The 137467-nt window shown below is 40.8% G+C and overlaps 2 protein-coding genes across 9 annotated transcripts; both read left to right on the top strand.

The window, feature by feature from the left end:
• The first annotated feature begins 27255 nt into the window (after positions 1-27255).
• Positions 27256-29070, top strand: GJE1 (gap junction protein epsilon 1). The gene is made up of 3 exons (XM_037842393.1): positions 27256-27294; positions 27959-28153; positions 28675-29070. Exons 1-3 carry the CDS (start codon positions 27256-27258, stop codon positions 29068-29070), a joined length of 630 nt encoding a protein of 209 aa, XP_037698321.1.
• An 11396-nt stretch (positions 29071-40466) lies between these two features.
• On the top strand, positions 40467-135377 carry VTA1 (vesicle trafficking 1). 8 transcript variants are annotated; one of them, XM_037842932.1, is made up of 9 exons: positions 40467-40606; positions 78537-78631; positions 80187-80314; positions 80899-80974; positions 101496-101604; positions 112379-112540; positions 120578-120658; positions 126207-126374; positions 131070-135377. In XM_037842932.1, exons 1-8 carry the CDS (start codon positions 40495-40497, stop codon positions 126350-126352), a joined length of 909 nt encoding a protein of 302 aa, XP_037698860.1. In that variant the 5' UTR covers positions 40467-40494; the 3' UTR covers positions 126353-126374; positions 131070-135377. The 8 variants fall into 8 exon arrangements, with proteins under 8 accessions (XP_037698860.1, XP_037698859.1, XP_037698861.1 ...); XM_037842931.1 differs by lacking the exon at positions 131070-135377 and adding an exon at positions 127015-127281; XM_037842933.1 differs by lacking the exon at positions 131070-135377 and having other exon boundaries at positions 112382-112540; positions 126207-127281.
• Positions 135378-137467: the final 2090 nt, after the last annotated feature.

Here is a 137467-nt window from a genome sequence, read left to right as displayed (position 1 = left end):
TAATGATATTCTTTCATCAATTGTAACAAATGTACCAAAATAATGCAAGGTGTTAAAAAAATCAGTGGAAAAGGATATATAATACTAACTCAAATTAAAAGAAAGCCAAACTGGGCATCCTAGTATCAAGCAACATACATTCCATAGCAAATAGTCTTATCAGGTATAAAGAGGATCATTTCATTATGATAAAAGAATTCATTCATCAAGATGTTGTAGCAATCCTAAACATTTGCTCACCTAATAGTCTAGCTAATAGAGCTTCAAAATAGATGAAGCAAACACTGATAAAACTTCTGAGCAAAAAGGCAAATGCAAAATTGTTTTCTTCAATGTCAAAACTCTTATCAAAATAATCAATGGGATAAATAAATAGACAGAAAAACAGCAAATATAGAGAAGACTTTAGCAACACTATCAACCTATTTGACCTAATGGCATTTACAGAATATTTCACCCACAGTAGCCAATTATTTTTTTAAAATGCATATGGAACATTTACAAAGACAAAGCATACTCTGAGCAATGAAACAGGTCGCACGGAATATGAAAGGATTCAAAACATAAAAATACACTGAATGACTATAGTGGTATTAAATAAGAACTCAATAATGGAAGGTTATCTGGAAAATCATCAAATATGTGTAACCTAAATAAAACACTTCTAAGTGGCCCATGGTTGAAAGAAGAAATTAAAGAAAATGAAATGAAATGAAACCAAAACCACAACATATCAAATTTGTGGAATGCAGTTATAAAGTGCCTATAAGGAAATTTATAGTACAAAATTCCTGTATTAGAAAAGAAGAAAGGTCCCAAATCAATGACTTAAGCTTGTATCTCAAAAATATAGAAAAATTATAGCAAATTAAACCCAAAGTAAGCAGAAGAAATGAGTTAAATTTAAAAGCAGTATTCAGTGAGAAAGAAAACGTAAAAACACAAGAGAAAATCAATGAATTTGAAAGCTGATTCCTTGTGATCAATAAAATTGATATACCCATGTTTCGACCAATCAGGAAAAAAGAGAAAGAAAACAAAAATAACTACTATCAGGAATGAAGACATCAATAGATTCTATAGCTATTAAAGGGATAATAAGGCAACATTATGAACAATTTATGAAACAAATTCAACAAAGATGGAATGGATGAATTCCTGGAAAGATATAAAGTAATCAACGCTAATAAAAGAAGAAATCAATAACCTAAACACCCTTGTATCTCTACGAACTAAATTGAATTTGAAAGTTAAACCTTCCCACAAAGAAAACTTTCACAAAGATAGTTTCAGCAGTTATATCTACCCAAAACTTTAAGAAAGAAAGAATGACAATTTAAAAGAAAATCTTCCAAACAATGAAAGAGGTTGGAATATTTCCCAACTCATTCTATGAGGTCAGCATTACTCTGATTCTAAAACCATACAAAGATATCATATATAAAAAAAAGTAATAAAACTACAGACCAATATCTCTTATAAACATAGTTACAAAAATTCTTAACAAAAGTTTATCAAATCAAATCCAAAAATATTTAAAAAGGGTAGTACATCGTGACCAAGAAGGACAAAAATCTAACATCCTTTATGATAAGGGCTCTCGGCAAACCAGGGAGAGATGGACAATTCCTCAATATGACATAAAAGGCTTCCACAAAACCTACAGTGAGCACCCTACTAAATGGGAGAGACTAAAAGCTCCTAATAGTAGGGGACTAAGGAGGAGGAAAAAGGCAAGGACGTGCATTCACCACCCCTATTCCACATTGTACAGGAGGCTCTAGCCAGTGCATCAAGGCAAGACAAGCAAAGAAAGGCATATAGATTTGTTTTCCCATTTGATGAGCAATGGGTGGAGTCAGGGGCACTAGAGAGACTGAATTTCAGTTCAGAGGCCAAGCTAATTTACCCATATTTTTGGAGATGTTTAGTGGAATAAATGATGAAAATAAATGAAAGAGGTGAAACAATTCCTAAAGGTAAAGGAACTAACAAATCGAAAATTCAAAAGGGAAGAGCAAACATAACTTTAGTGCCTCGTGAGATGCTTTCAGCAAGAGAAAAATGTTCTCTCTTTGATTCATAGACTCACGAGGCAAAGGATTTTGTTGCACAGAGCCTTTCTTAATACTGTAACAAAATTCTGTGAACTGGGAGTCACCTGTCCTGTGCAACTTTGTAACTGGGGTGACTCATTTCACAAGCATTTGATGAAACCGCAGAAAATCTCATGTTAAATGTACAACGCTAACACGACTTCTGTTGGCTCTCATTTTACAGATCATATTGACTACCAGGGGCCCTTGTTCAGACAACTCTGAGGGGCTCTTAAGAACTCTGTTCAATAGAAGAGCTGAAGATTACTGTGTAACTATAGATTTTAATGATGAACTTTCAAGGAAAATACTGGTTATAAGGATAGAAAGTTGTCTGCTGCTTGTCCAAGTTAACATAAATATTATGTGTCAAAACTGTCTCCTGCTTTGCTTCTTTAAAAACAAAAAGTACATGGAGATTATTAAAGCAGACAGATCTTAGGAGATCACTAGTGGTTCATGTACTGCAGATCACAGCACCTGTGATCCATAGGTGTAATTCGGGTAACTATGACCCACAAGTCTCTGTCTTGGGAAACACAACATTTTTGCCTGCAACATGTTTCCCAATTGTCCCCAAACAGTGAGCTCACAATGGGTACACATATATGGTAGATAAAACTACACTGGGCTACCAAATCAAAGATACTTTCAGGGAAACAGGACCAGGCATATGAAAATTAGGATAAATGGAATTTGATTTTAAATCAAATGAAAAGGGCCTCCTCAAAATAATATGATGTCTCAAGTTTACCCTTTTCCAGGAAGATGGGAAATAGTGATGGGCTGCTTGTTCTGTTAGAGTAGCTTTACCTGAATGGATTTTATAAACAGAACAAATGTTAAGACCACATTCCTGAAAACAGTGGGAAGGAGCTTGCACTGTAAAGGAGCAGGGCTTTGGGATGTGCTATTACAAACAGCAGCAGAAATAGCCCAGGCCAGAGGATGAATTCTGGAATGGCAGCTTGAGAACTGCAGATACTGTCCCCAGTCAAACAACCATAAGTGGTAAAAATTCAACTCTTGTCCTAAGAGCATACAGCAAATGAAAAGGCATTTAATCTATAATATCTATGAAATCTCAGTAAAAGTAGCATAAGTCTGTGATGTTTGTGATTCAACCCAGCCCCTTGAACCCCCACACCCCCTGCTCAGCATGACAGAAGCTCCTCTCCAGGTGGGTGCAGCTGAGAGCTGGGGCTCCCTCTCATGACCCCCAGTGAAGGGTCACGGCATCTCCCCAGGAGGGGCAGGCCACCACCATATCTCACCCCCACCTCCAGCTCCATTCTCTATTCCAGGCAAGAGCAGCTGAGAAGTCTGGGCTATCTAAATTCACAGTGCTGCCACTAATAGGGCAGAAGTTCTACCCCTGTTGCAGCCAGCCAAGAAACCTGGGACCCTGTTTGCATGCACGCCAGCTCACTCATAAGGGTAGACTCCATGCTGGGAGAGGCAAGCCAAGGAGGCCAGAGGCTACTGCCCTGCCTATTGCCCAGCTCATGAAACAGGCGTGTCACTCATAGAAAAAAATTCGTTTCCCTCCCCGAGAGCCACAGTGGAACAGAAGTTTTGCCCAGCAGGGAGACAGGCTGTAAGAACAGACAGCAGCAAGCTGACTTTATTTGGAATAGAGTGTGGGGGAGTCCACGTGGAAGGACATTCTCAAAACAAATGGAGATTTTGGTGCTAATCAATTAGCAGAGCCTGAGAGCTTCATGAGAGCTTCAAGCTGAATCATAGGCCAGTTACAAAATTACCAGAGAGCACCAGAGAAAGAGAACTATGTAAAGCCCTATTGGGGTTGAAACAAATGCAAAAATATTGGCCTTGAAGGCTGATCCTCAAAGGGGTCTGAAATTAATTGGATCAGATTGTGGAGCAATTTAAGTCCCAAGACATTATTAAAAACAATAGAGTGATCAAGTGTCAATTAATGGAGATGTGCTAGATGTGATACCTACAGAAGCAGACAGCTTAAAAGAGACATCAGGGTAAGAGAGAGTCAAAGAGAGCCCTGCTAAAACCACTGTCATCCCAGGGCAACTGTGCATATACCCAAGTCTGCAACCTCCTGGGGGCCACAGACCCACTCAGTGGCCATCTCCAAGGCCTTGTTCACCTCTCCTATTCCTCTCTTGCCTGTTTGCATGCAGGTGTCTGTTTCCACTTTGGTTTGTTTGTGTGCAGATGTTAGGTACATTTCCATCTTTCAAGGGACCATAGGCAGCTGGGGGAGACGTTAAATCTTTTTTTTTTTAATTTTATTTTGAAATAAATTCAAAGTTACAGGAAGAGTTGCAAAAACAATAGAAACCCCGTACACAGCATACCCTGACCCCCCTCCCCCAATACCCCAATCCACCAACTTTAACATGCTGTCACACCGCCATTTCTTTCTTTCCCTCCCTCCCTCCCTCTCTCCCTATCATCCATCATCTATTGCTCTGTCTTCTGAACATATGAGAGCAAGATGCACACATCCTTGAACAAACACTATAATTCACATATACATTTCCCATGAATAAGAACATTCTTTTATGCAATCCCATTAAGCACAGCTAAGAAGTTCAAGAAATTCAACATTGATACAAAGCTTACATTCTGTATTTCCTTTTTCTTTTTTTTCTTATGTCCCAACTGTGTCCCTTTGAGCCTCCTGTCCTCCATCATCAGATCCCATCCAGAATCATCCTTGGCATTCAATTGTCGAGAAGTTAAATCTTAACCAGTTCCAGCTGCTTGCCAGGGCACAAAGTTTGCTCATTGGCAGGGCTCCTTCCCCCTGGAGTGTATAAAAGCCCAGGACACAGACAGTGCAATTGTCAAGTGAGTTGTGCGAAGCTTCTAAGAAGTTGATCTCCCCAGGGGATCAACCACAGTTGAAACTCATGAAACACTGGCCCAAGCAGCTGGCCTCCCCATCAGCCATGGTGGGACCTTTTCCCTGCTCTTTTGGACTCTGTGTGCTTTGTGTGTAATAAAGCAGTCATTCGCTGGGAGCCTGTGTGTGCCTGAGCCTGTGCTCCATGGCACACTCTGTATCAACTCACTCTGTGGAAACATGAGAGGCTGCATGGTGTGAGGGAAATAGACTCTACCAAAATAGTTCCACGTAGTCACTAAACAATTAAACCAATGAACAGCAACAATAAGGTCTGGGAGGGAGATCAGCACACAGAATTGCTCCAATATATTATCTTAAATTTCCAATTTTCAACCAAAAATGTATGAGACAAGAAACAGGAAACAGGAGAATGTGACCCTATACAGGAAAAAAAGAAGACAACAGAAAACGCTTTTGAGAGGATCCAGATGCTGGACTTAGCAGACAAAGACATCAAAGCAGCTATAATAAATATGTTCAGAGACCTAAAAGAGCCATACTTAAAGAAGTGAAGGAAAGTACAATGATAATGTCTCATCAAATAGGTAACATCAATAAATGAAGAAAAATGTTTAAAAAATGGAAATTCTGGAGTTGAAAAGTACAATAACTGAAATGAGTGATTCTCTAGAGGACTCCATAGTAGATTTGCACTGGCAGAAGAAAGAATCAGTAAACTTGAAGATAAACTGATAGAGCCTTTGCAATTTGAGGAACAGAGAAAAGAGAGTGAAGAAAAATGAGCAGAACCTCAGAGCAATGTGGGACAAAATTAACTACCAACCTATATATAATGGGAGCATTGGAAGGAGAGAACAGAGAGTAAGGAGCATAATAAGTATTTAAAGAAATAATGGCTGGAAACTTCCCAGATTTGATGAAAAACATTAATGTGCACCTCCCAGAAGCTAAATGAATTCCAAGTGTGATAAAAGCAAAGAAATCTAAACCAAGACACACAATAGTAAAATAATGAAAGACAAAGAAAATATCTTGAATGCAGCAAGAGAAAGATGACTGGCCAAATACAGAGTAACACCAGTAAGATTAATAGCTTCCTTCTCATCAGAAACAATGGAGACGTATTCTTCCAATGGGCAACATATTCAAAGTGCTAAAAGTTAAAATCTATCAACTAAGAATCTTATATCCAACAAAATTATCCTTCAGAAATGAAGACAAAATAAAGACATCTCCACATAAACAAAAACAGGAATTTATTGATAGCAGACCAACCCTAGAAGAAATCCTAAAGGAAGTTCTTCAGGCTGAAAGCAACTGACCCCAGACAATCTTCATAAAAAAGCAAAGAGCATCAGTAGAGGCAATTATATAATTATGAAAGAGAGTATAAATGTTTATCCCTTCTATTTTCTTCTCTTGACTGATTTAAAAAGAAATTGTATAAAACAATATGTATATAATGTATTGCTGGATCAATAATATAGAAATGTAATATTATTTTTATATAAGAGCACAAAGTTGATGGGTGGGATCAGAGCTTAATGGGAGCAAGGAATGAACCCAGAGGGTAATTTGATTCCACTAGAACAAAAGAAGCAGAAGTGTTAAATAGAAAGCTTAATATAATGAATTTCATAAATATGCACTTGCTCTCCTTTCTTCTACCAGCTTCCTTAACAGGTATAAAATTATAAAAATAAAAATTATGACAATGTATTGTTGGATTTCTTATATATGTACTATGCATAAAATACTAGCACAAAAAAAGTGGGAAGAGAGACTAAATCAATATAGAAGTAATGTTTCCATATCACTGGAATTAAGTTGGTATAAATACGGAGTATATTATAACAAGTTAAGATGTATGTGGTAATCCCTAGAGCAATTAATTACTAAGAAAATAACACCAAAAATATAATTTAAAATCATCAAATGTTACAGTAGAATATTGTTCTAATTTGCTAATGCTGCCAGAATGCAAAACACCAGAGATGGATTGGCTTTTATAAAAGGGGGTTTATTTGATTACACAGTTACAGTCTTAAAGCCATAAATGGTCCAAGGTAACACATCAGCAATCGGGTACCTTCACTGGAGGATGGCCAATGGTGTCCAGAAAACCTCTGGTAGCTCGGAGGCATGTGGCTGGCACCTGCTCCAAAGTTCTGGGTTCAAAATGGCTTTCTCCCAGGACGTTCCTCTCTAGGCTGCAGTTCCTCAAAAATGTCACTCTCAGTTGCTCTTGGGGCATTTGTCCTCTCTTAGCTTCTCAGGAGCAAAAGTCTGCTTTCAACAGCCATCTTCAAACTGTCTCTCATCTGCAGCTACTCTCTCAGCTTCTGTGCATTCTTCAAAGTGTCCCTCTGGGCTGTAGCTCCTCTTCAAAATGTAACTCTCAGCTGTACTGAGTTCCTTCTGTTTGCCAGCTCACTGATATGGCTCCAGTGATTTAATTTAGTCCCACCCGGAATGGGTGGGTAATACCTCCATGGAAATTATCCAATCAGATTCATCACCCACAGTTGGGTGGGGCACATCTCCATGGAAACACTCAAAGGATTCCAATCTAATCAGCACTAAAACGTCTGCCCCACAAGATTGCATCAAAGAATATGGCTTTTTCTGGGGGACATAATACATTCAAACTGGCACAAATATATTCAGTAAATGCTGAAGGAAACAGTAAAGGAGGATCAGAGGAAGAAAAAAAGACACAAAACCTGTAGAAAACAAGAAGAAAATGGCAGACACAAGACCATCTAATTCAGTAATAACATAAAGTGTGAATGGATTAATCCAATCAGAAGGTAGAGATAGTCAGACTGGAGAAAAAAATAAAACAAAAACAAGATGTAGCTCTATAGTAGCAACATTTTAAATCCAAAGACACAAATAGGTTGAGAGTAAAAGAATGGAAAGAGAAATACCACACAAACAACAGCCACAGGAAAGCTGGACTGGCTAAATTGACTTCAGATAAAATAGATTTTAAAACAAAAAGAAAAATGTTACTAGAGATACAGAGAGACAATGTGTAATGATAAAAGGGGCTATCCATGAGGAAGATTTAACAATTTTAAACACAAATGCACCTAACAACCAACCCCCAAAATAATAAAAAACTGATAGAATGAAGGTAGAAATAGACAATTCAATAATAATAGTCTCAGTACCCCACTCTCAATAATGGACTGAATGACTAGGCAAAGGGCAAGGAGATAAAAGACTTAAACAACACTGTGAACCAGCTAGATCTAACAGACATTGTTCCAGTTTCCTAATGCTGCCGTTTGCAAAACACCAGAAATGGGAAGGTACCCTATTGTTAATGCCTTGGTTTGGACACTTTTACAGCTGCAGAACCAAATAAAACCCCTTCATAAAAGCCAATCCATTTCTGGTATTTTGCATAATGACAGCATTAGCAAACTGGAAAAAACCCAAATGTCCATCAACTGAAGGAAGGATAAATGAAATGTGGTATATCCATCCAGTGGAATATCATTTGGCATTAAGAAGGAATGAGGTATTGATACAATCTACAACATGGATGAACCTCCTTTAAAATCATTATGCTAAGTAAAAGAAGTCAGTCAACAAAGAGCACATATTGCATGGTTCCTTGTGTATGAAATGTCCAAAATAGTTGAAACTATAGAGATCGAAAGTAGATTAGTGGTTGCATAGGACTGAGGAATTAGAGGGAAATGGCAGTGACTGCTAATGGGTGTGAGGTCTCTGTTTGGGGTGATGAAATCTTATAAAATCAATTTCAGTGATAGTTAAAATAGATTGCAGTTGTCACTGTGAGTATACTAAAAAAGTATTGCATAGTACACTTTAAGTGGCTGAATGGTATGGCGCATGAAATATATCTCAATAAAGCTGTTAAGAAGTGAATGAGGAGGAGGAGCAGAAGCAGCAGGGGTTTCACAGATTCTGGGTCTGACATGTTTGCTGCTGAGTCCATTTATAGAAAATCTATGGAATTCGTCATTCAAGGAAGTTTCTAAGTGGGGAAAGTAAATTATATCAATCTCCTCAACAGCTCTAGCACACAGATAGATCGGAATAGGATACACCCAATCGTGCAACTTAATGGAGACAGGAAATATATAGAATTGTTCTCAGATAATCCTGCTGGGAAGTTGGTGGGCTACCTAAAGGACCCCTCCCCTTGGCAAACCATTTTGCCTCAATGCTGTGAGATGTTAGAAGATCTGTGGCCGTGTCCACAAAACACCTGTACCCTGAACTAACTTTGGTTTATACTTGTGTGCACAACAAAATCTATTGTCTAAGGAAGAGGTCACTTCTGTTAGGGATGGTCAACAAATACAAGAGTCATGATTTCTGATTTGTGATGTAAAAACCAAACAAAATGTAAATACTTTTCTTCACTATTAAAAGTTACTGTGGTTACTTTCCGATTATTTTTCCAACTAGTAATGTTACCTGCAAAAATTAACTGGACTGTCACTCGTATGTTAGTATCTTAACCTTCATCACATTAGAGAGAATGTCTTTGAAATAGCTGTATCCCTCTATTGGTTCAAATAGGATTCTAAAAATGTAAAATAGATAGTTTATGCAAATTAGAACACAGAATTGCGATGAGATTGATTTTTATTGGAAGAAAATTGAACAGAGAATTTAAGATATCAGAACTATCAATGCCAATATAACCAAAGTAGAATTGTGACTTCAGAGAGCTTGGATTCTTTCATAAATTCCTCTCACCCCATTTAAAATGCAGCTCTTTCTTTCTCAGTGAGTTAACTCTTAAATAAAGTCACCAAGGTCCTTCTTACCATTAGAGAGAATCTTCTTTAGGTAGCTTAATACTCAAATTGACAAGGTGAATACATACTTCTATCCTTTCTAGTTACATAGTATTTTCCTATTCTAAAAAGTCCAGCAGTACATCTGGTTTTCATTCTGAATATTCAATAGAGCCCCGCAGAAGTAATTTCCCAACTTGGTACATTTGGCCTGAACGGGAGAGACTGGTAAAAAAGCAGGCTGGGTGCCTCGCAAAGATGAGCAGGATTATAATTTCTTGGGAGTTAGCCGCTCCCAAGAAGCTCACTGGAATCCCATGTTTCACATTGAATGGAGTCATCTGAACGTGATTCCGTCCCCCCTCTTGCAGCACGTGACTGGAAGGCGGTCCACACGGGCGAACAGCTAGGTCTAGTTTTCCACAGAAGATGCTTTACATTTTCCAATTACAAAGTAAACAGGAAAGAATAAGCTTTATCTTCAAACTCGGTATAAGGCTGCGATTGAGTAAATCTCTAAGATAACTGACAGGGCGTCAGGACCCCACAGATGAGAGGCATGGTGATCAGCCTATGGTCACCCAACACTCCTGTTACTAACCTGCATAAAACCTTTTCCTCGGCAACAGGACTGGACAATTCAATATTATGCCTCATTACTGCCCTCTACTGAGTGCTGGTCACGTTTCATAAATCTCAGTTAAAAGTCAACTGTGGTAAACCCGAAAGGAACAAAAGCAAAGCAAAGAATCACCAAAAGGACAGCAATAAAATGATTATGTTTCCAGCATTATATTTCATCAGTCTTATTTGGTTCCTTGACCAGAGATGTAAATGTATGTCAGGTCAGAAGAAACTTAGTTTAAACTTCAATTATAGAAATGTGATACTTAATTTCATTAAAAGAAGCTTTGTCTCATCTAGGGCAAATATTATTGAAGTAATGCCAGCCTTTTCCATCTCACAGGGGTGTAATATAAGCTATATAAAATAATGCATGTGTAAAAACTTGGCAAACTATAAAGCACTCAATGTATAAAATATCCAATACAATTTCAAACCCATAATCAAAATGACATTTTGGACTTTGTTATTTATGTCTTTGCAAAAGTTCTAAAAATTCCACAATGCCATGTAAAAGTCAAGCTATGCTGCTAATTTAATATTTAGGTTCAATAGGTAATCTCATTGAAAAGAGATCTCTTATATTTGATGGCTTGGAAGCAAGTTCTTACTATCTTCTCATTTTTATAAAAATAAGGGTGTTGTTTTTGGGCTCTAAAGTCATATTTATTTTTCAGCTCTGAAAACAGAACATTGACTATGGCTCATGGAGACTTCATTCATGAAAGTGGAGTTGATTCAAACTTCTGACTTTGCTGAAATGACAGATTCATAAAGAACGTGAGGAACTTACTGGAGTGAAGAATCAAGTTCACTGACATTTGACTAGGGGTTATTTTTACTTAATAAAAGGATTTCATATAAAGAAAAAAGTCCCTCTAGATCTCTCACCACTTGTCTTTAGATCTTGCCTGAAATGATAGAATATTAGTAAATAATAAAATAAAAATAAAATAATCCATATGTCTGTTTAAGCACATCCATCCCACTCATTTTTTTCTACCACCCATTTAATGCAGGTGGAACAAGAGTTTTGTGGGAACAAACAACACTGACATCGCTTGGTCCCTTATCCACAGCGTCCAGTCAGATAACAAGCAGCCGTAACACATCTGGAAGCAACTAAGTGCCTGCAAACATCTCAGTATTTGTCACAAACATTAAAGGTAACTGTCTGGGATGTTTCTTTTTCATCTGATACTTGTAATTTCGGTATAGTAGTTTGGCTTTGGTATTTCATGAATGTAAACATCGCCAAAATATGGAAGTGGATCACACTTTTTATATGCAAGCACACAAATGTCTAAATGAAATCATCCTTTAGCCCAGTTCTTTTCTGGTCTCCACGGCTCTCCTTCCCAAGCTCCAGGGATTTCTCTGCCTGAAGAGCCCAATTACGAACAGGAAAACTCCACTGAGCGCCAGTGCCTGCAGTGGCAAAGTGCTCTGGGGAGGTTCAAAGACTGATAAGAATTTGGTCACTGAATACAACCTGCAGCAATATTGGCAGGAAAGACAAGAATTTGAATGAGACTAGGGTAGAAAAATAAATTACCTTGCTGGCTCTAAAGGCAAGGTCCCTGGGTCAGGGTTAAAGCCTTTTTCTTTGATACTGTATGGCAATTGCTTTTTTAAAAAAATAATAACTAGGTGATTTGGATACTTTGTGTTCAATGATCTGATATTTTTTCACAAATTGTCTTCTAGAAAATGGAAATTGTTCTTAACTGAGCAGAAATGATTGATCATGCTTGCAAATGTCTTTCTCAAAAGCCATCACAATGTTAAATCAAGGTCAGGGCACTGAAAAGACTTCTACCTTCTTCATATTTATTTTCTCTCTCTGGATTCGCATGTTTGTGTATTTCTATCTAAAGTCTACAGAAGAAGAAAGCAAGAGCATTGTTCCAGAAATGTGGTTCTGCTGATATTTACTAAATAAAGTTACTGCATGATCAAGACCAAGCAGTAAACACTTCATCCCCAAAACAAAAATGCATTTGTGTTTACAAATATATTAATGTAAGGAAGAAAAACAGACTACTTTGAGTCAGATGCAAGGTAATACATTTTCATTGCAAAGGGCAGTACAACATTCTGACCGGGGTTTATGTGCCAGATATCCAGTCAGACACTTTGCATTCATGTCATAATCACACTAACAGTATGAACTCCATACTATTACCACTTTACAGGTGAGAAAAATAAATCTAGACAGGTAAAATCATACATTCAAGGTCACCCAGGCAGTTCTCAGGACAGAGAACTGAAATGGAGCTGACCCTCCATTTGCTGAGCCCTGCAACTGGCAAGGAGCTGCGGTCGCAGCTAGGGGCGGGCACCCACGGAACCCTCTGCGGTCGGCGTTGCTTGAGGGGTACCGGCGGAGGCTCTTCCCGGAGGCGAGGGTGAGGCGGGGGACTTGGCCGAGTCCCCGGCAGAGGCGTGCAAGGTGTGGAGGGCGGCGAGAGAGGGACGCGAGACACTCTCCTTACAGGGGGTAGAACAAAAGGCGTTTATTCTGGGGTGAGCACAAGTTATATAGGCTGGCATAGAGGGCGGGGTTGGTGTAGGGGTGTAAGGGCCTTAAATGGTAATGCTGAGGGGATAAAGGCTAGGATTGGTTCTGAGAGGACGCGGAAGCTGTTTGCAGCGGGCAGGAGTTGCTCTGGCAACAGTGCATGCGCACTGGCGGTGCCGGAAGTTGCTCTGGCAACAGGGAGTGTGTGGCAAGATAAGGGAGGCGGTTCTCTCCGGCAAGCTTCCTCTAACGGTTGGTTTTTAGGTGAGGAAATGGGGCCTGCCTCCGGCTCCACTTTCTCAGGCCCGGGGGGCTGTGGAGGGCGCTATCGCCCGTGCCCACCACCCTCCCCAGGGGCTGATCAGGTCCCCCGGCCCAGGCCCGCCAAGTTGAAGCACGTAATCAGTATCCCGCAAGGAGCTACATCTTCAGGGACCATGGGCCACTGTGTAGACAGAATTAGGCACCCAGATTTAGACGTGTTCCTAATCGTAACCTGCATTCCTGTGCATTGTACACATCTGGAAGATGGTATTGTAGTCATAGTGTCGTCCAACTGAGTGACAGAGGTTCCTGATCTGGTTACTGGAGGCCTTTTAACGAGGACCCGGGAGTCAGGGACATCATGAGGACACACCCTGTGACTTCAGTCAGGGATTCAAGCCCAGGAACCCCAAGGACTGCAGCAAGCCAGCTGTGGAATGCCACAACCTGGGAGGCCACCGGCCTTCGAGCCTTGGAAATCATGGGACCACAAACTCCCAAATGTGGTATTTGTCACAGCCGCTGAGCAAACTAAGGCAGGTGCCTTGTTCTAATTCACCGCAGTCACAGTGTGCTCCCCGAGCCGCGGGCCTGTGGGACGCCTGCCCAAGCAAGCGTCTATTTCTAATTTACAGAGGGGCCACGTGGGCTAGCACTAGCCCTGTATGCTGACAAATGCTCTATAATTCTAAAATTTCAGAGAGAAAACTTTGCTTTTAGTTCAGTTGATTGGGAGCAGGATCCCCAAAAGAGTTAAGAAATTTAAGTCCAGCCTGAATAACGGGTAGGATTTTAATGAGGAAGATGGGGAAAATAGTGGGAGGGTATAGTAGGGCATTTTTGGAAAATGCAAAAGATCCACATGTGGAAAAAAATGTCACATTTGAGGAATTGGAGATAGTCTGGAGCGATTGAAGCATTGCTTTTCTAGAAGTGTGGGGAACCAGACTGAAAAACAGCAGAAAGGCCAATTCAGAATGCTCAGAATACTTAATTAAGGGGTGCAGTTCATGGTCATTGAACTTTGGGGAGCTATGGAGGATTTTGAAGTGAGATGACAAAGCCAAGGGTGGGATGATTATCCTGCAATGGGCATCCATGTTTCTGATAAGACAAGAAGACAACTGAGGAGCTATTGATCCCAGAGCCGGACTCCACCAGTGTGGGATTAGGGGGATGCAGGGGAAGGCAAACTATCACCGGAAATGAATTCATTGTTCTTGCTTCCTGTGGACATTAGTCGGTTTTGTTCAGTTCTTAGATCTAATATTTGTCCAGGTAGGCATCAAATTAAAGCACTCAAATCTTTTGGAATTTGACATCAGGATGATTGTGGGAAAATTACCCCAAAAAACTTGAATTGTGATTTTAATAGAAACAGTCAATGAAAGAAAGAACCGTGCTGCCTGTCTTAGTTTTCCAGGGCTGCTGTAATGAAGTGCCGCAGGCTGACTGGCATTTATGGTCTCCGTTTTGGAGGCGAGAAGTCACGGTCAGAGTGTCAGCGGGATCTGCTTTCTCCGAAGTCTGTAGCGTCCCGGTGGTGGCTGCTGCCCACCCAAAGCTCCATCTCTGCCTCCTCACCTGGCTGCATCTCTCTGCATCTGGTCCTCCTGCTGTGCTCCAGTTTCCTGTTTATCAGGACTCCAGTCATGTTGGACCCCAACTTAACTAATAGGATCTTCAAGGGGGGAGAGGACTTGAACATGTCTCTATAGAGAACACAATTCCATCCAAAACAACCCCCTTTGTTCTCTGCACTGTCTTAGCCACACAAAAGCATACATCTATCCAAGCAGACAAAGCCACACTTACTCCAAAATATCTTCCCAGCCTATGGCCACCAGAGGAAGCTGTACACAGAATATTGGGCTCTAAGGGGGTGTATAGAGTTATGAAATCTTGCTATATTTTGGCCTTCCATGAGTTCCTTTTATGGAAGACTCGAGGATAAACTACCAGAACCACACTTCCACTACATAGCAATCCTGAAACCCTACTGGGTTGTTGGTACTTATGAGTCTTGACGTAGCAGGAATCAATGAACGTCACTCTGTCATACCCGAGTCGCCATTCCATTCCAAACTGCTCTGCCAACTCCAGGATTCAGACAAGCAGAGTCTTGTCCTTTCTACCAGATCTCTTTGTGTCATTTAACAACTGTGAGCAATCTCAGCCAGGTTTTATTTAAACAAGATTTTTCCTCTTACATATTTTTCTTACCCAAGTTTTCATTCATTATTCAGTGTTACATATTTTTTCTAACAGATTGATTGGCAAAAAACCATCTTTCAGCTTATTATGACTTTAAATTTTATCCACGGTCATCCATACAGGCCATAATTATTATATTCACCATTATTATTATTGCTTTTAACCAGCTATTGATAATGTCTACTAATACCATCATGATTAATATTATTTGCAGCCTACCTTGCCACCCAAAATAATTAAAGAAATCCTACATACATTTTATATTTAAAAAGTCTTATTAGACGCTTGTAGCATGTAAACCCACATCTTGAATTGTTTTGTTCTCAATAATTTATCATAAACTCTGGTACTGGTTTCCATTCCTTTGTATGTGCAACAATGCTTGCAATGGTAAGGTCACTAAAGTTCACAAAGACAAAGGAACTTTCACTACACCTTGAAAATTATAAACTCCTAACATATGAAGCTGGAGAAACCATTCCTTTGGAAATGCTCGGAGAATGTGTGATAGTTTTAGTTCATATGACTCATAAAACTCAAATAATTAGAGTCAGTAGCAGATTAATATAATCATCTCACATATGGCTTCTTATTTTACCAGTTCCAGAACATTTGCATCCTGAGATCTATATTAATCTTTTAAAGATAAATTAGCACATCTCTATACTTATTAAGTAGGAATTCATAGGAAAAAATGGACATTAAATTTTCTGTATAAAAGGGAGCAGTAGCAAAGGTGGTTTATAAATTAGGTGTTCATAACAGGGAAAGACATTAATCAGCTTTCAAAGGCTAAATTTGTCTCAAACTCATTATTATTCAAAGCCATGAATTTTCCCTGGTAACATGTCACAAAGAGAATAAGGAACGGAAGTTCTAAATGATAGCCCAGCAATTTAGCATGGTATCTTAATTCAGTAATCTGGAATTTAGGCACACAAGAATGATTATATGTGCTAAAATTCAATTTTATAAGTATTTTTTAAAGAAATACCATATATCTCAAAACTGTAAAACATGGTTCAATGTCAACCAAAATTGAGAAGCAGAATATACTGCTTTGCTAAACATAAACAATCATTAATTTCTCCCACACTAAAGCCATGCAACAAAAGCATTTACCATTTCTCATTGTGTTCAACATGGAAAAGTCACAACAAATTGATGAATTGATGAAATTTGGGATGAATAAGGGATATGTCCTGACAAAGGAATTGTACTAAACATGGGCTTTCAAAGTTTGACATTGTAGCAAATCATTTCACACAAAAAAAAGCCTTGGCAGATATGTACTTCCCTACAGATACTTGATTCCCAGAATTTTTTTTAATGGAGCATGTAGAAATTTTAAAATTTGGTATTTTTCAAGAAGACAACTATAACCTTCCAAACAATAAACATAAAAGGTCCAGTTACAGTACCACAAGACTCACTCACAGTCTTGGTGTTGATGTGATTTAAAATCACACAAGACTCAAGCAAGTTGAACTGTATATGCTAAAGCCCCAGTCCTGATGCTCTTGTAGGATAGTCTTCTCTAAGTCATCACTAAGAATCCTCTTCCACAGCTCTGATGCCTAAGTGCCTTGTCCACTAATGGCAGTTTATCATAACTTAAGATAAGACCCCTCCAAGGGTGGGTTTATATGATGCAGACTGTCCCAAAATGGAAGAATTTGTTAATTGGAGAGTCACCCTAAAGTCCCTTAGGTCACCTAGAAATCGTTCTATGGACTATTCAGAAAGTGTCAGGAGGTCTAGAAGCATTGGGGAAGTTGACTTGAATCTGGCAGCCAAGCAATACTGGGTCTTCAGACACACCAGAAGAACGAGCACCTCAGCCGCCTGGAGCACTGGTTGTCAGACTTGAGAAGGGATTGTGCTGGTGGGCCCAACTACTGCCTGCCTTTGTACATTTTCTCCACATCCTCCCCTACTCTTTGAGCTCACATGCAGCAGGCATGCAATGTATTCAGGAGCACTGTATTATAAAGGGCTTCAAAGTTAAAAAGAGAAAACATTTCCAGACTCATTTAGGAGATAGAAAGTTGTGGTTAAGAAACATAGGGAAGAGAAATAATTTCAGCAGGTGTACAAGGGCTCCTGACCTTGGTACTTGTCATTCGGAGGCCACACCAGGTTCTGGGGGAGCAGAGCAATGGGTGGTCTTCATCAATACAGCAGCCTCCAAGTGATCTTCTCATGTGTGTCTCACGTCCGTGCACCCCACGTGTCTCAGGCTGGTTTCCGAGGATAGGTGCTGGGATGACGACGTGTGTGTGCAGGTTAGTGAAGAGGCCCTCAGGGTTTGCTCCTGGAAGACGTACAGAAGGCAGGGCTGGGTCAAGGAAGAAGCTGATTTGCAAGATGGCTGCTACTGAAGATTCAACAATCCCCAGAGGAGCTCTGAGCTGGGATGGTCATTAGAGTTGTGCCGAATTGGCAAGGGGCATGGCTTTTAGTGCCACCTCGGCCAGTCACTGGCCTCGTGTCATGCTCTGGGAAGGGCTGTATAATGGTGAGACCCTTCTCTGCAGCACAGGGCTGGGCTCAGGGAAGGCTGCAGCGGTGCACTGTCTGAAGTCAGCATTCCCAGCAGCTGGGGGCTTACGAGTCTAGGTAAAGCAGCTCAGCATTCGCCACCTCAAGAAGGGAGAGCTGACTGGGTCAGGCCACTCCCACCCAAAGAGGAGCACCCCACTAGTCTTGGCCCAATGTTTAAGCCCCTAACTGACAGGTGACCTAGGAGCTGGTCCTTCACTATGGCCAGGTAAATCAGCAATTTCCTGAAATTTTAACTTTCATTTAAAACTTAAAAGTTCAAACAAATTCCCAGGATGCTGGACACGGCAGGCCCTGAAGGATTTGCAGAGTCATCGCCAGCACGATCCTAACTTCTCAACCACAGTCTCAGCAATGGCAGTGGAACCACATTTTATGCCTATTGGGTCTTTGCAGCGCTAAGTACTACGTTAAATACTTTCCATGATCCATCTCACTTAATCCTGATAACAACTATGAGGTAGCTTATGTCACAGAGAGGAAATTAAAGCCCAGAAAAAACAAGAAATGCATCCAGTGTCATACAACTGTGTTGTAAAATAGGGCTTCAGAGTCCTTTGTCTTAATCATGTCACTGAACGATCTACACAGCCTGACTTGTTACCTGGAGTATACTATTTGACTCCTGGACGGAACTCTGTTGACACTTTAAGTATAAATTTAAATCTTCTATATTACAAACATTGTAAAAGTTCCCTGATATTTACTCAGAGGTCACATATCAAATGATATTAACTCTTCGTAACATTAAGGAGAAAAATGAAACAAGTTTAAAGGCTTTGGGTAGTGTTAGAAATGGAGTAACAGGGATTAGCTTTTATCTTCTGATTTAAGCTAGAAAACTGGACCAAAAATATGTTACGATCGTTGTCAAATACGAAGCATTCCTAGGAAAACAAGCAGCACAGGACTGTAAACCATGACAAAAGGGAGTAAACAACCCTCAAATGGATCCAACTCAGTCCATAACCCAACTGCATGCCAGAACAAAATCCAACACTGATTGTTAGAAATCAACAAAATCCAGCAACCAACAAAATTAAATTCACATTGTCTGGCATCCAGTCCAAAATTACCAGGTATGAAAAAAAAAGGAAAATATAACCAATCATTAAAAATAGACCCAGAAAACACACAAGTGATGGAACTAGAAAACAAAGGCACAAATGCTGTTAAAATGTGTTCCATATCTTTTAAACAGTAGAGAAAAAGTAAAAGCAAGATGCTTAGAGAAATGGAAGATTTTTTTTTTAAATCTCCAAGTTGGTTTCTGGAGCAGGGATGAGGAAATTTCTTCTCAGAGGCTGGATAGTAAATAGTTCTGGTTTGGGGTCCTCTAGTCCCTCTGCAACTATTCAGCCCTGTCATTGGGGCACAAAAGCGAGCACGGACAATACATATATGAACGGGCATGATTATGCCCCAGTAAAACTTTATCTGGGAAAAATAAGACTCTGGTCCACAGGCCATAGTTTGCTGACCCTTGTTCTAAAGATAAAAAATAAAATATCAGAAAAGAAAACTGTCCTGAGCAGGATTAACTGCAGATGGGAACCTGCAGGAGGAAAGATCAATGAAATTGAAGATACAGTAACTATTCAAAATAAAATACAATGAGAAAAGAGATCAAAAAGGAGGAATGTGGAGAGCATAATTACCTTTGGAACCATATTAAATGGTCTAGCATGTATGTAATCAGTTGCGGAAGAAGAGGGGAAGGGGACAGAGGAAATATTTGAAGAAACAATGGCTTTTTTTACAATTTCAAAATTTGTTGAAAACAGTAAATCCACAGACTCAAAGAGTTCAATGAACCCCAGGCAGATGAGGGAACTGGGGCTTAAATTCTTTAGGTAATTTTCCCCAAGGCATTTTAATTACAACCTATGATTCAAATCTGTTTACTGATTTGAGAACTCAAGTTCTCCCTTCCTTCCAAGCTTGATAGAATGAGTCTAATCTCCAGAGCAAAAGGGAAAATAAAATTTATTGAGAAACCAACTATGTGTCAGGCCCTACACTAGATGTTATTTCATGTATCCTCTCATGTAATCATATTTCTATTATTTAAGAATGATTTTCCCCATTTTATGAAGGCAAAACTAAAATTCAGGTTAATATAGAATGTAGGTAACAGCTAGGAACAGCAGAAAAGGACAGAAACCAGGTCTTCTGGCTTCTCAGGCTGCATTCTCCTGTGGCGGTTGTGTATGGAGTATCTGAAAAGGAAGTAAGGCATGTATGTTATGTAACTAGAAACCGTGTAGTTTAGAAATATTTTTAAGAGGGACTCTTTGGTAAAGAAGGAAAATGAGGTTTCAGTTTAACCATTGGCTCAAGCAATTACTGGCACCATACAAATTACTGACAGGGAATCTCAGAGCTAGTACAATAGCATTGAGTATGGGTATAAGACTTAAATTATGAAGCTCAGAATTAGAAAATTCTTATAGATCATAGAACCCAATTACATCTTTCTGGAGAAATGGAAACACATACCAGAAGGTTAATTTTTTTTTTTTTTTTTTTTTTTTTTTTTGGCTAAAATAGCATCACTAGTTATTTACCCTTTACTAAGCCATCCCCAATTCCATTCCAGAAGATATAAATTATTCATGTAGGAAGACAAACCCAACTCTATTTGGCAGGACAGAGATTTCGGTGAGATGCAAATTGGTTGAGTGTTGTGATGTATAAATCTAGGCAGCCATCTGGGTCGCCTTATCACAGCTGTCCTTCTGTGAAACAAGCAATGGTCAGGACCTAACTTCACTTCTATTCCATCCAATTCAACAGTCACTGGGTATCTTTGGGGAACGAGAGTAAATTACTGTTAACACAATGCAAAATACCGAGAGTCAAAGAGTGTTAGAGAGGAAACTTATGTCAGAGAGCCTTCCCCCTTGTTTGCCAGATGTAAAGTAAGCCAAGATAGTCTGTGACAATACTCTGAAAAATTGAACGTAAACCTTGCCTGATTTTAAACAACCCTTCAGCAGTATGCATCGCAACAGTATACATATATCCATAAACATGCAAGCACAAAAGCTCTCCTGCCAGCCCGTGAAGGCAGGACTACACTGCCCACAACACACTCCCAGTGCCCCATGCAGCAGCTGGTACAAAGAAGTTCAATAATCACTGAGTGAATGAAAGAAAAGCTTGAATAAGCACATACATAGAAAAACGTAGCTCCACCATAATACATGAAACTTGCTTCTAAAGTACTAAACATTGAGCAGATGGCAAATAGCAATAATATACAACATTTATAGATTGGTTTTCATATGTCAGCCATTAGGCATTGTGCTTCTTTTCACTTCTATTCCATTCAATCCTGTCTTGGATTCTGCACAATATCAGGTATTTGTGCCTTTTCAGGATCAGACCACACAGGCCTTAAATGTTTTCAGTCTCAAACAGAAGTTTTAGGACACCAAGAATTTCTAAAGATTGTGTGTGACTTCCAGGTCTTAGACTAGTGCTGAAACAATATGGTGATAATAGACGTCAGCAATTGTTATTAGTATTATTTGTAGTGGTGGTAGTAGATCTGAGTTTGCTGTCCCTCCTCTATATATCTAAGGTTGAAAACCTTTAGAAAGCCTGAGTGAGCAAGCTGGTATTGTTGGCTAAAATTAGGGGTCAGTCACTTAGGAAATTAATAGACATGTCCTGATGCATTTTTAAAATCTTTGGAGATGGGACAACAGAAGCAAATTTTGACAGTGAAATTTCCTCCAAGCCTCCTTGAAGTTCAATCCCACTAATACTTTCTAAGCAGAAGCCATATCCCGGAGTCTCAGTAAACTTTAAAGAAAGAGACGCCCCTCTTCCCAAATTAAAGAGCAATAAGGAAAGGGAGGCATGACACTGAACGGAGGTGTGACATTTGTGTACGTCATTCACCTCTCCCCAGGGCACCCTTACTCCAGCCAACCCGAAGGTTCCTCACACTTAGAACATAGTAACCCATCCTTGTTTAAGAACTGGGGTCTCTTTTAAAAATATTTTTATGTTCACATAAAAAAAATTAATAAAAAAACAGTCAGAAGTTCAGGTTTCTTTGAAGACAGGGGGTATGGTCTCCCAAATCCATCAATAACCCATATTCACTAAGCCCATGAGGTAGAGACTCTGATCATCCCCAGTTGGAGAATCTGAGGTCCAGAGATGTTAAATAATTTGCTTGAGATCTCACATCTGTAAGCGATGAAACAGGTTTTCTCATTCCGGAGCCCATGATCTCAGATGCTGTGTGCTCCTTCCTCCTGCATGAGGGCAAACGCCGAAGGGCACTGACCGCGTTCGTTTCCGTGGAGTCCTCCGGGATGCTTGGTTCCCCTCCAGATGGTGTTGTGCTTGGTCCGTGCTCTGCTCGGCCCTTCTTCCTAACAGTGAGGTCAGCCCCGAGGCTGGGAAAGGAACAGCCCTGCAGCTCTTTGCAGCTGTAGTTCCCCAGTAAGCCCCTGAACTCTCCACAAGAGGGGATAGGAAAGTCTGAGCTGAGTGTCCCCCTAATCCCACATGTTTCAGGGTCCTGTCAACCTAATAATGTCATCATATGCCCTTTAGTTTGTCAGTTAACTATCTTTCATTTGTTTCCACAAGCAGCTTATTTCTCTCTCTCACTTCTTGGCTTTGCCATGTACTAACTCCATAGCTTTGGAGCAGTTGCCCAAGTCCCCTAAACCCGATCTGCAGAGTGGACCTACAGTAGTGCAGACTTCATGGAGGCGTGATAAGTCAGTGAGATAATTTGCGTAAACACTCAGCATAACCTGCATGGTTAAGGCCAACTGATTTTCAACAAGGGTGTCAAATTCAGTAAGTGGGTAAAGAATAGCCTTTTCAACTAATGGTGCTGGGAAAACTTGATAACTACAGGAAAAAAGAATGATTCTGGACCCCTACCTCACACCATACACAAAAATTAACTCAAAATGGATCAAGGACCTAAGACACTCAGCATAATAGCAAATGTAAGCTCTTCAATATGAATAATAATCATTATTGGTGGAGGACTTTTTCCTGTCTGCTCTAGTCCTTCTCATGTTCACCTGAGGAAGGAGGGGCCTGGTGTGTCAGCATGCAAGCATGACATCAAACTTCAGTTCTCATCAATTGCCTCCAGGTTCTCTAGATGGAGCAAATGTCCAGGATCCCAGAATTACATTTTGGAGCAAGCAGGACCTTTGTATGTTAGATGTTCTCAATCAATGTCCCACCCATATGGCAGATTGTACAGTCACTACAAATTCTCCTCCCCACACCCAATGGTGTGGGAAGGTGAGTTCAGATCTTCCCATCAAAGGGGTGGAACCAGGTGTCCTGTGAGCTGGGTGCTATTCTAATAAACTAGGATATGTGGCATCATCTTTGGGAGCTGGAAAAGCAGTGAGGAAATGGCTATAGCAGGCTGGAAATATGGTGAGCCTCATTTTACAGTAATGAAATAATTGAACAATCTGTCACCCACAATAACCTGAAAGATTAAAAATGGACTAGTGAAATTGCAAATTTGGCTAAGAAGATCTCCAGAGAGAATGTTGAAAGTAGTAGCTGGTCCTCCTAGCTACATGTGATAAATTATCTAGAAAAGTTACCTTAGAAAAGGAAACTTGAGGTGAGTTTACAAGCAGAATTTGGAGAAAATATAGAATGGTTAGGACTTGCTACACTGGAAAAGTTTCTTCATTCCTAGTATTCCTGGCCAGTAAATGCAATTTTTAGTAAAATTTAGAAAATTTAGAAATTTTTAGAAAATTTCTACTTCAGTAGAAATTTATTTCTAATGTAATATATGGTCTCAGGGTAAAATTTATATCAATGGTGTGCCTATAAGATCCTTTGCTAAGAATCATCAAATATTTAAGGTAAGATTAATAGTCATCTCAGTTAGACAAGTCTTCTAAAAATTTAAAAATCATGGTCTCAGAGAAGGCTAGTCCAAAAATAGCAGTATACATGTGGCACATCTTAAAAATAATTGTGGGTATGACTTTTTTCAAATTAAGTGCATTAAATCTGATACATAGAAAACTGAAAAAATGATTAAGAGAGCTGCATTGGCAAAAGAAGTGTTGGCCTGGACTAAAAGGGACAGATAGTGGTCAAATTGTAAAAACAAAAATATAAGAAGACTTAAAGACTTCTGGGCCAACATTCTTGTAGCAGGAAGCAGTCAGAGGAAGATATTCAATTTAAACACAGACAATTTTTTTTAGTGAAGATGTTTTTAGCCAAGAACCCAGAGGACGGAGCCAATGGCCGTTGGCAAGCATGGAGCAGAAAACCACTTCAGTGAAGCAAAGAGTACAGTCGACTGGGGAGCTGCTTTTGGAAGTAGCACCATGCTCTAATCGAGGCAGGGAAAATTGGCAATATTTACCCTGAGAGACTTCAGAATTGCTATGGACGAGTGACAGCTGTGTGCCATCTGCTCTGCCATCTTGGGAGCGGGAGCGTTGACAGTCATCACCTCACCCCTGTATCACCTCTACGCTGGTGCTGCGTGGAAGACTTTTCCTTTGTGTTCATAAGATTTCGGGTCACGACGAGCCACATCTGAGAAGGCGCATCTGGACATAATGCAAATCACAACACCCTGGGCTTCAACGCCAACGCTGGGTTGGATATGAGTCTGAAGGGGTCCTGGGAGGAGCGTGACCATGTGCATGAGGGATATGAGCATTTGTCAGCAGAGGCCACCCACACTCTGCAAAGCGACTTTGCAGACCAATCAAGAGGTGGGTGCTGTTTCTGGAATCTGGGTTGGTGTTGAGACTTGCTTCGGCCAATGCAACACTAGCAAACATGAAGTAAACAGAGGCTTAAACACGTTTGTGCCCTGGGGCTGGCCTTTTTTTGCTGCTTTTGGATTATTAGCATGTAATTATTAGCATGTAAAGAAGCCCAGACTGTCACCCTAATTAACTGTCTACCAATTTTCATTCACATGAGGTCATTCTCTCTCTCAGGTGGCCACTGTCTTCTTTGGTGAATTTGGACACACAACATCCATTGCTAGCCCATTCCTCTTGGGAGCAAGTTGAAGAGGTGAGCAGTTTTGCTCTGCTTGTCTCATTCTATAAATCTTACAGAGACAGGGGCACCTCCTGCACAGACACCTGGATTCAGCACTGGCCAGGACTGACTAGTGTTTCTATTTATGGAATTTAGTATCAAGAATTACACTTGCCCAGGATGATAAGCTACATGCCCCCACCCCAAACCTAATCTTTATATGTATTAGGGGTGACATTTTGTTCCCATCTGCCTTATTCCTTTGTCTTATTGCCCAGTTGGATCAGAATCTGTAAGGGAAAGGGAGATACTATTTATTAGGCCCCACTCAGATCCCAACAGTGGAGATGATGTGATGTTATCTATCCCTCTTCTACATAGGCAATTAAAGTTCAAACCAACTTTAGTCATCTCGGAGACGACAGAGGAAAGCTATGTGGATTTCTACACATCTGACATGTATATTTGACAAAACAGAGATACCTATTCCTGCACAATGGTAGAAGTCTAAGCAGAACTCCTTCCATGCGAGTGGCTGCCATGACACTTGGACATCCCTTCCAAGGAACCAACACAGAGCACACCTGGAAGTCTAGGAAGGAGAGGATCAACACCAACTTCTCTAACCCAACAGCTGCAACGAGTCCTTAATTTGCCCACTTTTATTGGTTCAACCCAGTAAAGCATTCTACTTCATAAATGAGCCCGGCATGGCCCCCATGTATTGGTCCCAATGTTGTTCACTCCCTCACCGGAGCCTGGGACCATTGGTTGAAAGCCCATACCAGTGCCAAACTCAAGTTCTCACATATCCAATTGCTTTAAAAATAGCCCGAATCAGCACATCTTTAGTCATTTAGAGCCTGCCTACTTTGCACACCCTGCAAAAACATCTGCCAGCCATAGAAGTCCCCAAGCCACTGCTGCCCTTCAGTGCTCTCTGACCCAGACCCTCCCACTGTGCTGCTGAGAGGTGTCACCTAGACATGTGAGACCCCTCTCCGATTCCCCTCCCGGGAGTTTCTCTTGTCCTCTTTCCTTTCTGGATGGTGGCCCTTGCACTGCCATTGCTGGTAAATCTCAGGAAAATCTCCTGCTGTCAGGGACTTCCTGCTGTCAGGTGCTACCTCCATAAAGCTCATTGTGTATTACAGCCACCCCAGGGTCAAATCTTTTCCTTGATCAGCCCCAAATTCTTGAACTTACAACTCACTCCCGTTCACCAAGACTGCTGGCCCTTGCCATTGTTTACAATTATATGTGCTATCCAGTCACTTCCCCATTTGCTACAGGAGAGCAAGGAAGTTTTTGGAGTTACAACCTTTAGCAGAATCATGAGAAAGAGAGAAATAATAAAGGCATCTGAAAAAAGCAGATATGATCCTCCCCCAACTGCGTGGCACTATAAACAGGGATACCAGCTAGCAAAGGCGGCTGCTTGTCTGCCTCGGTCCCTGCTGATCCTCGGCAGCCATGACGACGTCCAGTGGAACATGTATTTATCATGCGACAAATGAAAGGGAGGGAGGAGGGAAAGCCTTGTTCATAGGATGTGTTCCAGATCCCAGTCTTACCTTAAATAGCAGCCCCCAATCACTTTCCTTAGACAGAGAAATAACTTCAGACTTTCCCATGTCTGTGGCAAGCATTCAGCAAAAAGACAAATTTTGGAACCCGTCAGTAACAGTCAATGACGTCATAACTCTCATAGCCATATTACAATTTCTTAGACTTCTCAGTAATTAGTAATGGTCCATGGAAGTAAACATGAAACACACACACACACACACACACACACACACACACACACACACACACACAGTATTTAGCATGAACTTATTTTCTAGGAAACTCCTAAATTGAGGCAAAAAAAAAAAATAGATTACTTGGACATGTTAGGAGTAAACTTCAAGCTAAAGGAGGTTTTCTTTCAGGGGATTGCAGAGGCATCAAGTGCCCCGAGCCTTTAGCCTATGTCCAGGGCGCTCTGCCCGGCTGACACCCTCGTCCGGACGTCTGTCTGTGCTGACAGTGCACGTTCAGGGATTGTTAGGTGGATCACACGACCTCTGCTTTGTTTCTTTGTTTCTATTTTGTTTGGGTCAGAGACAGGGAAGACTGGGGCCCCTGAGATCTATGGGGGAAAAAAAGATAGAAAGAAAAGGAGGAGGAGGGGAGAGAAAGGTGCAGCGCTGAGTGTTTTCTGCTATATGCGTTGTGAGAGAATGTAAGTGTTCGATTCTGGCATAAGGGACCTGGATATGTGAGTCAAGAATTAACCCACAGTGATGCCAGCATAACTTCTCTTGAGATATGTCTCTAAATTACATCAAGAACTTCTATGAAGGATGCGTAAGTAGCACACAAACAAAATCAATTGTGTGAGACTTGTCTGTGTGTTTTAACCTCAACTGCATGAATGTTGGTGAATATATTACATATATGGAGAATAATATAAATATAACCTGTGCATTTCATAACATTCTGAACTTAAAACTATGTAAAAGAATTCAAGAATGCGCTTAGCTACTGGTGGTGTTAAGTGGCTCACTCTTTCAACTCTATAATTAAGAAGAAGAAAATAAGCTATAATGACTCCTAATACTAGATAGACATCATTTGATTAAGATGTGCACTCACTGACTAGTTTAGTATTAGATCTAATTTTCTAAGAGGTAATAGATATTCCAAGATTCTTGTGATTCAAAGCAAAAGGATTAAAGGGATAGGAAATCTCTACTGAATTCAAATATTTTAAAATAGTTCTGAAGTTACATAGTTGATTAGACAGATATCTCTGTGTGTCTATTGCATTTAATACTTCAAGAGTGAAAATGGGGTGAGAAATATCTTAATGCAGGATTTGCATTTGGGATTGATGATCTCTAAGAGCCAGTCTTGCTTTAAAATCACATGCATCTTAACTTTTAACATTGTGAACATGAAAACATGGTTTTAATCTGTCCTTCTTTAATGCTTGATGTCAAGTGATTTTTCTCCCCTAAAACCATGACAGGTCAAGCCTCCGACGGTGATTGGTCAGTTCCACACCCTGTTCTTCGGATCGGTCCGAATGTTCTTCCTCGGGGTGCTGGGCTTTGCAGTGTACGGGAACGAGGCTTTGCACTTCAGTTGTGACCCAGACAAAAGAGAAGTAAATCTCTTCTGCTACAATCAGTTCCGGCCAATCACCCCACAGGCAAGTTTTCCTGTGTGCGCGTGACCTTGCATCATTCCAGATAAAATGTTCCTTTTTTAAAGTCAAAGTACTGCCCTAATAAGATGAGAACTAATCGAACAGCAATTATTTCGAGGATGATGGTAACTTGTCTTTAATTAGCTGAATATTTCAGGTAAACTATTTTGAGTTGGTCAAGAGTTTCTTTCAATTCTACTCTCCTATGATTTCTTGATGTTGGAATTATACACCAGGCCTGTATATTTAGAAACTGGAAATTTAAGTAGCTACTAAAATAAAGTACATCACCATTATTAGTAATTGTTAGGAGATGTCAGGAAAATATGGGATATTTTCACAAGTACTGTATGTTTAAGGTTAACGTTTTAGCAATTAAGTAAGATACGCTCAAAGTGATTACCTTCATTACATTATTTTTATTGCTTATGAGGTTTTTATTAAACTTAGGGTTTTTAAGTTAGCCTCCTTTGAGAGTCAGCAAATGTTCTAATGTTGATGTATGGTATGACGAAGATATTTCTGACATACTTTAGGTGTTCTGGGCGTTACAACTAGTGATTGTCCTGGTTCCTGGAGCTATTTTCCATCTTTATGCTGCATGCAAAAACATCAATCAAGAATGCATTCTTCAAAAGCCTGTCTTCACTATGATATACATCCTCTCTGTTTTGCTAAGAATTAGTCTCGAGGTGGTAGCATTTTGGCTTCAGATTCACCTCTTTGGTTTCCAGGTAAAACCTCTTTACCTATGTGATGCTAGATCTCTTGGGGAAAAAGTTAATGTCATAAAATGCATGGTGCCGGAACCCTTTGAAAAGACCATTTTTCTCATTGCAATGTATACCTTCACTGTAATTACTATGGTGTTATGTGCTGCTGAGATTTTTGAGATCATTTTTAGAAAATTAGGCTTTCCAATCCATCAATGACCAAAGGGTTGATTACTTCCTGTCATGCCACTATCATAAGCGTTTGTTGTTTAACTTTACTTCAGTGTGTCTGAAATTTATGTCCAATATAAAATGTAATCCTAGGTTCTAAGGCAAAGATTCTTGAACAAACATTGCATTCTGTTTCGATTTTGTGATTCATTTTATAAAAAATAAACATGGAACTTAGGTTAACTCATTTTTGAGTAGCTCTTTTATAGGGTTCTCTCACCATGTTTCACTTAATGACAGCACTTAGCGGCAAGAGAAATTTTATTATCTTTTTTCCAAGAGTAGAAAATTGAGGCTCAGGGAGGTTAATTTTTTGTCCCTAAAGTCAAACAACCAGAACTCAAACCAGGATCTCCTGACCACAAATCCATTAGTCTTTCCGCTACAGCATGCAGCTTTCACTTTGAGAATGTAGTTACCTTTTACATTCATGAAAAACCTAACTTTCTTAAGCACAACAGTTGTGAATTAAACATTGCGTCTTTCTATGCAGCTTAATCATTAATTTGAAGAAATGGAGCCAATACCTTTTCAATATTCATTGAAATTCATTGGTTTTGAAATTTTTAGTATTAAATTATATGGAAATGTAGCTACCACATAAATAAAATATGCTATAGAAATATGCATAGTTTCCTTGTTTTTTGTTTAACAAACCTACCTCTGTGCCCACAGATAGCCTATGATTATAGCTTCTCTATTCAAGATCATTGAAATGAAAACTTTTTTATGTTAACTTAGACTTCCTATATATCTGTAAAATGACTAAAAAGACAATTTTTTGTCAAGTCAGGGCATTTTTAAAATCTCCTTGCCTTATACACAGATACCAATTTCATGTCATTTTGAATCCTCACATATGACTGCCTTTTATTGGTGCTTTATTGGGGAAAGTATAGTCAGTTGAGCACTGAGACTTTCCATTTTTTCCTTAAGCATTGTTCCAACTATGTTTAATATCATGAGTTTCTGGATTTAGTATTTCTAAAATCATTGAGGCTGCCTCTACATGAAAGGACAGGAGAAAAAGCAAACTTGCCTTCATTCAACAAACATCTCCTGAGTAGCTACAATATAGCATTTATTGAATTAAGAGCTTATGATGCAAAGAGAACCAAGATTTGTAGCATCATGGGATGTCATTCTAGTGGGTATATCCAGAGGCAGGCAGAGAAGGTTGGGGGGGCTGGTAAAAATAGCCAGATGGAAGGGAAGGATTATTTTTTCACTGTCTTTGTTTAGAATCACTGCTGCTTGATGTTAACAAAAAACAACCAATGTTTAATCAGTTTGATTCTTATTTTCAAATTCTGCATAGATAATGTACTCCTCCATGCACCCAGGGTGGGATATACCCACTGTGGAGAGCCGTCTCCCGGGACGGGCATAGCGCATGCGCTGTAGACCTGCTCCAAAGTCCCCCCGCCCATCGAGTGGTGCCAAGATGGCGCCCACATCCTGCTTCCGGCTTCTGATGTATGTAACCACCCGCTGTATTCACCAATCATGCTTGTGTGCGTGGCGTTAGCCCATTGGATACACGCAAGGTTTATAAGAAAGTTCCCGGGCAAAGCTCGGGGAGACAGCCCACAAGGAGCCGTACCTGACGGCCGCATCGAGGTTGTTCTCCCCCGAGGTGTCTCGCCCCGGGTGGAACCTGTAAAGATGATGATTGCCTAGTCCCATTAAAAGTTTATCTGCTTTACCACCGCGAGTCCTGAGTGATCACGAGTGCGTCGGGTAAGACATTGTCCGCACCCTCTCTCCCCTTATCTCTCTGGTCCCCATCGCCGGCCGACCGAGGACTCGAGGCGGGGCGGAGAGAGCGCCGGACAAGTGGTGGCCCGTACGGGGAACCTCATTCGCGTTCCCCTCGACCCGACGGAGACGTGCTCCCGGGATCCGTGGTTTGACCTCCGCGACTGATCACCGCGAGAAGGTAAGCACCCCCTTTCCATATGAGGACTAGGGCCCGTGGGCGTTCAGGTAGCCCCGGGGACTCGGAAGAGCTCTCCGAGTGATTAAGAGATAGTGCCGACTGCAAGCATGGGGCAGTCTGAAAGCTCACCCCTATTAACCCCCTTAAAGACCCTTTTGAAGCAGCGGGGTATCTCAATTAAGAGAAGTTCTCTCCAGCGATTTCTTGATGATGTGGCCACTTTTGCCCCCTGGTTTCCTTGTTCTGGCAGCCTTAATCTGCCCTCTTGGATATGGGAGACTGTTAAGGGCCATATCGCTCCCTCCACGTCACAGTGGAAAGGCCCTGACCCGGTGCTCGGCTGGGCCGGAGGCTCTGTTTGTGTTTTTCCCCAGGAACCAGGACGTCAACCGGTGTGGGTTCCGGAAAGACTGGTGGGAACCGTGGCATCACCTGGGGAGGCCGGGGAGCAGCTGTCAGAAACGCCAACGAATATACGGCCTGGGCCATTGGACCAAGCCTCCGGCCTTCAGGGACTTGAGAACATTAGGAAATTGAAGCCTGTTAGTTTCGACCTTTCCACACTGGGCGAGACTGTAAAAAATCTGTGGGACCAAGTCACCTCTTGGTTCTCTTGGCCCAATTTGACTAATTGGATTCTCTTGATGGTGGGACTATTGGTGGGATTAGTCATTGTTAAATCTTTGCTAGAACGCCTGTTTCAAGCGCGGCAGTACCGTGTTACCATTATGATGGCTATGTCCTCCACCTTTGATACCCCCAACAGCGACCATTCTGATGGCCATACCCCATCCTGGCCGCCTCGGGCGGGGCACTCGGGAGCGAGGTTTGTAGCTAAGCGCGCAGCTGTGTCCCGGGTATAACGGGCGACGCCAGCAGTCATAATTTTTGTCTCAGGTAGGTCCCTAAGGCAGAGTCATAGTTGTGGCCAGACTTGACTCTAGCCAATGCATAGGGACGCCTAGTGACGCCTCCGACTCTGGTTAATGCTATCCCTGCCCCCGCCTTTGTCCCCCAGTTGCAAGGCAAAGCACTGCAGGGAGAGTCATGTTGTTTCCAGCTCACGGACTCTCCTGTCTCCATATGAGGTGAGCATTCTGGTCGGTGCTAGAGGCTCCGCCGCTAAATGGCTGAGACCTAGTCCAGACTCCCCAAAGCACCGGAACAAATTGTGAGCCATCTGGGTTCACGGGAGCACACTCATCACTGGGGACACTGGGTCGATATAAATAATAAAGGGGGAGATGTGGAGAGCCGTCTCCCGGGACGGGCATAGCGCATGCGCTGTAAACCTGCTCCAAAGTCCCCCCGCCCATCGAGTGGTGCCAAGATGGCGCCCACATCCTGCTTCCGGCTTCTGATGTATGTAACCACCCGCTGTATTCACCAATCATGCTTGTGTGCGTGGCGTTAGCCCATTGGATACACGCAAGGTTTATAAGAAAGTTCCCGGGCAAAGCTCGGGGAGACAGCCCACAAGGAGCCGTACCTGACGGCCGCATCGAGGTTGTTCTCCCCCGAGGTGTCTCGCCCCGGGTGGAACCTGTAAAGATGATGATTGCCTAGTCCCATTAAAAGTTTATCTGCTTTACCACCGCGAGTCCTGAGTGATCACGAGTGCGTCGGGTAAGACATTGTCCGCACCCTCTCTCCCCTTATCTCTCTGGTCCCCATCGCCGGCCGACCGAGGACTCGAGGCGGGGCGGAGAGAGCGCCGGACAACCCACCACTTTCCCTGACTCCCCCCAGCCTTCATTATGGGTTGTATTTTCCTGCCTTTTTGCAAGGCTGGTGATTTCTGACTGAAAGCCACACACTGTGTTTCACCTTGTCGGAGGATGGATAGTTTTGTCTATCTACAAATATTCTAAACTTTCTTCTGTGTTGCGGTTTCCTAGGCTGCTCAAAGCAGATAGAATGAAATGGGCTGACTTAAGCAATGGGAATTTATTAGCTTACAGGCCAAGAAAGTGTCCAAATCAAGGTGATACTTTCTTCCCAAAGACTGGTGCTGGCGATCCTTGGCTCCTCTGCCATAAGGGAAGGCACTTGGCGGCCTCTCTCCCTTTTCATCCAGGGGTCATTGATTTCAGCGTCTTGCTTCTATGGCTTTTTTTTTTTTTTTTTTTTTTTCGATCTCTCTCTCTCTCTCTCTGTAGTCATTCCAAATAAGAGACTCCAGTAACAGGACTAAGTCTCATCCTGAATGAGGTGGGTCACACCTTAACTGAAATAGCCTCATCAAAAGATCCTGCTTACAATGGGTTTATACTCACAGGAATGGATTAAATTTAAGAACATGTTTTTCTGGGATACATACAGCTTCAAACCACCACATTCTGGAACACAGTTGAGTTACTTGGAAATGGTTTGGTCCTTTGCTTCCTTCTAACACTTGTTAGATGGGCTCCCCACTATTGAGGCAAATCCTCTGAATGCTCTACCAGATGCCTCTTTAGTGGCTTGGAAATGTGATCTTTCCACTCCACCATTCTCAACACCTTGAATTCCAGGCTCAGACTGGTGGACTCATGGTTGCAACATAAACTGCTGTGGCTCTAGGAGGCAGATTGTCATGTGCCCAAAGAAAGTAGGGAGGAGAAGGGTAGAAGGATGTTCTCCTGGCTTGCCTCTTTGGATTTTTCTTAGAGAAGGTCATTTTTCAAAAGCCTGCAGCAGACTTCCTAAGCCCCATTGCCCATTCACAGACAAGCCTTTCATTTATTCCCATTCTGTTGTGACTCATCTTCTAGGGTTGGGCATGGTAAAAATATGCCCCTTCATGATAAGCTGTTCTACTTGGCGGTTGGGAACAGCTGCTCTCCCCAGTCCTGTGTGAATATTGGGTACCCTTCCTTCCAACCATTTCTGGTAGTTCTTCCCCCAGAATGATGTTTAAGGACATTGCAGTAACAGAACTCAGTTGAATACTGGAGCAAGGGTCTTTGCAGCTCTCTGGAGCTCTGGCTTTGCAACTCTCCCCTTCATGGCAGGCTGCCCTGTGAAATCTACCCCTTCACCTCCTGAGACTCTGCTTCCCATCTGAGGTGGTGGGAGGATGACATTTTTCTAAGCCATAAAGTTACCCTGATTGCCCCTATTCTTTTAAGTCAAGAGTACATGTTCATATATTTAAAGATACAGATCAGTCAGATGAGAGAGTTAGTTTGGACAACAACTGTAATTTCTTACCAATCTATTCTATGATCCATTATGTTAGTGACTATTTCTGGATTGTTAGCACACAGCTATATACTCCTGGATAATACATACTAGCTATAAAATTCAGATAAAAGTATAAAAACTGATTTTTCTAATCAAAATGTAAATATAATAACAATAAGAATGTCAAAATTATACACACACTTAACCATTTGAAAAGGTATTTAAAACTATTTCATAAAGAGCCCTTGGGCTGAATAAGGTAATTTAAACTGAAGCTATTCAGACTGTTTTTAAACGAACAAGTCTGCACACTGCATATTAAAACACATGAGATATGACCAAGGTTCAACATGCAGAAAACTGACAGCTGAAATTACAGTTGTTATTGAAGAATAATAAATGTAATTCAAAAAACAAAACTGAGAACTTCCAAATAATACTAAAAATGACAAAAATTATATAAGGTAATAAGGATAAAGGCAGAAAGTAATAAATTAGAAAACAAACAATGTAGAATGGATAAATAAGTTGAAGATGGTTCTTGAAAAATCAATGAAATAGATAAGCCTCTGACAAATCAAATCAATTATTGAAAAATATTATCATAGGATTCTTATATGTAAGTGTGTATATTATCACTTAAACTACGCTGTGATCATTTAAAGATGTATGCCATACAATGTAAGCCAACAAGTGAAACAAACCCACAAAATGTTGGCAAACAGGACAATAAAGGAGATTGCCTAGTGTTCTGGTTTACTAATGCTGCCAGAATGCAAAACACCAGAGATGGATTGGCTTTTATAAAAAGGGGGTTTATTTGGCTACACAGTTACAGTCTTAAGGCCATAAAGTGTCCAAGGTAACACATCAGCAATCAGGTACCTTCACTGGAGGATGGCCAATGGTGTCCGGAAAACCTCTGTTAGCTGGGAAGGCACGTGGCCAGCATCTGCTCCAAAGTTCTGGTTTCAAAATGGCTTTCTCCCAGGACATTTCTCTCTAGGCTACAGCTCCTCAAAAATGTCACTCTTAGTTGCTCTTGGGGCATTTATCCTCTCTTAGCTTCTCCAGAGCAAGAGTGTGCTTTCAATGGCCGTCTTCAAACTCTCTCTCATCTGCAGCTCTTGTGCTTTCTTCAAAGTGTCCCTCTTGGCTGTAGCTCCTCTCTAAAATGTCACTCTCAGCTGCACTGAGTTTCTTCTGTTTGCCAGCTCATTTATATGGCTCCAGTGATTTAATTTAGACCCACCCTGAATGGGCGGAGCCACACTTCCATGGAAATTATCCAATCAGAGTCATCACCCACAGTTGGGTGGGGCTCATCTCCACAGAAACACTCAAAGGATTCCAATCTAATCAGCACTAAAATGTCTGCCCCACAAGATTGCATGAAAGAATATGGCTTTTTCTGGGGGACATAATACATTCAAACCGGCATACTTGGAATCATGATATACACACAATTGATCCAAAAGATGGCATAAAAGAGAAAAAGGGAAAAGAGAACAGGTGGGACAAGGAGAAAACAAACTCAAGCATTAATAAAACTACATTAAATATATAAAAAGTCTAATACTGCAAACAAAGAGCAGAAATTGTCAAAAGGATTAAAAAACAAAAAGCCAGATCCAACTCTATAAGAGAACGACACATTAAATATTTAAAAATATTTAAAGTATGCTATTTAAAACACTTAAATATTATTACATATAGATAATAAGAATAATAAGGGAAAAATAGATCATGCAAACAGTGAGCATCAAAAAGCTGGATTGGCTATACGAATATTAGAAAACTCAAGTAGATCTCAGGGCAAGGTATATTACCAGGGATAAAAGAAACATTTTATAATGATAGAAGTGTAATTTCATCAGGAGGCATAACAGTTGTAAATGTGTATGTGGCTAGTTGGAGAGCATCAAAACACATGAACAAAACCTGATAGAATCAAAAAGAGGAATAAATCCAATCACAGTTGAAGATTTCAACATTCCCCTCCCAGTACTTACTTAAGGAAGTGGACAGCAATCAGAAAGGATCCAGAGGACTCCAGCATCATCCTGCATCACCAGCAGAGTTGATCGTGGAGAACCCCTCTCCCAACAGCAGCAGACCTCACACACTTTTCAGGTGCACATCAAACATTCACCAAGAGAGACCACTTCTCGGGCCATAAGGATTGAAATCATGCAGAGTGCATTCTCTGATACTAAAGAATTATATTAGAAAGCACTAAAAATACACCAGGAATATGCCCCAATATTTGGGGAACTAGTACCCTTTTATTAAACCACGGATCTAAGAAGAAATTAAATGGGAAATTAAAAACTGCTTTTAAGAAAATGATAATGCAAATCTCATTTATCAAAATTTGTGGAAAACAGCTAAAACAGTGATTAGGAAAATACTAAAAGTTCCACATTTATATTAGAAAATAAATTGAAGCTTCGCACCATAAGAGGCCATGAAAAGGACAATTTAAACACAAATTGAGTAGGAGGGAAATAAAAATAAGAGTATAAAACATTGAAATAGAACACTGAAAAACAATAGATAAAATCAGTAAGACAAAACTGGTTCTTTGAAAAGATTTTAAAAATTGGTAAATTACCCATATCATAAAGCAAAATACGGACATCATAATAGAGCTGAAAGACATTGAAATGATCATAAGGAAACATCATAGGCAATGTTATGTGAATGCATTTGATACTTAAATGAAATAGACAAATTCCTTGGAAGATACATATTACTAAAATCTGACAAGATTATGATCAAACCTATACTTACTAAAGAAATTAGATTTAAAATTAAAAGTCTTCCCATGAAGCAAAGTCCAGGCCCAGATGGCTTCCCTGGAAACTCCATCAAATTGTTTAAGGAAGAAATAAGAATACTCTACAGCCCCTTTTAGGAATTAGGAAAGAATACTTACCAGTTTACTTAGTGAGACCAGTGTAACCTTGACATCAAAAATTCCTAGCAATATGTTAGCAAATGTAACCCAGCAATATCTGTAAAGATCATGATCCAGTGGGGTTTATCCATAAATGGGAGGTGTTTTTAATTAAACATTTGAAAATCAATTGATATAATTCCACTGTTTTAATGGAATAAAGGAGAAAAAGCATGAATCATCTTAATAAATGCAAACACACTTGATTAAATTTGGTATCCATTTATTATAGAAAAAAAACTGTCAGTATAAAAGGGAACTACCTCAACTTGATAAAAAAAAATCCAAGAAAACTTTTAATACTGAAAGAAGTGAAAGAATGAACAATTTCCTCCCATAATCAGGAGAAAGACAAGAATGTCTCCTTTACCACTTCTGTTTAACACTGTCTTGAAAAAAAAATTAAATAAATATGTATTCCATATACTTATTTATTCAATAAGTTCCAAGAGACAAAAAAAAAAAGCAAAACAAAAGACAGAGATTGGAAAAAAAAGGAATAACTTTCTTCACAGGCAACTTGATAGCGTATGTTGAAAATTCTAAGGGATGTACTAAAAGTTACTACTAGGATTAATAATTAAATTTATCATGGTCATTATGGAAAAATTGACCATATTTCTCTATGGTAACAAAAAATGAAAGTGAAATTTTAAAAGAAATGTCATTCACAGTAGTGTCCAAAACCATGAAATACGTAAGGACACATTTAACAGAATATATGCTTAACCTATACAATGAAACTACAAAACAGTGCTGAGAGAAATTAAAGAAGTTTTTAATAATAGAACAATGTATCAAGTCCATTGTTTGGAAGCCTTAATTATTTATAATTCTGCAGTGGCTTGGAGCTACGTACCCCAGAAAAACATGTCTCTGTGGGTGTGAACTTTTGCAAATAGACCTTTTGATGAGGTTACTTCAGTTAAGAGGTGGCCCAGCTGAACCAAGATGGGTCTTAGTTCTATTACTAAGTCCTTTATAAGCAGAATGAAATTCAGACACAGAGAGAGAAAGTCTGGGGGAGAAGCAAGAAGCTGGAGGTCAACAGAACCAGAAAGAGAAAGGAGAGGATATTACCATGTGCGTTGCCATGTGACAGAAAAGCCAAAGACCAAGGATCCCTGGCAGTCAGCCCCACAACACCACAGTCTTCTGGGACAAAACATTGCCTTGATGTTGCCTCAGTTTTGTACTTCTGCTCACCTCAAAACCATAAGCCAGTAAATTCCCATTGTTTAAGCCAACTCATTACATCTTTTTGGCAGTCAGGAAACTAAAACAGGCAACAAAGGGCCTTTTAGCAGATTAACTCATTCAATGTTCTCCACAGCCCTGTGGAGAGAAGGTATTATTGCTATTTCACAGATGAGAAAATTGAGACAATAGACTTTAGGTAAGAGTGCAATATTTTTTTAGTTGAGGCGATCTTTAAGTGCAACCAGTTTTGGGAATCAAGGAGTAATAGGAAAAGAGTAAAGGAGAGCAGGGCTGCTGTACAAGCAAATGGAAAGGGTGGAGCTGCCACTCCATCAAACCTGGAGGACAAGACACCATCCCACAGGTGATTCTCAGACCTTGACATCTTATGGAGTTTGCCCTGCAGGGTTCGGAACTGTGTGGTATCACTGGCTTCTGGTTTCCCTCCAATTTCTCCCTATGACAATGACAATGTTTACTCTATTACTGTCCCTCCTTTGTATATTGGAAGCAAATAACTTGTTCCAAGTTTCACAGGTCCACAGCCAGAGGGGATTTTTGCCCCAGGACAGCCCACACCTGTAACTGATTTTGATGAAACTTTGTACTTAACATTGTTACAGAAATGATTTAAGACTTTTGGAATTTTGTGATGGAATGAATGTATTTTGCATTTGAAAAGTCCCTCTTTTGGGGGTCCAGAGGGTGGAATGTGATGGTTTGAAGCTATTATGTATCTCAGAAAAGATCATGTTCTTAAAGCTAATCTCTTTCTGTGGGTGTGGACCTATTGTGAGTGGGGCCTTTTGATTAGGTTATTTCAGTTGAGGCACACCTCAGGTGGGTCTTAATCCTCTTACAGGAGCCCTTTATAAGAGATGAAATTCAGAGAAGCTTGCAGAGGAGCTGAGAGAGAGAAAAGTCAGGGAAGCTCAGAGAGAAAAGTCCAAAGCTGAGAGAGAAGGACTCACACAGAAGCTCAGAAAGAAAGCCACAGGCAGAGCAGCCAGAAGCTGAAAACAAAGAAATCCAGGAGAGGAGGGAGAGACCAGCAGATGAGCCAGGTGCCTGGCTGTGTGACAGAGGAGTCCAAGATCTCTGGTAGCCAGGCCTTGGGGAAGAAGCATCAACTGTTGATGCCTTGATTTGGACATTTTTACAGACTCAGAACTGTAAACCTGTAAGTGAATAGATCCCCTTGTAAAAGCCAACCCATTTCTGTGCATTGCATTTTTGGCAACTTTAGCAAACTAAACCAACTGGAAACTGAGAAAAAATAAAGAAATAGAAGATGAAGTTCATTGGAGGATGTAAATGCAGTGCAGAGTCCAGGAGGATGATAGTATAGCATGGAGAGAAGAGAAAAAGAACTGAAGTCACTGATGGTAGGGAGAAAAATTGATGTCCTACTGAACACTCATGGAGCAAGAAGTATGCTGAATGCCTTATCCGTGCATTCAGAAAAGATAATGCATGTGAAAATACTTTGCAATTTGTTAACCACGCTACAGAAATAAGCAATCAATAGATCGTGCATTCACTGATATATACACTAGTCAGTTCGGTACCTAAGATCAATTAAACTTAATATGTTTAGTGTTTAAGTTGAGAAAACGTTTATTTTATTCAACGAGTCCACGTAGAAATGTAACTTAAAACGGTAAATATCATCTCTCATATCACACAACAATTGAATTTAAATTTTTAAGATCATAGAAATGGATATTATTCATATTATCTGTGGGGCCGGAACTGATCATTCCTGAAAGGTGCAAAACGCAATTAATGCCTTTCTTCATCCTTTCTCCCAGGCAACGTATTTTAACTTTCTTCTTGCCTTTCCCTTTCAACTCCTATTGCCACAATCAGAAAAAAATAAAACAAACCAAAAAAAAAAGCAAATCAGACGCTCTTCTTTCTCGCAACGGCAGAAGGCGCTGGTGTCACGCGCGCCGGAACGGCCAAGGCCCTGTGCCCTCCCGACTTGACGCAAGCCAGGCGCGCCAAGATTGTCCCGATTGGGGACCCATAGTTGACTTGCTGTCGCCAAGCAACGAGAAAGGGCGGGACTTTCCTTGCGCGCGCCATCGCATCCGGAAGCGGAAGTACAGGTGGCGGGCGAGCAGGAAGTGGTGATTCCCGCGGAGAGATGGCTACGCTCGTCGCGCTGCCGCCGCTCCCCCCGCAGTTTAAGAGCATCCAGCATCACCTGAGGACGGCGCAGGAGCACGACAAGCGGGACCCGGTGGTGGCCTACTACTGTGAGTCCTCCCGAGCGGACGCTCCCTCTGACCACCGACACCCGGGCCCACTCGCGCCCTGGTCTCTGGCGGGCCCCGGCCCGGGTGCTTCACCTGCGCTTTGACCCCGGGCAGGCCTCGTTCCCGGTCCCTGCACCTGAGCTGTGACCCCAGGCAGGCCCCGCTCCCGGGCCCTTCACCTGCGCTTTGACCGCAGGCAGGTCCCGGGCCCTACACCCGAGCTTTGACAGCAGGCACTTCCCGCCCCGGTCCCTGCACCTGAGCTGTGACCCCAGGCAGGCCCCGCCCCTGGGCCCTTCACCTGAGCTTTGACCGCAGGCACGCCCCGCCCCCGGGCCCTACACCTGAGCTTTGGCAGCAGGCACTTCCCGCCCCGGTCCCTGCACCTGAGCTGTGACCCCAGGCAGGCCCCGTCCCCGGTCCCTTCACCTGAGCTTTGACCGCAGGCACGCCCCGCCCCCGGGCCCTACACCTGAGCTGTGACAGCAGGCACGCCCTGCCCCGGTCCCTGCACCTGAGCTGTGACCCCAGGCAGGCCCCGCCCCCGGTCCCTGCACCTGAGCTGTGACCCCAGGCAGGCCCCGCCCCTGGGCCCTTCACCTGAGCTTTGGCTTCTGGCCTGCACAGGGATGCCATGAAGACGCCCAAAGCACCCCGGTGGCCACCACCAGGTGCTCCTGAGCTGACCACAGGCAAGTAAACTGTGGAAAGCACCGCCCACGGTTTTCCTTCTGAGTGTGCGCAGAAGCCTTCTGTCCTCACCAAGGGATCCTGCGTAACTGAGTTGGGCTAAGTGAAGAGAGTAGCTATGCAAGCAAAAGGAAGATAGGCAGTAGTTGGAATCAATAATAAGTGCTGGTAAATTATGACAAGCTGCATGCCACGCCCATTCAGAAACATACAGATGGTTCCCTGGAAGGTGTCTGCTACTAAGGAAGAAGAAGCTGAATTTGACCTTTTCACCCAGGTTATTCTCTCTCCCCAAGGAAAAATTTTCAGTTTTGACTTCCTTAAACAATACCTGGGTCTGAGAATTGGATAGCAGGATTTTCAGTTTGGTTGATTGGGATACGTGAAATCTACAATTGACGGAAAATGCAAATTAAATTTGTTCCAAATTTTTCCTTTGCATTGAAGGTTCCAGTTGTTTAGACTTTATTTTATATTCCATACTATTACATCTTTAACAGCAAATAAAACAAGTGACAGAACAACTCTATAAGTCTTCTGACAAGGGTTTTTATAGTTAAGATGATCAATGCACTGTGTCCTCTCTTGGGGAAGCCTCCAGGTTTGCTAAAATCAGGCCCGCAGACCCTTCAGGGTCATCCCTGCCGTGGTCTATCCCATCTTCATTTCCCAAACGTGCAGAACTCTTTCAGGCTTTTCCATTTTTTACTCTCTTGGAATGTCCACCTCTTTTCTTCACATGGGAAACTACTTGTTATTCAAGATCCAGCTCAAATGTCACCTCTTCTGTAGATAGAAGTTCATTCCTCTCTGTGCTTTTTTACCTCATTCTGTCCAAATCTTGCAACATTGTTTGCATTATACTTGTTCTTCAGGTTCCTCAAGCGGAGACTGTTAACCATTCAACATGTATTCATTGTGCCTCTTCCACATGTAAAGCATTATTGGTGCAGGGGTTACAGCTGTGTTCATGGCACCTCAATACCGTGTGGGGCCTGGGGATTATAACATGACTGTGTTGTATAAAATAAATAAAAGATTTTTGTTCTGAAGAAAAAACAGGAGCAGTGGTGGTAGAGAGTGCTGAGGGGTTTCAGGTTCAGGGTGCTCAGGGAAGTTCTCACCAAGGTCTCTGAGTAAGACTTGAAAGAAGTGAAGGGCCTTGCACCGCCTGGGGAAGAGTGTTCTAGAGAGAGGGAAAAGCAGGCACACAGCCCCTGAGACAGGACGTACTTGGAATGCTCAAGGAGGACCAAGGGGGCCATCATGGCTGGAGCGGGTAGAGCAAGGGGGAAAGTGATGTGATGAGGACGTACCCCTGCTTCTCTCTAAAATGATTCCCTATCCTGTGTGACTGCTCAGGGACCTAGGTCAGCTGTTTCTTTTTGCTCTTCCTGTCTAAACTTGCCCCCATCTCATTTAAAAGAAGCTCTCACCACAACAGTCCCTAACCTTGCAGTCCCATCTGCCCAGTTCCATAGGTCAGCGGCATCTGTACTTGTCTTGTTTCCGCATCCCCAGAGCCTTCTGAGCCCACTGCCATCTGGTTTTCACGTCAAGTATTTCGCTGAAACTGCCCCACCAGGGTCATAAACCAACATTTCCATTGTGAAATCCCGGTGGCACTTAATGAAACATATGCATAAAAAAGAACATGTATAATGTACTTGCAAGATTTAAGAACAGTAAAACCCATACTGATGTGCCTACCACATTTCATGGTATTAGACATTTAAATTTTTGCCTGTATGGTGCATGTGAAGTGGTGTCTCATTGGAGCAAAATTTGCAATTCTATTACTCTTAATGAGGTTGAGCATTTTTTCGTATGTTAACCATTTGTAATTCTTTTTTGAAATGCCTATTTTTTATGTCTATTTTTCTTTTCCATTGTCTTTTCTTAATCTAATTCTAATCCTTTCTTGTATAGGTTGCAAATGTGTTTTCCCACATCATAGTTTGATTTCTCATTCTATTTAGGAATCCTTTCTTGTTCAAATTTCTTAATTTTAAAATTCAGCCAATTTATCAGTCTCTCCGTTTAGGATTTATATTCTGGCTGGTCTAGACCTTGATTGCTTTTTTGTATCTTGCTTAGGAGTTGGGCTTCCTGAATCTATAGATTGGTATCTTTTATCAATTCTGGAGAATTCACTACTATTAACTGTTCAAATATTGCTTCTCATCTATTAATCTCTACTCTCTCCTGAAATTTGATTAGGTGTGGTCACACCCTTTCCTTTAATTTCCTTGTCTCTTAATTCTTTCATATTTTTCAGCTTTGTCTCTCAGTCTCCATATTCTGTGTAATTTCTTTAGGTCTGTCTTCACTTCCATATATCCTGTTTAACCAATGTGTTGGATTTCTGCTTTCATTTTTTATTTCTGAATGTTCTGTTTATGTTTTTGTTTTCAAATCAGCCTAACCATTTCTGATAGTTCCTTGTTTCTAGTGACATTTTTAAAACAATCATTTCGTGAAGCATTTTAAATGTATTTATATTTGTGTTCTCTGTCTGATAATTCCTGTAGCTGTTGTACAGGAGGCTGCTAGGTGCTTCTGGGCCCCCCAGATGGGTGCATTAACCTGTGCTTTTCTGACAGGCTGAGCAGGTAGTTCTGAGAGAAGCAGTGTCTCCATTCTCAGCTTCCACGTGTTTTCTTTCCCATTGATCTTCCTGCCAGAGCTCCCATGGTCAGGAAGCAAAGTGGTGGCTGCTTCTCCTTTCCCATTTCCTGCTCGAGTTGCCCTACTTTGAAGAAGGGAGGCATCCTTTTCCCACCATGAATATTGTTAAGCTGCATTGCCCTCAGGGAGAAGGTGGAAAGTCCTCCAGCAGGCCCATTAAAAAAAGGGACAATTGGAATGACTGGCATTGGTGGAGCCTCCTTTAAGCAGGTGTTAGGTAGAGCTGCCTGTCTTCCCTTGTCTTATGAAGGAGAAAATCAACCATAGCAGAGAAGCGGCCTTTATCTGAAAATACCAGGCATTGATTCAGAATTGCCCAGGCATGGGAAAGGAGGGTGGGAATTTCCTAAGCTGGGGAGGGTCAGCTGGAGTTTGTCTCCTTTCAGGAAGAGGTGGTCACAGTTGGATCTGAGACGAGACAGGAGTCCTTAGAGATTAGCAGCCTTTGTTGGTATCCTCTGGGATTTTATCAAGAGGCGTGCAGGGAGTTTCAGAGCAGGTCATGTGTGTGAGGGAGATGGGGAGGGGGACAAGGACATGGAAGGGCCACAGCAGAAAATTCTCAGTCTTTCAGCGTCTCTTATGCTTGCACATGTCTTTGCTAAGGGCAGTGCCTGGTAGTGAAAACTGTGCTGTGTTGCGGTGCTCCAGATTCCCCAGTGGAAAGAGTTTTCACTGAGAGACTTACCTCTTACTTCTTGCAGCATTATTAAGAATTTTGTTCCTGAGTTGAGAGAGCAGAGCGGAAAGAGCAAGAGAGAAATCCTAAAGGTGGCGTTACCTTATTTCTTCGAAGCAACATGCTCATAAGAGGCTGTGGCTTCTCTCTATTTTAGAATTCAGAAATGAAGTGGGTTGTATGTGATTTAACTCATTATAAAGATGTATTTCTGAAAGTTTTTATTTTTATATTTAATTATCATTAAAATGTGTAATATTTATGTTGTTTTGACAAACTATGTATTACAATAATTGCAAAAGCTCAATTCCAGAGAAAAAATTTTGGTACTTAGCACCTTATTTCACAAGAAATTTTGTAAAAATTTAAATTCCAATTTTATGCACTTTTTTTTGCAGAGAACTGTGATAAGATGATCAACTTTTGAATATACAAATATATTCCTTTATAATAGCATTGTATAGAGTAAGTAAATGGAAATGGGGTTTAAAAAGAAAAAGAACACTGCAAAGTTTCTGATTCTTAAGAAAGAGTGTTTTATATTTTAGATTATGATAGATAACATACTGCTGTGATATTTACATTTGAATAAGTGATAGGATAATTTTTTTAAATTCAGTTTTATTGAGATATATTTGCATACCATACAGTCATCCATGGTATACAATCAGCTGTTCACAGTACCATCTTATAGTTGTGCATTCATCACCCCAATCTATTTTTGAACATTTTCCTTACACCAGAAAGAATCAGAATAAAAAATAAAAATAAAAGGAGAACCCCAAATCACCCCCCCGCATCCCACCCTATTTTTCATTTAGGTTTTGTCCCTATTTTTCTACTCATCCATCCATACACTGAATAAAGGGAGTGCAATCACAGTGTTTTCACAATCACACTGGCACCCCTTGTAAGCTACATTGTTATACAATCGTTTTCAAAAGTCAAGGCTACTGGGTAGATTCAGGTATTTACTTCTAGCTATTCCAATATATTAAAACCTAAAAAGTGTTACCTATATAGTGCATAAGACTGTCCACCAGAGTGACCTCTCAACTACATTTGAAATCTCTCAGCCACTGAAGCTTTATTCATTTCATTTCGCATCCCTCTTTTGGTCAAGAATATGTTCTCATTCCCAGATTCATCCCCGGGAGTCATATCCTGCATTGCCAGGAAGATTTACACCCCTGGGAGTCAGGTCCCACGTAGAGGGGGAGGGCAACAAGATCACCCGCCAAGGTGGCTTAGTTAGAGAGAGAGGGCCACATCTGAGCAACAAAGAGGCGCTCAGGGGGAGACTCTTAGGCACAATTATAAGCAGTTTTAGCCTCTCCTTGCAGCAACAAGCTTCATAGAGGCCAGCCCCAAGATAGAGGGCTCAGCACATCAAGTCGTCAGTTCCAATGTTTGTGAGAACATCAGCAACAATCCAGGTGAGGAAGTCCAACACTTCTGCATTCTCCCCCAGCTCTTCAGGGGGGTCCCAAATATGTATTTTTATTCTACACCCAAATTACTTTAGGATGTGTTGCTATTTCATTCTAATCTATACATACCTACCATAGCTTCCTTCCTATTCAAAGTTCCATGTAATTGTAGTGTTTGAACAACCTGACTGCAGAAGATATATTGTTTAGAAAATATAGATGCTGCACCAAATAAACATCTCTTCCCATGGTCTCACATGAAAGTTGAAGTTTGAACACAGTTTCAACCTTTACCCTTTGGCCTGATTTGCTCTAGTCTTAACCAATCTGCTTTATTCATATCTCTAATTGAAGTCTGGGCTGTATTTCAGCCTTTTTTTTAAACAGTTGCTATATGCGTTAATACTGATATTCATATCTACCAAGCTCTAGCTCTGAATTTCAGGTGTAACACAGATACCCAATGTTCCGGAGACCAATCAGGTTATACATTAAGGGATGAACATCTCAGAGTTTGAAGATAGCCATTACATTTCAGGATTAGATTTGACTGCTGTAAGAGCTTACAATCTAGGGACCATTACAATAGTCATTTCCCTGTTAGGCTGTGCTCTAAGCTTCAATTCTGAGTTTACACATTGTAGTTAGTCCATATTGGTGAGGTATTATAGTGTTTGCCTTTGTTTCTGGCATACTTCACTCAAAATGCCTTCTATAGGATCCATTCACCTCTTAGGGTGTGTCACAACTTCGCTCCTGCTCATAGTTGCTCAATATTCCATTGTATGCACACACCACAGTTCACCATTCTGTTCCTCAGTCAGTGTACACTTAGGCCACCTCCACCCATTGCAAATCATGAATACTGCCTCCATAAACACCAGTGTGCAAGTGTCCATTCATGTCTCTGCTCTCAGATCTTCCAAATACATACCCTGTAATGAGGTTGTAGAACCTTATGGCCCCACATACTTAGTTTCTTGTGGAGCTACCACAGTGACCTCAAGAAAGTTAAGCCATTCTGCCTTATCATCAACAGTAAATAGGTACATCCCTCTCTCCATGTTTTCTCCAGCACTTTTACCTCTATTTATATTTTTTCTACAAACTTGTAGAGATATATTCACATAACATACAGCCATCCACAGCGTACAATCAGTTCACAGCATCATCACATAGTTGTACATTTATCACCATAGTCAGTACTTGAACATATTGATTATTATGAAAAAGTGTTTTGTTTTTTTTTTTGGTGAATAATAGATAATAAAAAGAAAAAGAAAAATATCATACAATACAATATAATAGTAAGGACAAAAAACAATACTACTACCAAGAATCCCATGTCCCTCCCTTATATCCCCCTCTCATACACATTTAACTTTGGTATATTGCCTTTGTTACATTTAATGGAAGCATATTGGAATGTTACTGTTGACCATAGACTACACTTTGCTTTGATTATGTTTTTTTTTTCCCAAATACCATCCCTTTTTGAACACTTTGCATGGTTGACATTCATTTGTTCTCCCACATGTGAGAACATTTTTATATTTGTACATTTAGCAATAGTCATTGGCCACTCCAGTTTTTGCCAAGTTATACAGTCCCAGTCTTCATCATCTATCTTTACCTCTGGAGTCATACATTCCCCATCCCACCTCTTTCAGCTTTACTTATAGACATCTTTGTTCCATTAACTTACAATATTGTGCTACCATTACACAGTATTATGCTATCTGTTTCTGGATCTATACAATCAATCCTGCTGAACATTTCTATAGTCCTTCAGCATCAATTGCCTGATCTCTACCCTCTATCTCCTGGTAGCCTGTATTATCAGCTTTTAACTCTCAAAGTTTGCTCATTAGTGTTATTGCATATTAGTGAGACCATACAGTATTTGTCCTTTTGTTTCCGGCTGTCTTCACTCAACATAATGTCCTCAAGGTTCATCCATGTTATTATATTTTTGGCTATGCGGGGCACCTTGCCCTTCCAAATAAATTTGGTTATTGGTTTTTCTATTTCTGCAAAGTAAGTTGTTGGGGTTTTAATTGGTATTGCATTGAATCTATAAATCAGTTTAGGTACAGTTGAAATCTTAATTATACTTAGTTTTCCAATCCATGAACATGGTATGTTCTTCCATTTTTTTAGGTCCTGTTCAATTTCTTTTAGCAGTTTCTTGTAATTTTCTTTGTATAGGTCTTTTGTGACCTTCATTAAATTTATTCCTAAATACTTGTTTCTTTTGGTTTCTATTGTAAATGGAATTTTCTTTATTTCTTCCTCTTGTTGCACATTACTTGTGTATAAGAACACTACACATTTTTGTGTGTTGATCTTGTAGCCTGTCACTTTGCTGTATTCATTGATGAGCTCTAATAGCTTTTCTGTAGATTTTTCTGGATTTTCTACATATAGAATCATGTCATCTGCAAACAGTGGAAGTTTTACTTCTTCCTCTCCAATTTGGATGCCTTTTATTTCTTTTTCTTGCCTGATTGTTCTAGCTAGAATTTCCAGCACAGTGTTGAATAACAGTGGTGACAGTTGGCATCCCTGTCTTGTTCCAGATCTTAGAAGGAAAGCTTTCAGTCTTTCCCCATTGACTACGATGTTAGCTGTGGGTTTTTCATATATTGCATTTATCGTATTGAGGAAATTCCCTTCTATTCCTATCCTTTGAAGTTTTTTCATCAAGAAAGGATATTGAATTGTCAGATGCCTTTTCTGCATCGATCGAGATGATCATGTGGTTCTTTTGCTTTGATTTATTGATGTGGTATTTACATTAATTGATTTTCTTATGTTGGACCAACCTTGCTTACCTGGAATAAACCCCACTTGGTGGTGGTGTGTAATTCATTTAATATGCTGCTGGATTCGATTTGCAAGTATTTTGTTGAGTATTTTTGCATCTATATTCTTAAAGAGATTGGTCTATAATTTTCTATTTTTGTAGTATCTTTGTCTGATTTTGGTATTAGGGTGATGTTGGCATCATAGAATGAGTTGGGTAGTTTTCCCTCCTCTTCAATTTTTTTGAAGAGTTTGAGCAGGATTGGTATTAATTCTTTCTTGAATGCTTGGTAGAATTCACATGTGAAGCCGTCTGGTCCTGGGTTTTTCTTTTTTGGGAGCTTTTTGATGACTGACTCAATCTCTTTGTTTGTGATTGGTTGTTGACGTCCTCTGTTTCTTCTCAAGTCAGTGTTGGTTGTTTATGCTTTTCTAGGAAGTTGTCCATTTCATGTAAGTTGTCCAGTTTCTTAGTGTATAGTTGCTCATAGTATCTTCTCATTATCTCCTTTATTTCTCCAGGGTCAGTAATTATGTTTTCTTTCCCGTTTTTGACTGCATTTATTTGCATCTGCTTTTTTTTGTTGTTGTTAGCCTAGCTAGGGGTCCATCTATTTTGTTGATTTTCTCAAAGAACCAGCTTCTGGCTGGTTTTGTTGATTCTCTCTATTGTTTTCCTGTTCTCAGTTTCATTTATTTCTGCTCTGATCTTTGTTATTCCTTTCCTTCTGTTTGCTTTGGGGTTTATTTGCAGTTCTTTCTCTAGTTCTTCCAGGTGGACAGTTAATTCCTCAATTTTTGCTCTCTCTTCTCTTTTAATATAGGCATTTAAGTCAATGAATTTCCTTCTCAGCATTGCCGTTGCTGCATCCCATAAGTTTTGATATGTTGTGTTTTCATTGTCATTTGCCTCGAGGTATTTACTAATTTCTCTTGTAATTTCTTCCTTTACCCACTGGTTTTCTAAGAGTGTGTTGTTTAGTCTCCATATATTTGTGAATTTTTCAATCTTCTGCCTGTTATTTATTTCCAACTTTATTCCATTATGATCTGAGATAGTGTTTTTTATAATATCATTATTTTTTAATTTGTTGAGACTTGCTTTGTGACCCTGCATGTGGTCTATCCTAGAAAATGATCCATGAGCACTCGAGAAGAATGTGTATGCTGCTTTTGTGGGGGTAGTGTTCTATAAATGTCTGTCAAGTCTAGTTCATTTATCTTACAATCCAACATCTCCATTTCCTTAGTGAGCCTCTGCCTAGATGTTCTATCCATTGATGAGAGCAGTGTATTGAAGTCTCCAACTTTTCTTGTGGAGTTATCTACTTCTTCTTTCAGTGTTCTAAGTGTCTGCCTCATGAATTTTGGGACCTTTGACTTGGTGCATAAATGTTTATGATTATTATGTTTTCTTGATGAATTGACCCTTTTATTAATATATAGTGTCCTTCTTTATCTCTTTTAATTGTTTTACTTTAGAAGTCTACTTTCTCTGATATTAATATAGCTACTCCTGCTTTTTTCTGGTTGCTCTTTGCATGAAATATTTTTTTCCAACCTCTCACTTTCTGCCTATTTTTGTCCTTGTGTCTAAGGTGAGTTTCTTGTAGACAGCATATAGATGGGTCTTGTTTTTTAATCCATTCTGCCAGTCTGTGTCTTTTTATTGGAGAGTTAATTCCATTAACGTTTAGTGTTATTACTGTAAGGGCAGTACTTTCTTCTATCATTTTGTCTTTTGGATTTTATATGTCATGTCTTATTTTTTCCTCTCTCTCTTTTTACCCTTCCTGATAATCTTCATTTCTACACTCCTCTCCAAACCTCTTTCTCTTGTCTTTTCCTATCAGCCTGTAGCACTCCCTTTAGTATTTCCTGTAGCACCAGTCTCGTATTCACAAACTCTGTCAGTGTCTGTTTATCTGAAAATATTTTAATCTCTCCCTCATTTTTGAAGGACAGTTTTGCTGGATATAGAATTCTTGGTTGGCAGTTCTTCTCTTTCAGTATGTTAAATATATCATACCACTGTCTTCTCGCTTCCATGGTTTCTGTGGAGAAATCTGTGCATAGTCTTATCAAGCTTCCCTTGTATGTGACGGATTGCTTTTCTCTTGCTGCTTTTAGAATTCTTTGTCTTTGACATTGGACAATCTGATCAGTAAGTGTCTTGGAGTAGGTCTATTGGGGTCTATTCTGTTTGGGGTGTGCTGTACTTCTTGAATCTCTAATTTTAGTTGGGAAATTTTCAGTGGTTATTTCTTCTATTATTCTGTCTGCCCTTTTCCCCCTCTCTTCTCCCTCTGGGACACCCATAACACGTATGTTTGTGTGTTTCATGTTGTCACTCAGCTCCCTAAGACCCTGCTCATATTTTTCCATTCTTTTCACCATCTGTTCTTTCATGTGTGTGAATTCAGATGTCTGGTCTTTCAATTCACTGATCCTTTCTTCTGCCTGTTCAAATCTGTTGTATCCCTCCATTGTCTTTTTCATCTCCTCCATTATGGTCTTCATTCCCATAAGTTCTGTCATTTGTTTTTTCAAGTTTATGAATTCTTCCCTGTGGTCATCCTGTGTCCTTCTTATATCCTTCAACTCTTTTGCTGTGTCTTCCCTTAGTTCATTGACGAGATTTTTGAATTGATTTAGATTTGTTTGAGCATCTCCAATTAGTTCTTCCTTCAGTTCATTGCAACTCCTGTATCTCAGTTGAAGTATTAGTTCGTGTTGGTGATTCATGTTTTCGTGTTTCCTAGTATGGCTGATTATCTTAAGCTGTCTAGGCATCTGACTTTCTTGATTAGTTTATTCTGGAGCTTGTTTTCACTCTTTTACCTAGGATTTTCTTGCTGGTTAGCTTTGTTCTCTAACCTTTGGTGTTTAGTTCAGCTTATTCTAGACCTTTAACTTAGATTCTGTTTAGTTGATCAGAGTTTTTCACCTCTTGTTTTTCTGTTTCTTGCCCTGCCTCTGTGTAGCCTTTTTGTGTGGTGATCTCCTCAGGTATTGTCAGCCCCAGTCAGATTTTCCTAGTCCGGAGAGGCCCAGGTCTCGGGAGGAGGGTATGGAGATTCCTTGAAAATGAGACCCTCCTGTGAGGCCTTTAGACTCTGTGCTTCTCCTGTGCTATCCAGCAGGTGGCACTTGCCAGCCCGCAGCTCCTCCACCAGTGTAAGGAGGCGGGGAGCTTTTAGTTCTCCAGGTGACCCTAACCCGGTCCAGGACATGGTTGACTGAAGCTAGTTAATGAATTCCAAACCCTGGGATCTGAGCTCCCAAAAGGGCTGGGAAGTTACAGTGTTTAGCAAACTTTCTCCACCACCAGACTTATTGCTTTGTCTCTCAGAGCTATGTTAGTTCTGTTCTTGCCTGGGCCCAAATTGCAAGTCTTTGAGGCTTTCTGCAGTGGGCTTCTTAGAGTAATTGTTTTAGAAAAAGAGAAAAATATTAAAAAAAAAAAAAAAAAAGGAAGGGCCCAGTATGGACTATTTACAGTCTCTGCAGATCTAATGGGCTATTGAAATGCTAAAAGACCAGGAGTTGAGGGTGATTAAGGAGCAATCAGGAAATCGGAGAAGCTGGCTTTTTAGACAAGGGCCCTCCCTCCCTGGATTTGGGTATGTGTCTGATTTTTGTATGAGCCCTGCCCTTCTCTGTATTATGTTCACCTGACTCCAAAAAGTCATTGTTTTTATTTTGTTTTCTATTTTTTTGCTGTTTTGCTAGCCCTATCTCCTCTCCACTGGGCTGACTGCACCCAGATTTTCCGGTGTCTGCTCTCAGTTTACCTATGGTTGCAGCTTTCATTCTCCCCCCTGGTTCCCAGCACCGATGGCTCCTCCTCCCTTGGGATTGTGCCTGGCAGGGAGGGGCATGGGCCTCCTGGCCTTGAGAACTTAAAGATTTCGCCGATCTCAGCTATTCCACACATTCGTGAGTGTTGTATGGAGTTTGCCCAATCTCAAATTCCTCTGTGGTGTACCAGTCAACGCAGTTCCTGGCTTTCTACCAACTGCCCCACAGGAGTAACTACAACCTAGACCTCACCACTCCACCATCTTGCCCCGCCTTCGATAGGATAATTTTAAGATGTCAGTATTTGGTGTTGTACAGAAATCACAAATTTAAACTTGGGATGATAAGTTTTAGATGTCAATTTAAGGATATAGGAACGGGCACATTTCTATAGTCTTACAGCAGACAAGAATTTTCTAAATTCTTAAAGCAAAGAATTCTTTGTGAGAAAAAAATTCAAAATTATTTTACTAAGCTACTTGTTGATTTGTAAAAGCACCAAGCTTTTATTTCAGGGTGTTACAAGCCGCTCTCAGCTGGAACGCCCTCCGATTTCCTGTTAACTTGGCCACCTCACTCCTGCTGATCCAGCACAGATTTCTCTTCTTGAGGGTTGCCTTTTGTGACTTCTTAAGGATGGTCTAGAAATTCTCCTCATCTGACCACACCGTATTACGAGCATCTACTTACTTTACCGTGCGTGTGGGTTCTTCTGGAGGATGGGAATCCAGATCTGTTTCCTTTACCACTGGGCCCGTAACTGACATTCATAAATATTTAATGAACCCCTCCTCTCTAGGCATTAATACATCACTACAGTGTAGGCTCTGCGAGTAGGGAGTGTGTCTTATGTTGATAATCAGGGAATCTCTGGCTCCTCCTGCAGCACCTGAGACCTGGTGGACACTTGAAAATGTTATCTGTTGATTGAAGAAAGGAGCCATGCGGTAATTCACGACTCTGTAGCACGCTGTCACTCAGCAGTAAGGAGCTGTGATGGAGGCAGCCCACATCCATGGTGTCATAGTTCCTACTGGGTTATAATAGCTTTGAACCAACTCATACGTTTATCCACAGATTAGGTGCACATCACTACATCACTACAATGTAGGCTCTGCGAGTAGGGAGTGTGTCTTATGTTGATAATCAGGGAATCTCTGGCTCCTCCTGCAGCACCTGAGACCTGGTGGACACTTGAAAATGTTATCTGTTGATTGAAGAAAGGAGCCATGCGGTAATTCACGACTCTGTAGCACGCTGTCACTCAGCAGTAAGGAGCTGTGATGGAGGCAGCCCACATCCATGGTGTCATAGTTCCTACTGGGTTATAATAGCTTTGAACCAACTCATACGTTTATCCACAGATTAGGTGCACATCAGGCCGCCTCTTTTCCAGTATTTTTACCTTCCAGTAATGCTTTATCTCTGGCCTTCATGGAATTTCTCTAGTGTTTGATCATTTTTAAAATTGTTACCTTAATATTCCTGTATTTCTAACTTTTTTGTTGTTTGGTCTTTTCTTTAAAATTGGGAATGCATGTTGAAGCTCATCAAATTACTTTTTGACTATAAGGGGCTGCTAATATGCTTTTGATTTAAAAAATTTTAATGTAATAAGTAATAATGAAATGTTTCCTCATATTTAGTACGTTCCTCTGTTCCAGGAAAGAACCCCATTAGTTTTTTAGTTTTTGTTTTTTGTTAATTTAACTTGTTATTTTGAGATATTTGTAGTTTCACATGCAGTTTTAAGAAAACAATACACAGAGACCCCGTGTGCCCTTCATGCCGTCCCCCCAAAAGGAACAACTTGTAAAACTAGTGCAGGATCGCAGTCCGAGTGTTGACATCCATGCAGTCCACCAGCCCTCCCCAGGCTCCCCGCTTCTGTGTGCACGTCCGTGTGCCCGGATTCTGTCTAAACGATTGCATGCCACGAGTGGGTTCCCAAGTCCACACACAGCAAGACCCAGTGTGGTTTCCAGGGTCGTGAGCCTCTTGCCTTTTCAGAACTTTCTAAGCTTTCCCTTGGTACCCTCCTCCCTCTGCACCCGCCCCGACCACAGAACCACACCTCCCCGACCCTGCAGCCACTAGCCTGCTTCTCTTTTCTAAAAGTCTGTCACCTGAAAATATTATCTAAATGAAACCGTGCGGTTTTTTTCATGCAACATAATTCCCTGGAGATTGCTCTAAGTTGTCATGTGTATCAGTCATTTGTTCCTTCTCTAATGCTGGGTAGTGTTCCATGGCACAGCGAACCACAGCTTGACATGCTGCTGTTGAAGGGCACTTGGGCCATCCAGCTTGTGGCTCTACAGACGTAGTTAATGCTGCCACGGACATCCATGTTCCCATGCTGATGTGAAGAGAAGCTGTCTCCTCCCTGGGGTGGATGCTCAGGGTGCAGCTGTCGGGTTACATGAGGATTATGTGCTTCGTTTTATAAAAACTGCCGAAGTGCCTTCCACTGCAGCTGCCCCATTTTACATCCCCACCAGCACTTAGGAGAGGTCCTGTTTCTCCACACCCTTACCAGCACTTGGGGTTGACACTTTTTATTTTAGTCATTCTGAGAGGGGTGTAGTGATGTGTCATCATGTTTTCATTTGCATTTCACTGATGGCCAATGAAGTTGAACATCTTTTCATGTGTTTATTTGCCATCTGTACATCCTCTTTAATAAAATGTCGGTTCATGTTTTTTGCCTTTTTGGTTTTTTTTTAGTGTTGAGTTTTGAGAGTTCTTAGTATATTCTAGACACTGGTCCTTTGCCAGATGTCTGCCTTGCAGCTATTTTTTCCCAGTCTGTAGGCTGTCTTTTCATCCTTATAATAGGGTCTTTCACAGAGAAAAAGTTTGTAATTTTGATGATGTCCACTTTAGCAGTTTTTCCCTTTTATGTCATGCTTTTGGAGTCATCTATATATTATATTATGTATTGTTCTTAACATCTCTTTTCTCTGCCCCACTTCCCCAAGAATATTCCTGTGTGAGATTGATTCAGCTTTTTCTTTTTTTAAAGGGTTATCATTTTGAGATTTTTTTCTATCAATGTTATGTTGGCTTTCTAAAGATTATTGAGAAGATTCCTTCTTTTCGCTCATATCTGGAATTATTTAAAAGTCAGCAGGTTTATCTCTTTCATTAAATTAAAAAAATCACTGATAAAGCAGAAATTTGTTCTTTTATGGGAACTTATTTTATATATTTCTCAATTTCTTCCATTTAAACAAAAATTTACTTCAGCCAATGTTGATAAAGTTTTGTAGAATATCTTCCATTTCTGCCAGATTTTCAAATTTATTAGGAAGTGTTTTGGTTTGCCAAAGCTGCCAGAATGCAATATAACAGAAATGGGCTGGCTTTTCCAGTGGGGATTTGTTAGGTTACAAATTTACAATTCTAAGGCCATGAAAATGTCCAAATTAAGGCATCAAGAGGATGATATCTTCTCTGAGGAAAGGCTTCTGGCATCTGGGGTTCCTGTGTCACATGGGAAGGCGCATGGAGAAGTCTGCTGGTCCTTCTCTTCTCGTTCTTGGTTCAGTGGCTCTCCAGATGCTCTGGGCATTTCTTTCTCAGCTCCTGTGGGTCCTTGCGTGTTTCTCTCTCAGCTCTCTGGGCCTTTACTGTCTTCACAAACACTCCGGTAAAGGACTAAGACCTAGTGTGAATGGGCTGGGTTACATCTCACTGAAATAGCCTAACGAAAAGGACCTACCCACAATAGGTCTCCCCCACAAGAATGGATTAAAAGAACAGGGACAGCCCCAAACGGAGCAAGGAATTAGAAGCTTAACCTTTCCTTCCACCTCTCATATCTATCACATCACATTTTAAAATTTTATTTCCTCAGTTTCTCTCACATTCTTAAACTGAAACTGTTAGATAGCTTCCTAGCTCCTACTTCAGATATGTAATCCCTGTTGCCACTGAAAAGATGTATTGCTTAAAATGCTTACTGGAAAAGTAGGCACAGAGTAAGTGTGACAGATTTGACTGTGTAAGTGTTTAAAAATTCTGTGTGACACAAATAGTACAAATTAATTTAACAATCAGTGCATGAGGAAAAAAATATTTGCAATTAAACACAAAGAACCTGTATCCTTGATACATAAAACACTCATACAAATCTATTTAAAAAACAGCAACAAAGATCCACATAGATAAGTGTATAAAGAACATGAACATACAACAGCTGAAGGAGGGTGTGCTAATTAACATTCAGCCTAATTACTAGTAAGTGTACATTTAAAGTGGCATGCCATACATTGACTGCAAAATTGTAACTCATGCAGATGAGTATGTAGTGGATCTTTTGTTGACATGACTGTGAACTGGTGCATAGCCTTTGGACAAAGTGTATAGAGTTGTAAAGGTATCTCTAATCCAGTATTCCAGTTTTGGAAAAACTTGTATTTAGGAAAAAGTCACAAATATAGTAACTTTATGCAGAACTCCCTGAATACGTTTGTGGCAAACTCAGAACAACCTAAATATATATCAGTGTGCCAATGGGTAAAAGTAAATTATGGTATATGTACTGGATATACCAAAGCTCTTTTTTATAACATGGGGAAAGTTTACATGAAAATGCAGGATACAAAATTACAGGTATACTATGATCTTAACTTTATATATATACACACACACACATATATATATATTATTTTTGAGAAAAAAGATATGGTTTTAGGTTCATGGGTTGTACTTTTTCTTTGGATTGCCTTGTTTTAAAGTTTTCTCTTTTCTATATTAGGCATAATGTGATGGTTAAGTTCATGTGTCTACTTGGTCAGGTTATGGTATCTAGTTGTTTCGTCAAGGCAGCACTGGACTGGGTGTTACTGTGAGGATATTTTGTGGATTTAAATCATCAGTAAGTTGATTACATTTATGGCTGATTACAGTTACAGTCAACCAAGGAGAATGACTTCAACAACGACAGAAGTCTTATCTAATAAGTTGAAGGCTTTAAAAGGAGAGGGGATTGTTTTCCCAGGGAATTTATAAAAAAACTTCATCGGCGTTCGCCTGGGGAATTTGGACTTGCCCATCCCCACAGTCACATGAGGCAATTCTTATGAAAACCTCATAATATATATTATGTATATTATATATATTAGTGTAATATATATATGTGTATATATATATATATCAGTTCTGTTTCCTTAGAGAGCGTTAAACACAGTGGGGATGATCAGATCCCCGATGGCAGAAGCCAAGTAGCAACATTTAATTGCTAAAGACAAGGTAGGCGTGGCTACCACAATGGACAGGAGACTTAAAGCAGCAATCAAAACAGTCTGAGTTGCATAGACCTATGGTGTTAGCTAGTAGATAATGGGGTACCTAGAAATAAAATACATTGTCAGTCTACTAAATTCTTACTTGATCTGTATAAGCCGAAGAGTTCTAGGTCAGGTTAGAAAGTCTAATTTGAATTATAAAAGCAGAGAATCATGTTCCCTTAATCAGTTCCCAGACTTGAAACAGTTTACAGACTCAGGGCCCCTTGAATGAGATGAAGGCCAGGTACCCTTGAGGAAGGACCCTGTTACATTGTCAAAGGTTTATACTATTAATCTTCCTCCCAGGCTTCCCCAAAGAGACATAAGGCCTTTTACCAGAGTAACTCTGCATTGGGGAACAGGAAATGATCTGGCATTTCAAGGATTATTAGACATTAACTTTGAAGTGAAATTGATTCCAGAGACCTAGAACATCACTGTGGTCCACCAGTCCGAGTAGGAGCTTATGGAGGTCGGGTGATCAATGTGGAGTTTTAGCTCAGGTCCATCTCACAGTGGATACAGTGGGTCCTTGGACCCATTTTATCTCTGTTTCCTGAGTTCCAGAATGCAAAATTGCAACAGACATAGTCAGCAACTAACAGAATCCCCACATTCGTTCCCTAACTTGTGGAGTGAGGGCTATTATGGTAGGAAAAGCCAAATGGAAGCCACTAGAACTACCTCTGTCTAGCAAAATAGTAAATCAGAAGCAATACTGGATTCCTAGAGGAATTGCAGAGATTATTGCCACCATCAAGGACTTGAAGGATGCAGGGGTGGTGATTCCCACCACATCCCCTTTCAACTTTCTTATTCGGCCTGTGCAGAAAACAAATGGAACTTGGAGGATGACAGTGAATTATCATAAACTTAACCAGGTGGTGACTCCACTAGCATCTGCTGTTCCAGATGTGGTACTGTTGCTTGAGCAAATTAACACATCCCTTGATACCTGGTATGTAGCTATTGACCTGGCGGATGCCTTTTTCTCAACAGCTATTAGTAAGGACCACCAAAAACAGCTGTCAGCTGGCAAGGCCAGCAGTATACCTCAGGGGTATATCAGCTCTCCAGCCCTGTGTCAATCTTGTCTGCAGGGACCTTGTTCATTTCTCCCTCCCACAAAACGTCACACTGGTCCATTATATTGATAACATGTTGATTGGACCTAGTGAGCAAGAAGTGGCAACTACTCTAGACTTATCAGTAAGATATTTGCGTGTCAGAAGGTGGGAGATAAATCTACAAAAATTCAGGGTCTTTCCACCTCAGTGAAATTTCTAGGTGTCCACTGATGTAGGGCATGTAGAGATATCCCTTCTAAGGTGAAGGATAAGCTATTATATCTGGCCCCTCATACAACCTAGTTGGCCATTTCGGTTTGGAGACAACATATTCCTCATTTGGGTGTGCTACTCTGGCCTGTTTATTGAATGACTCTAAAAGCTGCTAGTTTTGAATGGGGACCGGAACAAGAAGAGGCTCTGCAACAGGTCCAGGCTGCTGTGCAATGATGCTGGAAGTGACAGTGGGAAATAGAGATACTGTCTGGAGCCTTTGGCAGGCCCCCAAAGGAAAATCCCAGAGCAGACACTTAGGAGGTTGGAGAAAAGCCTTGCCATCCTCTGCAGATAACTACTCTTCTTTTGAGAAACAGCTTTGGCCTACTTCTGGGCCTTAGTAGAGACCTAACACTTAACCATGGGCCACCAAGTTACCATGAGACCTGAATTGCCTGTGAACTGGGTGTTATCTGATCCACCAAGCCATAAAGTTGGGCATGTACACCAGCATGCCCATCAAGAAATAGAAGTGGTATATATGAGATAGGGCTCGAGCAGACTCTGAAGGCACAAGTGAGTAACATAAGTGGCCCAAATGTTCATAGCCCCCACTCCTGCCACATTATCTTCTCTTTGCCAGCCCACAGCTATGGCCTGTTGAGGAGTTCCTTACAATCAGTTGACTGAGGAAGAAAAAACTGGCCTGGTTTACAAATGGTTCTACATGATATACAGGCACTACTCCAAGGTGGACAGCTGCAGCACTACAGCCCCTTTCTGGGACATCTCTGAAGGACAGTGGTGAAGGGAATTCCTCCTTGTGAACAGAACTTTGAGCAGTACACCTGGTTTTTTATCTTGCTTGGAAGGAGAAATGGCTAGAGATGCATTTGTATACTGATTCCTGGGCTGTCGCCAGTTGTTTGGCTGGATGGTCAGGGACTTGGAAGTAACTTAATAGGAGAATTGGTGACAATGAGTTCTGGAGAAGAGGTATGTGGGTACACCTTTCTGAGTGGGCCAAAAACGTGAAGATATTTATGCCCCTTGTGAATGTTCACCAGAGGGTGACTTCAGCAGAGGAGGATTTTAATACTCAAGTGGGTAAGATGACCCATTCTGTATACACTGTTTATCCTCTTTTCCCAGCCATTCCTGTCGCAAAGTGGCTGTGGTGGGAGGGATGGAGGTTATGCATGGGCTCAGCAACATGGGCTTCCACTCACCAAGCCTGATCTGGGTACAGCCACTGGATATAGTGCACAACCTGCCAGCAGCAGAGACCAGCACTCAGTCCCCAATAGGGCACCATTCCCCAAGATGATCAACCTGCTACCTGATGACAGGTTGATTACATTGGCTCACTTCCATCATAGAAGGGGCAGTGTTTTGTTCTGGAGTAGACACATACTCTAGATATAGGTTTGCCTTGGCTGCACACAATGCTCTGCCACAGCTACCATCCACGGACTTGCACAATGCCTTAGCCATCATCACGGTGCAATTGCTTCTGATCAAAAAACCCACCTCACAGCAAATGAAGTACGAGAATGGGCACCTGCTCATAAAGTTCTCTGGCCTTACCATGTTCCCCATCATCCTGAAGTTGCTGGATTGATGGAATGGTGGAATGGCCTTTGAAGATTCAGTTAGGGTGCCAACTAGCAGGGCTGGGGCAGTGTTCTCCCAGATGCTGTGTATGCTCTAAATCAGTGTCTACTGTATGTTTTCTCCCATGGCCAGGATTCATGGGTCAAGGAATCAAAGGATGGAAATGGGAGTGGCATCACTCACTATTATCTCTTCTCATCCACTAGAAACATTATTGCTTCCTGTCTCTGGTCAGCAGGTCTTAGTTCCAAAAGGAGGAGTGCTTCCACCAGGAGATACAGCAAGGCTTCCATTGAACTGGAAGTAAAGACTGCCTCCAGCCACTTTGGGCTCCTTATGCCTCTGAATCAACAGGAAAGAAGGGGATTACTGTACTGGCTGGGGTGATTAATCCTATCAAGGGGAAGTAGGATTGCAGCTGTACAGTGGAGGTAAAGAAGAGCTTGCCTGGAATACAGGAGATGCCCTAGGGCGTCTCTTAGTACTACCATGCACTACCATGAAGAACTGCAGCAACCCGATCCAGGCAGGGCTACCAGTGGCCCAAAACTTAAGGAATGAAGGTTTGGGTCACCCCAACAGGCAAAGAACCATGGCTGGCCGAAGGGCTTGCTGAGGGTAAAGGGAACATGGAATGGGTAGTGGAAGAAAGAAGTGATAAATATGAACTACGGCCACATGACCAGTTACAGAAATGAGGACTGTAATAGAATGAATGTTTCTTCCTTGTTTTGTTATGAGTGTGTCTGTATATACACATAAAGCAAGTATCTTTGTTTTCTTCCTTATCTTAGCCCCTTATAAGTTGTGTTAGCTTTATGTCATAGCAGTTAAGTTATAGGATATCAAATTTAAGGGTAAATGTTAACCAAACAGTTGCCCCCTATTGTGGGGAAAGTTAATTTGTTTCTGGTTGTATGCAGGGCAGTTGGGTATTGTGAGGCAAAAATGACTGTTATTGGGTTTTTTTTGGAGATTAAGCATGGTTTAAGGAGATGTGTATAGCTACCAAGTTGATGATTAGGTTCATGTGTCAACTTGGCTAGTTTATGGTGTCCCATTGTTTGGTCAAGCAAGCTCTGGCCTGATTGTTACTGTGAGGAAATTTCATGGATTTATATCATCAGTAAATGGAGTGCATCAATGGGTGATTACATTTACAGGTCACTGACGAGAATGCCTTCAGCAATGATAGGAGTCTCATCAATCAGTTGAAGTCTTTAAAAGGAGAAGTGATATGTCTGTCAGGTAAAATTTAAGTGTCTTCAATGACCCCCACCCCATGATTTGAACTCTGAATCATCTTTTGTGCTGTTAATCAAACTGATTTTCATTCTATTCCTGGAACCTCACTCGTTTTCTCTTGTCTCCAAGCCTTTGGACCTCCCATTCTCTCTACCTTGACTTTGCTTTCCTGTCCCCTCCCCACTCCATTTTTATCCTCAGGCACAAACCTGAATACCTCTTCTTAGGGGAGGCCTTCTCAAGCCCCCTGCCTTTAGGTGCATCTTTCTATGTCCTCACGGTACATTGTATGGCTTCATCTTAATTGCATCTTCATTTGCCTGTCTTCTTATCTAGACTACAAACTCTTGAAGGCTTGGATCCTGCTGGGGTCTCTTTATTCACCAGCTGTGCCACTAGACAAGCTTATCCAACAAAGGGTTGGTGCTCAAAAACATATCCTTTCCTTAAAAATCTTTGTTCAGTTGACCTGAATTTTAAGTCAGCAGTGGTCCCTAGAGGAAACTGTGGCCATATAGTAAAGGGGCCCAATAACTAACATTCCTGGAGCTCTTTAAACTTGTAAAAATGTTTTCTTTTAGTATATCTGATGTGATATTCACCGTCACCTTGGTTCTTCTGTTAGTAAGTGATGGAACCAGGACCTGAATGTCAGATGCCAGATGAAAATTAATGGGGAAGGGTTGGTGAGAGATTGTTGGTAGTAAGTAGTAATAAGGGGACCAGTTACAGATTGAGCAGCAGAGTGGGAGAGGGTAGAAGGACTAGATTAGTTGGTGACCTGAAAGGGGAGCGGGGGAGCCAGTAGAATAGTGTGTGAGATCGCTGAGCGGAGGGCGGACTTGGGGCAGGCTGGGTGCCATTAACCACAGATCTCTGAGCTCTGTGTGTAACCAGAAGTCACTGGAGCCCCTACTTAGAGCAGGACACCATATATTTTGATTCTTGCCAGGTTTGGTGCTCTGGATAATAGCTAAATTTAGAGAGATCCTTCCTTCTTTTTAAGTTTACTGTAAATAACTGAACATACAGTTTCAACTTTGGTTTATTTTAAAAGTTTCCTCTAGGGGGTGACATTGTAGAGTTAGTAGACTTTCAGTGAGTGTAAATGTTCTTGAGATTCCTCATTTGTTATTTATATGATCATAGAAAGGTTAAGTTAAATACATTTGTTCAGGAAGTTGCAGATGTGTATGATTGCTACAGTTCTGAGATGTTACAGGGCACACAGGTAGACAATTATACTTTAGTTTAAATAAAAGCTAAGCAATATTGATTGGTGGCTGGTGAGCCACCTTGATATTGGCACCAATAATCAGTTGCCTTTATTTTTTTTTTTTTTTTTTTTTGATTAATGACGAGTTAGTTTTTCAGAGTCAGTCAGATAAGCTTAACGCAGCAAATGAACAAAAGCAGTTCTTTCCAGTCTTGGCTGCTTTCTGAAATCTGTACCATTAACTTGATTCTGTAGCCTTATTGTCTAAGTACCTGTCATGTTTTTTTTGTTTGGTTTTGTTTTGTTTTATTTTGTAGGCTGACTTGGATACTTTACTGTAGTAATGATAGGTCACAAGAGCATTCCATTCAATTATCTTATGTTTATTTCTGCAAACGTATGTGCAAACATATTAATTTTCTGTAAAAATAGTCATTATAATCATTATTCTCCTTTTTTGATTAGTCCATCACTTCTTTGGAGGGGCAGGGTCTGTGGCAATTAGTAACACTTCCTTAACTTTGGTTGCCTTTCTTTTGTCATCCATGCAGGTTTAAACATTTTTAGTAAGATATAATTATTATTTATGACAATGGCATTTCATTGTTCAAAGACAAAGCTTACCTAGTCTTGAACAGTACAGGGTTATATATAATAGGTTTCCATAAACATGCCTGATAAGTTCCTGCTTACACTCAAAAGTCACCATTGGGCTGTTAGGTTTACATTCTTTATTTTTCTGTCTCTCGTCAAGGGTGTTTTTCCACTTCGATTACTGTTTCTCTCTGGAAGCCCTGTTTCCTTCGTTGTCCCAACTGCCTGATGCACTGTAGGGCGTCATTGTCCTAAATGTCATTGGCTCCCCTGGTCATTGTGGGAACCAAAAGAACAAAAAACGGGCCACCACTCTTTTCTAGCTCCCCAAGCGAGTAGTGTTGCAGCCCTTTAGCAAGCATTGTCTAAGTGCACATGCTCAGTATAGACAGGTTGGCATGTGTTGGAAAGAATGAGGAAGGAAGCACACGATGGCCCACTCAAAATCACCACTCTTGGTACTTTGCCATATTTCCATTCAGTTTCCTTTGGTGAGGATCAGTTTCTTGAAGTAATTAAAATTAAAAATTAAATTAGAAGAGCTAAGATGGTGGCATGGAGAGGAGTGGAAGACTGTTAGTACCCGCCTGGAACAATCCATAAATGACCAAAAAACTAGTAAATAACCTGGAATAACTGCGGGGAGACAAATGTGACTGTCCACTCATCATCCACCAACCTGAATTGGGAGGAATGCCCGAGATCGCAGCATAAAATCTGTAAGTAAAAACCACGGACCTGCACTGAGAGCCGAGAGCCAAGAGCCCCTCCCTCACGGAAGCCTCACGGTGCTAGAGAGCAGCACTCTCTCAGCCACGCTCCAACTAGGGTTTTAATGTTAACTGCTCAATATTGACAGCAAATCCTCAACAAGCAGACAGAGGCTTTTGGTGACAACTGACCTTGGGAGAGTCGGGGGACATATCTGTCTCAGGACGGGGAGCCAAGAGGATTAGGTGCTATCTCTGGCTGACGGGTGAATCTGGGAGCTTTTCTGTCCCTTTCTTTCTCTGTGGAGAAAACCTCAGCCATTTTTAGCCCACAGCACTTTGCAGTAAAGACAGCATCAGCCATTTTAAAATCAAAACACTTTGATCAGCAGAGTCAGAGAAACAAAGAACTTATTGATATGCAGATGACCTTTCTGGAAGGGGCATAGCTTCCCAAGAGGAAAGGGAGGGGCCCAGCTCTACTGCCCACCTTTCCGGAACCAGACCCCAAAGCCTGGGGGAGGAGAGCCACAGGCCACACCCTCTTACACCAGCCAATGACAGGCTGACAGGTGCACCTGCCAGGCAGAAAAGCACAGGTGTGTCAGCCCTCTAAAAAAAAACCATCAGGGAAACTGGATAATGAATATTTCTTCCTTCTGTGACCTGAGCCTGTTCTCGTCTGGGAAAACCTGATTGGGGTGGCCTAGGAGGTCAGATGCCTAGACAACAGAAAACTACAACCTACACTAAGAAAAACGAAGCTATGGCCCAGTCAAAGGAACAAACATACACTTCAGCTGAGATACAGGAATTTAAACAACTAGTGCTAAATCAATTCAAAAAGTTTAGAGAATATTTCACAAAAGAGATGGAGGCTGTAAAGAAAACACTGGGCATACATAAGGAAGAAATCGAAAGTTCAAAAAAACAGCTAGTAGCATCAATGAGAATGAAAGGCACAACACAAGAGATGAAAGACACAATGGAAACATACAAAAGCAGATCTCAAGAGGCAGAAGAAAACACTTAAGAACTGGAGAACAAAACACCTGAAAGCCTACATGCAAAGGAGCAAATGGAGAAAAGAATGAAAAAATATTAGCCACATCTCTGGGAACTTAAGGATGAAACAAAGTACAAGAATGTGCGTATCATTGGTGTCCCAGAAGGAGAAGAGAAGGGAAAAGGGGCAGAGGCAATAGTAGAGGAAATAATGAAAATTTCTCATCTCTTATGAAAGACATAAAATTACAGATCCAAGAAGTACAGCGTACTCCAAACAGAATAGATCTGAATAGGCCTACGCCAAGACTCTTAATTATCAGATTATCAAACGTCAAAGACAAAGAGAGAATCCTGAAAGCAGCAAGAGAAAAGCAATCCATCACATACAAAGGAAGCTTAATAAGACTGTGGATCTCTCAGCAGAAACCATGGAGGCAAGAAGGAAGTGATACATTTAAGATACTGAAAGAGAAAAACTGCCAACCAAGAATCCTATATCCAGCAAAGCTGTCCTTCTAGTATGAGGGAGAGCTCAAAATATTTTCCGACAAACAGACAATGAGAGACTTTGTGAACAAGACACCCGCCCTACAGTAAATACTAAAGGGAGCACTACAGAGTGGTAAGAGAAGACAGGAGTGCATGGTTTGGTACACATTTTGGGGAGATGGTAGCACAGCAATGTAAGTACACTGAACAAAGATAACTATGAATATGGTTGAGAGAGGAAGGTTGGGAGCATGTGAGACACCAGAAGAAAGGAGGAAAGATAAGAATGGGACTGTGTAACTTGGTGAAATCTAGAGTGTTCAACATTTGTGATAAAATGTACAAATATGTTCTTTTATAAGGTAGAACAAGCAAATGTCAACCTTGCAAGGTGTTAAAAATGGGGAGACATTGGGGGAGGGATGCAATCATCGTAAACTAGAGACTGTAACTAACAGAATCACTGTATTATGCTTCCTTTAATGTAACAAAGGCAATATACCAAGGTGAATGCAGATAAGAGGGGGTGGTAGAGGAGGCATGTTAGACACTTGACACTGTTGGTGTTGTCTGACTCTTTACTTTGATTTAAGGTTACTTCTGCTACTTCCTAGCTGTCATTTTTTTCCTCTTTCTTTTGCCTCTCTACCTTCTTTGACTCTCCCTCCTGCCTTGTGGAAGAAATGTAGATGCCCTTATGTAGATAGTGGTGAAGGTGGTGAACACATAAATATGTGACCGTACAGAGAACCATCGATTGTTTATTTAGGATGGAATGTATGGTGTGTGAAAAAAACCATCTTTAAAAAAACAAATGGGTTGATGACAAAACCTCAAGGGCAATATACTGAGTGAAATAAGCCAGACACATAAGGACACATATTGCAGGGTCTCACTGATAAGAACTGATTATAATATGTAAACTCATAGACATGAAATATAAGTTACCAAAATACAGGACGAGGCTTAAGAATGGGGAGCAGGTGCTTAGTATGAGAAGAATGTTCAACTAGGATGAACTTAAATGTTTGGAAATGAACAGAGGTGTTGGTAGCAGATGTCAGAATAACTAACAGTGCTGAATGTTGCATGAATGAGGTGGAAAGGGGAAGCTCAGAGTCATATATGTCACCAGAAGGAAAATTGGAGGTCAAAAGATGGGAATGTATAAAACTGAATCCTATGGTGGGCAATGTCCATGATTAAATGTACAAATATTAGAAATCTCTTCCATGAACCATAACAAATGTATGACAATACAACTAGAAGTTAATAATAGAGGGGCATATAGGGAAGAAATATATACCTATTGCAAACTATATACTACAGTTAGTAGTATTTCAACATTCTTTCATAAACAGTAACAAATGTACTATACCAACACTATGTGTCAACAATTGAGGGGGGTTGGTTAGGAATATGGGAGGATTCAAGTTTCCTTTTTTTTTTCTTTTATTATTTTTTTTCTTTTTTCATCTTTCACTTTATTTCTTGTCTGGAGTAATGAAAAGGTTCCAAAAATTAAGTGCAGTGATGGATGCACAGCTGTATGAGGGTACCAGGGGCAACTGATTGTACACTTTGGATCTTTGGATAATTGAATGGTACCTGAACAATCCCAATAAAAATTAAAAAGAAAAAAAAATGCAGTGCTGACTGAAGAACATGAAGAAAGTAGGTGTCGATTGTTGCCTGGGTATCTGAAGTGAATAGTTTGGATGAAGAACTAACTATATTCTTGGGTACACAATTCAGTTGTCTTTTGATGTCGGCTAAGAAAGTGTTCAGAGAAACCTGTTTTTTTATAATGGGTCAGGTAGACATAAACTAGATCATTTTTGAGGGTAACTGTTGCTTCTCTTTTTTAAACCTCTTACTTGAAAATAACTTTACTCTTTAGTTTGCATTTCTTCTTTGAAATACTAAAGCTGTGGTTAGGAGTTGGGAGGGAGGAGGTATGTAATTCATTCTGGATCCTGACCTTCCGACACTTTTTCCATCTTTTAAAATATATGTGATGAAACTATCAAACTACAACCCAGAACCCATGAATCTTGAAGATGATTGTATAAAAATGTAGCTTATGAGGGGTGACAATGTGATTGGGAAAGCCATATGGACCGCACTCCCCTTTGTCTAGTTTGTGGATGGATGAGTAGAAAAATGGGGGAAGGAAACAAACAAACAAACAGAGGCACCCAGTGTTCTTTTTTACTTTAATTGACCTTTTTCACTTTAATTATTATTCTTGTTATTTTTGTGTGTGTGGTAATGAAGGTGTCAGGGATTGATTTTGGGGATAAATGCACAACTGTGTAATGGTACTGTGAACAGTCGAATGTACGATTTGTTTTGTATGGCTGCATAGTATGTGAATATATCTCAAAAAAATGAATTAAAAAATAAATTAAAAATTTTAAATCATATTTTCTATCATTATTCTGTAAATTCAGATGTTCCTTAGTTTCCTGGGGCTTTAGTTTCTTCTTTGGAATAAAGAAGGATTGGATCATTAAGTTTCATACTGGATTAGAAATCCTCTTAGTCTATGATGATTGCAAATTGATTAAACAGCCACCATATGAAAAGAAGAAATACAGGACTTTTTAATGTAGTAGTCCAATTTATTAGAATTTGCCTAAAGGAGGTAATAACACAAGTATAAAAAAAATACTCAAATTATTAGCAGTTTTTTCTTTTTTTTTAATAATAGAGAAAATTGAAATGCTCCTAAATTGCCCATCAATATGGGTAAGTTCAGGTCTATTATGGTGCATACATAGAATGCAGTATTGTGTAACCACGAAAATGATGCAGGGCCATCTTTATTACAGGAGAAGATGCCCACAGCGTACTATGAAAGAGGAGAATGCAGTTACATGGTCCCGTATATGTAAAATTTGTGGGTTTATGTACATGTATAAAATGATACCTTCTTGGAAACAAGGTGTGGTAACTTTGGAGCCAACTCTTGGAGTCACATCCCAGCCAACACTTACTGGCTGTTTGATGTTGGACAAGTTTGCCTCGTTTCTAACTTCCGTTTCTTCATTTTTAAAATGGGGATAATAGTGAGATTTACTTCATAGAGTTGAACTTTTTGGTGGATTTATTGATTTTTCCACTTTTCAATGCTTAGAAAAGTGAGTGGCCCAGGACAAATCCTAACTGGAGGTTAGCTGTTAGGAACATTATTACTGTGTCTGTTGAGGGGATCTTGGCATAATTTGTGTTTTCTATTTTATCCTTTTCTGAAATGATTGATGTTTTTACAGTAAACTTGTACATGGGACAAGAGAAATTCTGACTCAGGCACTGAAAACGTAGACGGAAAATGTGGGGTATGTTAGGTTGGAACCTATAGAAGTAGATACATACAAATGTACGTTTTCCACTCTTGATTTTGTTGAAGTCACCATTCAAGTCATCTAAACCCATGTTTTCCTTATGGGAATATTTCAGATTACAAATTCAGTTTCTTTAATAGATGTAGAGCTTTGAGATTTTGTTTCTTCTTGAGGCTGTTTGATGGTTTGTATCATTCAAGGAATCTGTTCATTTCAACCAAGTTGTTAAAGTTAGGGGCACAGAATTGTTTGGGGTATTCCCTTTAAATTAGCCTTTTAATATCTAGAGAATCTCCCTTCCTTTATTTCTGGTATTGGTGTTACATGCCTGCCTTTTTCTTTCCCTTGAATATATCTAGCTATATGTTTATCGATTTATCAATCTTTTTTAAAAAAAGCGTCTTTTGGTTTCATTGATTTTCTCTATTATTTTCCCATGTTCTCTTTCATTGATTTTTGTTCTTTATTATTTCCATCCTTTTACTAATCTTGGGTTTTATTTACTCTTCCTTTTCTAAATTATTAGAGTGAAACATGGTTACTGATTTTTCCAAAATAAACATTTAAAGCTACAAATTTCTCTCTGAGCACTGCTTTCTTTAGCTGTATCATATGAATTTTGATATGTTTTTAATTCATTTAAAACTTTTCTTTTCCTTCGTGATTTTTTTCTTTGACCCATTGGTTATTGGTTATTTAGAAGTGTATTGTTTAAATTGCTAAATATTTGGAGTGTCCCTAACTACTTTTCTTTTTTGTGGCTTCTAGTTTAATTATGGCCAGAGAACATACTTAGCATGATAACCTTGTTTTATAAATTTATCAAGACTACTTCTGTAAATCGGAACATGGTCATTTTTTGGTAAATGTTCCCTGTGCACTTTAAAAGAATGAGTGCTCTGCTGTTGGGTGACATGCTATAAGTGTCAGTTGGGTCAAGATGGTTGATTATGTGGCTCAAATCTTTTGATTCTCTGTCTACTTGTTCTATCAAACATTGAGAGAAAAGTGTTGAAACTTCCATTTTGTGCATAATTTTGTTTCTCATATCAGCTCTGTCAGTTATATTTTGAAAATTTGTGTTTGGGTTAATAGGCATTTAGGACTTACATGCCGAACTGATAAACTGACACCTGTAACATTATGAAATGTCCCATTTTATCCTTTTGATTATTTTTCCTACCCTGAAGTTTACTTGGTTTGATATTAATTATGACTAATATATTATCATAAATATTGATGGTATTGATTGTAATGTTTCTTATGATTACTGTTTGCATTGGTGTCTTTTTCTATTTTAGCCTATATGTGCCTTATAGTTAAAATAAGTCTTGTAGACGGAGTTTAATTGGTCTTACTTTTTTATCCAGTGTTAACAACCTCCATCTTTTAATTATTGTTTAAATCATGTATATTTAATGGAATTGTTAATGTAAGTTTCAGTCTGCCATCTTGCTTAAGTTTGTTTCATCCATTCTTTGTTTCTTCTTTTTCTTCCTTTTTTATTACTGGAGTAATTTTAAGGATTCCATTGTATCTCCACTAATGGCTTATTAGATATTACTGTTTATTTTTATTTTTTTAGTGGTTGCTCTGGTATTTACAATAGCTTATCAGAGTCTTTTGCCATATAATATACCATCTCACATACAGTGTAAGAATTTTACTTGCATTTGCTCTCTCCTGTCCTTTGGCCTTAGCTGTCATACATTTTATTTACATATATGCTATAAACCCCATCATACATTGTTATTATTAACCATCTGTTCTGTTTTAAAGAAATTTGTTAAATGATAAAATAAAAATTTTTAATATTTTCCCACAAAATTACCATTTTCAGCACTCTTTATTTTGTTATATAGATCCAAGTTTTTAATCTGGTATCATTTTCCTTCCTCTTGAAGAACTTTATCATTTCTTATAGTGCCAGCTTATTTGCCAGTTAAATTCTTTCAGCTACTGTTTTTCTGGGGGGAAAAATGTTTATTTTGCCATTATTTTTGAAAGATAATTTTTCTGGGTGTAAATAATTTGATTTCTTCTTTTTTTCTTCTTTCTTTCAGAACTTTCTTGCCATACTCCCCGTTCTTTTTCTGGGACACCAATTACACCTTTGTTAGGGTATTCAATATTTCCCTGCACCTCACTGAGACTAATTTTTTGTCCTCCTTGCTTTATTTGGGTAGTTTCTATTGATATGTCCTCAAGTTCACTTGTCTTTTCTTCTGTAGTGTCTAAGCTACTATTTATTCTGTCCATTGAAGGTTTTCATTTCAGATACTGCATTTTTCTACTTAGAAGTACCATTTTAGTTACTTTGTGTATATTCCTTTCTCGTTTTCTTTATCGTTTCCTTACTTCATAATCGTTTCTTAGTATTTTAATGTCATCGTATGCTATTTCCATTGTTTGTCATTGTTTGGTCTGTTTAAGCTGCCAACTTGTTTTCTTCTGATTGTGGGTCACATTTTCTTGCTTCTTGGCATATGTAGTATGTTTTTATTGATTTGTGGACATTGTGAATTTTATGTTCTTGAGTACTTGAATTGTGTGGTCTTTGAAGGTATTTGAGCTGGCCAGTGATTGAGTTCAGTGTGATGCTTTTGCACCTTTATTTTTTAAGTGATTTTATGGCAGGTCTGGAGAAACCTTTGCTGTGGGGGCAGGTTAGCCTTGTCCCTCAAAGCCTGTCCCCTTTGGTGTCTCTACCAGGTGTCCCAGGTGAGCCTTCAGACTCTTCCTCTGCCTGTTGGAACCTGGGTGCATCCCAGCCCTGTGTAGATTCCTGGGACTCTTTTCTGCATAGCCCCCTCCTCTTTAGAAGGCTGCCCCCAGCTTCCTGCTGCCTCAGCCTTCCAGACTCCAATCTGTTTTCTCAATTCAGTTTCGGGGTCCCTTCTTTGCTCCCAGCTGGGCTGATTTCCTGTCAACTCATTTGTTTCGCCCAGACATCATCATGGTCTCCCACTGTCTGTTTCCAGTGTCTGAGGACTCATTTCATGTTTTGTCCAGTGTTTTAGTTGTTTACAGTCAGCCTAAATGGAGTCGAGATTACTCCATCACAGCCAGAAGTAGAATCTTGGTCTCCTTTGAAGACTCAGACTGTCAGACACCTGGCGTCTGCGCTGTGTCAGCGCCGTACCCGTATCCAGATCCCAGTGAACACTTGCTTATTCTGTGGAGAGTGAAAATCCAGGATATTCTTACTTTATTTTTTGGTTTTCATTACATTTTACAGTTTTAGCAGGAATTCAGGAATAGCTAGCTTTTCTTTAAAATTGCTATATTATGACAGGAGCTCTAAAAATGTTTGTTTAATGAGTGGATGAGTGTGTAAGTACCCTTTATTAGTAGATATTCATTTTCTCCCCCGAACTGTGTACACAAATTGCTTTTGTATATTTGGAAAGTAGTAAAATATATTCAGTGTATTATGGTGGTGATGGTAGCCCAACACTGTGAGTGTAATTAATAGCACTAAATTACATATATGAATGTGATTAAAGGGGAAATTTTAAGTTGCATGTATATTTCTAGAATAAAAATTAAATTAAAAGGAAAAACAGGACTGTACAACAGTGAACCGTATTGTAAATGATCAACTATAATTAATAGTACAATTGTAAAAATGTTCTTTCGTGAATTATAACAAATGTACTACACTAATGCAAGGCGTTAATAGGGTGGTATATTGGGAAAATAAATAAGTAATACACCCTAATGCAAACTATGGACCATAGTTAATAGTAGAATTACAATATGCTTTCGTCCATTAAAACAAAGGCACCACACTAATGCAAAGAGTTGATAATTGGGGGTGGGGGGTGGGGTTAGGGTATAAAGGGGAAGTCTGTATTTTCTGCATGAGTTTTCTGTAAACCCACAACTTCTCTAATAAAACAAAATTAGTAAATATATATATGTCCAGTATAAAAGCTATATAATGTAATTTAATTCCTAAATCAGAAGGCCCTCTACAAAGGAGAATACTGAATAACAGTTGTTTACACTATACTATTTATGAAGAGAGTAATCAATTCAATTCTATTTTTTGGAATGAAATATTCTTTTTAAAATATTTTTTATTAGAGAAATTTTAGGTTTACAGAAAAGTAATGCAGAAGGATACAGAGTTCCCAAATACCCCCCTCACACACAGGTTTCCTTATTATTAACAGTGTATTAGTGTGGTACATTTGTTACAGTTGATGAAAGAATATTATTACAGTTATGCTTTTAATATAGTTTACATTAGGGTTCACTGTGTTGTACAGTTCTATGTTTTCTTTTTTAATTTTTATTTTAGTAGCATATCTAACCTAAAATTTCCCCCTTGTAATCACATTCACATATATAATTCAGTGCTGTTAATTATATTCACAATGTTGTGCTACCATCACCACCATCCATTACTAAAACTTTTCCATCACCCCAAATAGAAATTCTCTAACAATTAAGCATTAACTCCCCATTCCCTACCCTCACCACAGCCACTGGTAACCTGTAACTAGTTGCTGACTATGAATTTGCTTAGTCTAGTAGAGTAATGGATTCTGTTCTGTTCATTGGAATAAAATCTTCTACTGATTCTACCACATTTATTTAATCAATTGAAGAATCACTCCTCAGAATTGCTTTTATATATATTTTTTCTGTATGCTTATTAGATTGGATTAGTGAATTAAATATAGAAAAATCTATATAATTGGTATGAAAGGTTTCAACTTTCAGAATTTTTTTTTTTTAAATCTGTTGCTGTGAACTACATTGCAAAAACTTGTGTTATGACAGTTATACATTTGAGTAAGTCCATTTCAGGAGTAATACTGGTTATTTCTTTAAATCAAAGCTGTGTCTGAGAGTATCAGTAATAAAGTTAGGTTTTGCAGATCAAAAGCTTGCTGCAAAATATTGTACATCATGGCACAGTCTTTATGTTTTGTAATTAGTTACTGTAATGTAATAACATTCTCTTATTTTGGGAATTTATTTGCAACAAGATTGTTCTCTTTTTCCCTCACTCCAGGCTTAGATTTCTGGCAACCCTGCTTGCACTGTTTGAAAATACTTTGAGCCTAAGAGAACTGTTGAAGAATTGGAATCTGATGCTATGAAAAGCCCAGGGCTTCACTAGTCATATTTTATAGTAGGAATGATGCGCCAACAAATTGAGGCTAGGAGGAGTAAAATTATTTTCCTAAAGTTGTACAATTAGATTTGTACTGAATTCCAGCCCATTTCTCTTTCCACAATGCATCTTTGCCACTACTTTCAAATCTGTAAGGAGGGGACCTCATTAAATAATACATGGGCTTTTTAAAAAAACCTACTTAATATTATAAAGCATGTTAATTTAGGATCAGTATAATTTAAAATTATTATTTATTCTACAAATGTTTATTGAGTATGTACTGTGGCCTGAAGATTCACTAGTGAAGCAAACAGAAGAGTTTCTGGTCTTATAAAGCTTACATTACTTCGCATTCCAAAATACTGAGCTGTAATTATTCAACTTCAGTTTTAATAATCTCTTACAAATTTGAAATGGAAAACTGCTGAGCCACCTGTGTAGTGTCTATAAGTGCGGTGCCCAGTTCTATCTTTTATTTACCCTATTTTGGGTGTTTATTTTGTGCATTTCATATTTTTATATTTCTCATAGTTAGCAAGAATGTGTTAGTATGTTCATGTTCAGCTTTTATGGAACTTTGAATTACACATACCTTCAGGATAAGTGAACGTTTGTCTCCTAAATGCCTCACATCAAATTAAAGTCGGGTAGGAAAGCATTTAATCCTTCTGCAAATATACTTCATTACTCATCATCAAATAATATTTATTCATAAAAATAAACACATTTCCTTGATGAAATAACGCCAATGTATTTTCTTATAGATGATTTTAGCTACAAGTTTCTGTTTTAACAAGTAGTTTTCCATATTAGACATCAATTTTTCATCGTACTGCTGCTGCCACAATGAATTGCTTGTCTTTTGCAGAGTTCTGTATGAAAGGGGCCCTTTATTCTATCTTTTATGGCAAAAAGGCCTTTCAGTGTACTTCTTAATTTTCATAAATGGATCTAAGCTCTTTTCACTTCAATTAATATTGGAGAATGTATCCTGGGATACATTTTCTGTATTAAGAATCACAAACCAAAAGATACTCAGAGAGAAATATAAAAGCCGGGCCAATTTTTATCCTAAATTTTTCCAATTCTGAGATGATCAAGTTTTTCAGTTGCAGGTGTTACTACATAATCATGTCTTTGCAAAGACTAAACACGTGTATAGGCCAAGAAGAAAAAAGTGCACGTAGGCCAAACCAAAAATATGTATTATCATTACACTAAACTTCATGTATCACCCAGCTGTATGGTGGTTAACTTTTAAAGGACAAGAGTTGATATTTGTTTATATTTGGGTTATGGGCAGGATGGTAATGATTGTGGTGATAGTGAATTAGGAATAATTTGACTTTTGCACTGAAGGGTAGATATATGCACACCCCCACATGCATATATATCCATTTTTATTGTAAGCAATATAGACGAAGTTAAGATTAACAAAGTAGAAATTGAGAATTAAACTTTTTGCTTAAGAATAAATCACTTTTGCATGGTAATACAAAAGTGGTAAATTACTCTACATGTCTGCTTAATGGTTATATCCCAGATGAAGGCCACAGAAGCCAGTGGGAACCTAGAAATTAACTTCACTTCTTCATTATATGAGCTATCCCCTGTGCTGGTTTGCATTTATCTCCCAAATGGACCTACTCAGTACCTGAGACCATGTATGATGGTGGGGCGCACATTGCCCTCATGCTGTGGGGAGACAAGGCCTGCTGGGGAGGGAAGCCGTACCCCACCCCCGCCCATTATCATGTTGCCACCTTGGCCCATATGTGGAAATAGTGATAGACCGACGCGTACAGCGTCTTCTATGGCTGTGCGTTTTGGTGGGGTTGTTGAATTAAGACTGAAGTACGCAGGAAAAGTCATTTGGGCCACTGGGAAAGCAAGAATTAGGCCCCTTTGAGGTTGATAATCATGACATTGGTAGTGATAGCCATCTCTTGGTGGCCTCACCTCAGCTGCTTGGGACAGGCATGGAGGAGGGGGACATGCAGATGTGGGCACAGAGGAGAAGGGTATCATGTGAGTGTGGCGGGCACGGAGGAGGGGTGGCATGTGAGCGTGGCGGGCACGGAGGAGGGGGTGTCATGTGAGTGTGGCGGGCACGGAGGAGGGGTGGCATGTGAGCGTGGCGGGCATGGAGGAGGGGGTGGCATGTGAGTGTGGCGGGCACGGAGGAGGGGGTGTCATGTGAGTGTGGCGGGCACAGAGGAGGGGGTGTCGTGTGAGTGGCAGGCACGGAGGAGGGGGTGGCATGTGAACGAGGCAGGCATGGAGGAGGGGGTGGCATGTGAGTGATGGGCACAGAGGAGGGGGTGGCATGTGAGCGTGGTGAGTATGGAGGAGGGGGTGGCATGTGAGCATGGTGAGTATGGAGGAGGGGGTGGCATGTGAACGAGGTGGGCATGGAGAAGGGGGTGGCATGTGAACGTGGTGGGCATGGAGGAGGGGGTGGCACGTGAGCGTGGTGAGTATGGAGGAGGGGGTAGCACATGAGTGAGGCAGGCATGGAGGAGGAGGTGTCACGTGAGCGTGGTGAGTATGGAGGAGGGGTAGCACATGAGCGAGGCGGGCATGGAGGAGGAGGTGTCACGTGAGTGCAGTAGGATGAGAGTTTTACGTAATATGTGCTTTTGCCAGAAGGATGCAATAAAGATTTGGGGGTAAAAGCAGATTGGGCAGTAATGGTCTCGAAAAATATGCTGTAGGATCAAAGCTGCTTGCAGAGGGCAGTAAACAGAGAGAGGGTGGGCATGGAGGCCAGCGAGCTGGAAGCGCAGCCGAATGGTGGGAGAGAAGGAGCATGTGATTGGGAAGCAGGTTTGGTTCCTGATCTGAAGGAGAGCGATGTGAGATGGTGGTTTACTTATGGACTGACAGTGTCTTTAAAGCAGATATGATTATTGGAGGTTGGGACGGTTAAGAATTGAGAATATGGTGCTGTTTGTCAGTAGCATTAGATTTGGTTGCTTATCACAGAATATCCCAAACAGCAATGGGAAAAGAAAATAAGGGTTGACCTCTCCGTGTGGAAACAAAGTCTCGTGTTGGCGGTGCCCAGTGCCAGCTTCATGCGGTCGTCAGGCCCAGCCAGCGCACGGTTTCCGTGTCCAGGGTTGCCTCCCGGTACAAGAAGACTACGAGCGTTTTTTTATTCCAGGCAGCCAGGAGAAGGGAAAGGGGCAGGAATCTCTTCGCCCCTTTGAAGGAGACTTCCAGAATTCTCCCTGGAATTTCTGGTTGCACGATATTAGGCTCAGTTTTGTGGCTGGTTTATGCCTTGAGGAGTGCTGGGCCCCAGCGAGAGGTTCTTGGTTAGGAGGGTTATTCATGTGAGCAATGTCTTCTTAAAGATGATGGAAGGACCCTGTACGCTAGCTTCATCTCCAGTGTTTGTATTAAGTTTTTATAAAGAATGTGTTTCTTTTTATTTGTTTACCTAGACATTATTAATACAGTTCTTCAAAAGCCTCAACACTAGTCTCTCCTCTATCCTAGCACATATCCTGTATTTTACCCGTATCTCTTATCTGGCCCATGGCTGGGGCCCTTGTACTAAATGTCGTAGTTATCTGAATGCCTTGACTGCCAATTAAATTGTAAGTCCCTCTTACGGTTTAGGACCTAGTCCCTTTTTATGAGCATAAGGCCCCAAGAGAAGGCCCTACTTGATAAAGATTCGTTATCATCAACATGGTTCTCTTGTATTCTTTGCATAATATTTTTTTATTCTTTTCTATAGATTTGTAAATAAAATTAATAGTAAATCAGAATTGTTTTATTTCTAAATTTGCTTAAATTTTAAATTGCATGTTAAGCAAAACTTTTAAATATTGAGGTATAGAAAAGGATGTTTATAAATGAAATAGTTCAGTCATCTTATTTTTTTCTTCTTTGTAGGTCGTTTATATGCCGTGCAAACTGGAATGAAGATTGATAGTAAAACTCCTGAATGTCGTACGTTTTTATCAAAACTAATGGATCAGTTAGAAGCTGTAAGTTAAACACTGAACATTTATTTTTGGATTAATGTTCAAGGTGCTGTTTTATTTCATGGGGGGGGGGTGGTGTTCTTTCCTTGGCAGCCACCAGCAGTGTCAGTGCAGCTGAGGAAAATGTAGACGTGTGTTTTTTTATTATTCACACCCTACCTCTGGGCGAGACATGAGCATAAATTAAAGTAGGTCAAAATATTTTTGCATAAACCCCGGTGTCTTCTCCCACATTGTAGGTGGCCTTTGAATCATCCCTCCCTCGTAAGTGGCCAGTCTTCTCTCACTTCCCCTCCTGTAGTTATCACATGGACTTAGGATAAAGAGATGGGCTCCTTGCTCAGCTGAAGGACAAGTGAAGCCACTTGCTGGTCCCCTCTCTCCCAGGCTTGGTCCCAGCAGATCTTCTTCTAGCCCCTCCCCACCCCACCCCCTTCTGGCAGGACCTTGGGGGAGGGGGGTCAGGCCCTTCTGGGACCCTGATGGGACTGCCCGGGCCACTCTGGGGTGTGGGAGCCTCAGGAGGGCTGGGCCAGCCCAGGGGGTCCACAGGTGCCTCCCACCCCAGCCGTCCCTGGTTTCTCTTCTTCCTTAAAGTTCACCTCCTCCAAGGCTACGGACAGTCACAGGTAATAGCTGTGGCTTCTTTTTATTTGCTTATTTGGTTATGTGACCTGCTCAGGAGAGTTAGAAACGTAAGGATTTGTTCGGCCAGTTTCATTGTCTTGTTTAAAGGGACAAAATTCAGACATGTTAAAACTCAGAACATTTGTACTGGTCACCCCAGAGCCTTTACGATATAGATGTTGGGAAACTTATTCAGGTCACAGCCAAGAGACCTTGGCTGCTGGCTGGACCCTGCCATCCCCTCTGTCACCCACCTGGGGGCTCGGCCGCACCCCTGGGGGCACCTGCCAGCGCTTGGGCCTGCCTGCCCTTCCCCTTCTCACAGGGCCTCTGTGGGGAGGAGCGGAGTTTGGTGGAAAATCCCATATAAAAGGACTAATTTGCAGTTTATTGTTACCTAAAACAAATAACAAGTAGGGTAAGTGTGTTTCCTAGTGCAGGCACATCTGCATGTGCTATAGCATTTACGTGACTGTGTTAAAATCTTAAGTATGTTATGATTTTGCTGCCAGGTGTTTTGTGCTCAAGATGAAATTGCATACTCCCAGTAAAATGTTTCTAGAATTAAGTCTTTCTTAACAAATGATTTCTCACTGTGGATACAGTAAACTAGAGTTATCTGTGGGCTTTTTCATTAAATTCCTTAAATTCCAATATTAAATCACTCTGGATCTTAAATTATTCTTGTAATAATGAGAGTGCTATTTACTGACTTTCTGAGAAATCCTGAGGCTATTTCTGTCTGTCTTTCTTTTTACTCTATAAGAAAAGCTGCTTTTAAACAGTAGACCTGTTTAAAGTGCTCAGATCTTACATGCCAGACGTTTTATTCTAATGAGACAGTAAAAAATAAGAACTTACTTAGGATTATGTATACTTGAGCATACATCTCTGTGTATCAAAATCAACTTTGTATCTTATTTTATTTTAGCTTAAGAAATATTTGGGTGATAATGAAGCTATTACTCAAGATATAGTTGGGTCTGCCCATTTGGAGAATTATGCTTTGAAAATGTTTTTGTATGCAGACAACGAAGACCGTGCAGGGCGGTTTCACAAGTAAGTAAAAAAAGAGGAGTAAGTTGCATTATCCAATTTCTGTTGAATACTTTCTGACTTCCTAATTAATGATTTGGATGTATTTTTTGCAAAATTATTTGTAGACCTTCAGAACGATTTTGAGTGAACAAGTGCAAAACCCTCTCATTTTAGAGAAATTGACTAAGAGGAAAAATACCCCAATTTTTTTTCTCAGTAAATATAACCTGTTCATTTAAAAAAATCCCCCAAGCTCAACAATTAATTCAAATGAGTTGTCATTATTCAAGCAATATTTAAATACAAAGATATGTATTATGCTTCAGTATGGAATCAGAAAATACTCTAAGTACATTTTCTAAAATAAAAAAGCATGTAATGAAAATGACTATAATGTGTTTACCTAAATGTGGATGTTGTTAACTTTTTTCCAGGATCAGATTAGAAAAGGAGTTCCATTGTGTTCTTGAAATCTGATTTTATTTTTAAAAATTAATTTCAGAATGCTTTTTTGAACTTTGGAATATTTTTCTTAAAGCTATATGATTGATTCTACATTTTAATGTTTTCCATTTAAATGAGACCACCTCTCTTTTCTCTTCCAGAAACATGATCAAGTCCTTTTATACTGCGAGTCTCTTAATAGATGTCATAACAGTGTTTGGAGAACTCACTGAAGAAGTGAGTACATTCTTTACTGTCTTATTGGTTGAAGTAACCTTGCTGTCTGCCACTTTTGTTGTTGCATTGTTTGTTTAGAATGGCGCGTCAACCAGAAATTTGACCAAGACACAAATGTAGTTTTAGATTTTTCTAGTGGCCACATTTAAAGACATAAAACAACTGGTGAGATTATTTTTAATAGTGTATTTTACTTTTGTACTAGGCTCTTTAATTCAGTGTGTAGCTTGCACACTGTGTGTGCGGCTGCAGTATCAGAAGGCAGAGGTGTGAAGTATGAGTTTCACTGTTCAGATGTGGACAGTCCTGAACACTGTTAAATTTCTGCTCTGTCATTTGATAAACACAGTAGAGGAAGAGGATTTTCAGGACTGTTTTTCCCTACTTGCTTTCCAGACAGTATTATTGTTTATGGTTTGTTTCTGTTGTAAAACACACGTGGACTTGGTCGTTTACAATAAAATATATCTGTTTTATCAGTTGGGTTCTCTCAACAACTCTGTCGGGTAAGGAAGATGCATATTCACCCTGTCCATGAGGCTGCACACAGACAGGTGCTGGGAGTCAGTGTCTTCATCCCCATTAGCACGGAAAACTGTTTTCTGAGAGGGCAGAAATTAACAGATAGCGAGAGCAAGCAAGCAAGCCGCACAGGACACCGAGGCAGGCACGCTGGGCTGGTGATTCACACATCTTGTAGAGCGTTGCTTTCTGTGATAGGACATCTTCAGAACTGTGAGCGGGTCACAGTGAAGTTCTGAACAACCCAAGTACGATCTGTGTATGTGGTATTTGTATTCCTGTAAAACAACGGATGTCAAAACTGGACAGAAAGTTCTTTATGCCTGTATGTGAAGTGAAGTTTATCTCTGGGCTTGATGATGCTCAGCAGGTTCTCACCAACATGAAATCATGCAGGATGTTTCGAAGCTGGGCGGAATGAGGGACGATTTTGTATAGTGGGCCACTGTCCCTTCTACTGTAAGACATGAAGCACCGCTGGCCCGGCCACCGTGCTGGAGCATTCCGTCATTGGGATGGCCAGAAACCACCCCTGATCTTTTCAGGTACCCTGTGGGCAAGGGACAGGCCCTCTGGGAACACTGCCCAGGCGAGCTGGAGGCCAAGGTGAGCCTGGCGCTTCCCACCAGGTCCCCGTTTGCCTTTCCAGAGGCCTTGTCCATCTGCTCTTTATTTCCCTTTCCACCCGCATATCCCGCTTTTGTTGATCAGGGTTTTCTTCCCGTTCTACTATGAATCTCTGCACTGGATAGTTGAGGTTACAGGGGTGATTTAGACATGACCTGGTAGAAAGCTTTGCGTAGTTCAGTAGGAAGAGGAGAATAGTGAGAATTCAGATCATAAAGGTGAGTTATAAGCCAGATCAGGGAAGGCCTGGAATCTTAGATTATGGAGGTTTTGAATAAAGAACTAGTGTAAGGAACTATGCTTTGGGGTGCTCAGTGTGTTGGGAATCTGTAGACTCCTGGGTGAGGGGCACTGGGGTCCACTTGGCACAGGGTCCAGTTAATGATTCCTGTAGAAGGAAGGTGAGAGGGGGGACATGTGCAAGGCGGGCTGGTTTTGTTTTGAGGAAATATAATATGTTCAGTCTTGGATTTTAAAATTTGAAGTGCAGCATGTCATCTAAAACATTTACCAGAAACCCCTTAGAAATAGATGGTTGAGGAATCAGCAAAATGGAGGTGATGGGTGAAGTTATGGAATCAGGCAAACCCTTGGGTATTGAGTGAGAGAAAGGATAGCGGGGAATGTATCCTAGGCAAGCAGAAGAAGGGAGGAGAGGATGGAAAGTGAAGCTCTCAGAGCTGGTGAGGAGAAGGCGGAGGGGCAAATGTGGATGCCACATCCCCTGGGGGCCCCTTGCCTTCCTCGTTCTCTGGCCTAGGAGAGGCTGCTTTTGCTCGTGGGTCTCAGATGCAAACACGGTCCTTTGAAGTCATGACTAACAATGAGGCACTGAGACAGTAGGTAAAGTGTTAGATATAAGAGAAAGAACATTTCTAGAAGTCCTTAGTGAGTACTGGGGTTTTTTTTCACTGAAGGGACACATCAGCACACCTGCACACCATGAGTGTGCAGTTCCCCACATTTCAGAAGAAACCTTGAGATGTACGTCTAGGTGTCTAAACAGAGAACAGCATCCTTACTATCTGAACATAGGAGCTCGGGCAGAGACTCTCCAGTGAGGTAAGTGTGAGGGCTTCCGGAGGGCTTGGAGGTGTGCCTCGAGGCCAAGGGCACTAAAGAACACAGAGAGCATGAGCTTCAGAGGGACATTTTCACAAAACATTGGCACTCTTTTTTTCCCTGTCTCACCTTCCCCCACTCCCATGCCCTTCTCCCTTGTGCTGGCACTAGAATCAAGAAGGAGACAGCATGGATTTTGGTCATTAAAGAATTCCAAGTATCTGCAGGGGGCTGGAAGGGTATGGAGGGAAGAAATCAGATATCCCAAGGCCAGAGTAGAAGGTGCCCCCCTGTGCGGCTAGTTGGGGTGAGGTTTATTCTCGGGCTGTCATGTGCGTCCTGCTTGTGCCGATGGGAAAAGGTGTGTCGCACAATTAATGTGGGATGTGTTGGTGCTTTTTGCTGACTCACGCATGTTTGTGGTGATGTGCAGGGTTTGTACTAGAAGCAGGAGTTGTGTGGATCAAAATTTAGAATTTGCCTGGGAGACAGTACTGCCGTTTCTCATCCCATAACCAATACATGCAGCAATCTTATCCTTGCATGGCTGTTGAACTGACTGTTGACCAGGAACTGATGTTGACTCGTTATACAGTAATGTCAGCCAGCAAGGAAGGCGAAATAAATCCTGGGGAGGCAGGCCCACACCGTTAGCACAGGCCCCGGCCAAGCAGTTCGATCAGCCTCGTTCCAAATCCTCTTTTCTCTCATTTCTAATACTGTATTTGTTCCATCATTTTCAGTCATAGAAATGACACCTTCCCAGTTATTACTGACATGTAGGTTTCTCAAAACTGATGGTTTAAAATGTCAAACGATTCTAAGTAAGCCCCCATGAGTGGAGTAGGGAGGCGTTAGGAATGAGCTGATCTTGCCAGCCTTATGGGTGTGTTGAGCAAGGTACCGAGGTGCACCATCCCTCTCCCAGGCCCTCCCTGCGGTAGGGCTGAGAACATCTAAGTGGGTATTTACTTGCTGTTTAAGCTCTATGTATGCCTAAAGCAAGATGCAGACTATTGCAACATGCCTTATTTAAAAAGCTATTTAAAAGATTATAGATGTTTTAAAAACCATGGCTATAAACTGGTGACTTCCAAACTTTTAGCAGTTGTAACATCCCTTCCTTTCCCCTTCCTCCTTAGTTTCCTCCTGTACTTTGTGAATATAGCAGAGACAGGGAGAAGTGGGGGGAGAATGAGTTTGAAGATTTCAGGTAGGCAGATGATTTTTTTTTTTTTTTTTGATCTATACTCTCCTGTAGCTATATGTCAGGACTTGCTATACCCTGTTTGTTCATTTGTAAAGAAAATATAGTTGTGTTCCTAAAGTTTTTTAAAATTAAAAAATAAAGTTTTAGAAAGTTGACATCTATCTCATCAGCTGTAAAATTTTATTCTAATAACAAGGAGTCAGTGGTTGTACAAGGGACTGTCTGAGGTTCTCTGCAGCTCTGCAAGTGTATGATTATAAGCATGAGAGAAGGGATGGGAAAGGAGAATAAAAAACAAAATGGAAATGCGGACTTATTTTAAAAAAACACAGGGTAGGAGAAGCAAAAATAGTTTTAGATTAGAAACTGCCAAAGAAAGGGTGGAAAAGAAATGAACTACATGAGCTTTATAAAGGATAATGAAAAGTAGAACCTTTGAAATTGGCGACAGTGAGGAGGGGTGTTTCCGGCAGGAGCCCGGCATGTAGGGCAGTAAGCTTGGGGGTGGGCAACCCAAACACCTTCCAGAAGCCTTCGACATGGTATTTATGTATAAGGGTTTTGAGTCTTCCAGAAACAGATCAATAATTTTTGTAATTTCATTTCTAGCTCTTTGCAGCCACTGTTCACAGGCGACTTACTGCAATTTACCTGATGGTTTTAATTTTTCTTCCTGTTTTGGGTTCTTTGGCCCTGCAGCCCTCTGCCTCTATCACTGTTTTTTGAAGTTCCTATGGAATTTCCTGTTTCCTGGCATTGCAAGTCCAGACCCCTGATTGATTTTCAGGCCTTCTGGAATGCACTGCCACAGGAGAACCAGTCCTGTTCCATGTTTTTCAGATCAGACTGCCCACCGTGCTTGCAGGTTTCACCTTTGGGACTTTGTGTTTCCATCATGCTTCTCTGAGTCTCAGCTTCTCTTCACGTCTTGGCCCAAGTGTTGTCTCTCACTAAAGCTTTCCCACGTTATTCCTGCCCCTGTATGGATTCTCTCGACTCCACCTTTAGGCTCACCTGAGTGAGCATCGCTCTGTGAAGGTAGTGGCTGGTCTTCCTGTCTTCCATTTTGGAATGAATTAGGTGCAAGCCCTTGAGGCCAGGCTTTTGTTCTGCTTTGACATCAAGTGCAGATTCACACACTGAGAACAGCTTGGCATAAACACGTGGCCGATGGGTTCGTATTTCAGAAGTTACTCTGGTTAGCTTTCCATTTTTCTCTGTACAGATGGAAATAATGTGCAGACTTGTTTAAATAGAACTTCCTTTATAACTCTTCTAAAAAAATAATACATCTCATTTACTCATAGCATTTTTCTTGGTCAGTTGCCTGATTTTTTTTTCCTTTTAATGTTATGTCGTTACTCATAGTTGTGTAAAACTAAATAAAGTCTCTATTTTCTTTAGTCTTCAACTGCTTTTTAAAATATCTGCCACTCTTCTGTTTCTCAGCTCTCCATTCTCTGGTTTAGGTATTTAACTCTTTTCACTGTGCCTCCTGTGATGCTACTCAGCATTTAATTTAATTTACTGTCATGTAGCTTCTAGCATTCTTAGCTCTTTTGGAATCAGTGACCCAGGTTTAGGTATAGAGTCACCAGAGTATATAGGGAAGTCCTTAAATATATATTTAAACATAAATATTTTATTTTCTTACTATAGCTTCTTATATGATGATCAATGTGGACAATTATTTTGATTGGCTTCCTTTTATTGTATTTAGGTTTATTTTACTACTAGTAGTGTTTGAGGAGTACATACCATCTTACCTTTTTTACCTTCAATCTTTGACTTATTTTTATTACTGCTTATTTATGAAGGATATGAAAATTTCAGGTAAAAGATAATACTCTTCTCATCTATGGAGTTTCTACTAATTTTGTGGGAAATGAAGATGATATGCTTTCCTGCCTCCAAGGAATGTGTTTTCTAACTTGGAAAGAGAAGTAAAATAACCAACTCTGAGGGTGGGTGTGTGTCAATGAGAAGGTACAGGGAAGGGTTCCTTTGTGTTTCCTACGCCTGGCACCATGCGTAGGGATTGTAGATGCATCTTACTTCACCTTTCACAACTCTGAGTTAGCGTTGAGAACACTGAGGTCAGGAAACTGTATCACCACCTTGTCTCATGTGAGAAGATGATGGCACCCAGGGCTGTATTTCTCAGACTCTCTGTCATAAAGGTGCAAAGGTCCAGCTGTTTTTAAAAATTTCCAGTCTGTTGCAAATTGATCATTTCATGAAATACAAGTAATAAGTGAGTTTTTAGAAAAATGAAACTTCAAAAAGACATGCAGTAGAAACCTAATTTGCTCTAACTTTTCTAAATACCCTGTTGCTGCGTATCTTGTCACAAACTTGGGCCAATTTACCAACCAGCCGATTCTGGGATCATCTCTGATGGGTTCCCTCAGAGGGAGCCCCTGGGTGCCCTGTGTGGGTCCACCCCGGGACTCTCCTTGCTTGAGAAATAGGGCTGCCCAGTTCTGGGGTGGGAGTGCATGTGGAGCTGGCTGTGAAGGGGGTGGTCTGTCACAGGTGTCCCTGTGCACCATCCATGGATGACGTGGCTGACAGCGGAAGCCGTGGTGGGCATGCTTTACACAGTGCTGACTGAGAACCCGTGCAGAGCAGCAAGCCCCACCTGAGGACAAGGCAGGGTTCTGTTCGCACAGGAGACCACGTGTTTGCTGCTCTCACTGCACCGGACCACCCCTTCTCAGTACCCAGCACAGTATAACTAATCAGATGAATGGGAGGGTGGTGGTATCTCTCTTCATAAAGTAGAAACTCTCTATGTGTCTTGTTTTCACTTCTGTATTATTATTGCCGAGAACAGAGTCTTGCACATAATAATCACTCCATTAGTTGTGAACGAGTAGAATATTTTTACATTCAGGGTGGTTCAATGTGGCAGAATCCCATCATGCCATTGCGTAATTGTTTAACTTTGGACAAGTTATTTGACTTCTGTTAGCCTGTTTCCACATCTGTAAGATGACGAAAACTATAATATCCCCTTTTTTGAGTTGCCATGGAGATCAGGTAAGAAATGAGCATAAAGCCTTTAGCAAAGGCCCTAGCAGATGGGAGGTCTTTTAAAAGATGTTTGCTCTGGGGTGTTGGAGACACTTCTGATACTTGCAGGGAGATTAAGGAGACCCATTAGGAGGCTGAACTGAGATTTTAAACCAAAGATTAGAGAGTATGATTGGATTCAAGAAAATATGTTACTTTTTCAGCTAGAAAATTAGTAAATGTATTAGATTGAATCATATGAAGTTGCTGGTATTGGATCATTTTTGACCTACAAAAAAGAAATTTCATATGGTCCAATCTAAATGTTAATTAATCTGCCCCTGTGCCAGTTTGTATATATATTGTCCCCCAGAAAAAAAGCCATATTCTTTAATGCAGTCTTGTAGGAGGGACGTGTATTAATGTTGATTAAGTTGGAACCTTTGGATTAGGTTGTTTCTGTGGAGATGTGACCCACCCAACTGTAGGCGATAACTCTGATTAGATTATTTCCATGGAGGCATGGCTCTGCCCATTCAGCATGGGCCTTGATTAGTTCACTGGAGCCCTATAAAAGCTCAGACAGAGGGAGTTCACAACTAGTTGCAGCTGAGAGACGCATATTGAAGATGGCCGTTGGAAGCTGACACTGATATTTTGGAGAACGCCATTTTGAAACACAGCCTGGGAGCAAGCAGACGCCAGCCACGTGCCTTCCCAGCTAATGGAGGTTTTTGGATGCCATCAGTCATCCTTCGGTGAAGGTACCTTATTGTTGATGCCTTACCTTGGATACTTTATGGCCTTAAGACTGTAACTGTGTAACCAAATAAACCCCCTTTATAAAAGCCAATCGATTTCTGATATTTTGCATTCTGGCAGCATTAGCAAACCAGAGCTGCCCCCATTCCTGATTTCTGCCTTGTGGCCCAAGTCTGAAGTATAGCTCTATTTTATAACCGTGATAAACCATGTTTTAATATGTTGTAGTGCACTAATTTCAGAGAGGATATAAGCAGGTGCATGGAAATTGTAATGGGAACTGTCCTAAACTGATGTCTTATATATTATATATTGGATTAAATAGATAGGCATTGTGTGTTGTTGTCACTGTTTTAGGAGGTCTAATATGTGCAGAGTTTGAAAAGATGTATAGAAAGAGAATGAGGAAGAAAAGACATTTAAAGAAATAATGACCATAAATTATCCACATTTGGTAGAAAAAAGTTACAGATCCAAGGAGCACAGTCAAACCCAAGAAGATTAATACAAAGAAAACCATACCTAAGGACATCATAGTCAAATCACTGTAGTCCACTGATAAAGAGAAAATCTTGAACGCAGTCATGGGAAACAGTACAGATTAACATGTTTTGAGGATGTTTGCCTTATCCAAAAAAAGAAAAAAATAAGAGTCCAGAAGACAATGAAATGACAAAGTTCTGAAATAAAAAGAAACGCAAAAAACAGTCAGCTCAGAATTCTATACACAGCAAAGCTGTACTTCCAAAATGAAGGTAAAATAAAACATATTTTTAGGCAAACAAATTCTTTGCTACCAGGTCTGCACTGAACATCTAAGAACAGCTAAAAGAAAGTTTTTTAGTCTGAAGGAAAATGATAACAGTTGTAAACTTGGGTTTATAGGAAGGGATGCAGTATACAGGAAATAGTAAAATGTGGGCATATATAAAAGACTATATATTCCTTCTTTTCTTTAAAAGATGTATGACTAAGTAAAAATTATTAAAACTATGCATACATATTTGGTAAACTCAAAAGAAGGCAAGAAAGAGGAAAAGAGGGGTACAGAAACAGATGTAACTTACTGAAAGCAGTTAGAAATTTTAGGTCTGAACACAAGTATTTCGATAAATACTTTAAATGTAAATGGACTAAACACTCCAATCCAAAAGTAGATTTTCAACTAAATAAATCAACCCCTAAATATACAGTTTATAAAAGTTACTCTTTAAATACAAAAACACAAGTATTTTGAAAATCAAAGGATGGAAGAAGATATTCCATGCAAATACTAAGTAAATGAAATCCCAAGTGGCCATATTAATATAAGACAAAATAGATGTTAAAAGATGTATTACCAGAGGTAAAAAAGAGGACATTTTGTAATGATTAAAAGGCTCAGTTTGTCTAGAAGACGTTACAGTAATAAACCTCTGTGTACCTAGTAACAGAGTCTCAAACTATATGAAATAAAAACTGACAGAAATAAAAGAAAAATATAAAAAAGTATAATCACAGTTGGAGATTTTACACTCCCTCTCAGTAATTGATAGAATAATTAGTTTAAAAAATCAGTAAAATTAGAAGAAATTTTTAAAGACTGACCACACCAAATGTTGGCTAGAATGTGGAACAAATGAGAACTTTCATGTATTGCTTTGTGGAAATGTTCAATGTCATAACCACTTTGGGAAAATATTCGGCAGATTTTTTATGAAGTAAACACACACCTACCATTTTACCCAGCAATTCCTTTTCTGGGTATTTATCCAAGAGAAATGGAAACATATGTCCAGAAAAAGACTTGTTCAAGAGTGCTCAAAGCCCGAAGCCAGAAACAAGTCCACCAGTAGGAGAATTGGGAAACAAACCATGGTTGCTACCCAGACATAAGAAGGAATTGACTACTGATACACCCTGCAACTAGATAGATCCTGTATCATTATGCTGAGCCAAAGGAGACAGGAAAGATTGCATCCTGCTTGATTCCCTTCATATGAAGTGCCACAATAGACAAAATAGTAAAAAAGTTAGGAAAACTGGCTCTGTGGGAATGAACATAAAGGAACTTCCTGGGGAAATGAAAATATAATATCTTGATGGATTGGTTTAGACAGGTATATTTACTTGTCAAAACTCATCAGATTATACTTTTGAGATGTATACATTCACATGTCAAGGTGTATAAATGTTACTTAAAAAAAAAAAAAAAAAAAACCACCAGCCAGTTAACAAATATTGAACTATGTAGGTAGTAGGATGGGGTTTTTTTTGGCTGTATAAGTTGGCAGTTCTGAAACTAGTTTCTCTGTGTTCTAGGATTTAACAAATGAGTAAGTATATTAAGGATAATGGGTACCATCTACCCCATTATTGGAGAAGGAGTTAACAGATATGGAGTGAGAGAAGACGAGAACGTACTCTGGTGTCAGACAGGGATTGGAGGTGTCAGAATCAATTCATGCTTTTAAATGTATGCGATTAGAGAAAAAGAATAAGATATGTATATGTAGCTTATGGGTCTGTACTCTATATGGATGTGTGTATATAGTATGTGCACTTGTGCGTATATATGCATATAAACGCACGTGTATATACACATGCTGTATATATAGGTTCCTCTCTTTGTATGGTGAGAAGATCTGGAAGCAATGATGCATGAGTAGCAAGGAGCACCAGTGGGGTTCTGAATACTGCTCTTCTCTAAAAGGAACCACAGCCCTTATAGAAAAACCTGAATCTAGGGCTGGGCCAGGGAACGTACTAGATGAAGCCAGACCTTTTTGTGCCAGAAAGTAAGGAAGTTCTCACGTGATCATAGGGACATGTTCAAAGGACCCAGAACTCGAAAGGGTTTCCACTGGCCAAATCAGGGTCGCTTTGAGCATTAAAATAAGAATGATAGTAATGTTTGAAAACTCATTGAAATACATGAATAAATGAGGGAAGAACAGAGAAGGCTGTTCTTTACAGTAAAATTTTAACGAATAAAGAAAGAATAATGATGTTAGAAATTATCAGGGGGTTAAAATGTGATGAAAAGCAGAGTATTTAAGTCTCCAAATGTCTTCCCACAATTTGCTTATTAATACCAAAGGAGAAGCCTATCGGACACCACTTCAACCAAGTCGTCAAACTCAGCACCACCAGCACTGGGACAAACCAACATCGTGTCCCTCCTCATGAAATGAGGTTAGAAAGGCACACGTCACCTCTGTGGTATTCCTGCCAAAAGTACGTAACCTGAAACTAATCCGAGGAGACTTCAGACAAATCCAAATTGATAAACACTCTACAAATAGATTGGTAGTTTTGTAAATGTGAAGGTCAAGAAACACTGAGAAAGTTTGATTCAGATTAAAAAGACATGACAACTAAATGAAGTCTGCTCCTAGATTTGATCTAGACCTGGGAGAGAAATAGCTACAAAGGACATTATTTGGGCAATTGACAAAATTGGGACTGTGGATTAGACAGTAGTGCTAGCAAGTGTTAAACTTCCGGACTTCCCTAACTTTTGGGTATGAGATTGTCTTTGATCTTAGGAAATGCACACACAAAGAGTAAGGAGGCACGGTGTCTCCAGCTTTCTAAAAGTATAGAAAAACAATGTGCATCAGAGAAGAGTAAGGAGAGAGTTGGAGAATCTAGGTAAAAGGTATATGGGGCATGCCTTGTACTTATTCTTAAAACTTTTCTGTAAGTTTGAAATTGTCTAAAACAAAGTTGTTCTACAAAACTGTACTTAGTTTTTATTTTTTTTTAAGATAATTAATGTTGGATTTATTTTCTTACCCCAGTGGATTAAACAATAAACAATCATTGTCCATAACTTTTCTGGAAATTTTTTTGACTAATTGGAATGTACATTCCCAGGGTTATAATAAAAATATTGTTGTTAAATGTAAGTATTTGTGTATGAAATTATAATTATGATTTTGGTACACTTTTCTCTCATTTTAAAAACTGGTTTTATGAAGTTCTGGTTTCTTTGAGAAATATAAAATTTATATAAGAATAAAATTATTCAATAAATCTCCATCAGGAAATACTTGAAACTCAGATTATAAATACTTCAGTATTTGAATCATTGTGATAATGACTTAGTCTGCCATCTGTTTTTCAAATATTTCTTACTATATTATGTCCTAGTGTTCTTGGGACTTATAAAGAGCCCTTGTTTATAAAACTGGGGAGGGAGAATTGAGGGGCCAAAGGTATAATGACTCACCTAAGCCTAGTGAGTGTTAAGTGTGGAGACTGCTGCTGTTTCCCAGAAGTGATGTTACCACCATGTTAGAGGCTACTCATCTCTTTGAAAATGGTATGAAAGCTCTGGATTCTCTCCCATGCACACGTGAATGCAGTTTTGCTTATCATTTTGGGGTTTCACCCTATCTCCTGATCCTTCCCTGAAAGCTTGAGTCAAACTGTACAACTCAAGTTTAATGCCCACATTTACTCCTTAGCAAAACATATTTTACTCCAGGTCAGTGTTTTTATGGTGTGGTATCAGGGGAGCTGATTTCAGAATAATTTGGGGTATTTTGATTTAAAAAAAAGAAAAAAAAAACATGGATTCTAGAGTCTACTCTCCATTCATTCATTCACCAAATATTTGTTAGGCTCTACTGTCACTGTTCTCAGCACTAATACTACAGCAGTGAATAAAATCCCTGTCCTCATGGGAATCACATTCTCGTGGTGGAGACAAATGACAAACATGAATAGTACAGTATGTCAGGTAAGTGCCATCAAGAAATAGAAGGTAGGAGTAGAGGGGTTAGCTTTAGGGTGGTAGGGGGGGGCCTCTCTGAGAAGGTAACATTTTAACAAAGCCTTGAAGATCAGGGAATGAATCATGCAGGGGTTCCCAGAAGAGGTAAGAGGTTCTGAAACAATATAGGCTACCTGTTGTGTTCATGAAACAGCAAGGAGGACAGTATGGCTGAATCAGAGTAAGAGAGTAACAGAGTGGTAGGAGATGGGGTCAGAGATGAGGGGTGCGGTGCGGAGGAGGGTTCAAACAGCACATTGGTAAGATTTGACTCATATTTTTAAAGTATCATTCCTTAACCTAATGGGCAAGAGTGGAACCAAATTCTTAGTCACCAGAATTTCTCAGAATCAAAAATTCTGGCTCAATAACAGAAGAAGATAGCGGCATAGTGAGGAGTAGAAGCTAGTCATTCCCCCTGGAACAACTAATAAACAACCAGGAACAACTAGTAAATAATCTGGAATGACTGCAGGGGGACAAACGTGACCATCCACTCATCATACACCAGCCTGAATTGGGAGGAATTCCCGAGATCACAGCATAAAATCTGTAAGTAAAAACTGCAGATCCAAGCCATGAGCCCCCTCCCCCCACAGCCCAAACTGCAAAGCCTTGCGGTGCTAGAGAGTAGCTCTCTCCCAGCAAGCAAATATAGCTCAGCTGAGCCCCAACTGGGGTTTTAATTAGCAAGCGTGGACCGTTCAATACAAGCTATGAATCCCCAACAAGCAGACAGAGGCTTTTTTGTGATGACTGATCTTGGAGAGCCGGAGGGTGGCTGCAGACTGGCCCTGAAGGGGGCTTTCTGTCCCTGTTTCGGCTCAGTGGAGAAGGCCTCAGCCATTTTCAGTTCCCAGCACTCTGATCAGACAAGGGTGGAGATAACACAGGCAGAGAAACTATTCAAATACTAACGACCTCTTCCTAGGGGTATGTCTTCCCTAAGAGGAAAGAGGTGTTGCCAAGCTCTACTACCCACCTTCCATTCAGAACCAGACCCCAGAGCCTGGGGGAAAACAGCCACAGGCCACACCTCCTTACACCAGTCTGGAGTGACAGGCTGGCAGGCACCACCTGCTGGGTGGAAAAGCACAGTGACTTGAGGCTTCACAGGGTGTATCAATCTTCTAAGACACCCTCAGGGAAGCAGGATACTATTCCCTCCTTCCAAGAGCTGAGCCCGTTCTGGTCTGGGAAAACCTGATTGGTGTAACCAAGGAAACCAGATGTCTAACAAACAGAAACTACAACCTACACTAAGAAAAATGCAGTTATAGCCCAGCGAAAGGAAAAAACTTACATTTCAACTGAGATACAGGAATTTAAACAACTAATACTAAGTCAGTTAAAAAAGCTTAGGGAAGATACGGCAAAAGAGATGACGTGTATAGTGAAAACACTGGGCATACATAAGGTAGAAATCAAAAGTTCGAAAAAACAACTGGCAGAATCTATGGAAATGAAAGGCACAACACAGAGATGAAAGACACAATGGAAATATACAACAGCAGATTTCAAGAGGCAGAAGAAAACACTCAGGAATTGGAGAACAAGGCACCTGAAAGCCTACACACAAAAGAACAGATAGAGAAAAGAATGGAAAAATATGAGCAATGTCTCTGGGAATTGAATGAGGACACAAAATGCAGGAATGTAAGTGTCATGGGTGTCCTAGAAGGAGAAGAGAAGGGAAAAGGGGCAGAAGTATAATAGAGGAAATAATCAATGAAAATTTCCCAACTCTTATGAAAGACATAAAATTACAGATCCAAGAAGCACAGTATACCCCAAACGGAATAGATCTGAATAGGCTTACGCCAAGGCACTTAATAATCAGATTATCAGACATCAAAGATAGAGAATCCTGAAAGCAGCAAAAGAAAAACGATCCGTCTCATACAAAGGAAGCTTGATAAGACTATGTGTGGATTTCTCAATAGAAACCACGGAGGCAAGAAGGAAGTGGGTGATATATTTAAGATACTGAAGAGAAAACCCACCAACCAAGAATCCTATATCCGGCAAAACTGTCCTTCAAATATGAGGGAGAGCTTAAAATATTCTCTGACAAACAGACAATGACATAGTTTGTGAACAAGATACCTGCTCTACAGGAAACACTGAAGGAAGCCCTGCAGACAGAAAGGAAAAGACAGGAGTGAGAGGTTTGGAAAACAATTTTGGGAGGTAGTAGCACAGCAATGTAGGTATACTGAACAAAGATGACTTGTGAGCACGGTTGAAAGAGGAAGGTTGGGACCATGTGGGACCCCAGAACAAAAGACAAAGGATAAAGACTGGGACTGTTTAACTCAGGGAACCCTAGGGTGCTCAACGATTGTAATAAAAGGAGCAAATATGTTTTCACACGAGGTAGAACAAATGAATGTCAACACTGCAAAGTGTTAAAAATAGAGTGGGATTGGGGGGAAAATACAGTCCATGCAAGCTATGGACTAATTAACAGACACTGTATTATGCTTCCTTTAGCAAAGCTCAGTGTATATGGGAGCAGGGCATAGGGGAAGGGTACGGGAGTCCTGGCATTGGTGATGTTGTCTGACTCTTTATTCTATTTTAGTTTAATGCTGTCTTTCCTTTGCTTGCTTTCAAGCTGTCATGTTCTCTCTCTCTCTCTCTCTCTCTCTCTCTCTCTCTCTCTCTCTCTCTCTTCTTTTGTCTCTCTACCTTCTTTGACTCTTCCTCCTTCTTTGTGGAAGAAATGGAGATGTCCTTATACAGATAGTGGCAACAGTGCTGAACACATAAATACATGACTATACAGGGAACCAACAATTGTTTAGTTAGGACGGAATGTATGGTATGTGAACAAAACCATCTTAAAAAAAATAGGTTGATGAAGAAACCTTGAGGGCACTGTATTGAGTGAAATAAGACAGACACATAAGGACTAATATTGCAGAGTCTCACTGTTATGAACTAATTATAGTATGTAAACTCAGACATGAACTATAAGTTACCAGGATATAGAACAAGGTTAAAGAAGGGGGAGCAGTTGCTTATCATGAGCAGAATGTTCAACTAGGGTGAACTTAAACGTTTGGAAATGGACAGAGGTGATGGTAGCACATTGTGAGAATAACTAACAGTGCTGAATGGTGCGTGAAGGTGGTGGAAAGGGTAAGCTCAGAGTCACGTATCTCACCAGAAGGAAAGTTGGAGGTTAAAAGATGGGAACATATAAAACAGTGATTCTTGTGGTGGACAATGTCCATGATTAACTGTACAAATATTAGAAATCTCTGTCATGAACTAGACCAAATGTATGGCACTATAACTAGAAGTTACTAATAGAGCATATAGGAAAATATATATATACCTATTGCAAACTATATACTACAGTTTGTAGTATTTTAATATTTTTTCAACAGTAACAAATGTACTATACCAAAACTATGAATCAATAATGGGGGTGGGGGGTGGATTTGAGTTTCCTTTTTTTTCTCTTTATTTCTTTTCTGGAGTAATGGACATGTTCTAAAAATTGAAAAAAAAAGTTGTGATGATAGATGCACAGCTGTATGATGGTACCATGGGCAACTGATCATACACTTTGGATAATTGTATGGTTGTGAACAATCTCAATTTTAAAAAAATTGGCTTTTATGAAGCAAAATGAGTAAATAAATAAATTCTGGCTCGAACCAGAATTTGCAGACGACAAGGTGAGAAGTTCTGATGTGTTTAGAATGTAGAGCAGACAGAATTTTAGAGATTCTTTGATGGAGTGTGAGAAAAATAGAAAACTTAAAAAGGACACCAGGGTTTTTGGCTGAACTGCAAGTATGGAGTTGCCACTTACTGAGGTGGGTAGACTGGAGGAATGGCTTTGGTGGGGGGAGACCAGGAGTTGCTTTGCACAGGTTGAGCATTGAGACTCCTGTTGAGCATGCGAGTGGAAGGGTCTCCTTGGACATTTGTCTCTGGGTTCAGAAGAGAGAGGTCTGAGCAGAAGCATGGGTGCTCTTTCAAGCCACTGGACTAGATGAGGTCTTCAAGGTGAAGTGCAAAAAGGGAAGACAGGAAGTCTGAGAACTATTCTCAGGACACTCCCAACCCTCGGGGATGAGAAGGAACAAAGGAACCAGTAAAAAGGACTGGGAGGGGGCGTCCTGGCATGTGAGAGGAGAACCAGGACACCAGTGAAGCAGCGGGCCTCCAGGAGGGGCCAGGAGCAGCTCTTCATGCATAGGGAGTGACATCTGCACATTGGATCGGCAGTGCAGAAGGAACCAGTAAGTCTTGACAAAAGCAGTGGTGAGTAGGCTCAAGAGAAAAGAGGGGGAGAATTGGAGACTTACCATGATAAGGCTGTCTCTTTGAAGGTAGCTTTTTTGTATGCTCATAGAGAATGATTTATATCAGAATTTCCGTGGTTTGTGCCAGCGATTTATATTTTTTCCTTGCATCATCTGGTGATTCTTCTATACACTAATGCTTGAGACCTGAGCTCCAGCTTATGGTTGGTGTCTTCTAACCAGCCATTCTTCAGCGCAGCCAGAGCAAATGATTTAACAAGGAAAGGAAAACACTCCACTGACTCTAGTGGCCAGAATTTGCAGTTGTCATTGATTCCCAATCCAGTTACAAAACAGGAACTTAGAGGCCAGGGACAAAAGTAAAAGTTCTTTTTCTGATTCCTGTTTCCCAGAAAGGATGTCTACTTAGCCAAAAGGAGGCAGCATGTTTTGAAAATATTGACATCTTGAAAATTTCCTTTTACAATATTGTTTAATGTCTATCACCTTTTATTTTAAAGAAAACAAAATGGAAAAGTGAATTAGTTTTGAGTTACAACTGCCAAAAATTTCTGCTAAATATTATAAGCACCAGTTTGCATGGAGGGGGTAAGTTGGAAACAGCGTGAAAAAAGAACCAAACCTAGGTGTTGCTTTATCTGCTTTGGGGAAATATTTAGAAATCTGTTTACTAAAATGATCACATCACAGCTTAGACAAGTGTGCTTTAAACTCTGTAGTAATGAATGAACCAAGAATGGTATAAGTTCTCCACATCATTCATACTATGAAGTTTTGGAAAGAGCCTTCTTATGTCATAGCAAGTTGATCAACTCCCTAAGGGCAGAAATAATGTATTCACTTATTTTATATATCCCATACTGTCTAATGGAGGGTCTTAATCATTTAATAGCAGCTATTTATTGGACCTAAAAGATGTTGAGGTTAACTGTATCTTAGATTTTCTCTGAAAGAGAACAATTTTAAGCTGCTAAAAATAAAAGATCGGTAAACTACTTCATTAATTTTCATTGCAACAATGCAGGCTAATAATGAGCATTTAAAAATAGCGTTGTTCTGCAAGCACCAAACCCAAGTGAATGTGCGCACCTAGAGACCATAAATTTGTAAACCTGCAATCCCGACTGTTGAGGATTTTGAAAAATTAAAAATAATTTGGAAAATCCAGTACTTTCACATGTTCTTTGCTCAAGGAATGGAAGAAAAAAATAGTTGAAGCGTATGATACTTCTCTTTTTATAGGTTGAAAACATTCAAATATTGGAAATATCAAATTGGCCTACCTAATTATATCATTAACTTACTTGAACTTCCTAAAGCTAATAGTCATTATACTGCTACAGAAATAGTTAATCTGTATATTGAACAAAATACTGTCCATCAGAATCAATCAAGCCGTAATATATTGGAGACATGTTTAAGAAGACTTTAGACTGTATGTCCTGCTTCAACTTCATTTATATCTATGGAACCAAATATTTGTTGAACGACTGATCACAGAGCCTAGTGCTCTGGTTATAAACAGCAGATAGGTGTAGACCCTGCCTTAATGAGCTTATATCGGGATGGGGGGCACTTTATACACAAACATATATAAATATGTAATTCTAACTTGTGATATGAATAAAGGAAGGGATAAGAGCTCGATGAGAGGATTTTTGGGGAGTCCTGCCTTGATTGGGGAAGTCAGGAAAATGTCTCCGAGGAAGTGGCATTTGATGAGCTGTGAGGGCCGAGTTGGGTAGGAGTTGGCTAGGTGAAGAAAGGGACAGAAGCAGGGGAGCATCTTATGTGGGCATTGGCACATTTAGGGACAGAAAAGGTGCTGGTAGAGCTGAGTGGTGGTGAGTGGGGATGAGGGCATGGGAGGAGGTGGGCAGTCAGGAATAAGGTGGAATAGACTCTTGTAGCCCAGGTGAGATTTGTATTGTATTTAAGTGCATTGGGAAGCCACTGAAAAGATTTAAACAGAGGTGAGACCAGGTTGATTTACATTTTAGAAAGATCACTCTGCTTTGAAAATGGGGTGAAAATGATTTTGGGGTGGGGGGGGCAAGAATGTAAGGAAGGAGATTAGGGGACTGTTGATTGAAAATGGGGAGATGCAGACAGGTTCAACATAATATCAGAGCCTAAATCAAGATGGCAGAGTCGGTGAGGAAGTGGGTGGAGGGGCAGAGGAGAAGAGGGAGGTGCTGACGACCCCTCAGGTTTCTGACTGGGAAGCTGGGCGAATGACGTTCCATGGGGGAGAGCGGTGAGGGACGAGTTGAGTACAGTTTGGAACAAATTAACTTGAGTTGTGTGTGAGGCATCCAAGTGGAGATGTCACAGTGTCAGTAGATGCTTGTCTGAAGCCAAGCCTGCTGGAGACAAATTTAAGAACAACAAAGATAAAGATAGAACATAAAGGCAGCAGAGCTTGTGTGGAGATGAGGAGTCAGGATGCTGGCAGGCATCTGGTAGGACCAGTGGGGACAGGAGCTCGGTGTGTGAACCCAGAGGGGAGGGAGGGTGAGCTAACACGGAGAAATGCACGTCGCCCGAGTGGCTGCCTCCGTGATCACCACCACATCTGAGTGGGCCCAGTGCTTCCAGCCCTTCCATCTGCTGCAGAGAAGTTAGAAATTGGGATAGTTCCATGACCTTCCCAGTGTTTAAATGTGGAAACATAATTCAGATTTTAAATCCTATATGCGCCCGCACTGATTGGGCCCACGGGCCTGCGGTCTTTGCTAGGACAAGGTGCTACAAGATTATTTGGAGGTCGGAGAGAAGATGAGCAGCCCGAGGAGACGCCGAGAGAAGGGAGGGTGGGAAAACCAGGACCAGGGCAGCCCTCCCGGCAGGAGGCGTGGTCCGACAGGGGCTTGGTGAGGGGCCGAGAAGTGTCCCTTGGGTTCACCAGTGTGGAGAGGCTGGGGGACATCCAGGGAGACCCCCATGTGCAGGGCTGCCCGCCTTTGTGTTCCTGGCAGGGAACAGAAACGAGAGAGGGAAGAGGGAAGAATGCCCCACGGAGTGAACTGAAAGATGCAGAAGTGACATCCTGAACTGTGGACCCCTCTTTTGCAAAGACTGTTTATGAGGTGGAACAAAATATGGGTGTACCTGGAGGAAAGTGGGACTCACCGTACAGAGCAATTTCTAAAGTGAAATATGTAAGAGGAATGTTTGATGAGAAATGGAAATGAATTGTGAGCAAACAGTAGCTTGGGAGTTACTTTTTACTTAGGTTCCTATACACAGCTTCTCTGTAGGCTATAGGACTTTGGGAATTTCACATTATCAGATATTCAGTCAAGTACCTGGCCCAACCCTGCACTGGGGCAATAGACTGTAGACTGCTCTGTGTCCAGGACGGCTGCTTGCAACCCTCTGACACTGCTTGCCCTCTGAGCCTTAATTTGCACACACGTTGCTTGGGGATCTTATTCTGTTTCAGATTCCGGTTCCCTGGGCCTGGGGTGAGCTTGGAAATTCTGCATTTCTGATAAGCTCCCAGGGGATTGCTGTCACCGCTGGCCCAGGGTTATTGTAATTATCGGTTGAAAATATGAGCCAAAAATCCTTTGCAGATCCAGAATTCTCAAGTTTTATACTTGTATCTTTTAAAGTAAAATGTTGTCTTAGTTTTACAGCACATAGCAGAAATCTTAAGGCAGGGAAGAAGAGGAGGCATCTGGCAGGTTCTTCAGTGATGTTTCATTTCTTCCTCCAGCAACACTGAGGTGTTTTCTCTTTCTTGAAATCCAGGTGGCTGAGGCTCCGAGCCGAGTCTTCCAGCGCAGGCTGCGGGTCACATTCGCCAGCTGGCAGCATAGAGCTTGTTGAATCTTTTGCTTTAACCACCACATCACCTTAGGTTTCCTTTTATTCTCACAGATTGATTATACATCTCAGCCTTTTTTTTCTTCTTAGTAAAAATAGTTGGAGCTGTTGTTATCTTTTGAGTTTAATTTTAGAATCCCTCCCCTGTGCATAAGAGTTGTAAATCTTGCTGGCAAGGCATTCCCATCTTTCCATTGCAGACCATTTCTGAAAGATGAGACCCGAGAAGAGAGCTGCACGGTGCCGAGGAAGCGCCTGCCCGTGGGTCTCTCTGGCCCTCAGCCTGCTGATGGGGTCCAGCCACGGGGCGGGGCGGCCGGCCTCCCTCCCAGAGCTCCGCCTGCAGAAACGGGTCCGTCGCAGCACGGAGTGGGTCATGCTACACGTGTTACTTTCATTTGACTACTTTACCACAGTCTACTATTAACATGTAAAAATACTCTCTTTTAGAACATGAAACACAGAAAGTATGCACGGTGGAAGGCAACCTACATCCATAATTGTTTAAAGAATGGAGAGACGCCTCAAGCTGGACCTGTGGGGATGGACGAAGAGGATGGTGCGTACTTGTTCTCAATAAAATTGTTCCATAGACTCGTCATTGCCTGGTATATTGTCATTCACAGTTTGCAGGAAGGGATAATCCTCCATCAGGTCCAGAATCCCTGAAAACCAGGAGTAAAAATGTAGGGACAGAGATAGTAAGTCCAGTATGTGACATCTGCCCTTGTCAGCACAGTGGCTTGGCTATGTGCGACTCGTACGTTTTCATTCCTGCACAGGAAAAAGGTGGTCCATTTTGAGTTTACAAAGTCCCTCCAAATCGCAAATAACATAGTGTTTTTTAAACTATTTGAGATTTTTTTGAGTAATAATGCAGTCACATGGTTCAAAATTAAAGCATATGTTAAAAATATAAAGTAAGATTCATTTCTATCCCTTATTTCTAGATCCTAACAACACCCAAGGAAGTAATTATTGGTTTTAGTTCTTTCTATATCCTTCTAGAGATTATTTTTTATGAACTTACAAGCAAATAAGAATATACATCCTCCCTTTTTTTAACACAATTGGTTATATACGTATTGTCCTGCACCTGGCTTTTTAATTATTATTATTATTTATTTTTACTTAATATATATAGGAAATTTTTAGCATCACATAAGTGGATTTTAAAAATGTAATCATGAAAACATGAAGATCTCATTATTTCACTTGGCCTTTCAATTAATGTGTGATGCAAAGGGAAAAGAGAAATATTTTTCACTTGGCTTTGTTTATTAGACATGTAGGAAATATACTGACTGTTACAGAGACAACATTCACTCTTCTCTGAACTAAGAAAATTCCAAATGATTCAAAAATCAGCCACTTCATCACCTCCTGCCCATTGCCACCCCAGTTGCTGCAGATGTTACACCTGAATCTTCATTTTCATTACTGTAACTCAGTAGTTGGAGTCCAGAAAACCCAATTGCAAAACAATGCCTGTGTGCTGTGGTGAGGATATGAAACCATAGGGCCAGCCCCACAAGGAGCAGGCAGGGAGTCCCAGGGTCCCTCCACCACAGCCACATCCACTTGGGGTCTGGCTGTGGATGGACACCGCTTGTGACCTTGTGACGGTTTTTTGCGTTGGTTTCAGTATTGATGGGGCCGAGTCCGAGTTCTGCAGGGGGCTGGAACTTTGTAGACAGCAGCCAAGATTCCAAAACTGTCTGGAGGTGTCGCTGCCTACTTAGCCTTATCTGGCCAGTTAAGCTGGGAATATTAAGGATACAGAAGCCTCAACACTTCCCTCCTCCTCCCCCTCCTCCTCCCCTCCTCCTCCCCGTCCTCATCCCTACACCCACTCCTTCAGGAAGCAGAGGACTTCAGCCTGCCCATTTTAAGAAAGGGTGCAGCGTGGAAGACAGGAACCAGTCAGTTAAACCCACACTTGCATTACCACGCTCATCATCACAGAGTTTCGCTGTATTGGAGTCAATTTCTGGACCTTCTTTTCTGACCCATCAGTCGTCTATCAGTTCCAGGCTGTTTTAACTAGAGAGGCTTCTGTCAGGGGTCTTGATCGCTGGTAGTTACTCCTGCCTCTTTGCTCTTAATCTTCAGTTGTTCTAGCTGTTCTTCAAAGAATCAGCTAGGATAGTTTAGGTTGAAAAGGAACCTATTATTTTTACTGTGATCACATTAAATTTATCAAGTAATTTACTTATAATTGCTATTTGTATAATATCCCATCTTCTAATCCAAAAACATGGTGTGTATTTCCATTTATCCAGATCTCAGAGTTTTTAAATTTTTTTGTTTCTTTTTACATTTCTTGCTAAATTTAGTCAGGGAAATTTTAGATTTTAATTGTTACTGCAAGTGGAAACTTTCCATGCCTTCTAATCAGTTATTTGAATATGTGAAAATTGCTGATTTTTGTATAAAAATTTTGTGTCTACTACCTTACTTACCACTGATACCATTTGTAATGGTTTCACTTGATTTCCTTGGTTTTTAAAGGAATGCAGTGATATCATTCGTATATGTTAGGTGCTTTTCCTCCTCCCTTCCACTTTTATACCTCTAATTTCAGTCATCTGCCTCCAAACTGATACTTCACATAAAATTTAAAAAACAGTGGGTGATAGTGGGCATTTTGGTATATTTCTAACTTGAATGGAAAGGCATCTGGTGTTTTCCCATGAAATGTGAGGCTGGCTTTGGAGTGAGACAGAAAGAAATCTCTATCCTTTCCTAATCCTTGAGGTTTACCCTATTCCATTTTGTTATACGGCTTCTCAGGATCTGTGAACATGATCCTCTAACGCAGGGGTCAGAACACTTTTTCTTAAAGGGTCAAATAAAACAAATTTTAGGCTTGCCGGCTGTGAGGTCCTTGTTGCCACTGCTCAGCTCTGCTCTAGTGCAGAAGCAGCCATAGACTGCATGTCAGCAACAAGCATGACTGCTTTCCATAAAACTGTTTACAAAAACAGGCAGCCAGTCAAGTCTTTTCTTCCACCTATTGATATAATGAATTCCATTAAAAATTTTCCATATATCTATTAATTTAATAGAATTCGTTGGAAGATTTCCTAATCTTGAACTCTTTTGCATTCCTGTCATAAACTCCACATGGCCATGATATGTGGTTTTTTTAAATTATACTGTTGGGTTCTTTTTGCCCCTTTCTGTTTTCATTTTGAAATGTCCCTCTTTGTCTCAAGTTATGTTCCTTGTCTTAAAATATATTTTGTCTGCTAGTAATTTAGCCACTCCAGCTCTTTTATGGTTATCATTTGCATGCTGTATCTTTTTCCATCCTTTTATTTTCCAGGTATTTGTGTCTGAATCCAATGTTCAGTCCAATCCAGTGTGAAAGCATATAGTTGGATCTTGCTTTTCTCATCTTTTCTGGCAACGTCTGCCTTTTGGTTAGAGGTTTAGGCCATTCAAATGTAATGTCATTATTGATATGGTTGGATTTGTTCTATAATTTGGCTCTTTTTTAATACATTTTTCCTCGTGTTTTGGTTTCCCTGTTCCTCTTTTTTCTGCCTTCTTTTTCAGTATATGATTTTATTTGTTGCTGTTATTTTCTTAGCATTTCTCTGGGGATTACCATTTTCATCTTTAACTTGAGCCCAAAAGGCCCCTGTCGTCTCTGATCCATCCATGAGATTTAAAGAGCACATGCCCAGCTCAACCTGTGCTCAGGTCCCCTTCTGCTCTCCACCTGCCGTCTCCCTGGGGTCAGCCAGGGATGCGTGGGGACCTGTTCAGCCAGCTGTGGCTTCTCACACAGTAGCAAAGCTGGGCCTCCCTATTCATTTCCTTCCAGGGTCACTACTGTTAGCTGAAAAAGCCTTGGATTTTCCCTCCTGCCCCAAATTGAGTCGACGTCCCTCTTGATCTATGGTGTATATGCCCTAGCATTTTAAAGTCCTTTAGAAGCATAGGTCATTATGCAAATACTTTGATTGCAGAGAAGTCTGGGAAAAGAATGCATCATAATTCCTACTACGCATTTTTGAAAGAAAAGAAACCTTGTTAAATGTTTTATTGTTGTATCTCTTTTCTCCATTTATTTCCTCTTATGCTTTTTATTCCTTTAGTAAGAATAGAATGCCCCATATAGCTTAACTAATCTTAACTAGGATTTTCTTTGTTTATATTTCATAAATTGTTCTACCTCTCATGCTTATACTGTTGTAGTGACAGCAGCATTCTTTATGAGGTCTAACCATGAGTTTTGTGGAGATTTCATCACTACATTCAAAGTTACTTAGGTTAAAAAACAAAAACAAAAAACCTTACCAGAAATTTTATGCTTTTATGCTTTTATGTTTTTCCTAGTCAAGAACAAAGTCAGAAGGTAAACCCTTTTTTAAATGCCAAATTCCAAAACCGTTATGTTAAAACTTTGGAACCATAATACTTGTGAAATGTTTATTTCCATAAATAATGAAGTTTATTTATTAATGATACTTCGTTCCAGTGTATTTTTTGCATTTAGAGTAACAAATGGCTTTTATACATAAAATCCTATCCTCATCAAAGGTTTTGTAGTTTTTGATGCTTTTGATTTTATGCCTATGTCAATTAATTCTGGGATTTTCCCATTCATGATCCAGGTGCCAAAACCAACACTTTTAGACAGCTGATGTTTTTTGTGGTGCATTAAATCTGTTCTTTCATCTCAAAGATAAGTACATCCATGAGAACTTGCGCTAGGAAGCAATCACTTGGTCCTGTAATTTCGTGCCAGTCACCTAAGCTCCCCACCAGTCACTTTGTCATAGATGAGGAAATCCTTTAAGTCTAAACCGTAAAAGGAGTCTTTTATTTTTTTAATCTTTCAATTCAGTAAAAAATATATTTCAAAGTATTTTGCTTTGGATCAACTAAACTAGGTAGTAAATTGAAGAAAGATATGGACCATGTGTTAAATGTCTTTGTGCCCTCTCTCCCCTTCTGTCCTTTCAGTACTGTATCTCACTCGGGCACACTGATTGCATAAATAATATTTAGGTTCATTTGAATGATGTTTAGCCTGTTTCAGTGATCTGTATATTGCTTACAATTTTTCATAAGAACATTGAGTTGTCATTCTGCACAGATGGCATTCAGATAAGCACAAGATTGTCTAAGTATCCACTGACAAAATACGGCACTATGTTGTGTATACCCATGTATCATTTAGGAATGAGTGGGTGACACATAAGCACATGAAAAGATGCTGAAATCTTTTGTCATTATGGCCAAGCAAATTAAAACCACAAGGAGATACACTATATACCTACTAGAATGGCTGAAATGAACAAGCTGACAACACGAAGTGCTGACAAGTATACTGAACTCATATATTGCTCATGGGAAAAGAAAAGGAAAAGAGTTTGGCAGTTTCTTATAAAATTAAATGCATACTTATCACAAGACCTAGCAATCCTAGTCCTGGTAGTTATTTACTCAAGAAAAATGCAAGCATGTTTCCGCCAAAGACCTATACACAAAAGTTTATAGCCACTTTATCTGTCAGTTCCCAAAACTGGAAATAAAACAGAGGCTATCAACTTTTGAGTGGATCAAAAAATTGTGGACCATGTGTATAGTGGAATACTACTTGGCTGTCAGATGCAAGGAGCAACTGACGTGCACTAGTATAGACTAATCTCAACAGCTAAATGAAATCCAAAAGGCTACATACCATGTAGTCATATTTATGTGACCCCTTGGAAAAGGCAGTGCTGTCAGCACAGAAGTCACTTCAGTGAGCTCCGGGCATGGGGGGAGGACAGTGAATACAGAGGGGCATGGGGGGGCGTGTGGGGGTTGGCGGGAACACCCCTTATGGGGGCCATGGTTGTGGGTGCACAGCTGTATAATTTATCGGAGCTGGACACCTGAAGAGCATGGATTTTACTCAGTGTAAATTATTCCTCAATAAACCCAACATTAGAAAGAATGAGTGGGGAAGACAGGAAAACCTTTATGTTTTGTTTATTCAGAGGACTATTTAGGATTTTGTAACATTGAAGTTTTACATATGAATACTGCGTGTCAGTTGTTTTGCGGTGTCTCACCCAGAGATCTGAGCTTTCACACAGCATTTCAGGTTAATGTTTGGCTGTCCCTGAAGCACACTTCATCATTTGGCCTTGTTTAGCCTTTAAGCAAACTGTGTCCTATAGAATGTTTCTTAGAGTAATTTTATGTAGAAAGCACCTTGCATTCATGTAGTGCCTTGAGGCTTTCAAAGTATTTTCACATATATATCCTCATATCCTCAGAGTGCCCACAGAGGTAGGCTGTGCTATTCCTGATTTACAAAGGAGGAAAGCGAGGTTCGGCAGGGCGTTGGGCCTGCCCAGGCCTAGAGAACCACGAAGGAGCCAAGGACATAAGCCACATCTTCTTACCCCAAGTTCTGCATTCTCTCCGCTAATGCTGCAGCACTGATGACTCCCTAGGAAGGTGCTCGTAAGACACGACTGTATTCCTGGGTTATTCGTCACAGCCATGGAGCAGGATTTCTCTAAACTCTGTCACCACAACTTCATTTCTCACTTTTTTCATTTACAGTATTAGAATGTTGCACTTACTTTCTTCTGGATATTGAACATAATTGAATGAATACTGAACATAATCTGTCAGTCCTACTAATGACAAAAGTACTAGTCACTTCCAATAATCTGAAATCCGTAGCCTACCAAGATAGACCTCGCCACTGCCTGGCACTGACCTCCTTTACAGTGTTATTTCCTACTTCCGTCCCCTGCATAAACCCTTTATGGCAGCGACAGAAGTTAAGAGTCAGTAAGGTATCTGCACCTCTTTCTTTAACTAACACCACCCTTCCTAATGCATCATCTTCCTTTGCCTGTCTTCTAAATCCTGCCACATATCATTTACTCCGCGTAACTTCTGGAGGTAGGTAGGCCTCCCCATTTATAGTTGGAAAATGAGGATTTAGAAAGAATAAATAGCTTGTCCAAGCTCTGATAACTAGCTAATAGAGCCAAGACTCGAACCCAACTCTTTAAAATTCTAAAGTCTATTCTCCCACCTCTTTGGAGTTCCACCTTTCTTTGTTCATCATTTTAGCAGACGCATTTTTTTTTTCCTCAACCAGTTTGACATTAAATAACAAGCCTTATTTGTATTTTTCTTGTGCACCAAGCCTTGTAAAAAAACAAAAAGGTGTCAATCCACATGAGAACCCCTAGTGTGACCTTCTCCCGCTAGCCTGGTATCTGCTTGTGAGGACATGTCACACAGAGCCCTGGCTGTGAGTCACCCCCAGCCCTGCTCTCTCACTGCTGCCTCAGAAATGCCCTCTGCTCTGCAGGGGCGTCAGTAAGGCTGCATGTGTGAGAAAAGTCTTTTGAAACCTTGGCTTGTTTTTCTTTTTAAAATATGTGCAAAGCATACAGGTAATAGGAAATGCAATCCTTCCTCTTAGTGTAGCATCGTGTTCTGTTGGGTCCTTTTTTTTTTTTTTTTTCCATTATCCCTTACTGTATCTTTTGGTATAAAAGATAATTGTGTTTAACAAAAATCTAGGTTTCTGTTCTGGAATTGAATTTCTAGTACAATCAGTAGAAAATAATAGATACTTTAACTTGGTTAATCCAGGTTCAGAACAAAGGCATAGTATATTTACTTTTCAAAACAATGCTGTATGGAATTAAGTCACCATATTGTTAGAAACTACATGGCAAGTCCATATTATTAGTACAAAAAAGTGTTCTGAGAAAAAAGTGCTTCAACTGCAGTGAATTTTATTAACATTCAAATAGATCAGTATCTGGTTTCCATGGCTTGGTTTTTGAGTGCCAGCTGTATACCACACCACCATGCCGTTTGAATAAATACTACACAGAACTGGTGATGTAAAGAAAATGGAAAGTAGTTGAAATTATTGAAACCACTCCTTTTACATAGCAACTTTGATCAAATTTCAGATTTACAGAAAAGTTGCAAGAATGGTATAAGAAACGCCCCTATACCTTTAGCCCAGATTCAACTTTCTCTCATTCATCCATATCCCCTCCCACCACCTCCTCCTGCTGCTGCTCCACCCCTCTTCCTTTTCTTTCTCTTCTTCTTCCTCTTCTTTCTCCTCCACTTTCTCCTCCTCTCTCCCTTCTACATTTATTGAAGTGATCATATGGTTTCCTCCTGTATTATGTTAATAATACTTTGGTTGCTTTTCCATTGTTAAACCAGCCACTCACTCCTTGGTGAACTCCATTTGGTAGTGATGTATTATCCTTATAATATATTTTTGAATCTTCTTTTCTAAGTATTTAAAGATAGCAGTTTTTCTCTGAGCACAGGTTTAGCTACACCCCACAAATGTTGACATCATTCATTGCAAACTATTTCTAATTTTCTGTGTGATTTTTTTTCCTTGATTATTTTGAAGTATATTGCTTAATTTCAAAGTAATTGGGGGTTTTCAAGATACATTATTGTTATTGATTATAAGTAAATTTCATTTTGTGCAGAGAACATACTCTGCAAGATTTCAGTATTTTGAAGTTTCAAGATTTGTTTCATGGCACAGCATATAATCTTTCTTGGTGAATGTTCCATAAACATTTGAAAATAACATTCTGCTTTGTGAATGTGAAACATAGGATGATGTTAAAATCCACTGCTGTGTCGGTTTTTCTTGTTGTGTCAATTTGCTTCATTGATTTTGAAGTTCTGTTATTAGGCACATGTACCTTTATACTGTATATTTTTCCATTTGTTTTCTATTAGTTCCATCTGTTTTTGTTGTTGTTGTTGCTCTCTTACAGTTTTCACTTCTAAAGAGTTTTCCATCTTTCATTCATTATGACTATATTTTAATTTATGACCTTGAACATATTTATAATAGCTGCTTTACAGTTCCTTTCTGCTAATTTCAATATCTGGTCTGTAGATTGCTTTTTCTCTTGACTGTGGTCACATTTTCCTTATATTTCTGTATTTTAGTGATTTTATGGTTTATAACTTGTTGTAGCCACTCTGGATTATGTTACCTTCCTCTGCGAAGTCTTGATTCTTGCTCTGGCAGGCAGTTAACTTACCTGAACTCAAACTCTGCCCATCCTTTCACTTACAGCTGCTGTTTTCTATAGGGTCCCCTGTCTTTTCTGGGATACCCCCCTCCTCACAGTCCCCTTCCAGCTGTTCTGAGATCCCCAGGCTCCTTCCTCTGACTCCTCAATCCAGTAAGATGGTGGCACTGTCGAGTCTGAGGTGCCCAGTGTGGTCCACACTGTTGGCTGCTGTTTACTGCATGCCCTCCTTTACATTATGTATTTACTCTCAACCTCAGTGTCCTCACCAGGCAACCACTACTGATAACACCTCCCCTAGTGTGTGACAGTGCTGTGGGAGCGTTTGTGTCTCGTGCCATCAGCATCATAAGCCTCCTCTTCAGTCCCTACATGCAGACGCCTGCCTGTCTTTCAGGAGCAAGCTCAGATGCCATTTTCTCAGAGAAGCCTGTTTTATTTACTTGTCTAAAGAAAGTTGGATCATAACCTCTTTGCTTCTCCACACCATTTACTACTGGGCCTCTCACTGTTCTTATCATGCTGCGCTGTCGTGTGTGGACACCGGCTTACTTCTCCTCCAGAGCAGGGCCCAGCTCCTGGTATGGTAAGGTGGCCTGCAGATGCCCAGCGTTCTGAGAGGACATTAACACTGAACTGCTTACTTTTTGTTTATGAAAAACTGAAACTTTACATCAAGTATTAGGTATTTGGATTTTCTCATTAAGTCTTATCTTGAAAGATAGCCTTTTGGCCTCTTAATAATAAAAATGTATATTTTCAAAGAAATATGTAGCTGTTTCTCTGCATTTCTTACTGTGTCATGTGATATCGTAGGGTGTCAGCCAACATTCACTGCCCTGCCACCCCCAGCATTCCCCGCAGGGAGCTTCCCTCCTCCTCTTCTGAGCATCCCACTGTCTGGCGAGCTGGATGTCAGCAGGTGGTAGTCTGTGTTAGAACCCCTCCAGTAGCCAGCCAGTTAGTATTTCCTCCCAGTCCTTTCGAATGTGAACATTATTTTGTGGTATAAAAATTTCAGAGGAAGAAGCAATAGTAACAAGGTGATAAATCAGATTCTGGTAGTACTATGTTCAGTAACAACTCTTTTTTAATGTAACTGAACCTGTTTAAAACAAATTTCAAGCATTTTTGTCAGTTGTGTTCCCGTGTAATTTGTAGATAGGTGTACAATGATGCTCTTAAGTTTAAATTAGGGCAAGTTGGAAGTTCTCTTGGTATGAACAGGACTTGCTTTTTCCTCCTCTAAAATATGAGTGAAACTCAGTCTGCATTGCCAACTGATGATGTGCTTTCTAAATGAGAGGTTTCACACTGTACACATTGGTTAGCAGTTAACATTTTCCTAAAAGAAAACGTGGTCATGGATAACACTGACAAAAGAAAGTGATTCTACAGGACAATTTAGCAGTAATTACCAAGTTTTTAAAATTCTCTCTTATTTAGTCCTTCTTAAAATATATTGAAACCTTGCAATGTTTACTTAGAATTTTTTCATACTTAACTAATGTATCAGACTTCATTCAGGACCATTTCCCTTGTTTTTATTCTTCTAGTACTAGGTGAAACCTAAATTGCTTGGAATGCCTGATATATGTAGCATTAATTATATTTTTACAAAGGAATATGATTTGCTTTACAACTGTGAAGAGAGGGTCACTGATTAAGCCTTTTCTTCTTTATATATCCACATTCTTCTTGGTGGGTGTTTACTTTCTGTAGAAATTTTGATGATTAAAAGGAAAACAGGGAAGTGGGAAGTAAAATCTCAAACTCTGTAAGTAGGACAAAATGATGTTAGTGTACGTAAATTAATAAACATGTCCACAGGGTCCAGGTTGCCAGTAAAAACTGGGAGGGAGATCTGCTTTTCCTTTTTGTTTGGCTAGAATCATCCTCAGTGAGCATGTAATATGTATGTAAGCAGAAAAAAAAAAAAGGTTGTTGAAAAAAATTTGATAGAAAATGGCAAAATCTTCCCTGTCCCAGAAATCTATAGTTCTACCTTCCTTTTTTTTTTTTTCTTTTTTTCTTTTTTGATTGTTAAGATTCCCCAAAGCGGCCTATTGCTACGTTAAATAAACACTCAGGGTTTAGTTTTCTCAAAATATTTTGAAATTCAGCTAATGATACAGTAGTTTTTAAAGGCCTAGATTTCTGAAGTTACCATAACAAAGTCTCATTTCCTCCTTGTACCTAGACAGCTTTGATTTTGTTTGGTATTTTCCCTGGAAACGCCTGGTTTAACGTCGTGCGTGTTCTCTGTGACAGCAGCGGAGGAGCACGAAGACGCGGGCGCCGCCTCGCTGCCCTCGCCGCCCGCCGCCGCCTGGCCTGCAGCCTACGACCCCAGCGCGGCCGGCAGCTCCGGGGTGCGGATCCCCCCCGGCGCCCACGCCCCCGCCAACACCCCCGCGGAGCCGCACGGCGCAGGTGGGACCCGCAGGCGCGCAGCAGGCGCACAGCAGGCGCGGCTTCCCGTTAGCGAGTTCTTAGCAGGAACGACCAAGCACGCCTGTGGTTGTTATTAACCATGTGTGTTACTAGCAGCGGCCGTTTCTAAGATTCCCCATTCCCTGCTGTTTCCCTTCCTTTCCCTTCCCTGTGGTCCAGGAATCACACTGAGGTGAGTGGAACTTGCTCTGGGATGTGTCCCCAGGCTCCCCTGGGATGGCAGGGTGGGCGTCTTGTCCCCTTCCCTGAGGGCCCTGCCCCGGCCTGGACAGGGTGCTTCTGATGACGGGGAGGGGCGCCTGTATTCTAACATTACTAATGTGTGACCTTATTTAGGGACAGAAAAGGGGGTGGGGTGTCTGCTGTCTCGGAATAAATCGGTGCTACACCTGTTTTCATAGAAAAAAGATCTGACATAATACTCTCCAGGTAAAAGTAAAGTCGGTACATGGATGAAATTCCACAAAGTCGTGGGTATGCTTTCATTTATGCATTGTTGGAGTATCATCACCCTTTTAAATAGAAGACATTTAAAAGCATAATTTAAAACTTACGTTTATTTTTCTTCTTCCCAAGAAATTTTTTTTACCCAACAAATGTAAAATTTTACTTTTATCCCATTGTAAGGGCTATCTATGGTAATAAACTGCACAGACTTCCAAAACATTTCTTTGATAGAATGAGGGTCATCCCTGTACTATTTCTATTAGAGAACCCACTATTACTTCATTGATTTTCACTTGCAATGTCCTTTTACACCACCCATTTCAGTTATTTTGCATGACTTGCATAACATTTAAAAATTCTTTATTTTTACCATTTCAGCAGCAATTTTGATTATCTTTTTTCCTCCTATTTTAAAACTTTCAAATTTATGTTACCTTAAGTATTGCTAGTTTTTAGTTTTAAATTGATGAAAGTGAGCTCTTTAAGGTAACGTAAATTTGAAAGTTCCTACCTCTAGACTCCAGACTCATCTTCTCTCCACTTAGGTTTTTCTCTTTGTAAAATAAAATTAATTACACTTACTTCTTATAGATGTTTTAATTATTAAATGGGAGAAAATATGAAAGCTGATTCCTCCTACACCTTCTGTAAAGTCGGTGTCCAGCGAATTAGCTTCCTTTTGCCTCAAAGAAAGGCAGCACACTTTGTTGTCACTTAATGAACACTTTTAGAGTCATTTTGTGAATGCAGAGAGAGGGGCACACTCAGGGGCTGCTGATCTTCAGGAAAGCTGCCTAAGGGTGCTTGTTGCCTTAGATGTGCATCTCAGGGCAGAGTTGTATGGTCACCTGGACACGGTTAATCTCCACATTATGTTCCTGCAGGAGCTCTCTCAGACACTGCTTTCCCTGATTTAAAAACTGAAGAGGTTAAGCAGTTTTTCCAAGAAAACAAACATGCCTAGAAACTGGCAGAACTAGAATTTGCACCTCATCCCTCTGGCTTCATGTTTTTGCCCCCTCCCTTCTGTGTGCCATCTGCAAGGAACTAAAAGCCTGTCAAATCAAAACCTACTTTTCGGATCATATGTTTTCCCTAAAGATTGGTTTATTTGCAATATTGGAATCTCCTCTTCTTAGTTCAGATTTTTTTTTTTATATTATTCTTAAGACAGTGAAAAAAAAAAAAAGTTCATAGTTGCCTAATAGAAAATGAAATCACATTTTTAGTTTATAAACATAGCAGATGTTTCCCCTTTCACTCACTTTGGGAATGATTTACTTTCTCTCATATAAAGGTCCAGGATGTACTTTTATCAAAGGGAAATCCTTAAGATAGCTGAAAAGAATGGTGTGTACTAATATACAGTTTTGAGTTCTTCCACAAAAAAGCAGAGGGCCTGCAGGGAAGGCAGGGGTGGTGATTGTTTAAACAAGCCAAGTGTTTGCCTCCTGTGCGTTAACACAGTGTAGATATCAGATGTAGGCAACGGCCTGCCCGATTTTTCCTTTCTCTTGAAACATACCTGTTTTACAGTCTGTAGATATTAAGGAAGAAGATCTTAGCAATAAAATGAAATCAGTTAAATTATAGAATTATCTTATAACTAATGCTAGCCTTTTCATTGTAAATGCCACTCCACCTCATAAAGAGAGGGAAACCTAGGTTTTTTGTTGTTTTTCTTTGTAAGTGTTGGGAGTACTGCCTTTGAGACCTCCCATAACGCTTTGCAAGGCTGCCACATCTGGCCTGACCCTCCCGCACCAGTGCCATTCCATGCACCTACTGCGACTTCAGTCCTCCATCCCCGTTTTCTTACCTTTTTTAGGCTGTTCCTCAAGTAACTTGTCTTCCTTCCTTTTTTCTTCCTCTCCAAATGCTATCCTCCTTCAGTGTTTTTTTTTGTTTGTTTTTTTGTTTTTGGCTTAAACGACAGGAATTTATTGGCTTATGGTTTTGAGACTGAGAGAAGTCCAAACCCAAGGCATCAATCAGCAAGGTGATACTTTCACCCCAGAGCTGTAACTTTTGGGACTGGCTTGCCGGCAATCCTTGATGATCACTGGCGATCCTTGGCGATCCTTGGCGATCCTTGGCGATCCTTGGCTTACATCTCTGCCTCCCATCACAGGGTGATGCCCTCTCTTTTCTCTTCCAGGTTCTGCTGATTTCTGGCTTCTGGCTCCTCCCCTTGGCTTTCTTTAACACTGGTTTCCAGTTTCTTTCTCTTCATAAAGCTTCTGGTAATCAAGATTAAGGCCCAACCTCGTTTGATTGGGCCACAACTTCAGTAAAATTAACACCTTCAAGAATCCTATTTGCTATGGGTTCACACCTACAGGAATGCAGACTCCCCCTTAGGCTCCTGAAGTCTAAACTACCCCCAGTATCTTCTTTCATAGGAACAAAATAGCATGACCAGATCCAGATAGCACATCTTTGTGGCACATAATCCAGCCAAAGAAAGAAAGATTCTTTCCCCATAGATTCACAGAACTTTCCCTAACTTTGCACTGGTTCTGAATAGTCCATTCCTGATCCAATCTCTATGCAGATATATCCAATAGAATTTGCTGCAGTGATAGAAATGTTCTATAACTGCACCTGTCCACAGGCAGCTGTTGAGCACTTGAAATGTGCCTTGTGTGGCTGAGTAAATGACTTTTAATTTAATTTACTTTTAATTACTTTAAACTTTTATGTAAAAAAAAAAAGGCCACATGCAGCTCTAGGCTACCATATTGGACACTGCAGCTCTATAGTAAAGAAAGGGTGGGCTACACTGTTTGGCTTAATCTGGTCAGTGGCCTGCTGCCTTGAAGCTGGGGTAAAGTTAATTCCATTTATTTCAGAAAGGAAAGTCATTCTGCTTGATGTCTCAGAGCCCACCATTATTATTCCCATAGATTAATGGCCCAATAAAATAAGAAATTCTGTGCCAAGAAGTCATATTTATAAATCTTGCTTAGCACAAAGCCACATGAAGGTCACTTTGTAATAACAGTCTTTAAAAGCTGAGAAGGACCTCAGGGCTCACATACTTCAGACCCATATTTCACAGAGAGGACACAGACTGGGAATACCATGTGATTTGCCTGTGGCATTTACGTGCAGGACCGTTGGTCATTTCCCGTGGTAAAATTGATTCTTCTTTAAGCCAGGGTACTCCAGCGGGCCTCTATGACAGAATTAACTTCATTCCACATGAAACTTCATAATCAGCAGCTTACTGAAGCTTCCAGTAAAAGACATTACCACAGATACCTGATACTTTATATTCAAATATCTAAAGAATCCTGAGAGGCAATGTACGTGAGGCAAGCTGGCTTAGTGGGGAGTGGGGCAGACTAGAGAACACGCCCTGTCTAAAGCAGGCAGGTGGTGTTCTATTCCGGCCCAGTGCGGCCATGGGGTGAGTGGGCCAAGTGTCCCCACACCGTCTGATTTTCTGAGAAATCCAGATTTGTATATGAACTCCCCAGGTTTTTAAATAAGGCAACTCATGTTTTTAATGCTCTGTGCCAGCTAAGCAAGATCTGTTTGCAGACCAGGTTCAGCCTCCAGTTTTCCCCTGTGGTAGAGACTTCTAAAGTCTGACCTACTAAAAATTAAAGCCACCAGAGTAGCCACTGTTGGTGATGTCCACCCAGTCCCATGTGTGTCAACCTGACAGCTTCTAGCTGTAAGCACTGGCTGCTATGTCTGAGGATTTTGCTTTTGTTTTGTTTTGTTTTGAAGTTTAGGGCCCTGCTTGTCGGGGACACACTCGGTCATCGAGAAGGGCTGGCGTACATGCCAGGAAGATAACTCCCACAGGGGAGCTTCCCCCAGCAACTGATGATGGGAAGTGGTGGGTAAATACCTCAGCTCCCTCGTTTTTCTATTGGAGAAATTCTGAGGTATGCTCCACACTGTCTCCCTAAGTACCCCAGAGCAATCAAACACAATGTTAAATTATTTGATAGCTCACCCTTTCTCAGCTGCCTTTCCTTGCCAATCCCACTTGCCCACTGCCCACACCCCATGGGGTCATCTCTCAAATCAACTACCTGAGCTTGAATCCTAGTCTTGGAATCCGCTTCTAGGAAATCTCAATCTACTGAAACCAAAAATCCAAAATTGTTTTAGTATTTGGGTGTTATTTGTTTGTTTTTGCTTTGTTTTCCTCTATTAATTAACCCTGTAAGAGTTAAAAAAAAAAAAAAATATGAAAAAGTCACAACATAATTGAAGTTCCCATCTACCCTAGTATCCCAGGATCTCAATATTCAACTGCAGTGCTGAAGCTGCTGTCCTCTTGTATAATTAAGCCATGCTATAGGAACAAGTGTTCACTTAAAAATAGAATCATTATGTATACCAGCATAGCAACTAGTTCTGCCCCATCAAACTTGTCATTGAGGAATTCACTTCCAACAGGTGCTTTTTTGCCGTGATGCAATACAATTTCTAGACCACAGCACCTAAACGGGAAGTTTTGTATAATGCTGAAGAGCAATCTCATGCAAAATCATTTTAAGTACAATCCAAGTTCCCAACAGAAGGCAGCGTGAAAACCAAATATTCTCATGGGAGAAATGTGGATTTTAATATTCTCAAATGTACTGAATAGAGGTGATCAGATGGCGAGCTTCCTATCACATCTACATATTTTCTGTCCTTTAGTTTTTTTCTGGTCGGTTTATTTGTCAATAAAGGGAGGATTCCTTATTTTGATCTGTCCAGTAAAAGAAAAATCCCTGAGGGTCAGTCCTCAAAATAATTGGAGTAACAATAGTGGAGTCATCATCCCACTTGACGAATCTGGTGCCCTTCTTGAGGCTGTTGGACACACACACGGGCTTGAGTTGCAGGGCGTGCACCCCGGGCTGAGCCCCGGCCATCTGGTCTCCCTTCAGTGTTCTTTTTAATTCTGCTTCTCGAATGGTCTTCTCTCATTTTGTAACCAACACCCATTTTTCCCTTTTCTGAATGCCCACACCAGTTTGTCAATAAGAACAAGTTGGTACCTAACTAGAAATCTTTGCATGCTAAATTCTTTAATGAGTACAAATCACATCTAATGTACTATAAGACCATCTGCTTAAAAATTGGCTGGCAGTACTAGTTAGCACGTCTTTGATGTTAAATAATGGGAAGAAGGACATGGCCAGCCCCCAGCCCAGTGCGTGCTCCGCAGGAGGGTCTCCGAGGTCCCCACTCCAACACGTTGTCAGGAGCGGCAGCCTATTGCATAGTGACGAAGGGGACCTGTCCAAATCAGAAAGAAGCATAAGTAAGTAGACTTGAGATCTCAAAATATCAACAAAACCATTTTTCCAGGTACCACGAAGCTTGCCAGGCGCCACCCGCCCTGCGCCACGGTTCCCAGGTCAGCTGTGTGTCTGTGACCACCGCAGGCTGCTCAGATGGAGTCGTATTAAATAGCTAAATGTTTTCCCTGTGAAGTCTAAGTTTTATTCTTGTCAATGTTGTTTATTTAGTTAATCGGATGGGGATTCACAGATAAGCATTTAAAAGTTCGTGCAGGATGCTGATCAAAATGTATGCCTTCTCCATAGAGAAAGGGGATTGCCTGGAGGATTTTAACTTGGGCAAGAACACAAAGCAGTTGGCATTTAGCTCGAGAGGGTGGTAGGCCTGCCTTGTTTTAGAAGATCTCTGCGAAGAATGTGTACAGTCATCTGCATCTTCAGTGCGCTAGACTCAACGGAGTATCTCCAAGATCCCTCAAAGATGTTGCATTCTAACATTTTTTTTTAATTTATGTTATTATGTACCTTTAAACATTTGACAAATTTTATGGGGGAAAATATGCCAAACATTGCTAGCTATAGTTTAATCTATTTATTAGCACTTAACAAAATCAAGCTAAATATATTTATTGAATTGTTCAATTTGAAATTTATGCCACCTGATTTTGCAGTTCTGTTTTCCATCAATTTTTCATAACCACACACACACACATACACACACACACAGAGTGTATGAGACTATTCACTGTAGCATTATCTGTAGTAGCAAAACATTGGAAGCAACCTCAGTGCCCATCCCACTGCACTGGATTTCTTTATAAATTGTGGTTCATGCACAGACTGGGACACTACGTAGCCACTGAAAAGAACAAGGCAGGTTTATATAGATTAATTTGAAATTATTGCTAAGATCTAATAAGTAAAGCTGCATAGAATAGTATAGTATGCAGAACACATATTACCATTTGTAAAAAGTGTGCCATCTCCATTTTAAGGGGTTCACTTGGAGGATTTAGATTTAGTCAGGAACACAAATACTTATCAAAGAGGAACCGCTCTGCTCTTTGTGGATTAGCTCCGAGATCTTACATCAGCACAGGAGGGTGCCCTAGAAACTGGGAAGACCCTGAGAGGATGGGTGGAGGGTGAGGAAAGGCAGGCTTTTCACCTGTATTTTTTGTGCTATTTAAAATAGGTAAGACTTTTTATTTCTTTTTTGTACTCTGAATTTTTATTAATCTGTGCTTTAATTTAAAAATAAGATTTTCATGACTTTTGATAGTCCCAGAGGCCATAATTGAAACTAGTTTGCCCTAAAGCAAAATTAAAGTAAATGCAACAGTCTATATTTAAACCTTTTTCTCCCTTGGGTTGGGGCTAGGGAGGGCCATCAAAGTGAAAACTTCATACCTGCAGAACTATATTTTAGAACTTCCGCCAGCCTTTTTAAAGCCATCCTTCTGGAACTCTCATTGGATACCTATTTATGCCCCTAGAAATTTCCCAGTTTGTCTTCTCTTTCCTCTTTCCCCTTCTTATCTCAGTGTCTTTCTCTCACCTACCCGCCCCTCCTTTTATACAGATTGCCCATTTGAATTTCACATGTTAGCTTGGCGCAAATGATTCTTGTTTTGAGAGACTAACTGCATTTATTTGGAACAAACAGCTTTTCTTCCTCTGCTTTTCCTGCTGATTGAATCATTTAAGTGTCTTTGAGGAAGTTCACCTTTTTTGCTAATTTTTTCTAGATGGCTAATAATCTTAACACCTAATATATTACATAGCATTGACCAGGAATGCTAATTGCTCACTGCATATGAGAATTAGGACAAGTTCTAACAGGAAGTTAAAAACTTACTGCTTGAATACATAAAAATTTCTTTAAAACTGGCAAACTGGAAAATTTGGAATGTGTAATTTGTCATTGCATTCAGTAATGAAATTAAGCTAAAAGATAGAATTCCACCTTTGTCCTCAAAATTATTTAATTGGCTAAGAAGTTGAAAGGCAGGAAGGGAGCCTCTGCTCCTTCTACACACGTTCAGTAAGCTCTTATTGAGAAGCAAATTGAGGCCTCAGACACAACAAAATGCATAATAGGAAATGGGTAGCCAATATGCGTATGGAAACATGCAAAATGAACCAGCTTGCGACATCAAATAGTAAATCAAATTAGAATCCACTCAGGTTTAAGTAAATAATGAATGTAAGAAATTTAAGTGATAGAATTCCTCCGTGATCCTTTATGTGTTTTCTAGTATGTAATTAAAGTGTGTGATCCTTTGATCCCCATCTTTGGTTTTCTGATTTGCAGGTGTAACAGGTAGCACTCTCCAGCCTTCCCCCCAGCCTCTCCCTGCCATCGACCCAGCGCTGTTCACCACGGTTTCCCAGGGTAAGTCTGCTGGCTGTTTGTAAGACACTTCTTGTCTCCAGTTGGGGGATGTTGTTTCATCATTTTACCTCGGGTGCCATCTGTTTAACTGTTCTTACTAAAGTTTGAACGTCTAGGTGATTTGAAATGCATGTCCTTAAAAAACCCATGTTCCCTGGATTTTTGGTGCAAGGTTACCCAAGAGGTGAACTGTCCGTTGTCGAAAATAAAGATCTCTGAGAATAATTGTTTTGGCTGCTGGTTCAGAGGTTTGGCAATTGGATTGTTGTTTTAATGTTTCTTACTTTCTGACTTACCTCCGTTTTACCCCAAGTCCTCGTTGTGTCTGTTTTAGTCTTTCTCATTCAGAGGGTTAGTTTGGGGCCTTCCTGATTTTGTATAAAGCACTCAATTGTGTTTACCTGCTGTTGTTGGGTTTCCTCTGACATTTTGTCTGCACCCTTCCTTCCCACTTGTTTTTCCTCTTCTCCCCATGTAGGTGGGAAATGGCCAGTAAGCTCCCTGCCTCCCAGCCATGGAAACGGCACGGCTTTCGGGGGTGCCGTATCTACCCAGGCCGGCCCTGTCCAGGCGGTGCATTCTACCACTTTGGGGAGCTGTCCTCCACCTTATTTGCCTGGGAGGAAACTTGGGAGAGGAATATGACCCTAGTGCCATTTCTTCTTAGAGTGACCCAGCAGAGTGCTCACCCCCACCCCCACACCGGCCCGGACCACCCCCGAGATCCTCTGCAGAGGAGCCCCCCTCCCCCACCACCTGCTGTATACTGAGCTGAGCTTTCTTCCGCTCTATTCCAAGGCTTGCTTCCACTCGGCTTCTGCTGTCCCAGAAATGTCTTCAAATCTCTCACCTGTTACTTCTCCCTCTACACTTTTTTCACTCTTTCTCTCCTCTGCTTCCCCTTTTTAATTTTATGATTTTCTTCTTGTTTTACTTATTTTAATATGGCTTCAGGAGGAAGACTCATCAATCCTGTTTGTTTAGTTTACTGTCTAGAACAAGAACCCTGGAATTCTTTACTCAGCCAAACTATCAGTTTTATTTTCTTAAAATATTTTCAGGTGTGTAAAGACTGAAAATTTGCCTACCATGTGTCCTTTATAAGGAAGTTACTTGAGGTTGTTCTCCGTCAAGATGAGGGTGATAACAGAAAAAGAGAAAGATGAGATATAAAAATGGTGAAGTTAACCTAAATAGTCTAAAGAGGAGACATTCCATTGATAGCTTCCCCATAAGCTTGGAAAGTAATTGCTCTGAAATTAGAACAGAAAATCCAAGAGTTTTCCTCCTCTAAGGAAAATGGAAGTAATGGATCCGTGCATTAGGATAAGAAGCTGTAGAATATTAAATACATGGTTAAGAAGCCATAACTCTTCTCCCAGCAAGAAGAGCAATTAAAAGATCCGAGAAAAAAATTTTAAAATGGTAGAAGAAATTTCAAGAAAGAAGCAAACTAAAGCATGCCATGATTTTGAACAATAATGGAATTCTGAAATATAAGAAAAGGATTTAATTTGACTTGAACACCAGAGGTCATTCTTCTTCAAATGACACAAGGCTTATCACAAAGCGCAGAATCCTTCCATAATGACAGTATAGATTTCATCAACACTGACAAGTGGAAGTAGAGACACATTTCCAAAGGTGAAAGGTAAAACGGATGAAAGTATGAGGGGCAGTGTCCAGAAGTGGAATGTCAAAAGAGATTTTTCTCTAAAGTTGATGGGAGAGAAAAAGAAGTTTTCGAGTATTATTTTACAAGTACAAAATTAAGCAGCTAAGGAATTCAAGAACTAACAGTGATGGGAGAGTGTAGGAGACAAGAAACAAGAAAAGATGGTGCAAGGGAGCCAAACCCTTAGTGTCAGAAACGCTGCGACAGGGATAGTGTCTGAAACTGACAGGTCACAAAACAGTGGTGTAAACTTCATTGGGCTTAAAAGGAACTCGCCTAGAGAAGAACAGAAGGTGGACTGTTTTAAATTGGGGTGGGAGAGGCAGGGAGATGATCTCCTAATGATTAAACCCTTACGCGCTACCCGGATGTTGACTCAGACGCCTGCATTTACTCAAAAAAACAAAGCCGCCAGCACGATCCTTGTCACATGGGTCCCGTGCGAGCATTGCCAGCATAACGGGAATGGTCGAGTGTGCCCCTTTGATGCTGTATGCATGGCTCACTAGTCCAACAGCAGAATCTGACAAGAGTCGGGGAGGCCTGTGCTGCCTGGGGTGGGTCACAGTGCACCGGCCCTAAGCTTTGCTGGGGGTCGTGTCTCCAAGCACTCGGGATCATGCCCTTATTTCTAGTGGACTGATTCCCTGTATTTAAGTGTAAGGGTTACATCAGTTTATTCTGCTCTTCCTGGTTTTATCAAAAGCAGAATGAGTTAGGAAGTCTAAAATCATGATGACGTTTGGAATCTAAATGGCCTAGTGTAAAGTATTTGTGGGTTTCACATTTAGAGGGGAAAAAAAGGAGCATTTAAAACAAAACTTTTATCTTTGTACATTTTCCTATATGTGTAAATGCAGAGGAACATTCTGGAGAATACCCAGACTGAAAACAGTGGTGGCAGACCCGCAGCCACTCCCGCCGCTGCCTCTCCGACACCTCGTGCCCCCTCCCCTGCCGCATCCCCCCGTCCCATCCACCCCCAGGACGCTCCCCCGATGCCAGTGGAGCAGGTGTCACTCTTCCTCTGCTCCCCCTTGCCTGGGACGATCGCTCCATAAGGATGAGCATTCTTTCCGGATTCATTCCCTGCCTGGTATACAGTAGCAGCAATTAAATACTCATGCACTGAGTTTATGGCCCGCCCTGGAGAGCAGAGCGGAATTGGGGGTGGAACGGCTCGGGTGTTGGAGGCTCCCGCACACAGTGTACCTTTTTACCTGTATTCCTCTGGGTAGTGTTAGAGTGTGAATAACAACTCCGCTCGTGAAGTTTTTTGAGAAGTGAGTGGCGTGGTAGCTGGGGGCGTCCGGGCAGTGCCTGCTGCAGGAGCAGGGTCTGGCCGCGGCCCCCATGGGTGGCCTGGCGTGGCCGCCCCCCGAGGCGCGTAATTTCAGAACCGCCTAGTGGAGCAGGCAGTGCCTCGGAAGGTCCCGGTTGGGAAACATTCCCAACAGCGTTGCACCCTCTGTCGGGGCGTCAGTATATAAATCTACCCCGGAAATGGGAGCGTGCGCCCACGGGCACGCAGGGGCGCCTCCCGGCGACACACGCCCCCTTTGAACCCGGCCTCCCGGGCTCCTGGCCGCAGCCCGCGCTGGCACTCGCCCGTGCAGAGCTCGACAGCCCCTCGAATCCTTTAAACGGCTTTTAGGCCCACGTTTTGCTTACTTTGGTGCTGACTGTGGCTTCTGGTAAATTCTAATGTTCGGGGAAAAAAAGCAACTTTTCTTTGGAAGTATTAGGTCTGTGTTCACTGTTGTATAAATATAAAGTAAGATAAACTGAAACGGAACAACTGTTCTCTTCCTGAAATGTGCTTTTCTTTCTTTATGTCTTTTCTGCTTTTTTACTGAGTTTTTAAAATGCTTATTTAAAAGAAGCATAGTTGGGATGGAGTTTGTTTTTATTCACTTTAAAATTTTAATTACCTTGTTTATGACTTGTAGACTGTTGCTTTTAAATGAAGGGAAACCCGATGTTACAGAATAGTAAAAGTGCAACTATTTGACATGTTTTGAAGTCCTTCTGTTTTTAATTGTAAAAAACAAATTGGCTTCTGTCTATATATATTGTATCTAAATCTTTAAGTTAGTTATTGTCTGATTATTGTGTATTATCTGAGTTATATAATTCATTATACATGTCTATAAGCTATATATCTGTAATTATGTTTTTTCATCCACATTTTATAAACAGTGAAATTATTTCATCTAAAAAGGCAGTATTACTGGTTGAAAGTAGTTTTATCATTGGTGGGTAGGTTTACTTTATAAATACTAAAATAGTAATAGTTCTTGCCACTGCACACATTTTATGTTAATAAATGAGATACCAGCACTACAGTCCTCATCTACAAACCTTAATGCTGTGGAATCATCGTCTTGGGCATTAGGGCTTCCTTCCAGCAAGTCCAGTGAAGTCTGCACTGAGGCCTTGCATAGCTGCAGATTTCCCTGAGATTGGAGGATAGAAGCAAAAAATGTGCTGTGTTAGGTGAGCTTGACATGCTGTACATATCCGTGACTGGAGCCTTGGTATGTTCTGAGCTGTCATTGATGAATCCAGCAGGTATTTTCAAGAAAAGTTATGAGGCGACATGTCCAGGTGGGCTGCAGAGCTGCAGGATGGTCTCTTTCGAGATTTAATAGGGAGCATATGCCAAGTTGCTAAAACAGTGAAGGGAGACTTGTGGGGAAACTGTTTTTATTAAATGTATGATTACTGTAGTCTGATTTGCATTGCTTGCTTTTTTTTAATGAAAAAGAACTCAAATTAAAATAATTGCAATTAAATTTGGAATATGCAGCCTCTGAATCACAGCAGTAAGGATACAGCTATTCATGTAGCCTTTAGTGATATTAACTCAGGAAGCGTTTGGAGACTTGCTTTGTGCCCCACACTGCATGTGGAGGTAAGGGGATCGTCTTAACGCCTGAGCTTGACTGTTTCATTTTAGGAGAACTTTGTTTTGCTGTGCGGGAACAGTTGGAGGTGCAGATTTTTCCTACTCCGAGGTCGCTGGTGCCTGCCACCCGCCTGGAACGGCAGGAACAGCGACATTCCCACGCTCCGTCTGATGATTTCAGAAAACCATCATTTGGATCATGATTTAGTATCAGAATACCTAAAATTGTTAAAGAAAAGAGATACAATGTCAGTGTTTAATTTCATCTTTAGAAACGTATATTCAAGTGTATTCAAATCTTTGATTAAATGAACTGCCCTTAGTGTGGTTTTTCTGACCCAAACTACTTAGTTTCTACACACATTCACCAACTGTGTAACCTGAACACCTGGTGACAGTAAATGTTGGAGAAATAATCTGTAAAAGTTGTTTACATGTTTAATTTTGTGTATTAATGTTATAAAATCTTTGTAAGCCTTAAGGTTTTTGATGGTGGATGGTTCAAAAATGTAAAAGGTTTTCATGCTAAAAAAAAATTAAATGGCTATGTAATTGTATTTACAGAGAGTTTGTTTTACATTTTATTTTCTATTGAGGGTTCAGACGGAGGCTGACTGGTTTAGTCTGCGTGTGTCGTTCCATGAAGAAAGAGGCTCAGCAACTCCAGAAGGGGCACCAGAGCTGCTGTGTGGTTTCACACAGAATATAAAGTTTTTGCAATCAATTTGCTAAAATATAAAAGTTTTTAGTTTATTGTTTCTGAAAGGAAAGGTTGCCTTGTATAAGTTTTTACGTCTTACTGTATCTGTGGTTTATGTTAGTGATAAAATTGAAAAGCATGAAGAAAATTTAAATACAACTGAGAGGGAAAAAATTGTTTTTACAAAACCTTGGATATTTTCTTTAGTCTTGAAGGTAAGCATTTACCTTGCCTCATAACTATCTTAATTACTCTCTGCTTCCAGGGGACGTCCGTCTGACAGCAGAGGACTTCGCGAGAGCACAGAAATACTGCAAATATGCCGGCAGTGCTTTGCAGTACGAAGACGTGGGCACTGCCGTGCAGAATCTTCAGAAGGCCCTGCAGTTGCTGACCACAGGCAAAGAATGAGGCCCTTGTGCAGCAGCTTCGGGTATCTTTGGCCTAAAGAACTAACAGTCCATTACTCTGTCCTTAGCTCTGTTGACCATGACAATGAAATCTGTGTCTGGGGAGCAGAGGCCTGTGGGGCATTAGCCAGCAACTTCGGCAGCTCTCATTGTCCTGTGAGTGGATCCAGGGATCTCTGGGTGGACAGGGCTGATGTTAGCAAGAGCTTAAAAATGCCCATGGGACCTTGCTTCCAAAAGGAACACACACTTCCATAAGATGTGTAGTGGGAATAAGTTTTGTGTCTTAATTTACAGTCATTAAGGGAATTTATTTAAATAAATAATGTTTAGACAAACACACCATTCTTGCTTTGCTAAAAATTCTAAATTTAACTTTTAATAAAGATTGCCAGAACATTCTAGATTAGCAATCATGTCTTTGTTTTCCTCAGAACTTCTAAAACAAATACAAATTTCCTAAGCCATTAGATGAATCAGAAAGAGAGTTTTTTCAAAACTCAATTTATATTGTTAAATACAACTAGATTCAATGTTTAAAATTTCATTGAAGGAAATATAGCAAGGTAAAGTAGTGGAATCACACTTCAGGCTTCAGAATGATGCTGCCCCCCTCCCCACCCCTGCTTTGCTGTACACATGGAACCTTAATGGGAATGGTGGTTGCTGCATAGGGATTTGCATGGATTAGAGAATGAGAAACAGACCTCCATCGAAAAACCTGGAAACTTGGTGCTTTAAGTTAAGCTCTCTTCTGCTGCTAGTGGAGTCCAGACAGTCAAGTTGTGAGCAATACGGAAGATTCATGAGTTCACATTCTTGGTTGTCAAGTTGATAAGCCTTGTGGGGAATCACGGACTGATTTTGTCACCTGGTTGTGCTGTGTAAAAAATAAATAAACACAAGGATTCTTGTGACCAGTTCACCTTATTATGGAGCCGAATGTCTGTTTTGATTAACGTCGCAACTGCCATACCTTTTTAGTTACAGGAATATGGATGTTCTGTATACTGAGAGACAAGATTTTAAAAAAAAGATGAATTTGGCAAATTTACCTGAAATTGATCTGGTCCATTTCATTCACTCCACTAAGATGGGAGGATTCTCTGACAGGGGTCAGCGTGGTGGCCGATGGGGGCTGCCCGATGTCAGTAACCGACCTCACTGGACTTGCCCTGAGGGCAGCAGTTATGTGGCCAGCAGGTCTGAAGTGTTTACCTGGCCCTTTAGGAACAAGTGCCCACCCCTAACAGCCTGTTGAAAAGAAAATGAATCATTAACTCACAGTCATTTGTCTTTGAAATACTCTTTGCATATATGTAACGTAGGGTTGAATATAATGCATATTCAGACAGAATAAACTATTCTAAATTATTGAGGGGAAAAAAAGCTCCCCTTACCCCCAAAAGGAAAGGAAAACATGCTGTGGTGATAAATCTGGGTCCCATTCCTTTTTTCAAAGCAGAATTTTTAAACTCCTGAGAAATGTTTTCATGTCTTTCACAACTAAGACCTTGCATTTGTAGACATTCAGTGTTCATGCTGGAAATCCAGGCCCTGGTGTCATTTTCAGACTTGGTGGTGGTAAGAGATGGCGACACAGGTCTTCAGTGTTCTGAGAGGTAACCAGAGTTCAGATTTTTTATTCAAAAGAAAAACTGTCACCTCCTTTTTCCCACTTTCCAGTTGGCTTCCAGTGGGGAGGACGCATGGAGGGAAAGAAATAATGGGGAGACCAAGGAGCCCCCCAAAGAGGAGGCCTCAGTGCCACCAAGCCTCGAATGCCAGGTGGAATGGGCCACCACCTGCCCCTCAGAGCGTGATAAAGGAGAATGGATGAAGGACCTTAGCAGGTGGTAGCACCCGACAAATGCTGATTGGTTTTAATAATAGTCTTATAATAGTAACAAACATTGTGAATGATGTATTTCCCAGATATTCAGGAAATCCCAGGTTGTCTATGTAGCCCAGTGCTTAGAAGTAATTGAACTATTTAATGTCTGATTACTTTGTCTTATTTCTTCATTTAAAATCTGGTAAAATAGAGTTAGGAAAATTCTCCTGTTGTAAGGCTAGGGTAGGCAGTTTTCATTTATTCATTCGACATATATTTATTGAGCAGTGGCTGTGTGTCTGGTGTTTGCCCTTATATCAGGATACAACAAAAGAAAAAGATAAAAATGGTCCTGCATCATGGAACTTACATTCTAATGTGGGGAGACAAACCTAATAAAACATATATTTACATTGTATTCAACCAGTGGTTCTCAAAGAGTATTTGATAGACACGCAGTTCTCACACCCTACCCCGGCCTCCCCCCAAACTTCAGGGCTGGGCCCGGCATTCAGGGCTTTCCCAAGCCCGTGACGTCCTGGTGGAGGAGAGGCTGCGCACAGCCGGGCTTCTCTGGACAATTGAGGGGCTGCACTCGGGGCCCACCTGGGTTCCTCGGTGCTTTGGGGCAGGAGAGCCGTGTGCAGGTGGGCACAAGGTTTGTGGCCCGTCGAGGTGGGCACTGGAGCCAAGACAGGAGGGAGAGAAGTCAGTGCTGCAGGTCCAGGGAGGGCCTTCCCCGTAGGGGGCGGTCGGAGGGCTGTGGGGGCCGGGGGCACAGACTTTCCCAGCTGCTCTCGAGGGACCTGATCTCAGCCCAAGGAGAAGCCACGGACCAAGGCAGCTAAGGACCTGCTATTCCTTTGGGAGTTTTCTTCTGCCACAGGGAAAACTGTGGGCAAAAATGTGACAAGAGTCCAGAGAATATGACCAGGGACAAGGAAGGTCATTCATGTTTAAAAGTGGTCAGTTCATCAAGAGAACATTATTCTAAAGGTTTATGTGTCTGTCACCAGAGTTTCACAGAGTACATGAAACAGAAAAAATGAAACTAACAGAATTGCAAGGAAAAACAGACAAATCCACAGTTACGGTTGGAAATTTCCACACCTGTCTCAATAATTGAAAGAACAACTAGGTAGACAATCTCAGTGGACTGGACCCTTAAAATTGGTCCTTTTGACCCTGAATAAAACCAATGTCTGTCTTTTTTTCTGGCAGCGGGCTCATTATCTTCTTTGGAGGTGACTCTATAGGATGATTTGAGATCCCCTGACCCTGTTTTTCTCATGATTAAAAACACTCTACAGGGGAAGATTGCAAACAAAATGCCTGCCTTTTTGGCACTGTATCTAAAAGAGAACCACATGAATGTTTTAGTTTACAAACGAGTATATATACTAATACACAATTCTTGTTTCAATACTGTCTTGAGACTTAATTCATTATTATTGGTAAATCCCAATGTTACATGTAGAATAACATGGAATCCTATCATTAGGTGTATGTAGGGCTGTGTGAGTTTATGATTAATCCTTTTTTTAAATAATTTTTAAAGTCATATGGAACAAAAAGCAAAGAAGGTCAGAAATGTATTTATTTTCTCTTAGAGGCTCCTTATCTGCTGAGGTTGAAGATGTGTTTCTGTCCCTGCAGTGCTGTTCAGTTACTTCCCAGAAGAAGGTCGGAGCTTAGGCGGGCGAAGGGCCTTTGAGCCCACCACTGGAGGCCAAGGGCACTCGGCCCGGGCAGCTGCACCAGCACGGGCCGCGAGGGCTCAGCGCAAAGCCTGTCCTCACTGGCGGCCTCCCTTTCCAGAGCTGTGCACGAGTAAACATAGCTGGAGGCGTAGTCTAAGTGAAGAGAAGAAACAGGTAATACACAGCTACTAAAAATAAATAACTTTTTTCTGCACCTTGGGGAAGCTGGAGTGGGACATTTACTCGGAGCTGGCCCCCAAGCCACACCCTATAGAATGAGCAGGATTCCAATAGAAAAGTGTGGTGGGCAGTTAAGATAAAAGGGAAGCATTTGAGGAGAAACAGAATTGTGGGGAAGTGCATGATCCCTTTTTTAATTGCAGCAAACTAGCCATGTTGGTCATGAGGGGAAGTGCCTGACAGAACAGGTGTAGAGACACATCTTCCTGGGGCGATAGACAGACAGCAGGCTCTTCAACTCAGGTTAGATGCATTGCAGCCCAAATCCTCCCTGCATTTTTATTCTTTCTGAAGCTGAATGTGCCTCTACCTGTAGATCCCAACCTCAGAGATCTTTACAACTGAAGGGGAAGAGGAGGGACGGATAACACTCCAGGAGGAGAGGGGAGGTTGTCCTGTAGAGCTGTGCAAGGAGAGGAAGGGGAGCAAGGCCCAGAGCAGGTGAAGGGCTGATACATTCTATCCAGAGCTTTAAAACTTTTAGCGACATTTCCTGAGATTCCAGGAATTATCAGAGGTCATCATCTCTGTGGTTCAATGAGTCTTGGGATTAGTCATCCCAAGGCTATAGTTTTGTGAGAAAGGTAAGGAGAAATACACAGCATGCTTTCACAAAAATGTTTCCCAGGCCGTCCAGAGCTAACTCCTCTTTCATCCGGGTATGAATGGGCTTGGGTGGGATTGGACATAGCAAATCACCCCAAATGAGTCTTTGGGCAAGAAGGAGTGTGTCTTATTAAGCATCTGTTTGATGTCCTCACAATTTACCTTTTTCAGGAAAGTCTTAAGTGTTTAGGCATTTAAATTCTGAAACTGCTTTGGGGAGCTGAATAATCCTGGAAACTTGAATTTGGTCCTCATGAAGTGTTTAAAGCTTTAGTATTGTTGAGAGAGGTGCCATCAACTGTTTGGTTCCCTAACTCTTACACTCCTACACCCGGAAGGGAGCCCGGAGATGATCTCAGCCAGGCCCTCCATTTCACCAAGGATGCACTCGGGACCCGGGAGATGCAGTTACTTGGTCACATCACACAGCTGGTTAGTGCAAAAGAAGAACAAAAAAACCTCCAACGCCCAGACCAAGGATCTTCCCACAGAATATACCTTGTTCTGAAGACTAATTCAAAACTACTCTCAGCTATCGGAGCACATTCTTGAAAAGTGTCATTTTCACCAAAATATATGTCAGGCCACTAGAATCATCACTCACTCAGCCATTTCATGAATACTCATCATTACCCTTGAAACCCTCAGGTTCCACTAAAGAACAAAGATGTATATCCCCTCTGCTTCTGGAGCCCCCACGCTGGTCAGAGTGACAAGGTATGGACACAGGCAAAGATTTACAGCCTCCCAAGACAAGGTGTCATTGAGTGCCCAATAATGAGAGGCAAGAGGAGGAGGTTTGGGCTGTGCGTGTGTGCACGGATCAGGGCTCTGGAGAGCAAGAGGTGGGAGAGGCCGAGAAGGGCTCGAGGCGTCCCAGAGGCCTCGTGAAGAAAGCAGATGGAAGATGTCCACCGAGAAACATCAGCCAGGCTGCCAGGCAACAAAGGTGTTTACCTGGGGTCTTAGAAGTGCAATTCGGGAGCACAGAGTCAGGCAGCAGCACAAATCGTGTCCCGTCTTGGCATTTCCGGGCAGGGTTTTCAAGGAAAAGAAGATTAGACTGGTTGTGGTTGGTGGATATTTGGGGAACTCCAGTTGGCCTTCAGGTTAGTAGTTAACTGAGTTCTTCATCTTGTGGTTTGTTTTATGGTCTGGGTGTCCTTGGGCTTTTGAGGAACATGTCACTCGAGGCTTTTTACATCAGCAGTTGGTGATCTCTGCCTGGATCTGCCTGAGAGTCACCTCCAGCAGGACCTCCTGGCTCCGTTTTAAGTCTCTTAGTCATAGAAACTCTATGGTATTTCCTTTAGCAAAGACAACTGGGTTCTCCTGGTATTAGTGGAGCTCCCACCTCGCTGCTGTCTCATTTCAGACCCACTGTCCCGGACCCTGTGCCTCCCAGCCCTGCCAGGGCACCTGCTGTCTCGGATGAGGCTGCTCAGTCCAGGGCTGTGACCTCAGATGAAGAAACAGCCTCTTCATTTTATCAACCTCCTGCTGAAGTCTAGCGTTTCCTTCAATTATGAATAGGAACAACAAACCAGTATTAACAGTTTCTTTGATTTTGCCACCAAAAGGAATTACAGGTATTTTCATACCTCGTTTCAGTTTTTGCAGCCATCACTGCTGCTCACCACTGCTGTGAACTGGGACATTGTCAACCCCAGATCTCATGGAGTGTGTTACTGGGTCCGTGTGTGTGTCACTGGGTGCTGTACTACTAGATCCCAGATTTGGGATTTTTTGTATATCTTTGTTAGTGATTTCTACATAATTATTCTATCCACACTCCTGCTCTTGACGGGCAAATGTCCACGCCCCGATTCCCAGAACCTGTCAGTATGTTACAGGACAAAAGGGACCTTGCAGACAGGATCTGTAAGGATCTTGGGAGTAATCACGGGAGTTCTGGAAGGCCGTGGTGAGCAAGGGGGTGGCCGTGGGAAGCGCTCCGCCCGCCTGCCCTGGAGCTGGACGTTGGGGCACAGGCCAAGGAGCTGGAAGCACCAGAAACAGACTCGGCCCCAGAGCCCCAGGTCAGCCTTCGCAGCCGCAGGACTGTACGGTGATCACCTTGTGTTGCTTAAGCCACTAAGTCTGAGCTAATTTGTCACGGCAGCGATAGGAAACTAAATTTCATTTTAAGCATTTAAAGACATTCCTCTGAGAATTTCACCAGTCAAGGGTAAAAGTGTTCATGCCCAAAGCAGGTTACAGCCTCCTGCCTTGGCGCTGTCTGCAGTCCTGGCTGCAAGGAGGACCGGGGTGGGAGGAAAGTCGGGTCCACGTCTAGTGGGACCCGAAGGAAAAGCCGTATATGTGCTTTTCACAGTTACCCAGTGTTCCAGTAAGATGTTTTGTAGTGCAATCTCAAGTACAGTTATTCCAGCTCGGCTTTCCCCCCACTTCCTTTCTCAGTGCTGTGTATTTTTTCTGGCTTTCACCGTTTCCCAATCTGGATCACATTCATACCTGCGACTCCTTCGGCAGGAGTGAGAGGCGAGGCACAGTGATTTTAATCCTTGTAGTTGACATTATTATTTTATGAGCTTCCAAGTGAACTCAGCAGCTGCTAAAATACCGCGGGAGGAACTGTCTTAGGAAAATGAAAACCCCACAATGGGAACGGACGCCAAAGGAGCTGTGCCGCATTCCCAGGGGTGAGAGGGTCCTGATGACTGGTTTACTGGAATTCTTGGGGCCAATTTCTAATCCCGTTACAATATGTTAACACAAAAGCAATTTTAAAAAGAATTCCCCTCTTCCTATCTGTTACATGGAAGTAGCACTTGTTCAAGTCTCTGACTAATTAAAATTCAATGTGAGATTTAGGTTCTGTGAAGTTCTAGAGAAATGCTTCTTATATAATTTTACCAGTGCGTTCTTATCTGTTATTTTGGAGTCTTCCACAAAAAAAAAAAAAAAATCTCTTTTGTAATTCTAAAAGAGATGTTTCTTCCCTTCTGAACAACCACACTGTGTAAAAACCTGAATGTTTTCACAACAGCAGTGTGGCACCATTTGCAGTAAACTTATCAGCACAAAGGCCACGGGCTCTCATCATGAGCAGTCTTGTTAAATGTGTGCATTAGATCTTAAGAAAATGAGAAATTACAACTGCCAATCGAATCCTTTCAAGATTGTAAATTATTGGTCAATTTGCTTTTGAAAATATGCATAAAACAATTTCATCATTCTTTCCCAGGACCAGCTTTTGGATAATCAAAGACAAGTTGGTTTTATCCAGGTCAGGAATATACAGTGTGTAATAAAGTATGATATCTGGACCTTGGGCAAAACTGAAAGCCAAAACTAGAATGTTGCCAGCTTTCCACTGTGCAAGGTCTAATTTAGCTAATAAATCTGCTTTCCATTCTTCGTGAACCTTGATGTGTTTTCAGGACATCAGAACTCATATTTCTCTTGTTAGGAGGCTGCAGAGTCAATCTGGCCTCTGGTACATGAAGCTGTGTTAAATGACATTCTGTTTTTAAATGGGAGATTTTCAGAATGTCTTGCAGAAACAAGGTGAAAAGTAAATGATGATAAAATTCAACTGAAAGATACATAGAAATTTAAATTGTGCTTTATAGAGTTTTAAATTCCTTTTTCACTAAAGCAATTGCATAATCCCACACCCTGAAAATCATCCCTTACCTCTCCTAGCCACCTCAGCTGGGACCAGCATATTTTTGGTATTTTCTTATAGCTCTCCCTCAGTGCCTGTGCATTATAGTGGTACATGGCAACAGAGAAGAAAATGATTTTTGGTGATACAAACCATTTGCACATAGATCTGACTAATTACACTAATTTTAATCTTCTAAATGCTATTATTCTCCTGCTATTATAAGCTATCTGGAGGGGTCATATTAGCTAAGGCATTATGACAAGCGTACTCCAAAATGCACTGGCTTCAACACGATGGGAGTTTGTTTCTTGCTCATATGAGAGTCTAAGGTGGGGGTAGCTGGCTGGGAAGGTGGGGTGTTCGCCGGCAGGTGGTGATGGGTGAGCCCAGCCGCCTCCCCGTGGCTCCACTTCGTCCACCGTCGACATCCGGCTGGAGGACTGGGAAGGAAGACTCAGGAGCGGCCTGCCTCTTCCAGGCGCCATCGGGGAGGCCCGGCCTCACGGCCTCTCCCAAACGCAAGGGGAGGTGGGCGTGAGTGTAGCCCTGTGCCCAGGAATGAGAAGCTGATTTGGGTGGGCAAGCTCTGCCTGGGGAGATTTCTAGTATTAAATCATTTTAGGTTGATTTTCATGGCTATGAAACAATAAAGCTTCTTATCTCAAATAATTCACCTTCAGTGGTAAAAATCCAAACCTTGTAAGAAAGAACAAGGAAGAAAGTGAAAAACACTAAAACCCAGAGGTGATCACTGCGAACACGCTGAAAAACCAAGCTGCTGCTCTACAGGAAACGTATTCAGTATTACATGGTCATTTGGGTAAGAGTTTACATCGGGTCATAATAATACTCATAGTTTTGGATCCTGAAGGAAACTTAACTATTACACATTTTCTTCATGTCAGTTTTATCAAACACAATAATGTAAAAACTATACCATCAATTTTAATGCCACGTAGTACTCAGTTTTATGTGTGCTATAATTTAATCTCTGCCCTTTTTGTGATTATGAGCAGTTATTCAATGAACATATTTGCAAATACAGCCTTTGCCATTCAGGTGGTTATTTTTCAGCTCAATTTATGGAAGTGGGATTGTTGGATCAGAGAATGTGCACATTCTATAGTTTGAAATATATCCTCAGACTGCACTCCAGGAAGGGCCTCAGCCCAGCCCCCCAGTGGCCTGCGCTAGGACCCGTTTCCTAGCACCCACTGCGTCATGACACCCCCCCACCAGCCTCAAATCTCACAGGTAGTCTGCGTGTCTTCACTGTTGGGAAGCTGGCTGTTTCAGTCCTTTTGGTGCCATTTGTCTCTCCCATCAGATGTGCTTTCTGGAGTTGCCATCACCAGTTCCACGGAGATTCTGTTTTATTACACTAATTTGCACAGGCTCTTTGCATAGACATATCGATCCTCTGGTTCTCAGGTATATTGCAAATAGTTTCCAGTTTACTTATATCCTTAGTCATGCTTTTATTTTTAGTATTAAAGAAGAATTTAAATGTTAGAAGTCAAATTTGATCCTTATTTTCCTTTTATTGTTTCTCATTTTGCAACATGCTTAGAAAGCCTTCCATGATGAGATGTATAGAAATACTCATTTCAACAGATTTTATAATTCAATTTTTTAATAGTGAAACTTGGTTGCTTTCCCAAAAACAGAAAAAATGAAGAAACCTCAGTGCTTACTCTTCATATTGCTTCAGCAACAAACTTTTGTGAAAGGAAAGACTAAGGCTAATAACTAGTTTATTAAACTAGGACAAGGATGTCTTCATTTCCCAGCTACCAAAACAAATACCCAATGGATTGGCTTAAACAACAGAAATTGATTGGCTGATGGTCTTGAGGCCAGGAGAAGTCCAACATTGAGGCATCAGCAAAGCAATGCTTTCTCCCCAGTGACTGTGTGTTCTGGGACTAACGTCAGTGATCCTCAGTCCCTGGCTTTCCCATCACAAGGTGATGCACATGGCAGTGCACACAGCAGTGCACACAGCAATGCACATGGCATGCACATGGCATGCACACGGCGGTGCACACGGTGGCATCTTTCTCTCCCAGGACCCGTGGACTCCCAGCTTCTCCTCCTTGGTGGCTGCTCTCCCCATGGCCACCTCTGTGAGGCCTCAGTAATAGCATGAAACCCATCCTGATTCAGTTGGGCCACACCTTAACTAAAATTAACATCTTCAAAGGGTCCTATTTATGATGGGTTCACACCCATAGGAATGAATTAAGGTGAAGAACATGTTTTTCTGGAGTTCATAATTCAACTCACCACAAAGGGAAACACTTTGAGGACTGGAAAACTCTCATTCAGTTTGCTGCCTGGTTATATGAGCTCAGACACCCAGTTTAACTTATTGTTTTCTTGAATCAACCAAACATTTAGTTGTGGAATAAAATACAGCTTGTGTGCTATATTAATTTCTGCTTTTTAAAATAGAGATGACGGTAAAAATGAACCCAGAGACCTTGCTTTTTTTGCAGTGCTTCTCAAACGTTCCTTTCCGTAATGGATCTCTGCTCATGGTCTGGAGCTCAGCTGTAGTTCTGACATCAGGAGTTTTATCTTATGACTCATGCAAAGGTTGTGATCTCCATTGTATTCTTTTATTTTATCATAAAAACGTTTGCCTTAAAATCTCAATAAAAAGATATGCCTTCGTGTTCTCGGGCCTCTGACCACACAGCTGCTCGGCAGTCAGAGGCTCAAGGGGGCAGGGCTGGGGCTGCAGAGTCCTTGCACGTGCAGGGAGCCGTCCCCGGGGGATGCCTTCATTCAGGAGGAAGAGCCTGTTCGCCTGGACAGCATCCCAACCGGTAGCGATCATGATAACATTTTTCCCTCAAGCCCTATAGAGTTACAGTGATATTGGAGAGTCAGTACTTAAATAATCCTCTGTGGATATTGGTAGATATGCGCCATAAGATTTTTATTGCAGGGAACCAGAGGTGGCCTTGACCTCAGGAAACCTGCAGTGTAATGGAAAGAATGAGGACTTCGCAGGCAGTGTGTTCTAAATGTGGATCTGCTGCCGACTCTCCGAAGGAAAGCTGCTTCACCTCTCTGCGCCTCAACGCCTTCACCTGC

The sequence above is a fragment of the Choloepus didactylus genome, chromosome 7 (assembly GCF_015220235.1).
Source record: "Choloepus didactylus isolate mChoDid1 chromosome 7, mChoDid1.pri, whole genome shotgun sequence".
Classification (NCBI taxonomy): domain Eukaryota; kingdom Metazoa; phylum Chordata; class Mammalia; order Pilosa; family Megalonychidae; genus Choloepus; species Choloepus didactylus.
The sequence above is the reverse complement of the archived record's forward strand: the minus strand, read 5'-3'. Positions and strand labels throughout refer to the sequence as shown.

Excerpts from the sequence above, each read along its gene's own strand:
- GJE1 (XM_037842393.1), top strand. The coding sequence starts at position 27,256 with ATGTCTCTAAATTACATCAAGAACTTCTATGAAGGATGC. Across the intron at positions 27,295-27,958 it reads AGAACTTCTATGAAGGATGC|GTCAAGCCTCCGACGGTGAT; the intron begins GTAAGTAGCACA and ends AAACCATGACAG. Across the intron at positions 28,154-28,674 it reads CCCCACAGGCAAGTTTTCCT|GTGTTCTGGGCGTTACAACT; the intron begins GTGTGCGCGTGA and ends GACATACTTTAG.
- VTA1 (XM_037842928.1), top strand. The coding sequence starts at position 40,495 with ATGGCTACGCTCGTCGCGCTGCCGCCGCTCCCCCCGCAGTTTAAGAGC. Across the intron at positions 80,975-101,495 it reads TTGGAGAACTCACTGAAGAA|AACATGAAACACAGAAAGTA; the intron begins GTGAGTACATTC and ends ACTCTCTTTTAG. Across the intron at positions 120,659-125,292 it reads GTTCACCACGGTTTCCCAGG|GAGAACTTTGTTTTGCTGTG; the intron begins GTAAGTCTGCTG and ends GTTTCATTTTAG.